The 141,156-nt window shown below is 45.2% G+C and overlaps 4 protein-coding genes and 2 long non-coding RNA genes across 6 annotated transcripts in view; 5 read left to right on the forward strand and 1 right to left on the reverse strand.

The window, feature by feature from the left end:
• The first annotated feature begins 43,019 nt into the window (after nt 1-43,019).
• Nucleotides 43,020-46,902, forward strand: LOC143695637 (uncharacterized). The gene is made up of 3 exons (XR_013185033.1): nt 43,020-43,195; nt 44,038-44,146; nt 46,826-46,902. It is a non-coding gene; the product is annotated as an uncharacterized LOC143695637 (long non-coding RNA).
• A 1,852-nt stretch (nt 46,903-48,754) lies between these two features.
• LOC143695628 (uncharacterized) lies at nt 48,755-81,553 on the forward strand. The gene is made up of 32 exons (XM_077189875.1): nt 48,755-48,949; nt 51,135-51,271; nt 52,118-52,342; nt 54,099-54,240; nt 55,271-55,394; nt 56,205-56,393; nt 57,598-57,729; nt 59,882-60,064; nt 60,698-60,892; nt 61,397-61,545; nt 61,898-62,066; nt 63,053-63,187; nt 63,680-63,823; nt 63,915-64,116; nt 64,455-64,595; nt 65,585-65,767; nt 66,686-66,757; nt 67,109-67,235; nt 67,450-67,589; nt 68,574-68,777; nt 69,296-69,445; nt 69,948-70,127; nt 71,790-71,906; nt 72,654-72,803; nt 74,674-74,889; nt 75,999-76,103; nt 76,185-76,329; nt 77,129-77,343; nt 77,427-77,526; nt 79,058-79,224; nt 80,081-80,314; nt 81,126-81,553. Exons 6-32 carry the CDS (start codon nt 56,280-56,282, stop codon nt 81,230-81,232), a joined length of 4,176 nt encoding a protein of 1,391 aa, XP_077045990.1. The 5' UTR covers nt 48,755-48,949; nt 51,135-51,271; nt 52,118-52,342; nt 54,099-54,240; nt 55,271-55,394; nt 56,205-56,279; the 3' UTR covers nt 81,233-81,553.
• A 2,531-nt stretch (nt 81,554-84,084) lies between these two features.
• LOC143695632 (uncharacterized) lies at nt 84,085-85,295 on the forward strand. The gene is made up of 3 exons (XR_013185026.1): nt 84,085-84,199; nt 84,287-84,390; nt 85,088-85,295. It is a non-coding gene; the product is annotated as an uncharacterized LOC143695632 (long non-coding RNA).
• Nucleotides 85,296-87,320: 2,025 nt separating this feature from the next.
• Nucleotides 87,321-91,633, forward strand: LOC143695621 (uncharacterized). The gene is made up of 4 exons (XM_077189831.1): nt 87,321-87,524; nt 88,964-89,110; nt 90,318-90,482; nt 91,380-91,633. Exons 1-4 carry the CDS (start codon nt 87,476-87,478, stop codon nt 91,631-91,633), a joined length of 615 nt encoding a protein of 204 aa, XP_077045946.1. The 5' UTR covers nt 87,321-87,475.
• Nucleotides 91,634-92,729: 1,096 nt separating this feature from the next.
• Nucleotides 92,730-115,220, forward strand: LOC143695629 (uncharacterized). Its single transcript, XM_077189876.1, has 24 exons — nt 92,730-92,887; nt 93,106-93,214; nt 94,020-94,165; nt 94,967-95,092; nt 96,084-96,263; nt 97,167-97,391; nt 98,821-98,947; nt 99,844-100,043; nt 100,403-100,615; nt 102,025-102,170; nt 103,659-103,786; nt 105,676-105,808; nt 106,038-106,170; nt 106,920-107,072; nt 107,847-107,973; nt 108,453-108,664; nt 109,738-109,900; nt 110,026-110,108; nt 110,814-110,974; nt 111,783-111,921; nt 112,778-112,956; nt 113,047-113,125; nt 113,610-113,747; nt 114,486-115,220. Exons 8-24 carry the CDS (start codon nt 99,908-99,910, stop codon nt 114,527-114,529), a joined length of 2,367 nt encoding a protein of 788 aa, XP_077045991.1. The 5' UTR covers nt 92,730-92,887; nt 93,106-93,214; nt 94,020-94,165; nt 94,967-95,092; nt 96,084-96,263; nt 97,167-97,391; nt 98,821-98,947; nt 99,844-99,907; the 3' UTR covers nt 114,530-115,220.
• A 22,150-nt stretch (nt 115,221-137,370) lies between these two features.
• The window catches only part of LOC129129454 (potassium-transporting ATPase alpha chain 2), a 14,925-nt gene continuing 11,139 nt past the window's right edge, over nt 137,371-141,156 (reverse strand). The window contains exons 13-16 of the mRNA XM_054647295.2: nt 141,064-141,156; nt 139,078-139,179; nt 138,450-138,541; nt 137,371-137,805 (exon numbers count right to left, since the gene is read on the reverse strand). The exon at nt 141,064-141,156 is cut by the window's right edge and continues 41 nt beyond it. Coding sequence (XP_054503270.2) covers nt 137,777-137,805; nt 138,450-138,541; nt 139,078-139,179; nt 141,064-141,156 — 316 coding nt within the window. The 3' untranslated portion in view covers nt 137,371-137,776. The remainder of the gene's footprint in view (nt 137,806-138,449; nt 138,542-139,077; nt 139,180-141,063) is intronic.

Here is a 141,156-nt window from a genome sequence, read left to right on the forward strand (position 1 = left end):
CTAAAGCTGATGCTGCAGCTGTGTCTGAGGGGAAAGCACTGGCTGAGCATAAAGTGGGTTTTCCACCCTGGGAAAAGTGCAGTTCTCCCTGTTTATAAAATATATTGATCCTGTTTAAAAAATATATTGATCCTGTTGGTAAAATAAATCAATTGCCCATAATCCTGAGCTGTGCCTTGTCTCAACTGGAGCAATCCAGGGAATTAGTGGAGTTGCTATCTGACCTGGCAAGGGGCTGATCCCAAGGTTTATGTGGATGTGTGGGCATTACTGAACACCACTTTTATTTTGTGCTTTAATCAGAGCCACCTGCATTTAAGCTTTTGTGTGTATTTCACCTGGAACACCCCAATTTTTCATTATCAGTGTTGGATTTGCCACTGAGGAGCAGCAATTTTTACACCTGGGAGCTGAATGCTGATGGGGCTGGAAGAAGAAAGAGTGAATGTGCCTTGTTGCAACTCTGAGGGTGTTTTTGGGGAGGGATTTGTGCTTTAATTTTGCCAATGAACTTGTGAATCTCAGGCTCTTGGCAATATTGCCAATATTGGGGATGTGCTTTAATTTTGCCAATGAACTTGTGAATCTCAGGCTCCTCATCTAATTTTGCTATCTACAAGAGCCATTTGAAGCAGGAAGGTTTCTGGGCTGATTTATCAACTTTTGACCTTTAAAAAAAGACTGGAAAAGGAGTTGTCGTAGCATGAGCTGTCTGTGGTGCTGAAATCAGAGATCAGGAGCACCCAGCCAGGAATGCTGCAGGAATTCCCGGCATGGAACACCCAGCCAGGAATGCTGCAGGAATTCCTGCCTCTGACACCCAGCCAGGAATGCTGCAGGAATTCCAGCCTGGAACACCCAGCCAGGAATGCTGCAGGAATTCCCTGCCTTGGACACCCAGCCAGGAATGCTGCAGGAATTCCTGCCTGGAACACCCAGCCAGGAATGCTGCAGGAATTCCTGCCTGGAACACCCAGCCAGGAATGCTGCAGGAATTCCCTGCCTTGGACACCCAGCCAGGAATGCTGCAGGAATTCCAGCCTGGGACACCCAGCCAGGAATGCTGCAAGAATTATTATATATTTTATCGATGGGTGTTGGGAGGCTGGGTGGGGACACCAGAGCTGCGCCTGTCCCTGAGCTGGCTCTGAGGCCAGGCTGGCCCTGCCCCTGTGCCTGAGCTGGGTGGAGAGGCCAAAAGGAAATATCTCTCTAGCTGGAATAAAGCAATCACTGCGAAAGTGAGCAGGAGTCCCCAGCACTGCCTCCCTGCTGCACTTTAATTGCATTGTACAAACAGCCCATAATTTGCAATGTCTGTTTTCCTACTTGGCTTCTTTGTCTTCCAGCTCCTTTTTTGTCTCGTTTTCTGGAACTGTAATGTGCTGTGATAGTTCACATCCCTTCTCCTGACCTCAGCTCATGACAGATAAATTCTTACAAGGATTTGCACGAGATGAAACCAGACAGAAATTACATTCCTCGGTGTTAACATGGCCCTTCCGTAATTGAAATTAATTTGTGGTTAAGGGTACAAGAGAATTACAATTTTCTGGAAGTAACATGAAGGGATAGACAGCTTTGTATGAACAGAGCCTGCAATAATTATGTGTGAATGTCACAGAAGGGTTGGGGAACTTTTCTCTGTGTGGCTTCAGATTTGTGCAGTGATTTTCACATGGCCTCTGCTGGAGGATCTCAACATGAAAAAAAGAGAGAGAAAAAAAGTGATGATTTCACTGATTTTGAAGGAATGTCCATTTTCTGCTCTGCTGGAACAGCTAAAATTTCTATTTGGGGCCTTGAACATATTACTTTTACATCTGAAAGAATTAATTGATGGATAATTACTGGGCTAGAGAGTGAAACACCTGCAAACATTGCAACCCCTTCTCCAAGAACACTCTCAAGAAAAAACACTGTCAGTCAGTCTCCTTGTTAGCTCGGTCAAGTGGCCACAAGGAGTTTCCAGGCATGAACAAAAACCCTGCAGATGCTCCACCTTCATTATTATTCACACAAACCTGCCTTTCCTTCTGCTCAGCATTTCATGGTCCGATAAGCAGGACAGCACATCCTGGAAGGGAGCAGAGCCAGCCCAGCCCTCCATCCTTTCTGCTCGGCTGGAATTCCTATAAATAGACACAACAAGGGCTCCTGGCTCCCTTGTTAGCAGTTGGGTTTTTCACCAGAGCTGCCTGATGTGCTCCTTGGACCTTGAAGGGTTTCTCCCATGCTGGCTGTGAGGTGTGGGTGGCCTAAAACTCCTTGGATTGTCCCAGGGAAAAATCAGCCAAAGGTCTGTGGGTGTCCCTGCCTTGCACAGCAGGGAGAAGCCCCTTCTCATGGCTTTGGTTTGCTGGGATGGTTCAATTTTCAGTGTGTTTGGGGTGGAAGGGATGATCCCTGTCCAGCCTGGTAGTAATTACATGTCCTCTGAACAGACAGAGACGTGGCTCTCTCAGGAAAATCCTGGGAGAAAATAAATAAAATAATGCCTTAGATGAGTCCTGGCTGGAGGTGTCCAGTTGTAAGGTTTGGTTTAGGAGCTGAGGGCCTGGTGGAAAGGCAAATCCCTTCTTTCCCCTTCTCAAATGATGCACAAACTCCTCCCACAGTGATCTCTGTGCCAATCCATGCTGTAAATCACTGTGGTTTAAAGCCATTTACTGGAGATGATGTGACTTGTGTGCTCCAAACTTCCCCCCAGGATTGGGAAACACTCAAACCCTCCCAGCTTTTAGCCAGGAGAGGATCCATTCTCAAGTGCCTCTGACAGGCTGACAAGTGCTCAGTGCTTTTATATCAGCTTATGGACAACATTCTGTGCAACTCAGCTGCTGGAAGGGCTCAGAGCTCTCTAGAACTGCTTTGATAAAATTGAAGGGTTTGAGCCTTGCCTTAGTTTGGTGATACAGAATTTGGTGCCTCCACAGGCCCTGATAATTTGCAGGGCTTTTGATCGAAGTGTCTCGACTGTGTCAGGTGGTTTGTGGTAGATGGGAGGAATATAACTCACAGAAATTCAGTGTTTGACACGAAATACAGCTGAAAGTGCTGTATTTTTCCCGAGCTGCTACAGCCATAACATCTTTAAAGGGAATAGCTGCCCACAAACAAGCAGAGAACTGTGGCATTCATGTTCTCTGGAAAAATCCCTTTGCCCAGGATTCTTCTCTTGGGAAGCTGAGAAGCCTCAGAGAAAAAGGAAAACAATAATTATCTGATTTGCTTCTCCTGTGTTTTGCTGCTTTGGGATGTGTTTGGAGATTGTTTACCAACAGGTGATTGTTTTATTGAGTTGTTTTTACTCTTTGGCCAATCAGTGCCAAGCTGTGTCAGGACTCTGGAAGAAGTCAGGAGTTTTCATTATTATCTTTTTAACATTCTATAAATATCCTTTCTGTATCCTTTAGTACAGTATATATAGTATTCTTTATTATAATATAGTATCATAAAATAATAAATTTGCCTCCTGAGAACGTGGAGTCAGATCCATCATTCCTTCCTTCATCTGGGGTCAACACAAACACAGCAGAGAACAAATACAACAAACACAACAAACACAGCAGAGAACCAGGCTGTTGTAGGAGCAGAGCTTTGCTGCTTTTCCCCCAGGACGAACCCCTGGCAGTGTGAAAATGCCTTTTATATATATAGTATATATAGTATTCTTTATTATAATATAGTATCATAAAATAATAAATTTGCCTCCTGAGAACGTGGAGTCAGATTCATCATTCCTGCCTTCGTCTGGGGTCAACACAAACACAGCAGAGAAAAAATACAACAAACACAGCAGAGAACCAGGCTGTTGTAGGAGCAGAGCTTTGCTGCTTTCCCCAGGACGAACCCCTGGCAGTGTGAAAATGCCTTTTATATATATAGTATATATATATAGTATTTAATATAGTATTTAATATAGTATATATAGTATTCTTTATTATAATATGGTATAGTATAGTATAATATAGTATTCTTTATTATAATATAGTATCATAAAATAATAAATTTGCCTCCTGAGAACGTGGAGTCAGATTCATCATTCCTGCCTTCGTCTGGGGTCATCACAAACACAGCAGAGACCCAGGCTGTTGTAGGAGCAGAGCTTTGCTGCTTTCCCCCAGGACGAACCCCTGGCAGTGTGAAAATGCCTTTTCCCCACCCCTCCAGCCTCACTGCTCGCTGTCCAGCTGCTGCACTTGAGAAAGGAGAAAACCCAGAGCTGCTTTTCTTTCTGTGCTCCCTGGGAAGTGAAACAGCTGGGAGGAAGCTCCCTCTGAGCTGCTCCCCACGTTCCCATGGAAACCCCCGGCTCCAGCAGCTCCTCCAAAGGGCACAAGCTGTGGGTGCCTGTGAGTAATGATGTTCACATGCTGCTGAGCCTCATCCTTGGGCACCAGCACATCCCTCCTGGCACTGGTTGCCTTGGTGATGGCGTTTGGGCAGGTTTGCAATGCAAAGCAGAGGTTTCTGCACCTCTTGGAGCTGAAATCTTGGAGCCATGGGTTCCTCTCCGAGCATTTCCTGCTCAGTGCATGCAGAACCCCTGGATGTGTTGAAAAATTCTCTTTCTGAATGATGGCTCCATTAAAGGGGTCCTGAAAAATGAAAAATGATGGGAAATTTGGTGTGGGTTGATTGAACAGTTTCTCTGCTGTCTTAAAAAGGGTTAAGCCCTTGTTTGAGTACCTGAAACCTTATTTTGTCATTCCATGTCAAAAGTATTGGCAGAGAGATGACTTCTCTTGATATTCAACAACTCTCTTCTCTTTTGATTCAATAAACTGCTTTTAATCTGTTGGTTCTCCTCTGTTTTGAGTTGTGTGGCTTTATGGGGCACCATAACAACAAAAAAAAGCACCAGCAAAGACTTTTGCAGTTCACAGGAAATCTGAGATAAACTCTGCTGTATTTGTAGCCTTTCTATATAAAGTGCAACATCCAGTAAAATAAAAATAAATGGATGCTTGCTCTGAGTGCACTGAAGTGGAGGGGGAGAAGGGAAAAGGACATTTCTTTCCAAGGGAACTGCAGCAATAATTTAGGGAGGCACAGAGCATTGCTCAAGGTTTTTTGAGCTGGCATCTTCATTTTAATGGCTAAGGGCAGCCTGGTGTTTCTTATTCCATTTTTTTTAAAGTGTGTTTGAGGGTGATTCCACCTCCTCACTAGAACAGCCTCTCATTTCATGCTGAGTTCTCTGTGGGAGAAAGGGAGGGTGCAAAATCCTAAACCCCAGGTGTCATCAGAGCCTTTTGGGCTGTTTTATTTGTAGGCATCCCCAGGTGACAGAGCACCCATGGCTGCTCCCAACAAGGCCTGTGTCAATGCAGCCCTTGATTTCCTTGTGCAGTAGATATTCCTGCTTTTCATGGGTAAATAACCAGGGGAGGAGGTGTAAAATCCAGGCCAGGGAAGGGCAGGTTTGTTGGTTTTTTAACAGGACTCTCACACGGAGGGAGGACTTTCCCCTTCTGCCTCTTCCTGGCTCTGAGAAAGCTCAGCTCTGGCAGGGCCCATTAATTTTTAATTTAGTCCTCTCTCTGCTGCACTGCTATTGTGGTTTATGAGGATATTATGCTGGAACAGAGGCCTGTAAAACAGGATTTTAAAGTTTGGAAAAGCCATGGTTGTCATACATAAATATGCACGCTGTAGTAGAAATGAGTGGGTATTTATAGCACAGCTAATATTAATTATTTTTATTGTGATGCCAGCCCTGCAGGTCAACTGAAGAGTAAGTTGCTGTGGAAGCCAGAAATCTCCAGGCATTAAATTATATTAATATGAAATGTTGAAAAGTGGTTAATTTGTACTGCTGGTTTTGTTTAAAATGTTTTCCTGTATAAAGCCATATCTCCAGTGTGATACATTATTGTTAGGAGGGATATAATTCAGTCCCATTACTGGGGAAGCCCATGTGCTTTATGAAAGGGAGTCCAGCTCTGCCTAAAGTAAAGAACTACAGCAAAATAACACTTTTTTGAATGGCAAATTGCTGTTTTTAACTGCTAACCACATCTCTGTTGCTTGTGCTTTGTCAAGGCTATTGGCAGTATGAAAATCTTCCTGTTGCCTCCAAACTTCCACAAATTCCTCCAAGGGATGTTTGTTCCCCTTGCTTCATGGAAAAAACCCCTGTGAGGGGAAGCTGACAGCAAAACTCTGGCTGTGATTGTGTGAAGCTTTGGGAGGAAAGCTCGGGAGGATCAGGGAAAAGCCCTGCAGTGTTTGGAGGAGCTGTTTGGTACCTCCATGTGCTGGATCCCTGCAGGGCGTGTGAGATGGGGGCTTTTGAAAGTGCCTGTTGTGTTTAAGAGGGAGAAATTGCTTCCCCTAAAATCTCCTCCTGAGCTGATAATTGTGGTGGTGTTTGAGGGTCCCCAGGATGAGGGAAGAGATGAGAATCTTCACTCCATGTTTCAGAAGGCTGATTTATTATTTTATGATAACTTGCAGAGACCAGAACAGGCACCTTAATCAGTGAATCAGTTTTTGATCCAATCCTTAAATATTTTATCTTATGGACCCATGTTACAGTGTGAGCTTTCTTAGCCAATCACGTTATGACACACAAACTGCAGCACTGCATTCTAAACTCCTTGTTTATCTTTGTAATGTATATTATATTAAAATTTCTATACTATATATTATAGTGTATATATATATTATAGTATATATATTATTATATATATAATATTTTATTATTATTGCCTAATTAATATTATAGATATAATAATATATTATTATTGCTATACTATATATTATATTAAAATTGCTATACTATATATTATAGTATATATATTATAGTATATATATTATAGTATTTATATTATATTATATTATATTATATTATATTATATTATATTATATTATATTATATTATATTATATTATATTATATTATTATATAATATTTTATTATTATTTCTTAATTAATATTATAGATATAATAATATTATCTTATTATTGCTATACTATATATTATATTAAAATTGCTATACTAAAACTGCACTAAAGAATAGGAGAAAGGATTTCATCAGAGTCTAGAAAAGAATGCATAATAAAATCTTGTGACTGACCAGAGAGTCCAACACAGCTGGACCATGATTGGTCATCAAGTAGAAACAATTCACATGGAACCAATCAAAGATGCACCTGTTGGTGAACCATCTCCAAACCACAGATAATCATTGGTTACATTTCATTTCTGAGGCCTCTCAGCTTCCAAGGAGAAAAATCCTAGCAAAGGTATTTTCCATAAAATATGTCAGTCACAGATAATTTCCTAAAAGCTCAAATTCTGGCATTGCCCTGGAATGGACCCCTCAGCTGCTCTGCCCTGGCTGCTCCACCAGAGCCGTGCCTCAGCTGATTGCATGGAAATAGAGACTCGTTAAATTGATCTTTAAATAATCAGGGAATGATTCAGCTTGGATCTGCTGAAGAGGAGAGTGAATGGATGAATGTTTGCAAAATATCTGTGCTCTGTGTGCCTGGAAGCTGCCAAGGTGAAAGTCTCACAGCTTTGGAACCGGGGGCTCTTCCAGCCTCCTGTGCAGAACGTGCAGGAACGGCTCCCGCTGGGTTGTGACCTCATCTGGGGATCTTCAGCTTGGATCAGAGTGAGGACAAGGCTGGGGTTGTTTTCTCTACCTCAGCCTGAGAAAATACTCGACTCAGGAACACCAGAAACACTTCAGGAACACCAGAAACACTTCAGACCTGGCTTGTTTGCTTGTGGGCACAATGAAGAGCCAAGAACTTGAGGCAAGGCTTGGGCTGTGCTGCGCATTGCCTGAAGAGCTTCAGGAGCAGCTGATTGCTCTTCTTCTTGAAAAGGCTGCTGCCAGAGAGGGTGACTGATTTGAGAGGCTCATGCAGCCTGAAAATTGCAGCGTCTCAAATCCCTGAAGCCTCCCTCCCTGCAAAAACACAGGAAGATAATGAAAACTTGATGAAGCGCAGGAGGAAGTTCCTCGTCAGCACACTGCAGCGGTGGGGAATCGGATTTTCACAGCTCACTAACCCCTTAAGTGTTTAATAAATCCCAGAGATCTGCTCCAAGGATAAGGTGGCCCTGCTATCTGAGCAGACAGACTCTACCTGCTGTCATCTTTCTTGAAGCTGACCCTGCTCAGCAGGACCAATTACCCAGCTAACAAAGTGGAGACAAGCGGCTCCTTGTGCCACCCCATCCCCGGAGCTGGAGGCGTTCTGGTTGCCATGGCAGCATTGCTTGAGATCCTGATAACAGATAAAGCAACCTGAATAAGGGATGGAGGCTTCCCTCCTGCTTTTCTGGATGGATTTTCCTGGTTATTCGTGTTTTGGAAAACACTTGTGCATTCACACACCCCCACCTAGAGAAGCAAACATCACCAGAAAAGTGACCCAGTCTGTAGGTGAACAAGCATCAGCTGGAGTTGGTCCTCAGAGGAATAATTTCCAATGTAAGTTTGTCCTTTCCTCTGTCAGTTTACAGAGCAGTAACTTGATAAATCCTCAAAAGGGCTCCATGTTCTTAAAACTGAACTATGTAGCTTAGGAACTGACATGGAGACACCAATTCCAGCAGGTTGTTTTTTCTCACTTCTGATGACTAATTTACTTTATCTGTTTTGACAAATTTAACGTGGCTACCGTACAGGTTTAAAAAGACATGAAGAAAGCTTAAAAGCATGAATTTAGAGACGTTATCAAATGATTTTAGTAATTATTTTTCTGTAAAATTTGTCAGTGGTAATCTGGCAGGGTGAGGAATGGGCTGCTCCAAGCAGCTGTGGACACTTGCTGTGGTGAATTGGCAAGCTGGAAGCGTGGTGGGTGCTGAGGCCAGGCTGGTGACTGAGTTTCTGTGCTGCATGAGGGAGCTGACCATGAATATCCACAGGAAAAGGCTCCTTTGTGCAGGGAAACCACATCCCAGGCTTTCCCAAAATTCACTTTTTAAGCCGTTGTGCCTTGTGCAGGTGACACTTGTTGTGTGTGTCAGGGTAAGAATTCCTGCCTCTGCACACTCAGCTGCTCCTTGAGGAATTCCTGCTGGCCATTGAGAGGAATGAGGGATTTGTCTTCACAAACAAGCTGGTAGGTAAAACTAGAACTGAGAGATAAAAGAAACAATGAGAAGGATCCCATTGTTGATCCCATTCTGATTGATGAGTGGAAAAAAAGATATTTGCCTTTACAAACAAACTGTAGGTTTGCTGATAAATGAAATTAGACATTGAAAGATAAAAGAAACAATGGGGAAGAAAAACCCCTAAATTCCATCAGAATTAAAAATGAAAAGGCAGGGTTATACATTAGAGGGGAATCTCTGGGATCAGGTGTTCTGGGAAGTCTGAACCTCTCAAGTACCTCAGAAATGGGCAAAGAGAGAAGGGAAATGTGGCTGGGAAATTGGGATAAAAAGGAGGCTGAGTCCTCCAAAAATTGGAGAGACCCAGGGGATGCCCCATGGCCTCTGCCTTGATTGGAATAAAGTTCCAGGACTGCTCTGTCTCCTTTTTGGACATCAATCCCTGGTGTTTGCAGATGAATTTTCCTGACACCATGGATTGTAGGGCTGGGCAAATGAGGATTTCAAAGCTGAGACCCTGCCCAGGAGGGGCAGCTGCTGGCACCAGGCCATTGCTGTCCCAATCAGGCAGGAGGCCCAGCTGGCACCTCAGAATTGATCTTGGGGATGAGCTCCTTGCCTCTCCACCCAGGGGAATCCCTCTGGCATGTGTGCACTCACACTTTATTTTTTTGGAGAATTTTCCTGTTTCCAGTTTCAAGTTCTGAGCCAGACTACGGCTTTTGAAATCTGGGAGGTATTTTTTGGTGTTTGAAAAATTTTGATCAAAAAGGGCAACTCTAAAAGTTTTCCCCTCGATTTTACAGCCTGGCTGTCTACACAGAATTATGAGAAGTCTGAGCTTATCTTCTGAGAGGTTGACTTGCATCTTTGAACAATCCAGCGAAATTTAAAACAAGTGGAACCAGCTTTGATGCAGGTGGTCCAGGACTGGCAGTCAGCCTGATTTACTGATATTATTGTTTAGGGATCTTAGGAAAATTTTGTCTGACCTTGCCTTGGTTTTCTTAGTCAATATTAAAAGTACTGACTGACCTTGACTCATTTAAATCTGGTTAATGTGCCTCAGCCTGGGGAGGATCAACAATTCCCTGTCCTGATGTTGCAGATAACGAGATTGTGCCAAACCCAGATGACTTTCTCTGCACAGAATGGTTGTATTTTGTGCAGTTTTATTCTTTTTTGCCCTGGCAGAGCAGTGATTGAGGCCCATCCCTGTTCCAGCCTCTTACAGCTGCAGTTGTGGGTCAGAGCAATCGAACCTGGCCCAAATAATTGCTGATTAACATGGCCAAGCTGTGGCTCAGTCCTAAAAACAGGGTCTGGTTCTGTAGAACTGGGTTCCAAGTGGTTTTTTTAAACAAAATCTGTAAGAAATGAAGCATTTGTGCCCTTTGGGGATGTGAGATGTTGCCTGTGAGGGCACAGACCTGGAATGGCAGCAGCGAGGAATTGATTTGCATACAAAAGGCAAATCCTTTACACAGTGCAGATAATGCACATTGTAAAACAGTTACAATAACATTCACCACAGCCATGAAAACAATTTTACAGCAGATTAAACACACTTAGAAAAAGGGGAAAGATGAGTGAGAAGGCAATGCTGACACTAAATTAGACTTGAGTCAGCAACAGTGGGAGAACAGAGGAGAAAATGAGAAAATGTTCCAACGTCCTGCTGCATTTTTTTCCCCCCCAGGCCAACTCCATTCTGTGCTCACCTATTTTGTTGAGTTGGGAAGATTTGGTTGGGAAGATTTGGTTGAGTTGGGAAGATCTTCTCCCTGAATTGTGGGAATTAGTGGGAAATACTGGAAGTGAGGTGAGCATTACCTGGAATAGGGCTCAGAGGGCATGGCTCTGCACAGAGAGTGCTTTAGTGGGTTTGTTCTCCCTTCTCTGTCATGTCAAACAGCCTGGGAGGGCTCGGGAGCGCTGGAACCGTGTTCCAGGGGATCAGTGAGAGAGCTGCCAGCACTGTGTGATGTATTCAGGGTGCATTATCAAGGGTGTGTTTCTCCTGCAAGGTTTGGGATGGCTGCCAGGTTTTGGTTTTTTTGGGTTTTTTTTTTTTTTTTTTTGTGTTTTGGGGGTGTTTTTTGGGGGTTTTGGGGGTTTTTTTTGTTTGTTTGGTTGGTTTTGGTTTTTGTTGTGTGAGGCACAGAAGCTCAGGAAAATGCTGAATTTTGGTCCATTTGAAAAAATGAGTTTTCTGCCATTGTGTGTATAGGGGGGTTGTAAACCACATATTTGGATTTCTGGATGATCCTTTCAATACTGGTTTTTGCCTCCAGGCCCTGTCACACAGACAGAGGGGTCCTATGACACAGGAGGTGCTGGAGGCCTGGCACCGCTGAAGGTCCAGATTAAATTTGGGAGGTCAAACACATTTGCTGCAGCTGCTTGGCTGTGTCTACAGAATTTTCATTAATGAGCCGTTGCTTCTTGACTTTACATGTGTGTGTGATGGTTGATTATGCAGGATTATCTTCTGGCAGCACACAGACACCTGCTAAAGAGGGAGTAATCTTGTTAGGAGCCAAATCTCATCTGATCGTTAAACACGGTGTGCTTACAACCCACTTGTCAGCTCTGCTTAATTCAGCATGCAGGGCTCTGTCACAATGGCTATTGATTCATCGGGATTGCCTGGCATCTCTGGAGATAATGATCTTGCTGGCTGACTGTTGGGGAAGATGAAACAGGAAAGCCTTATCAATATGATTGTCTGGCAAAAGATTTGGAGAATATGGAAACTATAAGCGAGATTGAAATGAAAGCAAGCTTTGAGATCCCTCAGTTACTGAACAACTGGAAAACAATGGTGTGGCTGCTGAAGGTGATCCCCTTTTGATGGAACAACACCCTCTGCTTGCAGACAGGCCCAAGGGGCAGAGCAGACCCTACAGCTTGGCAGAAGGGGCCCAAAGAGGAGTTTTTAGGGTTTAAAATGTAACACAGGATGGTGATGTAATGATTCTTATAGGCTGTATGGAAATGCTGTAGGATTTGTATCTTGTACTAGATTGGTCAGTGAGAATCAGAATATTCAACACAGAAGAAGATTTATTGTATTGTAACGGGAACCTCGCTCTCTTACCCCTTTTACTCTCTTCCCCTCTCATCCTCTCTCCCCCTCTCTTCTCTCAGTCCTGCTCTGAGCTGTGCCTGGCAGCTCCCAGCAGGGCCCTGCACCCAGGCCCTTTGCAATAAACCCCAAATTCCAAGCCCTGCAATAAACCCCAAGTTCCCAGCCCTGACAACTTGTCCCTGCTCTGGTGTGCTCCCTGTCTTTATATTGGCCTGAGTTTATTCTGATGGAAGTTTGCAAAAGTTCTGCCTCCTGAAGGATGAGAGCAGGTTAAATGAAAGTCAAGAAGTTGATTCTATCACGATCATCTGGGATTTTCCATCCTGGCAGATTCATTACTTCCAGAAATGATAACTGATTGTATCTGAAGAGGCGAGGGGAAGAGTGATTTAAATTGTGTCCATTACCTGTCAGCAAATAATGCTGTGTGCAGCTGTGAAAGGAGTGCAGCTGACACTGTTGTAGCCTCTGTTATTTGACTTTTCAATGAGAGCTCCTATTTGTGCTGATTTTTTTTTTTTTTTCCTTTTTACACATCTATGCCCCAGGGAAATTTCAATTATCACAACTGCAGGGAGAGGTACCTGTGGAATGTGTACAGTGAGTGCTCCTGGATAAGGGAGGCAAGTGGAACAATTTGTTACACATTAAATCTTGCAATCACTGAAAAACCTGGCCTGATGCAATATTCTGATCTGTTAATCACATTTCCACATGGCAAACAGCTTGCTGGAGTGGTGTTTGCTCTCTGTCTCAAAGCAAATATGTATTTTTGATTTGAGAATAACTCCAGGTTTAAGTAACTTCTGCTTCCCTGTTAAGGAAAGTCATTGCTGTTAATTAGTCATGGGCAGAGATGAAATATTTATTTGAGGGGGTGTTTGCTCTGATTTCCCTTCTCACTGTGTCCTTGCGTGGGTGTTGAGGGCTGATGCTGGAGGAGAGGTGTAGCTCTTGTAATCTGTAATCAAAGCAGACAAAGCCTGGCTGGAAGAGCCACCAAACCCCCGTGGAATTCCCAGTGGAATGTGTTGGCCAGGCTGTCCAGCAGCCCTGGAATGGCTCTGGGTTGGTACCAGGAAATTCAGTGCCTCCAATGAGTTGTTCAGCCAGGAATGCCTGTGCTGTTACAGCAGAGGCCACTTGGCTTCTCTTGTGGGTTGGAAGTTTCTTGGCAGGAGGGAACAGGGAATTCTGAAGCAAAGGCTCCTCTGTGGCTGCTCTGGGAGCAGAGTTGCTGTCTCTGCTGCTGTTTTGCAGATGAAAATTCAGATTTTTTGATGAAAATTCCCCTGCTGTGGCAGGTGTGTGGAGAGCTCTGCCCTGGGCTGGGGGATGGAAAAGAAGGGGCTCCATCTGCTCAGGAGAGCTGTGCTGAGCTCTGCCAGCCTCTGCTGGTGTTTGTTCTATGTTGGGCCCTTCTGGGGGCTCCCCAAATGGGGGGAACCCTCCTGGAGCAGTTCTGTGCCAGGAAAAAGGAGACACAAGGGAGTTTTTCAGTCTTCAGTATCTTGTTTATTGTTATCTTATCCAAAGTTTTGCGTGCTGTCCACACCAGGCTCAGCACACTGGAAAAGCACCACAAAATGGCCCCAAAATGTACAGTTTCAAGGTCTTTTGAAGTTATTTTATCCAATTAGCTCTTAAAATGTACATTATTTCTACTTTTCTACCAATAACTCATCCCTGACTGTCCATGTAACCTCTGCACTGTGCTTTCCTTGACCAATCACCCTGTGCCAGCAACACTGCAGAAAATGGAGGAGGGGGAGAAGCAACAGAAGAAGCAACAGAAGAAGAAGAAGAAGAAGCAACAGGAGCAGAAGAAGAAGAAGAAGAAGCAACAGAAGGAGAAGAAGCAACAGAAGGAGAAGGAGCAGAAGAAGAAGCAACAGAAGCAGGAGAAGGAGAAGAAGCAGAAGAAGAAGCAACAGGAGAAGGAGAAGGAGCAGAAGAAGAAGCAACAGGAGAAGGAGAAGAAGCAGAAGAAGAAGCAACAGGAGAAGGAGCAGAAGAAGAAGAAGGTGGCGGCAGGGACTACACCCAAATTCCTCCATCTTGTTTCCTATCTACACCACACTAAAAATCCCCAAACCTAAATTTCTCACCCAAGTGGCATCCTACACTACTCTCTATTATCTATTTCACATTTTGGTAAATTCTAATCCACCTCGAAGCCTTGGAAGCCCTTTCCATGGGTGAAGGTTAAAGGCAGGGTTCCTCTGGGGGTCAGAACCCCTCAGGGCAGACAGGGAAATATTCCCTGGGTTCCCACAATCCTCATTCCAGAGCAGCTCCCTCCCCTTCCCTGCAGGGAATACAGAACTCTGCTCACTCTGTGATTTATTCCCAGAGCTGGGGAGGGACGGGCACCACGAGGAGCATTTTCCAAGAGGGGATAAAACAGGGATTCTCCTGCTCTGCATGGCACTGCTCAGACCCTCGAGGGGCCACCCTGACCTCCTGGGGAAAGCCCCATTAGCTTTTCTAACTTGAGATGCTGGAATTTCAGCTCTGAAAAAAACTGGAGAATATTCCAAACTTCAAAGTTTGCAAAGTAGGGAATCCTGTGTGCTGCAGTGACAAGGGAAGTGTGCTGCCAGCAGCTCGTTCCTCTGGACTCCTGAAACTGGTTTTGATGTTCACTGGCCACTCTCACCAGCTTTATCTGGAGCAAACTGACACACAGAGGGTGAATGAATATTTAATATTTAGTCCCACTCCTGCTTTGGATGCCATTAGCACGATGTGGGATGAGGAGAGAGTGGTGGCACAGGAGGAATAGATGAAAGCAATTCTTCTCATGCCCTTGGGGGGCTTTTCCAAGCACAGCTGTTGAGCCTCCAGAAGTTTTGTGACAGCTGCTTTGCACTTGCTCTCTTGTGGCCCGTGTTTACAGCTCAGCACTGAGAACTCAGTTCATGTGGAAATCTGAAATAATATGTGAAAGCATCACCGAACTCCACTCGTGAAGCAGGATTGCAGGGCAGGATTCCAGTCCAGAGGTACAAATGGCATTGCAGCCATGGGCTGGCGGGGAGGAGGCGGTGGCTGGGCTGGGAAGGTGTTTCTGTGCTCTTGGGCCCTCTTGGCTGGTGCTGTGCTGGGCTGTGTGACTGTGGTCACAAGGGTTTTCAGGATGAAGAAGAGACGAGAATGTTGACTCCATGATCAGAAGGCTTGATTTATTATTTTATGATATATGTTACATTAGACTATACTAAAAAGCAATAGAAAGGAAAAGGTTTCATGAGAAGCTAGCTAAGCTAAGAATAGAAAAGGAATGAATAACAAAGATCTGTGTCTCAGACAGAGCAAGAGCCAGCTCTGCCATGAGTGGTCAAGAAATCCAAACACCCACAGGAGACCAATCACGGGGTCTACCTGTTGCATTCCACAGCAGCAGATAACCATTGTTTACTTTGGTTCCTGAAACTGCAGCTTCTCACAAGGAAAAATCCTAAGAAAGGATTTTTCATGAAAGATGTCTGCGACAGGGCTGGGGGAGGATGCTGTGCCTGGGGACCAAAGGTGTCTCCAGGGCTGCTCTGACCTGTAGGGAACGCCAGCTTTGAGCTGTGTCTGGTGTAAATTCATGGCCACAGCTGGTGTGGTGAGAGCTGTGAAGGTGCTTTTTGTGTCAGGGTTGGGTTATAGCCAGGAAAAGAAGTGTTTCTGCTGAGAGCAAGAGCTGCAAACGCCAGAGCAGAGAGCAGGGGAGGCAACAGGGGCTGCCAATTATTGTGATGCAGATTATTGAAATGCAGATTATTGTCCTCTCTGGCCAGCAGAACTATCTGGAAGAACAAAAGCTTCTAAAGTCCCCTATGCAAGGCAGGGATCTGGGGTGAGGCTGAGCTCAGGAGACCCTGGGCAGTGCTGGGGCAGGAAAATGCAATTTGGCTGCTCGGTGTTGATAGTGCTGCCTTTTCAACCCCACCTGCAATGGAAACAGTGTTTTGGAGAGAAGGTTGGCTGTGAAATATATTAATTGTATTTAAATATTTTATATATATATATATATATGTATATGTATATATATGTATATATGTATATATATATGTATATATATGTATATATGTATGTAAAATACAATATATATATGAAAATTATATAATATAATACATAAATATAAATCTATTCTATTATATCATATCATATTATATTATGTTATGTTATATTGTGTTATGTTGTGTTATATTACATTATATAATATATAATGTAAATACAATTAAATCATATTTAATTAATACTACAATATTATTAGTGCTGGATATTGAAGGGAAATAACCAGGGTGGGTTTGTGCACCTGCTCTGGGGAGTAAGGAAAAGGAAAGGAGGGAATAATTGGGAAGGAGGAGTGGGAAACCAACACACTTTAGCTCAGTTCTCTGGCTGAGACTTTCCCAGTGAAGTTTTGATGATGTCTGCAGTGTTCATCTTTTCCAATGAAGTGATGAGAAATAAGAATATTGGAGGGGGTATGTGTGTTTATATCTAGACAAATAACAATTTAAAAACTCCAAAACACACCTATCTTCATCCTTTGTGATGTTCTGAAGGACAATTACAGTGCAAAGGTACCAAGATACCAAATATCACATAGTTGAGGCTGGAATTTTGGGTTAAGGGGTCCAGAAGAAAGCAGCTTATGCATGGAAAAGGAAAAATCATCATCTTCTGGCCAGGTATTGCTGGAAAACATCTTTGCCCTCAGCAAAGCGCAGCTCTGTGGTAGTTAGTGAACCTGAGGTGTTTGGCAGGCCTGAGGGGGATTTATTTACGTGCAATTTTATTTTCAGACTCCTTTTGGCTGTTTTGACACCTCCTGGCAATTTTCCTAAGTGCTTAAACTGCACATTACAGTGAGGAATGTTTTTAAGCAGCTCCACGTTGAAATTGGGTGAGCCTTATTTACTGTTTGACTCCTGCCTCTGACAGCGTTTATTTCTCCCCGCAATTTCTGCTAAACGAGTTCTTTTTTCAGTTGGATTGAGCAGGTTCCCACACCCGCATCTCCTCTCCCATTTGCATTTCCTTCCTTTCCTGGCGGTGCCAATCACGGAGCTCCCTGGGTAAATGAGGATTTCAGCAGCCAAATGTTGCCCGACGTGGTTTGAGCAGCAGAAGGGGCAGAAAGCAAAGGGGGCTGAGGAGAACCTTGAAGCTTTTAGCTCTTGACTGAGAACAACAACTTCATTTCATTTCATTTCATTTCATTTCATTTCATTTCATTTCATTTCATTCCTTGCTTTCTAACAATGATGAAGCAGAGGAGGCAGACACAAGCACAAATAATGGTGTTTTTTACAAAGAGGTTTTGTGCTGCCTGCATTGAGAACGCTGAAGGGCTTTGGGATCTTTATTTCCCATATCCATTCCCCATTTTCCATGGGAAAAATGGAGTGGACAGAGATGCTCAGACTTCCCTGCTCAGACAGGGCAGGATTTAATGGAAGTTATTTCAGAATGGTTTTCCTCTGGGACTCTAAAAACACCAGATTTGAGCTTATTTTGCCCTGGATGTGAACTGAGCAGGAGCTGGGTATGTTTATGTCCTTGATTTAGATTCTTGCTGCTTTTGGAGCTCAGAACTTAATTCTTTACCAAGCATTCAACCAGGAGGGTGAATAAAAAACCCACAAATAATCCCCAGTGGCCTTCCTTTTGCCTGCCAGCACTCAGGTATTGTGAGGAAGAGAAGGAAGATACTGGTGCTGAAATTAAAAATCTTCAATTCTTGGGCAATATTTTTGGGTTTTTTTTCTCCCTTGACTTTGGCTGTTGGACAAGAAATCACTTTGGTTCTTTAGGTTTTGTGTCTGTCTTTTGTTTACCTGATTTTTATTTTTTTTTCTTGTGGTGAGTTTGTGTTTCTGCCACAGATTTGCTGTAATTCAGATCCCACTGTGTTGATGAATCTATACCTGTAGGATTTGTTTGTCTTTGCCAAAAGGAATCTGTCTTAATTTATATTTGTGCCTGTCAATTGAAATGCAGCTGAAAAAATAAAGGATTTTGGGGCTGTTTCATCATTTGTGCTACAGCTGTGACTCTAAAAGAGCTTCTGCCTCTTTAAGACCACTGTGCTCAGCAGAAGAATATTCCAAGTTTCCACCTAGGAAAATTCTGTTGGTAATTGGAAGTTTGCTTCCAAACAATCAATAACAAATGTCATAAAGCACCAATCTATTCAGGAAATTAATTGGAGATACTTAGGAGAAATTAATAATGAATGTTCAAGTGATAGTTCCTTTTTAACCTTGCAACATTATCAAGACAAAGTAAACATCAGAGGAATTATAGTAAAGCAGACAAACTGTGGGGAAAATTAAGTATGCAAACGAGAGAACTGCATAAATCTCCATGTTATTAATTGAGGGAGAGTTCCTGAAATTATCATCTGGGCTGAATATTAAGTATCATAAATAAAAATGAAATGCAGAAGTGCTCAGTGGGGGGAAATGGGAAATGGGAGGAAGCATTGCAGGCATCCCTCAAAGGACTGCAGCTTTTCCTGGTGCTGGATAATGAACATGATGGGTGTGATGCTTTAAATGGATCCTGTTTCCTGAGTATGCAAAAAAAAAGGAATGATCAAAGCCTGGAATAACCACAGCGAGGAATTTTCATTAGAAACTTCTCTAATTGCAGAGCCATTGTGCTTTACCTCCTACAGCCCCGGGCTCCTCTTGAGGGATTTTAGCTCAGAAGAAGGCAGGTAATTCACATTCTGCCTGCCTTCTGAAAACGGCTTCAGGACGTGCTCTAAACGTTCTTCATGCTGGAATGGCAGAAGTGTTTCAGGCACCTAAAGCACTTCAACAAAATTCTCTGAGTAAGAAAACATTTCTTGAACCATCTCCCTATTTGAGGTCATGTGGAGTGCACACTTTACAGAGGATTTCCACTTAGAAGTCACACTGAATAAAGCTCTGGGGAATGTTTTAGCTGACCCTGGTAAAGCAGTTTAGAGCTGTTATTTATACTATTTACAGCCACATCTCCTCGGGTGGAATTCAGATCCCTTAAACACAAGCTGCGTTCTATAAACTTCATATATGCAACTGTTATCTTCCCTGGTGTCATCAGGTACCCTGGAAATATGTGAGAACAGAGTTTAATAGCTGCTAAAGCTCCTGAGATGGACAGTTTAGCTGAATGGCTCCAAAATGAGTCATAAAATTGCTGTCAGTCGTTACTCAGTGAATTTTTGGGGATCTTCATCAGCCCAGCTGAGGAGTTGGCTAAAAAGCCACCAGTGGCAGCTCAGGAGCTGTTTCTGAATCTCCTCTTCATATATCTCTTCCCTTTCTCCCTCTTTAAGGCACAAAAGCGTTTGCTGAAACGCCCAAGGACTTGGATTTATTTCATTTTGTGATGGAGCTGCATTATTCATGAGGCAGCACATCCCAATTCATCACTCCAAACATCGTCCTGCAGATGCTCCTTGTGAGGTGTCCAGCAATGCCCCTCCCAGCAATGCTCAGAATTATTTCCAGCTGGTAAAAGTCTGAAATTGGTCCTATCTTAACTCATGAGGGCTGTGGTTAGGTGAGGGTTTAGTCTTGACTCTAAAAACTCAACAGGAGGGATCTGCGCTTAAAAATCAGAGTGAGGAGGTGAGTGGAGATTTTCAGGACTGCTCTGAACATATATTTGCCCTGAAATAAGAAGTTGTTTTCAGCTTGAATATCACCCTGGAAATGCATGATGTCTGTGATGCCTCACAACTGCTATTAAATCTCCACACAAGATGCATTTTGTTTCTCTTTTCCAATTAAGATTGAAACATCACTTCCATTCTTCCCAAGCAGTTATTGAAGAACTGAACAAATGTATAGCTCAAACTGTTTGGGGACATCTCTCTAGCTTTATGCATCTCCCTGGGAAAATATTTGCTTTTGTGAGGAGTATTATAATTGATTAAACAGGAAATTAATGTGGGGATATGCCATCGTTAGCGTGAAGAGATGAAATTCCCGCTGTCTCACTTTTCATTGTGAGCTTGAGGAATGAGGGTGTTGAGAACACCCCTGAGGGAAGTGGCAGCAGGGAGGGTGGGGATGGAGATGGGAGGGAGCCCAGGAGGGATCAGCATCACTCAGATGTGAATCTGCTCCCCCTTCCCATCTTCCTTCAGTGATGTCAAACTTCCCTTGGACACAGCCCCTCATTTTCTCCCACTGCAATGAGAAAAAAGGGAAATAACTCAGCAGGATATTGGCTAAGCCTCACTTGTTTTGTATTTTGAAAAATGTGTCACAATGTTGGTTTGTTTCTGCTTTGATTTGAATAGTTCAGAGTGGATATTCTGTTTATTTCTTCATCTGCTCAGGGAGGCCAAACAGCTTTGGGGTGGCATTAAAGGTCAGGTTAGAAAGGGTTCAGTTTCTAACTGAGCTCCCCGTGGGACAATGACTCCTCTCAAAGGAAAACACCAGGCCCTGCCAATGGAACAAAATTGGAATACCCTTAGAAATATCCCAAAAACTTCCCCCATGGCTTCAGGGTGATCTATAAAATGTAGATTCTGCGGAATCTTCATTTTGCTCCCAATTCCAGGAATTAGAAATGATGCAGCAGGAGTTGAGCTCTGACAGTGCTGCCAATGCCTTTGAGAAGACAACCCTTAATTTTCCTTTAAGTCCATGGACCTGGAGCCTTCCTGAGGGGGTGGAGGAGTGGATATTCCTGCACAACAAAAGCTTTTGGAGTTGAAATGGAAGAGGTAAAATTCTAATTTACTATGGATTGATGAATTGAACGCTGGAAGCTCAGGTGCTCTCTCTTCACGTGCCCTCATTTTTGTCCAGTGTCAGGAAAAGCAGTTGAGTGCTTTTTGGTCTGTTTGCTTTTTTTCAACAGTGATAATTTTCTACAGCTCAGAGAACTGGGTAATTAACAGTTTCCAGATTGTGCCTGAACACCTGATCCTCCTCTGCTGCACAGCCAGAGCTGTGCAACTGCAACTCCAAACAGTTCCTTTGGTTTCCCCCAAGAAAATCTGTTTCAATCGTGGGAAATTATTTCCTTACTTGTTTTTATAAGGGATGAGATCCCCTGCTACCATTTTTGGGATAATTGGCTTCTCCTGTGACTCCTTTGACACTGAGTGGTTATGGCAAGGCTGAATCTTTCTGTCTCAGCTCCAAAAGTGCTGTTTCCTGCATGGTTTGTTTGCCTAATATCCTTTTTTACTCTTGATTTTAGTAGAGATGTTGACTGTCAGCTGATCCCTTCAGAGTCCAGCTCGTTTGGGTTCTCTGGTTTATGCTGGGTCTGAAGGTAGTTTTTAATGTAAAGTTGAATGGGTTTGGGTTTTTTCCTATTAAAAATTGAAACAAGGAGCACAAAACCACCTCAGGGAAATGTGACAGAGAGATGGGAGACTTGGGGCTTTGCAATAGTTGCACTGCCTTGATTTTTTTCTGGATTTGCAGCCTGGTGTGGGGTTTCCACCAGAGGCTCAGGTTAGAGATGAAGCTGCCTGAAAAGTGGCAGCATTTCCAATCAGTGATGGCAGCTTCAGAGCATGGCTCACCTTCAGAGGGGCCCAAATGCCCTGGTGTGAGGCTGAGGCAGAGCTGGAGCCTGACTCTATCCTGGATCCTTGCCATGGGTGGATGCTGGGCCTGGGAGTGAGGCTCAGATCTCCAAACCCTGAGCACTGATCAGCACCGCGCTGAGAGACATCGTGCGCTCCACTCTGGCCCTGCTCCATCCCATTTTCCCCTAGAAAAACTCAGATTTGTGTAAAACTGGGTCCCATGAAAGACCCCATGGCCCAGCAAAAGACACCCCCTTTCTAAGTGGACCAAAGAAAGATTTAAGAAGTGGCAAACTGACTAAAAATCCCATATTCTGTTTCCCGGCGCTGTCAGTGGGAAGCAAAGAAGGGCCAAGGTGTTCTAAAGGTTTATTTTAGTTCTCATTATCCTCTTTTAATTCTGTTAATAAATTTTTTCTTTATGCCTTTTTTTCTTTATACCTTTTTTCTTTAGACCTTTTTTCTTTAGACCTTTTTTCTTTAGGCCTCTTTCTTTACATCTTTTTTCTTTTTGTCCTTTACACCTTTGAAAGTTTTGAGCCTGTTTTGCCCTTAAAGTGCTTTCTCCTAATCCTTATTTCACCCCATGAGTTTTCTTTCCCTCTCCTCTGCTTAACTAAATTATCAATAAATGATTTTTGTGGGTGCACTGGATTTGGCCAGCATCAACCCAGCAGAAACCACTCTGAACTCCTGCCCTGCAGTGGACACGTGCAACATGCCATAAATTACTATGCAGCTGTTGGCTTTTGCTATTATGTATTGACTTTCACAAATTATTTTGATATAGTACGATTTGTAATCACTTCTAACTGCTTTTGATACAGTATAATTGATATATTTTGTTATAGCATAATTTGCCAGCTTTTGTGGCCAATAGCCTGGCCCTGTGCAGCTTGTGTATTTTAGAGTGATAAATGTAATATAGTTTAGGCTCTTGCAAAATGCTGAAATAAAGGCTGTGTGCTGTGTATTAACTGCTGCAGAAGTAGTTAATGCTTTTGTAACTAATTGACAATGGTAAGAATAACTCAGATAGTTCTGTGAAATAGCTAATGGTGATTTAATGTATTTGTGGAATATCCTATCTAAATGATAAGATAACATTGAAAAGAGAAAAGAGAAAAATTTACTACTGACTCTCCAGTTATCAGGAAATGTCAAACAACAGAACAGAACCTCGAGAAGAAATGAAATTTATTGATTTCATCTACAGGATGACATGAAGACAAGTCAAAGGTTAAAACCAAGCAAAAGAATTCCCTGAACATGTAAACTCAAGGAATGTTTGAATATGTATAATCCTCATGAATATGCATTTACCAATGCAAGGAAAAAAGTATATCAGAAAATTGTTTTAAGCTAACAGTGCTGGATACTGTCCCTTTTATCACTGATTAAACTTTTACATTTTTAAAGAGTGAGCCTTGTTTTTCACATGACATAAAGCAGATAAACTCTCGAGTGCTCCCTTCCTGCTGCACTGGAACGCCCCTGTGGACCAGAAAACAAAAATCCTTCCCTTTCCAGAGCCTTTTCCCCAAGCTTTTCCCCCTGTCCCTGGGCTGGAGGTGTTGGTCTATGCAATCCATCCCTGAACTGCCTTGCCAGAGGTGAAAGAAGGGAACAAAAAGCATTTTAACAGCTCCCCTGTGAGCCTGCAGCAGCAGCAGCAGCAGCACCTCCGTGTGCCTGCAGGGACAGAGGTGACCCAGGGTAATTCATTCATGTCCCTGCTTGGCCCCAGCCTGTGGCCGGTCAGGGAGGCTGGAAAATCAGGCCCAAAGTGCTGCCTGTCTAATGAACTCTTTCAAATGAGCTCCAATTAAAGCATTAAGCTCTTCTCCCAGCGTTTTATTTTGGTGGTGTTGGTTGTTAAATTGAAGGCTGTGACAAAAGCAGAGCCATCAGCAGGGATTTGGCATTGCTCCTGCAAAGGGGCAGGGGGAAGGATGGGGCTGGAGGAGCAGGGAGAGGTGTCCTGATTTCACACTTCACTGGAATGCTCGGTGCTAGCTGGAATTGCTTCATAATCCTTTAAAAACAATAAATAAAAAGCTCAGTCGCGGGTAGTTTCTGCTTGGTTTTTGAGTGAGGGTGGAAAACGCATTCAAAAACCAAAATGTGTCAGCATTTGAACACCTCAGAAACGGCATTGTTGAACCCCACCAATAAAGAGCCATCAAAAAACCAGCGGGAGCCAACTCAGCAGGCACAGAACAGCCAAGTGCTGGAAGCTCCCCTGAGGAGCCTTTCTGCTGCTTTATTGACCTTGCAGGTGTTCACCTGCAGCACGGAGGGCTGCTTGTCCTCTGTCCCCAGCTGAGGTGACATCTCTGGATGAGCCATTTCCCTGGCAAGGCTCAGTCCCTGCTGCCCTTGCAGCAAAGCCGTGACAAGCGCAGGAATCCGTGCCAAAACCCCACTGATGCTCGTCCGGTCTCACTCGCTTTAGGAGCTGGTTTGCTCTGATCTTTTATTGCTTTCTCTTGGATTAAATTTCAGCTGGAGTGATGGACAATGAGGAGGGAAAGAGAAGCTGCTTGATGTTTTCTAAGGTTTGTTGCAAGCAGGATTCCTTGCTGTGTGAGATAAAATGGAAAGCACACGATTTTTCCAGGCACTGCCTAAATCCTGGTGTGTGTGTGTGTGTGTGGTTTCTCCCTGTGCCTCTGTGTGGCTGTAAATAAACCCATGGTTCCCCTAAATATCCCTGTGTTTACTACCAAAAATGTGGAATTTTCAGGGGAAATTGGAAAATCTCTCTTGGAAAATGAGGCAGCTGAGGCAATACACATTGCTGGCAGAAAATAAGGGGAAATCTTCTTGTGGGCAAAAGTTCAGTAGTGAGAGTGTGAAGTTGTTCTAAGGGGTGGAAATTGAGCAGGAATTCCTAATTCCAAAAATTTGAATACTTGGATCTATAATATCCAAATTAAATATCCAAATACTTGGATATAATACTTGGATATATATATATTGGAATACTTGAATACTTTGAAAGGCTTGGCAGGGGCAGGAGTTGTAATACAGGTTTTATTTCCCTTCCTTCCATTTCTTGTGTGAGATTCATTATTTTACTGGGTTTTTTTTTTTTGGTCCTGAAGCTTCCTCTGCCACAGTATTTATTTGGAAAAAACCCCAACCTAACAACTTACAAATATTCATTTGCACAGAGCAAGTATTTGTGGATAAATACCAGACCCCAGCTTGCTTTCCCTCTGCTGACACAATATCTCAGAAATAATGGCCTGAATAAATGCTATCAAAACAGAGTGCTTAGCTCAGGCCTTTGCTGCTGTAGGAATTGATTATTGTAATGCTTTGTTTTGGGGATTATGTTGTGCTCTGCCTCCTTCAGTCTCTCTTGGCTGGTTACTGGTTCATTTCTAGCTGGTTTTAGAAGCTGTTTAAATTTCAACTTTGCTCTGGGTGCTTGTATTTTCTCTCTGATGTTTCTGTGTTGCTGTACAAAACCATTCATTCATTCATTCATCGGAAAATGACCTCACTGGGGTTTTTCCAGTGGAAAGAGCCTTCTTCAGGACAGATATTTATTTACTGTTTCCCTTGACTTCTGAGGGATCTGGGCATTCCTGTCTGGAGTCTGATCCAGAGCCATCCTGAGCAAGGATTTATTCTGAAATAAATGTGCTGAAAGCCCAGAGGGAGGGTTTGGACTATTTGGACTATTTGCTGTCACACGGAGAAGCTCAAGGGACTGGGAGGGAAATTCTGATTAAATAATTCTGGAGAGTTATTCCCCCTCCCCAGCCAGGCTGGCCTGATATTGTCCCCCCTTCCTGTCCTGTAAATCACATTGTTGAGCCCATGGAAAAGTTCCTCTGCCCTGGACCTGCATGAGGCAATATCATTTTAGGGATTTTCTCATTCTGTCTCCCTCAGCCTCCAGGATTATCCTTGGAGTGAGCTCAGCCCTGAAGTGTGCAGGTGTTGAAGTGCTGGCACTTGGAGTTGATCTGGGATTTCTCCTGTGCCTTCACACCCAGAGAGGGCAAGAATTCATCACCTTTAATTCTCCCCTTAAAGAACTGCAAGGTTAAATTTCCCTAAGTTTCACTGCTATACAACAACCTCCTGTGGTTCATTCTGTATCAGCTAAAATGCAGAGCCCTCCCCAAAAGCAGAATTTGAAATTCCCTTGCTGCTGCTCTTTCTCCAACCACTGTGTTCTTTTGATGATTAATATTGGTTCCCAGTGTCTTCAAGCCAGATGGGTTCCCACACCTGCTGTGCCATCCTGAAAATAAAGCACCTTTTCCCTGAACTTGCATTGCTCCCAGTTTGGTGGGAGCTGGAGCTGTAATTTCCCTCTTCTGAGGTTACTTGGTGCTGAAATGACTTTGGAGCTGGTGGCACATGTCTTGATGCTCAAAAGCAGAGATTGAAGAAGGAAATGAAAGCCCAGAATGGAGAAGAAAATGAAATCCCCTGCTTGGAAAATGATTCTCATGAATGCAACTCCTTCTCTCCAGGTCCTTTCCCTGCCAAGATTTCCCAGCCCCAGCTCTCAAACCGGTGTTTTTCTGCCTTTGTCTCTCAGAGCTGACAATTAAGCTGCAGTTCAATTTCCTGAAGGGTCTCCAGCCCTGACCTTGCCATGACTGCAGTGTCAAAGGGAGGCAGAATATGAAATTGAGAGCTGGGATTGCCCAGGGACCAGGACAGCTCTGCAAACTGGCACTGGGAAACACTTCTCACTCGTTCAATCATCCAACATTTCATCCACTTCCCCTTTTACAGGTGTCTGTGGCACTGCTGATGGCAGGGCTAGTACAGCTTTGAGAAAATAACCTGTGGCTGTGAATTACCGCAAAAATCTGGTTTTCTGTTTATTTCAAGCCACTTAAATGCCATTTTGGGCATTTTTTCCTCCAAGTACCAGCTGCTGGTGCAGTGCCCTGCTGGTGCTGGTGCAGACCTGTGGCTCCTGAGTGTGTTTGTCCTGTTCCAGCTGGCAGTGCCCCTCGGGGGCTGCTGGGGCTGTGAGGTGCCAGCTGGAATCCAAGGATCACACAGGGGAAATCTGGGGTCAAAGCCAAGATTTGTTTTGGTTTCCACCACAAAATCCACAGAGCTGCTGGTGGTGCAGAGCATTTTGGCTCTGGTGTCGTGGTGTGAAATCTCTGCTGGATTATTTGAGCAACTTTGAGACATGGGAAGGCTCTAAGATGGTGCCTGATGTGCTTCATTAAGTGTGGGCAAGTTTTGTTCTCCTTAATGAGGATGGAACTGAAGCCAAGGGATGAGGAGGCAAATCTTCCCTGCCCCTGCAGAACAACAAAAATCACATTGCAAAATTTTCCAGCTGCTGCTGAAGAAGCCCCCCTGTGTCACCCAGCCCAGCTGAGCTTTGGTTTTCATCTGCACAATCCCACCCTTCCCTGTTAAATTTGAGTTTGGATCCCCCATGGGCACATCCCAGGGAGCAGCAGGGCCAGTCCCAGACCTGATTTCAGGAGGGCTGGGTGGGAATTTCTGTGGGATGAGCTGAGGAAAGAACCCCTGGGCCCTCTCCCCAGGCAGCTGCTCAGCTGCTGAGTGCAGCTGTCCCCTACCAGGGCTGCTGTCCCAAATTTCATATGCAAACAATAATTAAAGCAATAAATGCTCTGAATGCAAATTCTGTTTAGAGCTGGCTTTGAAATGATGTCTCTTTTCTGCTGCAATGGGGACAGGAGAACAATGGAAGTGAAAACCATTGTTTGCACAGAAAATTCTCTGTGAATATCTTTGTGGTTTTAAAAGAAAACAGAGCACAAAAAACCATAAATACAAAATGCTTTCGTTTTGAAGTGGAATTGACATTCATTTTTTCAGATGTAAACAAAAAGGGTAAATATCAAGAGAAAACAAGTTTCAGTTCTTTTTCTCCCTACCAAATGCTTTTCACTTGGTGACATTTCACCAAGCAATCTTTTTTTCTTCCTCGAATTTCCAGTAAGAGAATCTAACGTGTGATTGGTATTCTTGGAAATTGGTCAAACAGTCTTTCCAGGCAAGTTGGAAGATTTGAAGCGAGCTCAGCTATTAGACACTGACATTTCTTCCTCTAAGAGCTCTGTGCAGAATTGTAACCCTTGTAAGCCTTCCTAGGGCTCAGATTTCCTGAGAAGTTGAGGTCAAGGGATGTGTGGAGAGGAAAAGTCACCTCTGTAACTTTTGGGGTTATTTTGATGAAAAATATCTTAATGTGGAGGACTTTAAGTGCTCAGTCCTGCCATTCTTGCTCATGATGAAGAGTAAGAGAAATTGGATTCCTGGCCCAGAATAGGGTGTTAAAGAAAATTTCCATGGGTAAGGAGAGCTCCAAGTGACCCTGAAGTGTAGGAAAATAAATTCATTGCTGCCTTTGTCCAGCAGAAATTATGATCAAGAAATTAAAAGTCAGCTGTGTGCTCTCCTAGGAGGGAGACTGGATTCCTGTAAAGTCCTTCTCCAGTCAGAAAAAAACCTCCTTACATTTTTCCAGTTGTGGCAGCTCAGGAGGAAAATGAGAGTGAGGTGATGGTGGCTGAAAGGAGCAAGGATCAGGGGAAAAGGGGACAGACAGGGATGGCAGAGCTGTAAAGAGGAAGGAGCTGAATGAAGATAAATGAAGATAAATGAGGAGTGGAGACAAAAAACAACAAGTGTGGGGGAAATTTCTAAATTGGAATTGCAGTGGAACAAGGGAACTAATCTTAGCTGGGGGTTGAACACTGCTCCAGCACTGAGAGGTACAAAATTAAACACAGATCCTTCACTTTATAAATACCTACATTTAGTTCACCTGATAAAAGAGATGAATTGTTCTAAAAGGTGCCTGGTTCTGTTTTTCTAGGGAAAAACACAGTTCAAACTGGAAAGAAAGCAGATTAGCAAGAAGCAGCTCCTCAGTTCACGCTGTCCAGCAAACCTGAAATGACAAACAGCAAATTCAAAAAGGCTTTTTGCAACAAAACCTTTTGTCTGGAGCATTCAGGGAGCTGCCACCATCCCTCTGTGTGAGGAGCTGCCTGTTTTGTTCAGGAGAAGTGAAAGCACTGCCTCAGATCCTCGGGGCAGGGGATGTGCAGTGCCAGGAGGTGCCAAAGGGCTCGTGTGACACAGCTGTTGTGACACTGCTGATAAGGGGACGCCCTGGTTCAGCACGGGCCTCTCCAGCTCAGCAAATTACACAACAAGGGGAGAAGCTGCTGCAGAATTAATCTCTACCTGGAAAACAATTTCATGCTAGGCTAAACAAGGATTAAAAAAAAACCCTCCCTGGGCTGCTTCACAAGGCAAGCCTTGGGTTTGGAAAAGAATAAAAGAGTTATCCCCAGGTGTGACTACAAATCTGTCCTGTAAACAAGACCTGGCTTGGGGTGGCTGACCCAAGTGAAGATCTACAGGACACTTGGCTACTGATTATTAATTTATTAAGCAGTATTTTTTTTGGGATGTCTTAGGTTGGAAATGGGGGTTTTTATTCTGTCCCCACCTGTTAGAGCTGGGGCAGTTCTCTGCTGTTCATGGGGCAGTTTTTTCTTTATCTCTCCCACAGCCAATCCTCCCTCCAGGAGATCTCTGCTGTTCATGGGCCATTAATTATTAATTATCTTCTGTTCATGGGCCATTCATTATTAATTCGCTGCTGTCCATGGCCACTGAGTGTCCCTGCAGGGCTGATCCAATCCCATCATCCCATGGGGAGATGCTCCGCCCAGGGGAGGAGCCAAGCATTCCTGCCTGGATCCAATCTGAGCTTTGGGACAGCCCAGCAGCCTTTGCCCAGTGCATTGCCAGAGGAGCAGCTTCTGCTGCCCTGCATGGCCAGAGGGAGCCCAGGCCCATCTGCAGCAGCCCTGGAGCTGCAGAGGAAAACTCCCCCCTTGTGCAGGATCCCTGCTCCAGCAGAGCCACAGCTGGCACTGCAGGAGGGCTGAGCCCCCATGGGATGGGGCTGTGCCACCCCCTGACACACAGGGGACAGGGCATGGGCTGACTCTGGCACTGCTGGTTTGTATCACTGCATTTTTTTTTATTATTTTATTTTTATTTTCTTCCCTAATAAAGAGCTGTTATTCCTGCTCCCATATCTTTGCCTGAGAGCACTTTAATTTCAAAATTATAATAATTCACAGGGAAGGGGTTTACATTTTCCATTTCAAGAGAGGCTCCTGCCTTCCTTAGCAGCCTGTTCAAACCAAGACAGGGGACATCAGCAACCTGAGTGTGTGGGGAAGGAGGGATAATGGGAGAGCATCCAGAGGGGGTGAACGGGAGGATTTATCAGTCCCTGGCAGATCAGGGTGTAATCCAGAATCCAGATGTTTACAACCAGGTTCACTTACCCTGCAGAGTGTTTGAACCTGGGGCTGGATGGTTTTCTTTATAATTTGCACTGATCTGAAGGAGCACATGGACAAGGATCTGAAAGGCAGCATTTGTGTGGATTCAGTGTTCACTGGGAGGGGGCACTTTGGGACTATTCCCAGGTTTGCTGGATGGGAATAACCAACAATCCATTCAAATTTACTGACTGAATGGGAATAACCAACAATCCATCCAAAATTACTGTCTGGATGGGAATAACCAATAATCCATCCAAAATTACTGACTGGATGTGAATAACCAACAATCCATCCAAAATTACTGGCTGGACGGGAATAACCAACAATCCATCCAAATTTACTGTCTGGATGGGAATAACCAATTTATAAATCAATCCAAACTTACTGGCTGGAAGGGAATAACCAATAATCCATCCGAATTTACTGGACAGAATAACCAGAGAAGTTATAATAATAACCAAGAGTTATTACCAAGAGTAACCAACAATCCTTCCAAACTTTCTGGCCGGATGGGAATAGCTTTTCCTGAAGGAGTTAATGGGGAAATATCTGCTTGAATTTTCAGGTTCTGTGGTGAAACAGCAGCTTGACCTGGGTGCTTGCAGAAAATGTTTTGTTCAGGTGGAGCAAGAGGCTCTTAAATTTGGGATTTCTGGGGCTCTGGTCTCTGCTGTGCTTTAAATTCTTTTTGGCCTTAGGCAAGGCACTAAAAGGAGGGTCTGGAAAAGCTTTTAGCACTGCATCTGAAGGCACTGCCACTTCTGGGAGGCACCTGGGCATCCAGTGGAGCAGAAACCACTCAATTCCAGGTTGCTTTTCTCTGTTTAATCCAAATCCAGTCAAACCAGCAGGAAACTTGTTTAATCACACATGATATTGCAGGTGCACGATGGGTTGGGTGTGTACCTTGGTTAGCACAGAATAAAACCTCCCAAAAAGCTTTTCCTTCATGAATTCCATCAAATGTACCTCAGTAAAGGTGAAAAACACATTTGGTGCCCTGACTCACGAGGATTTTCCTGTGGGGAATACAATGGGTGACAGGAGAGGGTTCGTAAATAAATATAACAGCTCTGAGAATCTGCTGAAATGCCATGCCCTGCCCTCTGATCTTGATTTTTCCTTCTGTTAAAAAAAAAAACCAAAAAAAACCAAAAAACCAGTAAGAAATGCTGAGGGAGAAGCACCAGAGTTTAGAAACTCAGATTTTTGTTTCATGTCTCACTTGACAGAAATTTCCAGAGCCGCTTTCTCCATTAGAACTGCTGCCACTCAGAGATGTGCCCCCTGTTTAAATTCCTTCCTTTTTTTAAGCCTGTAAAGTGGATCTTTGAGGAAAAAAAAACAAAAAAAAACTCAAAAAAAACTTAAATAAACTTTCAGGCAAAGCTTAAAGTTAAATGAACTTTTTAGTGCTGCTTGCTGAGCGACAGTGACTCACCAGCACAGAAAAAAACCCATTATATGGAGCATGGCCTTTGTTCCAAGGAATAGGGGATTTTAACAATAGCTTTAGAGATTTCTCTACAGAGAGGGAAGAAGTTTCATCTCTTCAGTTCCCTGGATGCAGCCCTGGTGCCTGTGCTAAAATTCCCCCTGGAAATGGGGGTGAGCTCCAGAAACTCAGCTGCCAGAAGGTATTGCAGTGGAAAAAGGGATCTGAAAGATGCCTGGAAGAATGGAGTCAGCACGACTGGGCCAATCTTTAGGGTTTTTTCAAGAGCTTTTTTCATAATTGCTAAAGCATCCTGACACTCTTGGAGCAGGTAAAAGGGAGATAAAGAGGCTGTTCAAGTGTTTAAGCTTGGAAATGAGAAGTAATGATTTTTGGGCGTGCTGTGGAGAATAAATCAGGAATGTGGATTTAACACTTTTTTTTTTTTTCCCTCCTGCTCATATCATGTCTAGTGGATGCAAGACACCTCTAATTCAAACTGTATTTGTGCAGTGCTGGCTCTGTAAAAGTTCCAGGGATAAATAAACATCCCAGCACTTTGTTCAGGGCTGCAAAATAAGTCCAAGCCACAAAACCCTGAAATCAGGATCACATTGGCTTGTAAGGCAGCATTTCCTGACAGGAATGCAGTTTTATTCAATGCCCTTTAGTTGCAGTTAGACATTGTGAGAATATTTAATATTTTCAGCTTTCAAATGAATTCCTGATGGGATCCAGCTGGCCTGGAGTTTTTCCTCCTGGATGGACACGTTGGTTTCATGTCTCCTGTCCTGTCAGAGCCGCTCAGTGCTTTCATCTGGATCTGAGCATTCCACTGGAAACATTTCCTTTGTCAGGACTTTGGGAGCAAGAGAGGGAGCAATCATTAAGTGCCTCTGATGGGTTGTGTGAGCTCCCTCAATCTAACACTTGCAGCTTTTGATAAATTACCAGCCTGATGTTTTGAAAGCCTTTTTTTTCCTCTTGTCCAGAACTCCTTTCAATCATTTCATATTCCATTGCTGGCACTCACTTCAGGCTTTTCTTCTTTCTAAACTCTGCCTCTTCAGCTGCCAGCTTGGCCTTGGAGACTTCTGCCACGGACCAATTTCCCTGCTAAAATCTTCTGCAAGGTCTTGGCAGAGCTTAAAAAGAGTTACTTCTGCTGCTGTTGGCTGACAGAATTGATCCTGGGCTTGAGAGGATGTACGAGGCTTTAAACCTCCCTGTCCCCTGCAAGAGGAGGCTTTTTGGAAGGGGCAGTTGCCACACTCACAGCAATATTTAAATCTCTGGTGGTTATGCTGATGCCTTTGTTTTGTTACCTACTCCTGTGATTTTATTAATTAAGAAATGAGGGAAATAAATAATGGCAGTGGCGGGGGGCACTTTGAAATTAAAGTGCAATTTTGTTGGAGTCAGCAGCTACCTCTGGTTTTCTGCTGTGGCAGCAGTTTGCTTCGCCAATAAAATGCAGGGCAGGGTCTCTCAAAAGCAGATCTGGAGCCTTTAAATTTGTGATATTTCTGCACATTTCTATTTATTTATTTATTTCTATTTATTTCTTTAAACTTGTGATATTTCTGCACATTTCTATTTATTTATTTCTATTTATTTATTTCTATTTATTTATTTAAACTTTTGATATTTCTGCACATTTCTATTTATTTATTTATTTATATTTCTTTATTTAAACTTGTGATATTTCTGCACATTTCTATTTATTTACTTATTTACTCATTTATATTTCTTTATTTAAACTTGTGATATTTCTGCACATTTCTATTTATTTACTTATTTACTCATTTATATTTCTTTATTTAAACTTGTGCTATTTCTGCACATTTCTATTTATTTACTTATTTACTCATTTATATTTCTTTATTTAAACTTGTGATATTTCTGCACATTTCTATTTATTTACTTATTTACTCATTTATATTTCTTTATTTAAACTTGTGCTATTTCTGCACATTTCTATTTATTTATTTATTTCTATTTATTTCTTTAAACTTGTGATATTTCTGCACATTTCTATTTTTTTAAATTTCTTTTTATATATTTATATTTATAAATTTATTTTTATTTTTATTTTATTTTATTTATAGTTTATTTTATTTTCATTTTATTTTATTTATAGTTTATTTTATTTTTATTTTATTATTCTCTGTACTTATTTTATTTATATATATTTTATTTTATTTCTGCACATTCTTTCTGCACATGTGAAGCTGCAGGAGTACCTGAGCTGCATCTCCAGAATCTTGGCTGTGCTGCTGCTCCCATTGCAGCCTGGACTGTCCTGGCAGACAGCAGAGCTGGAGCCAGCCCTGTTTAACTCCATGCCCAAAAAACCTCCTTTTTATCACTCTCCATACCCAAAAAAACCCCCTGTTTATCACTCTCCATGCCAAAACCCCCATTTACCACTCTCCATGCCCAAAAAAATCCTGTTTATCACTCTCCATGCTCAAAAAACCCCTGTTTATCACTCTCCATGCCCAAAAATGCCTCCCTTGCTCCCTTTGGCAAACCCTCTGCACATTTCTCTTGCTTCCTCCAGCTATTTCAGCACCAGCTTCATTTGGAAGCAAAGCACTGGCCCTGCTTCTGTTTTTTTGAAGATTTTATGATCCAATCCTCCTGCTGTAGTGGCGGATTCAACATCAATAGTGTGGATCCAACGCAAATGATCCATTTTTGCCTTTTTTATTTACTTTCCAGTGATGCACAAACCATATTTATGGAACCACTTCCAACAGTGGGAGCTGAGGGCAGCATCAGCTGCTGGGGGGATTTCAGATGTGTTTTTACAGCAAATCAAGGGACGTCAATCAGATTCAAAAGCTGGAAGACACCAAGAATTAAAATTGCTGCTGGCACAGCTGGGTGTGAAGGGTTATGGGCAGCAGGGATCAGAAGGGACTGATTTTTCCTGCCCTCCTCTTGAAGGACAATATGAAGAAATATGAGATTTTCAGCAGTGTCTCAGTATAGTTTCCATTAATTGCAACATAATTATATGGTCATTTTAATAAATGCTGCTTGAATCTTCTCAGGGTGCAGGCATCACCCACAGAAATACATCCTGTGTTGAAGTGGGATAAAATAAAATTAAATTTTGGAAGTGTTGCCTGCCCTGTGACAACACCCAGGGACAGCCTGGGCTGTGTTTCAGCTTTAGCAGAGGAAAATCCAAGGTTCTGGGAGGCTGCACCAAGGAAGGTTCAGTCTGGTCCTGCCCATCTCACAAAAGAGGGATTTTCTGCTCAGAGACAAGTGGGATAAATGCTCTGGTATCATGGCCAGCACTTGCAGTGTTTAACCAAGTTCGATTTGCAGCGGGGCAGGAGACAGAATTGATCCATCAACAGGTGTGAGCAAACCCAGGGAGTGCTGCCTGTCTGAGGGGGATTAATGAGAGCATTTAGCAGCAACTGTCCCTGGAGCTGGGAGCACCCGGGGCTCATTGTCCTGCTCTGAACTGACAGGTGTCTGCTGAGGAAGGCAGGAACCTCCCTTGAAACAGAGAATGCAAACCCCATCCCTCCGAATTATTATAATTTTGAAATTAAGGGGTTGTCATGCAAAGATAGAGGAATAGGAATAACAGTTCGTTATTAGGAAAAAAAAATAAAAATGCATGAAAATAAAAATACAAAACAGCAGTGCCAGAGTCAGCCCATGCCCTGTCCCCTGTGTGCCAGGGGGTGGCACAGCCCCATCCCATGGGGGCTCAGCCCTCCTGCAGTGCCAGCTGTGGCTCTGCTGGAGCAGGGATCCTGCACAAGGGGGGAGTTTTCCTCTGCAGCTCCAGGGCTGCTGCAGATGGGCCTGGGCTCCCTCTGGCCATGCAGGGCAGCAGAAGCTGCTCCTCTGGCAATGCACTGGGCAAAGGCTGCTGGGCTGTCCCAAAGCTCAGATTGGATCCAGGTAGGAATGCTTGGCTCCTCCCCTGGGCGCAGCATCTCCCCATGGGATGATGGGATTGGATCAGCCCTGCAGGGACACTCAGTGGCCATGGACAGAAGAGAATTAATAATTAATGGCCCATGAACAGAAGATAATTAATAATTAATAGCCCATGAACAGCAGAGATCTCCTGGAGTGAGGATTGGGTGTGGGAGAAGTAAAGAAAACTGCCGCATGAACAGCAGAGAGCTGCCCCAGCTCTGACAGATGGGGACAGAATAAACAGCCCCAGTCACATCTTGCATTTCCAACCTAAGGCACTCACACAGCTCTGCCCAGCCCCACTGTCTGTCTGTGCTGCCTCTGTCTGTCTGTGCTGCCTCTGCCACGCTGCATTTCAGTGCTGGGAGGGTTTGGTGGCACAGCAAATTGCATTTGTTGTGTGTTCCACCGCTCGCTGAGTTTAATGTAAATACGTCTGACACAGGTTATGTCAGTGCTGTGTCACGTCTTAGCCCTGTGGAAATCCAGGAATGTTTTGCTGTTGGATTCTCTGGATCTACAATTCCCCCGTTGTTTTTTTGCCTCCCCTCCTGCTGCCTTTCTCTCCCCATTTCCATCAGCTTTCCATGCTGTGCTGCTGGAGATGGCTGGGAAAGCTCTGCTTCATCTTCATCTAAATTTTCCTGAAGCTCAGATTTTCTGTGTTACACCATTCAATTTTTCTTCTACATCCTTTATCGCCTTGGTAAATTCAGTATTTAACTGTGCAAGCTTAGTAAGGGTGGAGTTTAACATGAATAATTAAGCTGTGCTGTGATTTTACACTGCTGCACTTTATTCCAGGAGGGGAAAAACTTCGAGTTTCATCTTGGGTGTGTGCTGGCATCCTGCTCATGCCACCCTCAGGTCAAGGGTTTGGAACCAAATGATCTCTCAGGTCTTTTCCAACCAAAAACATCCCTGATTTTTAATTTTTTTTCATGCTAAATCTGCTATTTTTTGTCCTCTTTTCCCAACTCACTCTAGGACTGCCCAACAGTGGCCTCTGTGTCACTGCAGTGCCTCTCAGTAAATCTGGAGGGTTTTTTACTGGTAAGTGGTGTTGTTTTGTGATATTTGCTCATATTTGTTTCTCTCCAGGTCGTTGGGATGAACATATGGGAAGCACTGGAGCTGCCCAAAACCCCACAGTGAATTATCAATGTATTTTATAGGTGTCATTAGCTTGCAGAGTTATTTTTTTTATGACGAGGGTGTGTATTTTATACAAACGCCTGCAGGAAAGAGTTAGCCCTGACTTTGCCGCCTTAAAAGGGGAATTTCAATGTATTAATCCACAGAATTCTGTTTGTGTGATAAAAAGAATGAAAAAAGGAGGGAAAGGGAGAAGGAAGCCCAGGAGAGGAGGCTCCACCCTCACCCATCACTTCCATTCCTGTCATTTTCTCAAGCAAAGGGGTGGCTTGCAGTTGAAATTCCTTCCTGCTGCTGTACAAGAAGTTTGGATTGCAAATCACAGATTTTTCCTTTTGGTTTGAAACCTCGGTGAGCTGTGGTGCTACTGAAATTTCTACCTATACAAATCAGTAACAAATAATTCCCAATGTGATCTCCAGCTCCTGCTTTTCCCCCAGCTTTGAGCTCTGTCCTTTCCCCACTTCCCCTTTCCACCTCCTCACTCGCTGTGGGTGAAATGAGATGTGCAATTTGGGGCATTTGCATATTTTTCATTTAGGAAAGGGATATTTTATCAGGTTTGATGGCTGAGGAAAATTGCCTGTGTGGAAATGGAAACCAATTTCAGGATGAGCGATTGGAGCTCCCTGCAAGGTTCCAGGTCATTCCTGTCCCTTCCAGGGTGCTCACACCCAAAATTCCTGCTCTGAGGAGCTCCTGCCCTTGTGGTGCTGCTGGTTCCACACCTGGGAGGTGCCACTGAGCTGAGCAGAATGAGTTTCTGGGGGGTCAAATCAGGAAAAAGGGTGAAGGACTCCAGATATTTCAGGGCTGAGGGGTTTCTTTAGGATTGACCAAAGAGTTCAGGAGAAGTCAGAGCTTTCCAGACACAGCCAGAGGAGAGATGAGTGTGTCACTGCTGGAGGCTGAGCTATTTGTATCCCAGAGGGATGAATATGCTGAATCTTGGTCATCCTCCAGCACCTGCATGGAGAAGGAGACATTCCCATTTATTTTCCTTGCTGGAGCCACACTGCCTTGCCTGTGGATTGATTTATAATTCAGTCCCTGTCCATTTGTTTGCTGACAGAAGAGGATGGGACCAGAGCAGCTTTTCTTTACAGCCAGGAAGAGAGAGCTCAGTGTGGAGTGGAGAGGTTTGGGGATGTTTGGGATGAGTGATGCTCTGTGTGGAAGCAAATCCCAAAATCCTGGAGTGAATCCCAGGTGGCTGCTGGCTCACAGGCCTTGGGCTCTGTGCCTGAGGAGAAGCAAGCAGGGCAGGTTTTCCTTGCTGCTGACTGCAGTGGAAATGGGAAGGTTCCAAATGGGTGTGGATGAAGCAGAGCAGGACCTGCTTTGAGAGGTTTTGTGCTGGGAATTCTCAGGGGTGCTATCCCAGTCAAGGGTGCGACATCCAGCTCCAGTGGCTGATCAGAGGAAGGACAAATCAGCATTTCACCCCTCAAATGAGACCACAATTAAACAGCTGACCCTTCCCCACACTCCAGTACGTGCACAGGAGGGAATTTGACCTGTGAATTATCTCTGCATAGATCTGAGAATTCTGCTGTGCAACAGGAGGGAATTTGACCCCTGAGCTATCTCTGCATAAATCTGAGTATTCCGTAGTTAATTGGGGAACTGGAAACCAGACAAGTGAATCAAAGCCTTCCTCTTATCTCTTCTGCCTCCTATTGCATCTTCCATCTCTTCTGAACTTTCTGAACTACAAGGGACAAGCAGGTCGAAAATGAGAAGAAAATTAGAAGCACTTGGCCTGGTGCCTGCCTTTACACTGTGTTGATTAGGTTTTAATTGGCAATTCTTGCCTGTAATATTGGATAATTGCAGAGATTTTCAGGAATAGTTGTACAATAAGAAGAAAAGACATCTGAGCTCTACGGGAGGAGTTTAATTGAGGATTTTAGAAGTGCATAATGCTTTGCTGGGTGGGAAGAGAGGTGTGAGGCCTCTCTGTGGACTTGATGTGATGGTCAGAGCTTCTCCTCCCTCGTGCCTGGAAATGTTCCCCATCACCTGCATGAGGGGACTTGGACAATTCAAGGAGAATGCACAATTCATGTTTTGGTCCAAATCCTAAAGGTCTTTATTAAGGCAGTGAATTCAGGCAGTCCTGGAGGGAATTTCCTTCTGTGTGTGGCAGGGCTGCCCTTCCCGGGTTTTTGCTGTCACTGAAGTCCTCAGGTCCCTCCCAGAAGTCACCAGACAAAGGGGGAATGGCTTCAGACTGGGAGGGAGAAGGTTGGGATGGGACACTGGGAGGAAATCCTGAGTGTGGTGAGGGCTGGGATGGAATTCCCAGAGAAAATGTGGATCCCTGGCAGTGCCCAGGGCCAGGTTGGACATTGGGGCTTGGAGCAGCCCGGGACAGTGGGAGATCATGGCAGGAGGTGAACTGATCTTTAATTTCCATTCCAACCCAAACCATTCTGGGATTCCATGAGATTTGGGAGAGCTTCTTCCTCCCCAGTGCCCAGCATCATTGAGGAGTTACCTTGGAAAGGGAAAAATGAGTGGATAGTGAGCACTCCAAGCAATCCTGCTCTGAGAGGAGCTCATCCAGGCCTTCAGCTTCCAGCAAAAACCTCAAACTGCAGAACAAACAGCTGGAAAACAGGGAATGCTTCACCCGAAATATTTCTGGAATGTTTCACCTGCAATGCTTCACCTGCAATGCTTCACCTGAAATGCTTCACCTGCAATGCTTTACCTGGAATGCTTCACCTGGAATATTTCTGGAATGTTTCACCTTGGAATATTTCACCTGGAATGTTTCACCTTGGAATGTTTCACCTGGAATATTTCACCTGGGATGCTTCACCTGCAATGTTTCACCTGGAATGCTTCACCTGGAATGTTTCACCTGCAATGCTTCACCTTGGAATGTTTCACCTTGGAATATTTCACCTGCAATGCTTTACCTCAATTATTTGACCTGGAATGATTCACCTGGAATGCTTCACCTGGAATGTTTCACCTAGAATGCTTCACCTGGCTGTTGAAGTAAAAGAAGATATTTGTGACCCCTGCAGGACCCTTTCCTTGGGTGATTTTGGGCAGCCCCACAGCCCTGTGAGATGGTGACAAGTGTGCTCCCAGTTTTCCTTGTGCTGCTCATTATGTCCCGTTTAAAGGAGTTTTCTCACATTTCAGCCTCAGCAGGGCTGCAGGGAGCTCCCCTGGGATGAGCTCTTTGTGCAGCTCCTCTTTCTGCAGCTCAGTTTCCATTGTGCTCAGGCTGGGCTGGAAAGTGATTGCCTGGAGGGGCTTGGGTTACCCTGAGCCTCCACAAAGGCAGCACCAGGTGCTCAAGGAACATTTGAATCAGAAGCTCTGAGCTTTTCTTCCTGTTGGGAACTGCTCACGAGCACCCATGGCTCAGGCTGTGAGTTGGCTGGTTCTGTTCTGCAGCCTGAGGACCTTCCTCAGAGGTGAGTGGGTGACTTTTGTACAAGCAAACTTCATTCTGGATTTGTTTTTCCTTTTTTTTTTCTTTTAGATTATTGAGGGTTTTTTTAAATTTTCTTTTTATTTTTTTTTTGGGGGGTTGTTTGTTTGGTATTTTTTGTGTGTGTGAGTGGGGTTTTGTTTGTTTGTTTGTTTGTTTAGTTTGGTATTTTTGGTTTTCTGTTGTCTTTGTTTTCAATTGCTGCTGATGCTGTTTCCTTCTCAAAGCTAGACAGCATTAAAGATGGCTGCTTTTAGCTCATTTTGCTCATAAAGTGTGGCTGCACAATCTCTTTAGGAATTCATTCAGGAGAGAAGACAAATCAGCTTTCACCAAGGAGCTTCAATTCTCTAAATAGAGAAAAAAACCAAACATGTAAATGTCAGTGTTCTGTGATAAGAACGATCCCAAGGTGCTTTTTTCAGTATGAAACAAAGGGGGAAAATTCCTGGAACTTTGCTCCCCACCCTGCACACTCAGGTTTGGTTCCTTGTGAGGAACTTCCTCTGAAATCCTCCTGGTGAAACTCACTTTTAAAATACAAAGTAATTCATTGGGACAGAGTCTAAATGTGATCATAAGAAATACTAAATGGGAGTTTTTCAAATTAGCTAGTCATTATTCAAATAATAATAATATTTTTATAATAATAATATTTTTATAATAATAATATTATAATAATTTTAATAATATTATTTAAATAATAATATTAGTTAGTTAGAGATTCAAATTAGATAGTTCAAATTTTTAAGTTCAGCTTTCAGGTGTCTTCCTGTTTGTGAAGAATTTATCACCTTCCTCTCATAGAATGCCAGGAGATTTCTTGAAGAGAGATTGGTAAATCTGCCTTTACTGTGTGGACTGAACAGCTGAAATGGAGAAGAAAAATCAGGATTTGGTTGAAATTATGAAAATCTGAAATTGCAAAACACACAGCACCTCCTTTATCCCTTGGCTCCTTCCATCTGAAAACTGAGGGTTTCAACTTCGTGGCAAACAAAACAAAACCTTTCCTAAAGCTGAGAAATGCATGGAAAAGGTTCCCTGCTGCCTTTTCCAGAGGTGAATGGTTTAGTTTGATAAACTGCCTGAAACTGGGGTTTCCCCCAGGATCCTGTGCTTAGAAAATTTACTTAGAAATCTTAAAGGAGCAGATTTGAAACTTTTCTTAATTTTAGCCCTCAACACTTCAGGCTGAGTGTGATAACAGGCAGTGATATCGCATCATGGTGTAATAATGAGTGGCTGTTCAGCTTGGAATCTTGAATATTTGTTAATTGCACCTTAAATTGATTAGAATTTTTTTCTGTTATTTTTTTTCTTTCAGGGGTCTCTTCCCTCTCAGCTGACTGCAGCCTGGACTGCCACAGCCACTGCCTCATAGACTGCAGGCAGGGCCATTACTACACAGCTGGCAACTGCCTGGAGTGCCCAGCAGGCTTCTAGTAAGTCCCCTGAAAAAAGAGAGTTAAACACTCAGGGCACCTGACATTCTGAATATCCTGAGGGTTAGAATGCAGGGCTGGACGTGAGGCACAAAAAAAACCCAAAACACATAATGTCATTTTTTTAATATGTGAGTAATCAACCTTGCAGGAAAACCACTACATTTGGGTTAAAATCCATGGTTCTGTGGCCAAAAAACCACTTTTTTGAGCAGTGGGCAAAGGGGGACGTTCCTGTACTTACACAATGGCTGAGTGGGGATGGAATTCCAAAGGAATTAAAGAATTTAATTTTATAACTTCATGTTTTGGATCCAGCTGCCCTGGAGGCCGAGCAGCTCCAAGGAAATGCCCACTGGGAACTGCCAATGAGCTGACGGCTCAGGGAGACCTCTCAGCCTGCCAGGTGAGCTGGAGAGAGCAGGCAAGGCAAGTTCTTTTTCCTTCTACACCCCTTTATTTTGAACCATCCAATCTCAGGCTTCTCCTCAGATTTTTGCAGCCTGCTTTGAAGTTTTTCAGGCAATCCCTGCAATTTTGGGCTCAGAGAAAGCAGAATTGTCCTTCCAGGTACCCAGCAAGGTGCAGATGGAAAAAGCTCCGGTGGGGCACTCAGGAGTGCACAGAGAATAATCCAAGATCCTTTCTGGCACTGGGAATCTCTGGAGAGGCTGGTTTGCATTATTTCTGTGTCTTGGTTTGAAAAGCCAGGTGTCTGCTGAGGAAGGCAGGAACCTCCCTTGACACAGAGAATGCAAACCCTCTCCCTCTGAATTGTTATAATTTTGAAATTAGGCGGCTCTCAGGAAAAGATATGAGAGCAGGAATAACAGTTCTTTATTAGGAAAATTAAAAATACAAATGCAATTGTACAAAAAAGGAAAAGAAACCCCTGCCAGAGTCAGCCCATGCCCTGTCCCCTGTGTGTCAGGGGGTGGCACAGCCCCATCCCATGGGGGCTCAGCCCTCCTGCAGTGCCAGCTGTGGCTCTGCTGGAGCAGGGATCCTGCACAAGGGGGGAGTTTTCCTCTGCAGCTCCAGGGCTGCTGCAGATGGGCCTGGGCTCCCTCTGGCCATGCAGGGCAGCAGAAGCTGCTCCTCTGGCAATGCACTGGGCAAAGGCTGCTGGGCTGTCCCAAAGCTCAGATTGGATCCAGGTAGGAATGCTTGGCTCCTCCCCTGGGCGGAGCATCTCCCCATGGGATGATGGGATTGGATCAGCCAAGCAGGGACACTCAGTGGCCATGGACAGAAGAGAATTAATAATGAATGGCCCATGAACAGAAGAGAATTAATAATTAATGGCCCATGAACAGCTGAGATCCCCTGGAGGGAGGATTGGCTGTGGGAGAGAGAAAGAAAACTGCCCCATGAACAGCAGAGAACTGCCCCAGCTCTGACAGATGGGCACAGAATAAACAGCCCCAGGTACGTCTTGCAACTTAAGACATTGCGTAAAAAATCAGCATTTCTGTGGCTGTGCTGTGTCCCTGCAGGTTTGTCCCCAGGGCTACCTCAGCCTGGAGAGCAGGGCTGGCTGCCGGCCGTGTCCCCAGGGCCACTCGTGTGACCCCGGCACGGGCACCCAGAGGAGCTGTGGGCCTGGCCAGCACTCGCCCGAGGGCCAGCTGGGCTGTGAGGAGTGCCCCGAGGGACTGGTCTGCCCCGATGGACAGAGCACACAGGTACAGCAGGACAAACTGCCCCTCCTGCAGGACAAACTGGGCACGCTGGCCTGCCTCTGCACACGCCGGAAGGCGTTGGCAGCAAAGAGAGTTCCCTGGTTTAACAGTAGGATGTGGGTCTGGATTCATCAAAGGAAAGCATTCAGAGCACTTGGTGAGAGAAATCAGAGTCACAGAAGAGCCTGAGCTGGAATAGACCTCTCAGGATCATCAGTTTAACCCTTGGTCCTGCACAGACACCCCAAATCCCACCCTGAGCACCCCTGGGAGCGCTGTCCAACCCCTCCTGCAGCTCTGGGACTGACAGGGATCACCAATTCAACCCCTTGCCCTGCACGGCCACCCAAAATCCCACCCTGAGCATCCCTGGAGCGGTGTCCAAGGGCTCCTGGAGCTCTGGGACCCATCAGGATCATCAAATCCAGCTCCTGGCCCTTGCAGACACCCCAAATCCCACCCTGGGCATCCCTGGAGTGGTGTCCAACCCCTCCTGGAGCTCTGGCAGCCTCAGGGCAGTGCCCAGCTCCCTCTGGAAGAACCTTTTCCTGACACAAATATCCCTCCATTAAAAGAAATAAATACTTTTCATCTAAATTCTGTCACTGTTAGAGCTCAGTTTTTCTGCCACCACGAAAACCCTCACATGAGCACTCAGACTTGGAGATTGAGGTCCCATTTTTGCATCTAGAAATTGTCATCAGAGAACAGAGTCGAAGCAGTGCAGGGCAGAGAAGAAAGAATGCAGTAATGGGGTTTTTCCTGACTCAGGCCTCTCCAGGACACTGCTTTTAGGTCCAAATTAGACCTTTTTCTGCTGTGAATTTGTTTTTTTTTCCCCTCAGCACTGCTCAGCAGGTCAGCAGCCCAACCCCACTCGCACCCTCTGTGTCCCCTGCACTCCTGCTTCCCTCCCAGCTGAGGACACCAGGCCCTGCCAGCCCTGCCCAGCAGGTAAATCCATCTCACAGGGTTCTTCTGTGCTCATTAAAACACAGAATTTCAGGAGGCTGGAGTGGCATTTTGCTCTGGTAACACTTCTCTGACTTGGTGGAACAGAGAGAGGCTCCTTGTGTTATGGTAAAGCTGGAGGTTAAAATTACATAATAATTGAAAATAATAGAAAAATAATAATTATTAATAATAATTAAAATTTTAAAATAATTCTGTCTATTGAATATTTTTATATTCAATAAAATTTTATTTTATTTTATTGAATAATAAAATAATATTTTGTGTGAAAATATTCTCACAAAATATTATTTTATTATTCAATACAAAAATATTGTATTGAATAATAAAATAAAATTTTGTGAGACAAAGCAGCTGCTACTGCAAAGAGTTCATGAAGGGCAGAAATGAAAGTGAGAGAACACCAAGGATCACAGCTGGGTTTGGGAGTTTATGGGAGAGGTGCAGCTGAGGCAGCCCCGGGATGGAAACCAGAGCGTGCAAATGTTGCTGAGCAACGAGGGAAGCCTTTGGATTCTGTTCTCACACAGAAAGCAGAGCTCTCACTCTCTGATTCTTAACTGATCATCTGTAAAATTGATTTAGGTACAGTCAGAGCTCCCTCCACTCCAGGCCTTGATTCAGTGGCTATCACAAGTGCCATTTACTGTGAGAGCTGTAGGGATTAGGAACCAAAGAGGGGAACACTGATTTTCTTACCTAATTTCCCTTTCTGCGTGACACTCTCAAAGAAACCCAAACAAGCCATGTTTAGGAAATTGCTGTGTGTTGTTGAGGGTGTCACTGAGATGCAGAATGAGGCAGCAGGGGAATAGGCTGGGAAGGTTATGATACAAAATCATTGCCTTTTGAAATCCTGACTCTTCAGTGAGAGAGAGGGAGAAACCTTCCAGCACTGAATGGCCATGGGCCATAGTGTGGTATTCACATTTTCCAAACAGAGAGAGACATAATTCTCTCTCCCAGGATTTTTCCTGGGGAAGGCAGTGAGAAAGCTCAGAGAAGGGAATGAAAACAATTCTTGACTCTACTTGCTGCTCCCGTTGTTTGGCACGTGTGGAATGTGTTATGGAGATTGTTTTCCAAAAGGGATTTGTTAATTGGACTCTGGTGATGGTTGTTTGGATTGATGGACTAATTAGGTCAAAGCTGTGTCGTGGCTGTCTGGTAAGGGTCATGGGTTTTTCTTTAGTGTAGTTAATATAGAGTATAGTGTAATATATAATGTAATGTAATATAATGTAAAATAATATAATGTAAAATGATATGATATGATATAATATAACATAACATAATATAACATAAGATAGCAATTGTTCAGCCTTCTGAATCATGGAGTCATTGCACTTTGTTCCCTGGCTGGGGATTGTCCTGCATTGATACCACAGTTTCCCTATGAAAAGAGAATTAAACTCCTGGCACTTCCCAGACAATGAGCATAAGCCCAGAGAGGATTTGCTAGTCCAAGATGAGCTTGTTCTTTGTGCTTGTTTCCTGGGAATTATCCCTCCAAGCCCTCCACATTAACCCCGTCCTGTCCTTCAATACAGTCCCTGGCGAGGGCAGCTGGGGCTAAAGGGAGCATCACCATCACCAACCATTCCCTGCACAGCCCCTCAGCTTCAATCCCATTTCCCAGCCCACCTGAACCCTCGGGGACAAGGCCTGGTGGGCAGTGGGTGCTGCTGGCAGCTTGTGGAAGGATCAGCAGTTGGCAATCCAAGGCACTTCCATGGTTTCCCCTCTCCTCCAAGCCCTGGCTTGATTCCATCAGCAGCTCCAGGTGCCTCCTGCAGAGAAACCAAGCTCAGTAACTCAATTCTGATGTAACTGGAACCCTCCCATTAAATAATGAATTTCTGTGCTCCTTCCCTGCTGTCCAGGAGAAGGGTGAATGGGAGAGCTAAAGAGATCAGGATCTCAGTAGTTCAGCTATAAAACACAGTGGAGGGAATAGAAGCAGGAATTCTGTTATTTCCAGTGCCTGGGGTTCAGTACAAACACAGACTACCCCATGCTGGAATTCGGTGCTCCTAAATACAAACCCCCTGGAGCGATCCCAAAGCCATGAGGTGATAAGGAGTTGGGATTCCAGCAGCAGCCTGAGATTCCCATGTTCTTTTCTTGACTGATTTTAATGACACATAATCTGTGTATTTAGTGTTGCCTGCATGAGAGAAGTGCACAGCAATGGATTTCAGCAGAGCAGTGGCTCAGTTAATCCCGCTTTCTTTTTCTTTCTACTCTTCAAATATCCATCCTGAGTTTAGGAAACCACTTGATGATCAGTTTCTGCAAAACCTTAATTGGGAACAGCAATTAATTCTAGGGGGATGTCAACTTTTTGTCTCAGTGAACTGGATTTTAAGTGAAATATCATGTATGGAACTGGAGAGAGTTTGGGAAAATATTAGGAGCACCTCAGCTGATCTTTAATCTCCATGATCTTGGAGACAGCAGAAGAATTGGAGTAGAAAGAGAGAACAATTAACTCTAACCATTCTAATAAAACTAATTTAGCCAGAAATGTCATTGTCTGTTTTGAATTTAAAAACATTGTTTTGTGTTAGATTTCCTCTGCCAACTCAGGAAGAAACATTTTTAAGCAGGTGGGGGCAGAGCAGCCCAGAATGTTGGGATTTTTTTTTAAATTCTCTCCAGGTCACTTCTGTCCTGATGGCCTCGAGGTCCCTCCATGCCCAGCTGGGAGCTTCAAGCCCAAGGAGGGGGTTCCCAATGCCAGCAGCAGCTCCTCGTGCTTGCCAGGTCTGTGTCCTCAAATTTTAATTTTGGGTCTGCTGAGCTCACCCAGCAGGTCAGTTGTGATGAAAACCTCAGAGACTTTCTGGTTTTAAACTTATTTAACATCAGCTTTGCATAGGAGACACTCTTTTAACACTCTTAGAGAACTTTTCCAGCCCAGCTTCCTCACTCAAACTCCTTTCCAAGCTCTCTCCTGAGTGGGATCAGAGGAGGGACACAATGAAAGCTGAGCATCCCCCTTTCCTTTGGGAAAGGTTTTTAAATTTGTCTTTGAATACTCACAACAGTCCCCATCCCATTCTTGCATCCAGGGCAAATGAGGTTACAGATCAGGGAAAAACTTTATATTGTAACAGCCAAAAAAGCACAGGAATTTCTGCCTTCAGAAGCTGCTGAGGCCCTGCCCTTAAATTTAAAATTGCCAAGCAGATGAAGGAGTCTGTGATGTTTGTGATGTTCTAAGTGCTGCAAGGCAGCAGCACAAGGCTTCCCCAGATTTCCAGCTGTGCTGCTTCCTTCTAAATATTTTTGTTTGGCTTTGGGTTTCTAAGCCAGTAGAACTTTGTTTTGTACACACAGCACTGAGTCACCCTAATGACTGGGAAACGTGGGGAAAGCAATGAGATTTTAGTTTAGTTCTGGTGAAATTAAGTTTAAAAGGCGGAATAATGGAGGTTTGTTGGTCTTTTCTGGTATCAAATCTTTGCTTAGGCATGGAAAGGGAGACGTGGATTTATAACCACGCGTGGCTGAGGCTCTCTCTGCCCAGGTTTGAGCATTTCAGAGCATCTCAGTGTCTCTCACAAAGGTATAAAAATCCCTTTCTGTCCTTAAAAATGCTGTACAAATAGGAAAATAGAGGGAGATTCAGGGAATGAGCACAGTCCACCAAAGTAAACCTTGGGCCAAGCCCAGAATGTTTTATCCAGAGTCACAAATCCCAGCCAGGAGCACAAACCTGGAGTTCAGGTGCTCGGTCTCCCTTTGCATCTCTTGAGTTCTTCCCCTCATGTGCTAAGAAAATAATTATCTCCCTCAGATCAAGGCATATCTTTGTCTATCTGAGCATTTCTTTTCCAGCAAATGACTCAGCTGCTGAACTGTCCTGACACACACCCACACCAGGGCCTGACTGAGCTTTGACAAACTCAGGTTTGGAGCAGTGTCCACCCTGGCAGTTCTCCATCCTCAGGCAGCATTTCCCCTTCCCTGGAATTGCTGTTTGCTTTAGAAAGGCCTGGCTCAGGGGGAGAGCAGCCACTCCTGGCCTGAATTTGTGTTTCCTTTATTTGGGAAGGTTTTGTAATGAAATGCACTTTCTAAACACGCTAACAGCAGCCAGGGATCGTTGTTTTATTACGTATTGATCTTGCTTTAGGTTGCAACACGAGCGTCTTTTGTTTAACACGTGGGATTTTAGGGATGATCACAGCTCAGGCTGCTTGTCTTCCCAGCAGCTTTGCACTGAGTTTATCTCCAGCCTGCCAAACCCCTGAATTCAGACTGGAATCAGCCTGGTTTTCCTGGAAAGCCCAGGCTCTCCCCCAGCTGAGCCCCAGGCACGGTGATTGTTATCTGTACCTGCACCAGAGGCTGTACTTGCCTGATGGCTCTGTTCTTATCAGAGCAGCACAGAGCACAGGGCTTTAGTGCTTCCAGGACTAAATTCAGCTAATCCAACACCACCACCTCCTGGCTTTGCAGGAATTTTATTCCCAGCTTGGATGAACCTCCGTCAAATTTCCCTGCTGCGGGTGGAAGCAGAGGTGAAATATTTCGACCTCAGCAGGTCATAATCCCTTTCTGACCTCAAATACCTCTCTCTTTAGGAGCTGGCTGGTGTTTGAAGTGCCCTGCTGGTTATTTCTGCCCTGCTGGAGCCAGTTTCCCCGTGCCCTGCCAGCCAGGGACACACAGCCCTCTGCCAGGACAGGACGAGGCTGCAGACTGCAGAGCCTGCCCTGCAGGGAGGGCCTGCACCCAGCCTGGCCTGGCCCAGCCTGACTCTGACTGCTCAGCAGGGTAAGCCTGGGTTATTTCCCACCCACTTCATGTCAGTGCAGGCATTTCACCTCCCCAGCTTTTGCTTTCAGCAGTTCTTTCTGCTTTTTCCTGCTTTCCTTTCCCTCAGCTCACACAGCACGGAGGTGCTGCTGTCTCCTTGCACCAGGAATGTTTTGGAAGCCTTCAGAGCTGTTTTCCCTTGGGTGGTGGCCTCCAAAACCTCCCTCAGACCCTGCTGGTGGGTCTGCTCATAAAGGGAATCGTTTTTCCTCCTCTTTTCCTCCCTGAGTTCCTCCTGATGTATCTGCTCCCAAAGGGAATCACGTTGTCCTCCTGTTTTCCTCCCTGAACCCCTCCTGGTGTGTCTGCTCCCAAATGGAATCGTTTTTCCCTCCTGTTTTCCTCCCTGAGCTCCTCCTGGTGGGTCTGCCCACAAAGGGAATCACGTTGTCCTCCTGTTTTCCTCTCTGAACTCCTCCTGGTGTGTCTGCTCCCAAATGGAATCGTTTTTTCCCCCTGTTTTCCTCCCTGAACCTCTCCTGGTGTGTCTGCTCCCAAATGGAATCATTTTTTCCCCCTGTTTTCCTCCCTGAGCTCCTCCTGGTGTGTCTGCTCCCAAATGGAATCGTTTTTTCCCCGTTTTCCTCCCTGAGCTCCTCCTGGTGGGTCTGCCCACAAAGGGAATCACGTTGTCCTCCTGTTTTCCTCTCTGAACTCCTCCTGCTGGGCAGTTCTGTGCTGCTGCTGCCTCCAAGGGTTGTTCTTTGCTGCCAGCAAATTAGTTTTTAGATTATTAGTTCCCAAACCCCCCAGGACAGCCCAGCCCCAGGAAGCCCCAGCAGCTTCACCCCTCAGAAACCTGGGGGAGATTCCTGCCCATTCCCAGCTGCTGGGATGGAGTGAAGAGAATTGGAATCAGCTGGAAGAGCCCCTGAGAGTGGAATGGTTGGCCCAGATTTCAGAAGGGCACCCTGAAATCACCCCTCAGGTGAAGGTGGCTTCATGCCCTGTGCCAAGGTTTCTGCAGTTTCAGGGTGACACAGACTGTCCTGGTGGAAGGTTCCACAAATTAGGTAAAAACAGGCAAGAACAAAGCCAGGCCACACACCCCATGGCTGAATAACCCACTTTTGGTGTGAAATGCCCCACACAACCTCTCCACTCACAGAGTTCCATTTTCATTGTGCATGATTGCTGCTCAGTCGTGTTGCTGTCAGCCATGTCAGATTTCCCCAGCTGCTCCACCCCAATATTTTTGTAGGGCACAGAGTTTGCCCTCCCCTGGCATCCACACCCCTGTGCCAGGTGTCACCCTGTTCTAAAGTTCTTCTAAGCCTTCTGACGTTTACATTGTTGTAATGGAGTTTCTCACCCACTTTTCATGTAAATAATGATTGTTTTGCATTGCTTTCTGGAGGAGCAGACAATTGATAGATGGTTGGTTTGACCAGTGTGGTTGGGGAGGTGACAATTTCATCCTCCAATCCATGGTCACTTTTAGAATTCTATAAATATTGAAGTCCAGAAATAAACTACCCCCTTTTTTGCCTTAGCCATCTCAGAGAGTGAGCGTCATTCATTTCATGTGATATCACGACACCATGTGTGTCACTGTCACATTTTCTGGAAAAATCCCTTCCCCAGGATTTCTCTCCTGGGGAGCTGAGAAGCCTCAGAGAAAAATGAAAACAATAATTATCTGATTCGCTTCTCCTGTGTTTTGCTCCTTTGCAATGTGGTTTGGAGATTGTTTATCCAACATGTGAATCATTTTGACTTAATGACCAATCACAGTCAGGCTGTGTCGGGACTCTGGAAGGAGTCAGGAGTTTTCATTATTATCTTTTTAGCCTTCTGTAAGTGTCCTTTTTGTATTCTTCAGTATGTTTTAGTTTAGCATAATATAATATAATATAATTAATATAACTAATATAATGTAATGTAATATAATGTAATGTAATATAATGTAACGTAACGTTATGTAATGTAATGTAATATAATGTAATGTAATGTAACGTAATATAATGTAATATAATATAATGTAATGTAATGTTACGTAATATAATGTAACGTAATGTAATATGTAATATAATATAATATAATATATCAAGTTAGCCTTCTAAGAACATGGAGTCAGATTCATCATTCCTCCCCTCGTCAGGGGACCCTGATAATCCCACCCAGGTGCTGTGCTGTGTTTCAGGTACGTGTGCCCCACGGGCTCTGCCAGCCCCCATGCCCCAGGCAATGCCTGCCCTCCAGGAACTGTTGGCCACCGCGTGGACCTCTTTGACAAGTCCCAGTGTGAGCCCTGCCCTGCAGGGTTTGTCTGTGCCAGAGGTATGTGGCTGTGAGAAAAACGATGCTCACTTCTGGCACCGTCATATTTTCTGGAAAAGTCCCTTTGCCCAGGATTTCTCTGCTGGGAAGCTGAGAAATCTCAGGGTAAAAGGAAAACAATAATGATCTGATTGGCTTCTCCTGTGTTTTGCTGCTTTGGAATGCGTTTGGACATTGTTTACCATCAGGAGATTGTTTCATTGGTTTCATGTGAATTGTTTTGACTCAATGGCCAATCACAGCCAAGCTGTGTTGGGACTCTAAAAGGAGTCACGAGATTTCATTATTATCTTTTTAGCCTTCTGCAAGTATCCTTTCTGTATTCTTTAGTATAGTTTAGTATAGTATTCTTTAGTATAACACAGTATCAAAAATAATAAATTAGCCTTCTGAGAACATGGAGTCACATTCATCATTCCTCCTATCATCTGGGAACCCCACAAATACGACACACCTCCAAGAATTCAAGGGATTTATTAAACCTTTATTTAAAGCTTTATCATTAAATTATCTAATCATAATACTTATATTTATACTTATATTTATACTTATATTTATACTTATATTTATACTTATATTTATACTTATATTTATACTTATATTTATACTTACTTATGTTTATATTTATATTTATACTTATGTTTATATTTATACTTATATGCATATTATTTATATTTATATGTATGTTATTTATACTTATAATCTAAAATAGAGAAAAGGCCCAAAATGAGGGGGAAACTTAACTCAGGGCTGCTCACAAAGAGCTGAAAACTCTGGGAATTTGGCTTCTGCCAATCCACCACGCCACCCTTTGCTGCTCCTAAATTCCCCTTGTTGTTTCCACAGGAACTGGGGGGCAGCAGAAGCCTCCCAGCCCGTGCCCTGTTGGGCACTACTGCCCAGCTGGCACCAGGCCCCTGGCCCAGCTCAGGTGTGCCCCGGGCACCTGGAGCAACAGGAGCAGCCTGGCCTCGGCCCGGGAGTGCTCCCCGTGCCCCCCAGGCTGGTTCTGCCTGGGAGGAGCCCCCAGCCCCAGCGGGAGATGCAGCTCAGGGCACTACTGCCCCCAAGGTAGGCGCCTCCTCAGGGCAGTCGGGGAGAGCTCGCTCATTGCTGGGAGGTTTCTTTCGTTTTGGGAAAATTTTGTTCATTTTTTTTGGGAGATTTCATTCATTCTGGGGAGGTTTCGGTCATTTTTGGGAGATATCGTTAATTTTTGAGAGATTTCATTCATTTTGTGGGAGGTTTCATTCATTTTTGGGAAGTATCATTAATTTTTCAGAGATTTCATTAATTTTTGGGATGTTTCAGTAATTTTTGGGAGGTATCATTAATTTTTCAGAGATTTCATTCTTTTTTGGGAGATTTCGGTAATTTTTGGGAGGTATCATTAATTTTTCAGAGATTTCATTCATTTTTGGGAGGTTTTGGTAATTTTTGGGAGGTTTCAGTAATTTTTGAGAGATTTCATTAATTTTTGGGAGGTATCATTAATTTTTGAGAGATTTCATTAATTTTTGGGAGGTTTTGGTAATTTTTGGGAGGTATCATTAATTTTTTAGAGATTTCATTCATTTTCAGAAGATTTCATTCATTTTTTGGAGGTTTCAGTAATTTTTGGGAGGTATCGTTAATTTTTCAGAGATTTCATTCATTTTTGGGAGGTTTCAGTAATTTTTGGGAGGTATCATTAATTTTTCAGAGATTTCATTCATTTTTGGGAGGTTTCGGTAATTTTTGGGAGGTATCATTCATTTTTCAGAGATTTCATTCATTTTTGGGAGGTTTTGGTAATTTTTGGGAGGTTTCAGTAATTTTTGAGAGATTTCATTCATTTTTGGGAAGTATCATTAATTTTTGAGAGATTTCATTCATTTTTGGGAGGTTTTGGTAATTTTTGGGAGGTATCATTAATTTTTGAGAGATTTCATTCATTTTGTGGGAAGTTTCATTCATTTTTGGGCGGTATCACTAATTTTTGAGAGATTTCATTCATTTTGTGGGAGGTTTCGGTAATTTTTGAGAGATTTCATTCATTTTTGGGAGTTATTAATTTTTGAGAGATTTCACTCATTTTTGGGAGGTTTCGGTAATTTTTGCCTTTGTGAATTCTGATAAGCCCCACATTTGATTTATCAGCGTATTTTTTGCACCATGGATAGCAGATTGTCCCTTCTGTGTAGTCACTATTTTATATTTTTTGAACAGAGCAGGTTTGTCCCATTATTTTTTTTGTCCCCCCCATTTATTTGCAAAGAATTGAAATGCCTAATCAAGCCCCTGGTGCAGGCAACCATTCTAAATTTGAATTTTCCTGCAAAAATTCTGCAACTGCTGCTAAATGCTGATTTTTTTGTTGTTATCACACAACTGAAACAGACAATCAAAAATACTGGGTTTTTTTGTTGATATCAACAAATGAAACAGACAATGAAAAAGCTGAATTTTTTGTTGTTATCAGACAAATGAAACAGACAAAATGCTGAATTTTTTGTTGTTATCACACAAATGGAACAGACAATCAAAAGTGCTGATTTTTCTGTTGTTATCAGACAGCTGAAGCAGGCAATCAAAAATGCAGATATTTTTGTTGATATCAGACAAATGAAACAGACAATCAAAAAGCTGAATTTTTTGTTGTTATCAGACAAATTAAACAGACAACCAGAAACGCTGATTTTTTTGTTGTTGTTATCACCTCGAGCGGTGATTTTTTTAAATACGAATTTCCAAGTAAGCAATTAATAGCCACAAAAGCCCTTCCTGCCTTGGTGTTGGAAGCTTTGTTAGGTTTGGGGTGGATCTCTGCTCTCTTTCTCTCGCACAGGCAGCTGGAGGAGCACGCAGTTCCCCTGCCCTGCAGGGACCTTCAGCACCCGGCTGGGCAGGGCTGGGCTGCGGGATTGCTCTGCCTGCCCTGCCGGAGCCTTCTGCCCCCCTGGCACCTCCAAACCTGTGCTGTGCCCGCTGTAAGTGCAGGACGAGGGAAAATGGGGCATTTTTTAGGTTTGTTTGGGGTGTTTCGTGGCTCTTCTGGGTTTAATTATTATTGCCTTTTGCCTCATGTGTTACTGAGGCAAACACCTCATGTGTTACTGAGGTCCAGGCGAGTTTTGTCAGAATTGGGTGGGGTTTGCTGCAGAAAGACAACATTTCCTCTAATCAGAGCACCAAGATTTCAGGATAGAAGTGCACTGCTGATGCCTTAAGATGTGAGCTTTTATATTTTTCATCTATTTGTAACCTGCAGTCCTTTAGTGTAGAACTCCAAACTCCATGTACATTGTGAGCTGCTGCATCCCCATTTTGGGCAGACACAACAATTCCTCTCCAGGATTTCAGCTTTTCTATTTTCCATCTATTTGAAAGAGATGATATTATATTTAATACTACTACTACTACTACTACTACTACTAAGTTATATTTAATAATAGTATATTATTATATTTTCCATCTATTTGTGACCCTGCAGTTCTTTAGTGTAGAACTCTGAACTCCACACCCAGTGGGAGCTGCTGCTTCCCCATTTGGGGCAGACACAACAATTCCTCTCCAGGCCTGGCAATCAAGGACACCTCACTGCCTCAGGCCCCAGAGATGGAAACAAAAGGGAGTTGGGGGAGCAAACTTGGGGTCAATGACTTCATCAGCTGAAGCTGGAATTGGCAGATTCACCCCCAATATGCAAATGGACCAAACTTATAAAAGTGTGAAACCTGTGACCCCATTGTCCATTTTTGGGTGGGTTTTGTCTGCTCTAAATGTACCTGAAGGCCCTTCAAAAAATAGAACGGCTTTTTATTCCCTGTCCTGGTTTGAAAAGGAACTGAGATTTTTGGGAGAATATATTTTTCCTGGGGGCACCGGCATTGTTCCAGCATCAAACCATGACATTCCGTAAATTTTGCCTGATTTTTCGGTAGCCCAAAAAGGCATCACAGTATTTCCTTTCCTTGCCTGGCTGCTGTCTGGAGTGTCTCTGTGTTGTTTTGTCCCCAGAGGATCCTTTCGCTCGGCCCCTGGAGCGGAGCTGGCTGCAGACTGCACCCCCTGTCCTGGGGGCCAGCACTGCCCCGAGCTGGGCACGGTCGCCCCCCGAGCCTGTGGGGCCGGCAGCTTCTCTGTGAGTCCCAATCCTTGTGTCCAACCTTCCCTTCGTGCAAGGCTGGGCTTGGCACAAGGGGAGCTCCCAGGGGTGGATGAGGCTGGGAGTGCCCCCAGGGAGGTGTCACAGGCATCTGTTATGGAAAATCCTTTCCTTAGGATTTTTCCTCCTGAGAAGCAGAGAGGCCTCAGGAACAAAATGCAAGCAATGGTTATCTGCTGCTGTGGAATGCAACAGGTGCATCTGGGATTGGGCTCATGTGGTTGTTTCTGATTAATGGCCAATCACAGCCCAGCTGGCTCAGACTCTGTCCAAGCCACAAGCCTTTGTTATCATTCTTTCCTTTTCTATTCTTAGCCAGCCTTCTGATGAAATCCTTTCTTCTATTCTTTTAGTATAGTTTTAATATGATAGATATCATAAAATAATAAATCAAGCCTTCTGAAACATGGAGTCAACATTCTCGACCCTTCCCTCATCCTGGGACCCCTGTGAACACCACCACAGACCTCAGGGACATTGGCATTGCCATTTTTGTGGCACATTTGGCCCTGGCAGGGAGCAGACAGCTCTGTTTCCTTCCTGCTCAGAAGGAGGTGTTGGATGGGCTGGGATTAAACTCTCAGCTGGTTTGGGAGGGAAAGCAGCAGGGTGGAGTCACAGAGGGGGATGGTGATGGCACAACTATTCCCACAAACAGGTTTGATTCATATTTATCTGCCCCAAATCTCTAATTAATTGTTGTACTGATAATTGCCACTGTTGGCTCACAGAGGTGTGGAGGATGTTGAGTGCCCCAGCAGGGACACGGGGTCCTTTCTGTTGCAGGAGCCAGGCTCAGCCTCCTGCCTGCCCTGCAGGGTCGGGCACTTCTGTGCCCAGGAGAACACCAGCCTGGAGGTGATGCTGGCCAGGGTGTGCCCAGCAGGGCTCCTGTGCCCGCAGGGACTGGCACTCGTCCCAGATGCCGCTGCCAACGCCTGCCCACAGGGACACTTCTGTCCCCAGGGGGATGCTGTGAGTGACTTTGCTCTGGGGACTCTGCATTCTCTCTGGCTGGGATCACTGCTGTGGGAAAACCTCCCCTGATAATGTTTTGTTACTGATTTCTGCCCTTCTTCTGTGTTCACAGACCTTAGCAGTATTTGCCCCAAATTAAACTGATAATAAAATAATAATATTAATTAATATAATAATATATATCAATATATTATATCACATAATAAAACTCAATAATATAATATTAGTTAATATAACATAATATAGCAAACATAACACTACAACACATATCATAACACATAACATCTTGTAATAATATATTAATATATACAATAATGAAACCTGATATAATATAATATCAATTAATATAATCTAATAATATAGCATAATAAAATAGATAATATAATAAACCATGTTAAAAATAACCATATTAACTATTATTAATAAAATAATAGTTTTATCTATTATATATACAATAAAATAATATGTATATTACTTATAGTTTATATATATTATTAATAGTTTATATATAATAAAATAATTGTTTAAATATCAATATAATATAAATATTATATAACGAATATATAAATATTATATATATTCTATTTTATATAATATATATAATATATATTTATTATTATTTATCTATTTATTATTTTTATGTATTCTATCTATATAGGATATAATATATTCTATATAAATAATAATAGGATATATTATATATATTCTATATATAATAATATATAGAATATATATAATATATCCTATTATTATATAATAATATAGAATAATAATAGTATAGATATAGTATATCTATATCTATATCTATCTATCTATATCTATATCTATATCTATCTATAATAGTATAATAATAGAATAATAATAATATAATAATATAGAATAATAATCTATATAATAATATAGAATGTAACGATATATAATAGCATAATACTTATATAATAACATAATGATAATAACTGTCAATAATATAATAATAAATAAAAATTAATAGTAATATCACAAGGATAAAACTCTCTGAGAAGCCTTACACAATTATTCTGAGCTGCTTTTACAGCTTTAACTGCTGCACCTTGGCCTTGTGGGCTGCAGGACTCACTTTAGGGTGTCAAAGCCCCTTTTTCTATTCCATACTTCTATTCCAAAACCCCTTTTTCTATTCCATACTTCTATTCCAAAACCCCTTTTTCTATTCCCCCTCCAGGCTCAGCCTTGCCCCAGTGGCACCTACAGTGAGCAGAGGGGGCTCAGCAGCGCTGCTGGGTGCTCCCCCTGCCCTGCAGGGAAGTTCTGCTACACTGATGGGACAGAGAATTCCTCAGGAATTCCTCACCCTGTAAGTACAGCCCAGCTGCTCCCCGTTTTTTACCCCAAAATTCTTACCCCAGGCTGAATCTGTTAATGGAGCCTAGTCTGTGCTTGGTGCATGTTTTCTGTCTTTATTCTGCCTTCTGCCTGTCAGTGCAGGCTGGGAAAGGGGGTTCAAAGGTGAGGAATTGCTGCTGCTCCTCATCAAATGAGTTTTGGGGTTTTTCATTGCATTGTCTTGTCCCAGGGAAGAATGAACCTGTCAAATATCAATAGCTATTAAAAAAAAAAGGAATAAAGAAATGCAGACGGATTCTCTTCCACACGGATGAATCCATGGTTTTATTGAAGAGTAAGGTGATAATTCTGTCCCAGTTTCAGCTTTTCCCCAAGTGTGGAAGAGCATCTTCCTCACAACAGGCAAACCTTGCCTCAATGCCAAGATTTTACCCTAAACCCACTTTCCCTACAATTATTATCCCACATGGTCAGAATTTGACTGGTAAATGCCCTTTCTTCCCTTCTTCCCTACCCCATCTGCTTGCAGTGAGGGAACAGCAGTGAGGAATTGCTGCTGCTCCTCATCTAATGAGTTTTGGGGTTTTTCCTTGCATTGTTTTGTCCCAAGGAAAAATGAACTTGTCAAATATCAATTGCTGTTAAAAAAAAAAAAGGAATTAAAAAATGCAGATGGATTCTCCTCCACATGGATGAATCCATGGTTTTATTGAAGAATAAGGTGATAATTTTGTCCCAGTTTCAGCTTTTCCCCAAGTGTGGGAGAGCATCTTCCTCACAACAGGCCAACCTTGCCTCAATGCCAAGATTTTACCCTAAACCCACTTTTCCTACAGTAATTATCCCACATGGTCAGAATTTGACTGATAAATTCCCTTTCTTCCCTTTCTTCCCTACCCCATCTGCTTGCAGTGAGGGAACAGCAGTGAGGAATTGCTGCTGCTCCTCATCAAATGAGTTTTGGGGTTTTTCATTGCATTGTCTTGTCCCAGGGAAAAATGAACCTGTCAAATATCAATTGCTGTTAAAAAAAAAAAGGAATAAAAAAATGCAGACGGATTCTCTTCCACATGGATGAATCCATGGTTTTATTGAAGAGTAAGGTGGTAATTCTGTCCCAGTTTCAGCTTTTCCCCAAGTGTGGAAGAGCATCTTCCTCACAACAGGCAAACCTTGCCTCAATGCCAAGATTTTACCCTAAACCCACTTTCCCTACAATTATTATCCCACATGGTCAGAATTTGACTGGTAAATGCCCTTTCTTCCCTTCTTCCCTACCCCATCTGCTTGCAGTGAGGAAACAGCAGTGAGGAATTGCTCCTGCTCCTCATCTAATGAGTTTTGGGGTTTTTCATTGCATTGTCTTGTCCCAGGGAAGAATGAACCTGTCAAATATCAATAGCTATTAAAAAAAAAAGGAATAAAGAAATGCAGACGGATTCTCTTCCACACGGATGAATCCATGGTTTTATTGAAGAGTAAGGTGATAATTCTGTCCCAGTTTCAGCTTTTCCCCAAGTGTGGAAGAGCATCTTCCTCACAACAGGCAAACCTTGCCTCAATGCCAAGATTTTACCCCAAACCCACTTTTCCTACAGTAATTATCCCACATGGTCAGAATTTGACTGGTAAGAGTGCAAATGCCCTTTCTTCCCTTCTTCCCTATCCCATCTGCTTGCAGTGAGGAAACAGCAGTGAGGAATTGCTGCTGCTCCTCATCAAATGAGTTTTGGGGTTTTTCATTGCATTGTTTTGTCCCAGGGAAGAATGAACCTGTCAAATATCAATAGCTGTTAAAAAAAAAGGAATTAAAAAATGCAGACGGATTCTCTTCCACATGGATGAATCCATGGTTTTATTGAAGAATAAGGTGATAATTCTGTCCCAATTTCAGCTTTTCCCCAAGTGTGGAAGAGCATCTTCCTCACAACAGGCCAACCTTGCCTCAATGCCAAGATTTTACCCCAAACCCACTTTTCCTACAGTAATTATCCCACATGGTCAGAATTTGACTGATAAATTCCCTTTCTTCCCTTCTTCCCTATCCCATTTGCTTGCAGTGAGGAAACACCAGGTTGTTCAAATTGCAGGTGGGGCTGAAGAGACTGGGCAGAAGCAGCCAAGCCTGAGTGTGTGTTCTGTGTTTTGTGTTTTGTTCCCAGACAGGGGATTGCCCAGCTGGTTACCTGTGCCCTCCAGGCACTGGGTTCCCCTTCTCCTTCCCCTGCCTGCCAGGCAGCTTCTGGGACAGCTCCAGCGTGGGGGGACAAGGGGTTTGCAAGCCAAGCCCAGCCGGGCACTTCTGTGACTCCCCTGCCATGACACAGCCCAAGCTCTGCCCAGCAGTGAGTGGTTTTCCTTGCTTTTGATGGGAAGGAGGGATTTGTCTTTAGAAACAAACTGGTAGATAAAACCAGCACTGAGAGATTAAAAAAAAAAAAAAAAAGACAATGGGAAGGATTTCACTGATTGATGAATGGAATAAGAGATTTGCTTTTACAAATAAAATGTGGCTTTGCTAGGAAATGAAATTGGATATTGGAAGATTAAAGATACAATGGGGAAAAACCCTAAATTCTGTAAGAATTAGGAATTAAAAGGCAGGGTTATACATTAGAGGGGAATCTCTGGGATCAGGCGTTCTGGGAAGTCTGAACCTCTCAAGTACCTCAGAAATGGGAAAGAGAGAAGGGAAATGTGGCTGGGAAATTGGGATAAAAAGGAGGCTGAGCCCTCCAAAAATTGCAGAGACCCCAGGGGAATGGCCCATGGCCTCTGCCTTGATTGGAATGAAGTTCCAGGACTGCTCTGTCTCCTTTTTGGACATCAACCCCTGGTGTTTGTGGGTGAATTTTCCTGACGCTTTCATGGAAGAAGCTGCTCTGGGGGATTTATTTAATTTATTTCATTTATTTATTTTATTTATTTATTTATTTCAAGGAAAGCCTTGCTGGCAGACACCTGGCTTTGTTTTGTAGGGTTTTTACTGTGCTGAAGGCAGCTCCAAGCCCGAGCCCTGCCCGGAGGGGACATTTGGTGCCAGGCAGGGGCTGTCCGGACCCTCGGGGTGCAGCCCCTGTGCTCGGGGTTCCTTCTGTGCTGCCCCAGGACAGACTGGCCCCAGTGGGCCCTGTCAGGCTGGATTTTACTGCCAGGGCAGGGCTCTGACTCCAGTAAGTCCCACGGATGAGTTTTGCTCCTCTTCTTCTTCTTCTTCTTCTTTTTTGTGTTGTTTTGTTTTCCCCACTGCGGTGCCTGTTTTGAACCCAGTGATTTGGACAGTCACGATTTTGTGCTGCTCACACTCAAGTTTAAGGCAAAAGGACCTTCAAAAGGAGTGTGGCCATGTCATATTTTTCCTCTCTGTACACTAACACCCTCTTAAAAAAAAAGATCACCAGGTAAAAAGTCCAGTGAGTGTGAATCAGTGTAAAATTTCCTCCCTATTTATTCTCCTTGACTTTCCTTCAGTCAGTGATATATTCCAATATATATCACTGTATATATACAGTGTTATATATTGGAATATATCACTGTGTGATATATTCTGTGTTTTCTGTTCTCTGCACGAGAGCATGTCTTTATTTATTTTTTTCTTTATTGTCTACATCACTTTAACGCAATAAATACTTGACCCCATTTTCTCCCTTTTTTAATGATCCTTTTCCCAATTTCAGTGGCCCACGGATGGTGTGACAGGAGCTGTGTGTCCTGCTGGCTCCTACTGCCCCTCTGGCTCTGCCTTCCCCATCCCCTGCCCTCCAGGGACTTTCAGCAACACCAGTGGGCTGAGGAGCCTCCAGGAGTGCTTGGATTGCCCACCTGGGTGAGTGGCCAGCTTTGGAAGCAACAGGAATCAGGTCTCTAAAATTCTAGGGACTTCTTTTTTTTTGCATTTGGGATTGAGCTATTCACTGGGGGGAAAAAAACCAAAAAAAACCCCAAAAAACGAAAAAAACCCACAAAAAACAAAAACAAAGCAAAAAAAAAAAAAAAAACAAACCAAAAACCCCCAAACAAACAACAAAAACCAAACCAAAACAAAACAAAAAAAAAGCCAAAAAAACCAAAAAAACAACAAAAAAAAAAACCAAAAAAAAAAAACCAAAAAATGAAACCAAAAAAAGGCATTATTGCTACCCAAGTTTGTTTTGTTTTATTTTTTTCCCCAAACTTAGCTTATATTGTGATGGGACAAACAACCAAGCCCCCTCAGGACTTTGTGAACCTGGTTACTTCTGCACAGGAGGAGCCACCAGTCCCCTCCAGCACGTGGCAATGGAGGGACATTATTCCTTAGCAGGAGCTTTCAAGGCAGAGCCGTGTCCCCTGGGCACCTTCCAGCCTGTGAGTACTCAGGGTTCCAGCCTGGGGGGCCTGCAGAGCCCTTGGAAACTATAAAAATGTGTGGGCAGAAATTCCTGAGGTGTTTGGAAACAGCTTGAAAAAAAAGGGGGTTTGGGAGATTTCTGCTACTTTGGGTAATCACCACCTGCTTTGCTTTTACCCTGCTGCAGAGGAAGAACCAAAAGCCTTTGGGTGGAGACACCAGATCCTTCAGTCCAGGGCCGTTGCCTGCAACTCCTCTGGCACTTTTTAAGTTTTCTTGCACAGTACAAATTTGGAAGGGCTGCTGAGTCTTTGGCCTGGCAGGGGTGAATTAATTCGTGCATTTCCCTCACTTCTGTGATGGTCAGGGCTGTGCCTGCCACTGCTTTAGTGCTGCAGGCACCTCAGATTTGTTGCTTTTGGGCTGCAGGTCATTCCCTCCAGTGTTTATTTGGCAGCAGGGACTCCCTGAGAGTTGGTAGAACACACAAAGTTTATTTATTCTTGTGGTATAACAGCAATACCCCACCCCTGGGTAAGCAGCAATATCCCACCCCTGGGTAAGTGTCACAGACATGTTTTATGAAAAATCCTTTCATTAGGATCTTTTTCTCCTGAGAAGCTGAGAAATTAAATGTAAACAATAATTATCTGTTGCTGTGGAATGCAACAGGTGCATCTTTGATTGGTCTCATGTGGTTGTTTTTAATTAATGGCCAATCACAGCCCAGCTGTCCCAGACTCTGGTCAGTCACAAGGTTTTGTTATCATTCCATTCCTTTCCTTTCTATTCCTTCTGATGAAATCATTTTCTCTCTATTCTTTTAGTACAGTTTTAGTATATAATTTTCTTTTAATATAATATATACCATAAAATAATAAATCAGCCTTCTGACACATGGAGTCAAGCTTCTCCTCTCCTCCCTCATCCTGGGACCCCTGCAAACACCACCTCAGGTAAGCAGCAATGCCCCACCCCTGCCAGGCTCTGTGCTCTCTTTCAGGGCCGTGCTCAGTCTCTCTGTAGGGACTGCCCTGAGGGGACTTTCTGCAGTGAGCCAGGCCTGGCTGTCCCCCAGGATTGTCCCAAAGGCCATTTCTGCCTGGCTGGCAGCTCCGTGCCTCTCCCATGCCCCACGGTAAGAGTCAAACACGGATTTATTTCCCAAGCAGCGACTTCCAGGAGAATTCCCTTCCTGGGCAGGTGTCCCCAGGACAGAGGGGAAGGCTATGGTACAAGAGGGACTCCTCTCTTCTTGATGAACTGGGAGTTGATTATCTGAAGGGTGGTGATGAACTGAGAGTTGATTATCTGAGGGGTGGTGACTGGATTGAGAATCTAAGGTTCTATTTTGTGTGGTGGTAGAAACTGGGGGGAGGAGGAGGAGGAATGTTTTTGGGAGGTTTTCATTCTGAGTTCTGCGTGTTCTTTTTTTCATATTGTAAGTTTAAAAAGTTCTTTTCCTTTATTCCTAAGCTGGAGCCTTGCTCTATTTCTGGTCTATAAGCTTTGCTCTGTTTCTGGTCCATCTCACAGCAGACACTGGGGAGAATATATTTTCATGGGGGCACTGGCATTGTGCCAGTGCCAAACCGTGCCAGCAGGGCGTGCTGTGGCTGTCTCTGTGCAGGGAAGCTTCTCGGATGTGGAGAGGGCAGGTTCCTGCAAGCCCTGCCCTGCAGGGATGTTCTGCAGCAGGGCTGGGCTGCCTGAGCCAGAGGGGCCCTGCCAGCCTGGCTTTTACTGCACTCAAGGCTCCAGCACCTCCTCACCCGTGAGTGATGAACATTTCACATTGCTCAGCACCTTCTAGCTCTACCAAAGCTCTCACAAACCATAATAAATTTAATTTCAATCCCCTTCAGGTGGGGCTGCCGTTTGGAGATCTTTGCCCACGAGGACATTACTGCCCAGCTGGCACTGGGCACCCCAAAGAGATGCCATGTCCTGCTGGCACCTGGAATGGCCAGAGAGGGGCCCAGGATGTCACCTGGTGCCTGCCCTGTGCCCCTGGGTTCTTCTGCAATGTGTCTGGTCAGGATGCTCCAGGGGGACTTTGTGCACGAGGTGAGACAAAGACAGAACTCACAGAATTCACAGAACTCACAGAATTCACAGAACTCACAGAAGTCACAGAATCCCCAGGTTGGAAGAGACCCTAAAGATCATCGAGTCCAGCCCAGCCCCAACACCCCAACTAAACCCTGGCACCCAGAGCCACATCCAGGCTTTGTTAAACACACCCAGGGATGGGGACTCCACCACCTCCCTGGGCAGCCATTCCACATCTTTATCACCTTTCTGTATAAAACATATCCTGATATCCAGCCTGTATTTCCCTTGGTGCAACTTCTTAGAAATGGGTTTTGGTTTGGGGAAAGAGCTCCAGTGTTTTCTGTTTTTAGGCTATTACTGCACAGGGAGGACCAAGACTGCAAAGCCAGAGGATGGTGTCACTGGAGATCTCTGTCCTCGAGGACATTTCTGCCCTGCAGGCTCAGCAGCACCTTCCCCCTGCCCCAGTGGGGAATACAGCAATGCCACAGGTCAGGAGCTACAGAAATGGAACAGTTCCAGGTCAGGAACTACAGAAATGTGACAGGTCAGGAGCTGCAGCTTTGCAGCAGGAGCTGCAGCAGTGGAACAGATCAGGAGCTGCAGCAATGTCCCAGGTCAGGAAGGACAGAAAATTCCCCAGGTCAGGAAGGACAGAAAATTCCCCAGGTCAGGAAGGACAGAAAATTCCCCAGGTCAGGAAGGACAGAAAATTCCCCAGGTCAGGAAGGACAGAAAATGCCCCAGGTCAGGAAGGACAGAAAATGCCCCAGGTCAGGAAGGACAGAAAATGCCCCAGGTCAGGAAGGACAGAAAATGCCCCAGGTCAGGAAGGACAGAAATGCCCCAGGTCGGGAAGGACAGAAATGCCCCAGGTCAGGAAGGACAGAAATGCCCCAGGTCAGGAAGGACAGAAATGCCCCAGGTCAGGAAGGACAGAAATGCCCCAGGTCAGGAGCTGCAGCTTTGCAACTCCAGTGTGCTCAGGGGAGATGTAAACACTGCTCGTAGCTTTTGTCTCTATCCAAGAAGGTCCTGAAAGCTGCTGGCCACTGGGAATACTCAGTGTTTCAGGGCTTGGGGTAGAGAAGGGGTCAAGCAAGGATGTTTTGTTATTTTTTCCCCTGGAGTCTCATGAGGAATGTGTTTCCCCCTGCAGCAGCCCATGTGGTTTTAGGTTTGTGGCAGTGGCACTCAGTGCACCAGGGCTGGAGCAGTTTCCAGCTTTCCCTCTGCTCCTCCTGCCACCTAATGGGGACACGTGGAGGTGACTCGGGCAGCCAGAGTGGAGTGTGCTGAGCTAAATGCTCCTAGGAAAAATCCATATTTGAGGCCACTTACTGCAGGAGAGCTTAAAAAACAGCTTTATTTCGATTCCTGCTTCTTTAAGTGCACAGCCAGGCAGAGGGAAGCTGTGCTCATGGTATTTTCCTTCCATTCAATTCCATGCTTCCTTTTAATTCCTCTTTTCCCCTCCCAGGTCAAGACAAGTGCCTTCCTTGTCCTGCTGGGTTTCACTGCTCAAAGGGGCTCCGGCGCCGCTGCCCTCCCGGGTTCTACTGCCCCCAGAGAACTGGGATCAGTTTTTATCCTTGTCCCCCTGGCACTTACAACCCCTCCTACGGCCTGAGCCACGCTGAGAGGTGCCAGCAGTGCCCTGCAGGTGAGGGAAGGCTCTCTTGGGACCCCTCTAAGACGTGGTGATCTCTCTGCAGCTCTCTCTTCCCCATCCTCTGATGGGTTCTGGCCTCCAGGAAATGCAAACATAAAAATCCACAGTCAAAGGAGGAGCCTGGTCCCGCTGGTGGTGTCCCCACAGGGTTTTGGAGGCTCTGCAGTGTCACTGTCACATTTTCTGAAAAATCCCCTTGCCCAGGATTCTTCTCCTGGGAAGCTGAGAAGCCTCAGAGGAAAAAGAAAAACAATAATTATCTGATTGCTTCTCCTGTGTTTGGCTGCTTTGGAATGTGGTGGGAGATTGTTTACCCACAGGTAAACAAACACAGATTGTTTGATTGGTTTCTTGTAAATTGTTTCTACTTAATGACCAATCATAGTCCAGCTGTGTCAAGACTCTGGAGAAAGTCATGATTTTTCATTATCAATCTTGTTAAGCTTTCTGTCTGTATCCTTTCTCTATTTTTTAGTATCGTTTTACTATAATAAAATAAAATATATAATATAATAAAATATATACTATAATAAAATATACAATATAATAAATTGATATATTGATGTGATATATTGATATATTAATATGATATATTGATATATTAATATGATATGATCTATTGAAATATAATAGATTTCTAATAACATGGAGTCAGATTTCTCAATTCCTCCTTTGTCCTGAAGACCCCACAAACACCACACTGCAGAAGGGTTTGGTTCACACTCAGGGCTTCCTGATGGGGTTCTGTCCCAGTTGTGCTGATGCTGAGGGATTTGAGTTCTCAAAGTCTTCCCTTTGCCTTCCAAAAGTGCAGGCAGCACAGCAGCTCTCCTGGGATTTGTTTGGTTGGTTGGTTTGGTTTTTATTCTCCCAGTTTGCTGATTCTCTTTTCCCTCTGTGTTCTTCCAGGAATGTTCTGTGGAGAATGGGGATTATCCTCTCCCAGTGGTCCCTGCTGGCCAGGATTCTTCTGCACAGCAGGTACAGCATTTAGGATTCAGAGGGCTGAAAGAGTGAAAAGATGGGGAGCTGTGGCCCTTCTTGCCCTTGCTGTTATTTATTCCATTCCACCATGGATTTCTGGCTTTATTGTCATGGGCTACAACCAGCTCCTCTCTTCTTTCACCTATAGAAATTATTTTCTGGCCCTTATGGTCCTTGCTGTTATTTATCCCATTCCACCATGGATTTCTGGCTTTATTGTCATGAGCTGCCACCAGCTCCTCTCTTCTCTCACCTCTGGAAATGGCTCTTCAGCCATGGGGAGCAAACTTGCCCATGAGAAACAACCCAAATAATTCAGGATGCTTTTGCTTTATCTTCCTTGTGCAGGAGCAAGTGTCCCAAACCCCAGTGGAGCCACAAACACGAGCAGAGGTGGCCCCTGCCCTCCTGGACACTTCTGCCCAGCTGGCACCAGTATCCCCCAGCCATGCCCTGTGGGCACTTACTCAGACAGGTGAAGCTCTGTGGACCTACTGATGCTCATTTTTATTTTCTTTTCATTTTTGTCTATCCACCACTCCTCTAAGCAATGAAGTGCAGCTCAGTGAGGCTCATTAGACACACCCTTGCATTGATCAAAAAAGTTTTGTGGTTGCTTTCCCTTCAGGGCTGTGACCCCTGTGCTGAATTTACCACTTCCAGCTGAAAGCCTGTTCTGTCCCTCTCAGGCTCCACAACGGGCAGGATTCCAGCTGCACAGAGTGCCCACCTGGCCAGTTCTGTGGCTCCCCTGGCCTCACAGCCCCCTCAGGACCCTGCTCACCTGGGTACTTCTGCCAGCCTGGCGCCTCCTCACCATCCCCGCCTGGTGAGTGGCACTGGCTGATCCGGGGCTCTGGCAACAGGCAGCTTTAAAAATGCCACCTTCCCCACCAGTGTTCCACCTTCCCTCCCAGTATTCCACCTTTTCTCTCAATGTTCCACCTTTTTTCCCAGTGTTCCACCTTCTCTCCCAGTTTTCCACCTTTCCTACCAGTGTTCCACCTTCCCTACCAGTGTTCCACCTTTTCTCTCAATGTTCCACCTTTCCTACCAGTTTTCCACCTTCTCTACCAGTTTCCTGGCCCTGCCTCCTGTCAGTCATCCAGATCCCTGTGTGAGTTTTCTTTGAGGGGTTTGTGTCAAATGCTCCCTCAGGTTTTAGCTTTTCTATTTTTCAGGTTCTGTGCTGCTTTAGTGTGTGGGTCTGGGTTCACATCAGGGGATGCTGAGCTCTGGGCACAGAGCAGGGACACAAAACAATTCCTGCTCCAGCTGGGCACCAAGGACAAATGATCCAAATCTCAGCCCAGGAGCACAAACCCCGTGGGCTGGAGAGAGAAAAACAAGGATGGGACTGCAGGGGCTAAAGCTGGAATGGGACAATGAACTGCAAGATGCAAATGGAGCAGAACTGATCCCAGGGAGAGACCCCGGGAGCGCTCGGGCATTTTGGGACCATTTTGGTTCACCTTGGGTTCATTTTGGGACCATTTTGGTTCATCTTGGGTTCATTTTGGGACCATTTTGGTTCATCTTGGGTGCAGCCCTGGTTGAGCTCCTGTGCTGCCCAAGGTGCATCCATTGAGGCCTTTTAATAAATCCCTGCTTTATTCTGTAACTCTGCCCAGCCTCTGTTCTAGCTCAGCCTTCCCAAGGCATCACCTGCATGCCAGTGCTACCAAAGGAAATGCCTGCACTGAGCACCAGGGCAGTCACAGGGGTCTGCCTGTAATCAAATTGCCATTTGATTGGCTCAAACAATCATTTCCAGAGGAGATTCCCAACCCTGCTTGTCCTGTCTGTGTCCCAGGTGTGTGGCAGAGAGGAGGCCCTTGCCCTGTGAGCCACTTCTGCCCAGAAGGGACCAGCTCTCCCTTGCCCTGCCGTGCAGGGACCTACAACAACCTCTCCAGACAAGCTGCCTGCTTCCCCTGTGCTGCAGGCTACTTCTGCCCAGAAAACACCACCAGCTACAGCACAAACCCCTGCCCAGCTGGATTTTATTGCCCCAAAGGTAAGATGGGCTCAGAGAACCCAGCAGTCCTTTGGCCAGGCTGAAACATCCTCCTCAAAGACAAGAAATTATCTTTGTGAATAAAATATTTAAGTGTCAGCCTGGTTCTTCCCAGAAAAATACCCCGAAAAATATTTTTTATGTGTTTGACTGTCTTTTTCTTAAGTGTATTTTTTGACATGTTAAAGTGTCAGCTTGGTTCTTCACAGAAAAATACGCCCAAAAATATTGTTTGCATGTTTGACTGTCGTTTTTTGTTTAAGTGTATTTTTGGACATGTTTAAGTGGTTGTCCACAGGAAAAAAAAAAAAAACCAAAAACAAAGCAAAATAATATTTTAAGCTGTAGATGTGGCTGTTGCTTAACAGCTCCACAAATTAAACAGCACCCAAACACAATTTTGGCTGTGGGGATCAGCAGTGGGATAAACTGGCAAAGAGGACATGAAATGATGCAGAATTCAGAGCCAGGATCGTGTCCATATTCCATGTATGACTCCTGCTCTCTTTCTCCCACAGGCACCAGGTTTGGAACAGAGTTTCCCTGTCCCAGGGGCTACTACAACCCTGACCCCATGAGCCAGAGCTTGGACAGCTGCCTGCCCTGCCCACCTGGGCACTACTGCGGGCAGGAGGGGCTGACAGCAGCCTCAGGCAGGTGTGACCCAGGTGAGCGTGGGGCTGCTGGGGTCAGGCAGTGAGGACTGAGTTTGTAACCCTTGTTATTTTTGGTTTTTGTATGTAATGCTTTCCTTCTATAAGTTATACTTTCCTGAGCCTCCAGCACAGCCCTTCCAGTCTGTTTGCTGGGTTCTTTAGAGGTATCCAGTAGGATTGAGCACACCTCTGCTGGGCTCCAGGCTGGGCCTGGTAGGCAGGAGCATCTCTGCCCTCTGAGCCTGCTCAGGCAGCTGAGCTGAGCCCTGTGAGCATACAGCAAAAGTGCTGCACTTGATGTTGCAAGATCTCTTTGTTAATATGGTATTTATGGTATTAAATTGGACTTATTGCTGCATGGGAGAGATTCTGGCCTGGTGGAGTTGGGATGAACCTGTCCCACACCCTGTGCTGTGCCCACATCACACCCAGAGCCAGCCCAGCTGGTTCATTTGTGATGTTTTTTGGGGCTCTGTCACTGGCAGGGCTCCTCAGCCTTGTTTCCTGTTCCCAGGCTGGTTTTGCATCTCGGCAGCCTGGACCTCGCAGCCCTTTGACCTGGACAACTACACCAGTGCCAACTGCCTGTGCCCAGCCACTGCCACGGGGGGCAAGTGCACAGCTGGCTTCTACTGCCCCCAGGGCAGCCCAGAGCCTCTTCCCTGTCCCCCTGGGCTCTTCTGCAATGCCTCAGGTCAGTGTGTGTGGGATGAGTGTGACCGTGTTCACAGGGGGCTGAGGATGAGGGAAGAGATGAGGATCTGACTCCATGTTTCAGAAGGCTGATTCATTATTTTATGATATATATTACATTAAAACTATACTAAAAGAATAGAAGAAAGGATTTCATCAGAAGGCTGACTAAGAATAGAAGAAGAAGGAATCACAACAAAGGTTTGTGGCTCAGACAGAAAGTCTGAGCCAGCTGGGCTGTGATTGGCCATTAATTAGAAACAACCACATGAGACCAATCCCAGATGCAGCTGTTGCATTCCACAGCAGCAGATAACCATTGTTTGCATTTTGTTCCTGAGGCCTCTCAGCTTCTCAGGAGGAAAAATCCTAAGGAGAGGATTTTTCAAAGAAGATGCCTGTGAGAGATGAGGAGTTTTGAGGGGATATTCCTGACATTTCCATGGGATGTAGCAGTGCTTGCCCAATGCCCGTGGGAATTCCCAGAGGGAGGCTGTGAGGAGTTGTTTTCCCTGCTTCTCCCCCTTTGTCTCAGTGCTCTGAGTGCCACCATCTTCTATTGGAATAATTACCAATCTAGCTGGACTGGACGTGCCTGAGCTTGTCTGGCCCTGCTGCTGAACCAAACAATGGCACTGTGGTGTTTCACCCCACAGACACTCTTGGCTGGCTGGGCGTGTGGTGCTTCACCCACAGACACTCTTGGCCGGCTGGGTGTGTGATGTTTCACCCCACAGACACTTTTGCCAGGCTGGGTGTGTGGTGTTTCTCCCCACAGGCACTTTTGCCTGGCTGGGTGTGTGGTGTTTCACCCCACAGACACTTTTGGCTGGCTGGGTGTGTGGTGTTTCACCCCACAGACACTTTTGCCTGGCTGGGTGTGTGGTGTTTCACCCCACAGACACTTTTGGCTGCCTGGGTGTGTGGTGTTTCACCCCACAGACACTTTGGGCTGCTGGGTGTGTGGTGTTTCACCCCACAGACACTTTGGGCTGGCTGGGTGTGTGGTGTTTCACCCCACAGACACTTTGGGCTGCCTGGGTGTGTGGTGTTTCACCCCACAGACACTTTTGGCTGCCTGGGTGTGTGGTGTTTCACCCCACAGACACTTTTGGCTGCCTGGGTGCTGCAGTTGGCACGTGGGGACAAGTCCAGGCCTGCAGGAGCTCTGGTGGTGCTGGGATGGAACTTCCCCCCATAACAGGGGCTGCTCCTCAGGTTTCCCTCTGTGGAGAAGCTTTAAGGGGATGGTGAAGGAAAGGAGTCGGTTCTGATGGAGGGTTTGGATCCAGAGCTTTATTCTGGCCCTCAGGCCTCTGAATGCAGCACCAGCTCCCACAGAACTCCCTGAGCCCGTGGCTGCTGCTCCTTTGAACCCCGGGGAGAGGGGCAGGGAAGGGGCAGGGAGGCACCAAGCAGGGACAGGAGGGGAGGGACAAAGGGACAAAGGACACCTGGATGGCCCAGTGCCCCCCAGGGACAGAGGGCATCCTTTGGATCTGCCAATCACTGATGCCCTTCTGGAATGCCAGGACTGACAGACAGTGCTGGGAGGGGAAAGGAGAGGGGACTGACACACCTGGGGAGGGAATCTTCAGGGGAGGGACCCAGGTTCTGAGGTAAATCCTGAAATCACAAGGCAACAATCCTCTCTGTCCTGCAGGGCTGCCTGTGCCCAGTGGGGAATGTGCTGCTGGCTTTTACTGTGCAGGGGAAGCTGCTGGCCCCAAACCCACGGATGGTGTCACCGGGAACATCTGCCCTGCGGGCTCCTACTGCAGTGGGTATCCAGCACTGGGGGTTCCGTGGCACAGAACTCCTGAAACACTCACAGCCAGCTGGCTGGGCTCTGACCATGGTGCCAAAACCCCTAATTCTTCCCCTTCCTTTTAAAGCAGGAGGTGACATCTTTGTCTCAATATCTGAACTTTAATTGGCTTCACCTGTGGGTACAATAAAGCCAATAATTTCTGTCCCACTCCATTGTATTTGTGGGGTGCTCTCATGGCAGGAAGGAATGATGAATTTGACTTTATGTTCTTAGAAGGCTAATTTATTATTTTATGATACTATATTATATAAAAGAATATTAAAATAAACTATACTGAACAATACAGAAAGGATACTTACAGAAGGCTAAAAAGATAATAATGAAAACTCATGACTCCTTCCAGAGTCCTGACACAGCTTGGCCCTGATTGGCCAATAAGTCAAAACAATTCACAGAAAATCAATGAAACAATCACCAAACAATCTCCAAACACATTGCAAAGGAGCAAAACACAGGAGAAGCAAATCAGATAATTATTCTTTTCATTTTTCTCTGAGGCTTCTCAGCTTCCCAAGAGAAAAAATCCTGAGCAAAGGGATTTTTCCAGAAAATATGAATGTAACACCACCCAATGCAGCACTGTTGGATCTCTGACTGGAAAAGACTTCCCTGCTGCTGTTTTGTGTTCATCCAACTCCTGAGTGCAGCCATCTCACCCATTCTTTCATTTTCCATTTCTCTCTTGCTCCTTTGCAGCTGCGGCATCAGCAGCGCCCCAGCCCTGCCCAGCGGGCACCTTCTCCAGGCTGCCAGGGAGGAGAGCCCTGCCTGAGTGCCAGCCCTGCCCCTCTGGCTTCTACTGCGAGGAACCCGGCCTCAGAGTCCCCTCTGGGGAGTGCAGGGAAGGTGAGAGGGGAGCACAGCGTCCTGCAGGCTGGCACAGACCCTAGGGAAACGCTCAGGGGGCTGTGGGTGACAATCCAAAATAAATGTCTTGCTGTGAGTCACTGGAGTGGAAAAGGCATTTCCCTGCTGGGAGATCTGACAGAGGTGATAAGGCCCCAATCTTGGCCTTGTCAGCCGAGCCATGCAGGATGGTCGGGGAACTCAGTCCCTCTGGGAGAATGAGAGCCCAAACACCCAGTTAGCTCGTCACTGACTGCCCTTAGCAAGCTTGGTGATTGCCAGCTCTTTAGTGGTTATCAGCTCTCTTAGGATTCACCCAGTTAGCTCGTCACTGACTGCCCTTAGCAAGCTTGGTGATTGCCAGCTCTTTAGTGGTTATCAGCTCTCTTAGGATTCACCCAGTTAGCTCATCACTGACTGCCCTTAGCAAGCTTGGTGATTGCCAGCTCTTTAGTGGTTATCAGCTCTTTAGGATCCCAGCTCTTTGCTTGCTCACTAGGGCACCTTTGCTGAGGCAGAAGCAGATATGAGAGAGGAGAAGGAGAGGTCCTGGTGTTCCACAGCCATGGTTTATTGGGGAGTCTGTGAAGGGTTCCAGCAATTGCTCTTCTGTCAAATGGGCTAAACCAGCCCCTTTTTATAGGGTATAGGGGGATCCAAACCTGTCCAATAGTAAGGGTCAGAGAAAAGTGACCTATGAGGTTACAGAGATAAGCATTGGGGCGAGGGGCAGACGACAGGAGCTTATTTTGCTGTCTCATCATGACTCAGCAGTTCCTGCTGTTAAGTCTCAATCATCCATGGAGCTCTTGCCAGCTCTATGGAGTCTGCTGCACATCCAGAAAAAAAGGAGTTTGTATTACAGGATCCAAGTGTTGTTCTCTGCTTCCCTCAGACAAGAGGTGACAGCTTGTTGTTGTCTTTTGAGCCTTCCCCTGATCAGAGATCTGCTGCCTGTATGGTATCTCCTCTGTACTGGAGGAGTGTTGTCTTATATATCAAGAGTTCTATCATCATTATAGCACAAGGATTTCATATTGCCAGAGTTTTGTCCTCCTCCAACGTTTCTCACAGGCAGCTCCTCTAGGCACTGACTCTTCCTTGTCCTCACAGCAGCCAGCTGATTCCAGTTCCTACCAATCCACTCTTTTCTAACACTGTTCTTACTTGGTACAGGTGTGGCCTGTTATCATCAAGCCTGCTCCTAATCTTTAGTAATTGGTTCAGCTGCAACTCTTTAGGGGATAAGATTACATTCCATACCACCTTCATTTACCCATACTGTATCCCCCTACAGGAGTTTGTTTTACAGGATCCAGGTGTTGTTCTGTGCTTCCCTCAGACAAGAGGTGACAGCTTGCTGTTGTCTTTTGAGCCTTCCCATGATCAGAGATCTGCTGCCCACATGGTTTCTCCTCTGTACTGGAGGAGAACATTTTCTGTCTCTCTGAAAAGCCCATTAGAGGCTGAGGCAGCTCAGATGTGAAAGCAGAAGTAGCAACATCTGTGTATTCTGCACAATTTGAACACTGACAGGGAAAAACTCTGATGTTCAGAGGGAAAACTTTACTTGAAGTGTTTCAGTGACTGCAGGGAAGCAGAGAGATCAATGTTGGGTCATTAAGTGTTTTCCTGTGGCAGCTGTGAGTCTTGTCCTGCTTTTTGGGGACCGCTGGGTGTTAAATTTCCTGTTAAGAAAATTAAATTTCCTGTGAAGGGTGCAGTGTGTTTGTGCAGCAGCAGTGGCTCACATCAATAGCCATTTAAAGCAGTTTTATCCTGTGAGCAGCCACTGAGATGTTTGTGTGCCTGCAGAAGCTCTTCCTCCCTAATGAGCAGCTAAATCCATCTTTTCCCTGTGTCCCTGCAGGGTTTTACTGTGACAGCCAGCAAGGGCCACTCATCGATGTCACCCTGTACCCCTGCCCACGGGGCTTTTACTGCCCAGCAGGGACCAGCAGCAGCTCCCAGCACAGCTGCCCTGCAGGGACCTTCGGAGCCAGGCAGAAACTGAAATCCCTGCAGGAATGCCAGAGATGCCCAGCAGGAAAATACTGTGAATTGCCTGGCCTGGCTGCCCCAACAGGTAAATTGCTGCTCTGCCGAGCTCCCTCCTTCCTGCTGGGATCATCAGTGCAGGGGGTGGACTTGGGCTCCAGTGTTCTCACCTCCTCTAAGGTAAAATATTCCATCTCACCTGTCTAGGACTTCTTATGGACAGGAAAAAAACCCTCATTTTTCTAAGCAAGGACTGTGAAAACCAGAATTCTATGTGTGGTACTTCTTTTTTAAAAATAATTCAGAGTGAAGTTTTTCTGTGTAAGAATTAGTTTGGGTTTTTAGCCTGCTTCCCAAAGAACTGATCCTTCCATGTAAGTGGTGTGCACATGGTTAGGTTTAGCAGAGAAACACAGGGCAAAACACCCAGCAATGACATCTCTCCATTTTTATTTTTCAATATTTTTTCCTACATCTGATGATTTTTCTTTGATCCTTATCCTGAAAGGCCCCATTTAGGCAAAACGCTTTGACAGAATTCTTAATATTTCAGTCTCCTCTTTAAGATGAGTAGAATATGATTCTGAAGGGAAACGTGTGCTGGAATATTTATTGGAGAGTGAGATATTTTTTGGAGTGTGGGATAATTATTGGAATGTGGAATATTCATTGGAATATGGGATATTCATTGGAGTGTGGGATATTTATTGGAATGTGAGATATTTATTGGAATGTGAGATATTTATTGGAATGTGAGATATTTATTGGAATATGGGATATTTATTGGAATGTGAGATATTTATTGGAATGTGGGATAATTATTGGAATGTGAGATATTTATTGGAATATGGGATATTTATTGGAATGTGAGATATTTATTGGAATATGGGATATTTATTGGAATATAGGATATTTATTGGAATGTGGGATATTTACTGGAATGTGAGATATTTACTGGAATGTGGGACATTTATTGGAATATGGGATATTTATTGGAATGTGGGATATTTACTGGAATGTGGGACATTTATTGGAATGTGGAGGCAGTGCCCAGGCACTGAAAGGTTTCTCTGTCACCTCCTGGCAGGTGCAGCAGCTCCTCTGCTGGGGATCCATCAGGGATCCCCAGGTGGCAAATGGCTGGATGTGAAATCTGTATTTGTGTGGTTTTATTTCCCCATCATTCTGTTTTTCCAGGAGATTGTGCTGAGGGGTTTTGGTGCAGAAGTGGTGCCCGAGTGAGGAACCCCCAGGATGGGGAGTCAGGGCTGCCCTGTCCTGCTGGCCACTACTGCCCTGAAGGTAGGGGAGCTTTGGAGCAGCACTTTGCTCCACTCCTAAAATCCTGGGAGGCAATTCCTCACCCTGCTCTCACCTCACCAGGTGCCCCAGTGCCCCTGCAGTGCCCTCCTGGCACATGGTCCAACCAGGAGGGCAGGAGGAGTGTGCAGGAGTGCCAGCCCTGTCCTGGGGGGCATTTCTGCAATGGCTCTGGGCAGAGGGCGCCCTCGGGGCAGTGCAGCCCGGGGTGAGTAGCAGAACAACCCCATTTCCATGGTCCTGAAAAGCCTGGGTGTGGCACTGGGTCAGGTGTGGGATTGGGTTGGACTCCAGAGGAACAGTGGATTTGTGTTTCCCAACAATCTGTGGGGCTGCTGGGAGATAAAACCAGCACTGGGAGAGAAAAGAAACAACGGGAAGGATTCCATTGATTGATGAATGGAAAAAGAGATTTGCTTTTACAGATAAACTTTAGGTTTGCTGATCAATGAAATTGGATATTGAAAGATGAAAGAAACAATGGGGAAGGAAAACCTCTAAATGCCATAAGAATTAAAAATGAAAAGGCAGGGTTATACATTAGAGGGGAATCTCTGGGATCAGGTGTTCTGGGAAGTCTGAACCTCTCAAGTACCTCAGAAATGGGGAAAGAGAGAAGGGAAATGTGGCTGGGAAATTGGGATAAAAAGGAGGCTGCGTCCTCCAAAAATTGGAGAGACCCCAGGGGAATGGCCCATGGCCTCTGCCTTGATTGGAATAAATTTATAAATAAATTTAAATAAATTAAAATTAATAAGAAAATTAAATAAATAAATTTATTTATTGGAATAAAGCCAAAAAGGGCTCCTCTGTCTCCTTTTTGGACATCAACCTCTGATGTTTGTGGATTCATTTTCCTACCAAACTCAATGATCTCGAAGCTCTCTTCCGACCTGGTGATTCTGTAAATTCTGTGAATTCCGTGAGTTCCATGCCCTGCCATGAGCAGGGATGGTCTCCTGGCTTGTTTTTCCCTGTCTGTAGCCCAGAGGTGTGTCCTGCTGCAGGTTCTACTGTGCCAGCGGTGCCCAGACCCCGACACCCCGCGATGGCCTCTCGGGAGCCCCGTGTCCCCTGGGTCACTTCTGTCCCCAGGGCTCCAGCAGCCCAGTGCCGTGCGCCCCTGGCTCCCACCTGCCCCGTGCCCAGGGACAGCAGTGCCAGGCTTGCCCAGAGGGTCACTACTGTGTGTCTGGGGAGGAGCCCCAGCCGTGTCCCCGGGGTGAGTGAAAGCCACACAGAAATGCCTGGTTTGATTTTAACTCTCCAAACTCTGCTGGTTCTGAGCTGCTCTGTCTTTTCCAGGGTATTTCTGTCCCCAGGGCACAGCTCTTCCCATTGCCTGTCCAGCAGGATCCTACAACCCTTCACTGAGCCAAAGCAGCTGCCTGCCCTGTCCTGAAGGGTGAGACACAGGGAGTTTAGAAATGCTGAAATAATTCTTTATCCAGGCATGCTGGAGCAGTGTGAGTGGGGAAAATTATAGGGGGATAGAGTATAAGAAAATAAAGATAGTGTAGAAAATAATCTTACCCCTAAGGAGTTACAGCTGGGCCAATTATCAAAGATTAGGAACAAGCCTGACTTTAACAGCAACCAATGAGAAGAAGAGGGCTATAAAGGAGTGAGGTGGTGTTGAGAAGGGAACTGGAGTCAGTGGCTGCTTTGTGAAGAAGAATCAGTGCTCTGAGGAGCTGCCCACGAGAAGATATGGAACTTTTGTGCTAAGGAGACAGCAGTGTGGTCTCTCTCGGGTTGCCGTTGATAATTGCTGCCCTGAGATGTGCAGGGTGTCTCTGCTTCGGCCCATACGGCTGAAGAGCGAGTCTGGACTCCTCACTTTTTGGTCTTGAGGTTGTTTATTAATTCTTATCTATAAAATTTTCTTTCTGCCCAGCCAAGGTCTGCTCAGCAGGGCAGCCACAGGCACTCTGACCGTCCCCGGGGTGGTGTTGTCCTTTTATACTACAAACTACATAAAATATATTTACACTGAATTCCCAATACCCATCACCTGTGTTAGACAGTGCACTTCCACTCTAGACCAATCCCAAAGTGCCAACATCACTGCAGAAAATGGAGAACATGAAGGAGAAAGGCTGGACATGCCCAGATTCCTCCATCTTGTCCCCATAACCCCCATACCAAAAATCCTAAAATCTACATTTTCACCCTGTGATCATTTTGTTAGTACACCATTCAAACCTCTGTGACTTTCAGGTCCTCATACAAAGCTGGCAACTTGCTCCAGGGGTCACAATGAAATCCCCAGGTGTTCTGGGCTGTGTGCCAGGGTCTCTGAGCCCCCCAGTGGGGTCCTGGCAACTCTGGACACCCGGAGGGATGGACTGAGTTCCAACAGTATGGAACCCCTGCAGTAAGGTGACAACAGAAAATGAGGTGTTTTATTGTTTTACCACTGAAAAGCACTTGAGGAAGTGCTGTGAGGCAGCAGAGCAGCTGCTGAGCTGTTTCACATCACCACAAAGTGATTTTGGGACCAGGAAAAGCCCCAACCCCACACACAGCCCCACTGGAAGGGAATTTAGGCTGTTCAGAGCACAGAAACCATTGGCACCATCAACTCATTCTGTGTCTGGAGTAAGAGCTGGTTCCCTTGGCAACAGGCTGGCACCAGCCTGCTGAAGGGGAAGAGGATCTTGAAAATCACCTGATGCTGAGCCTGGCTTTTCCTTGGGGGATTTAGCTCCAATTACTGCCTGGGTTTGAACTTGATTAACTTTTACAAGTTGATGAATCACAGCTTGGATGTGTTGTGATTCAAGTTAAGAAAATTATGTCTCTGTGGCTTTTGCAATTATGCCATCAATTTGGCATTTGAGGAATCAACTCAGAGTGCAGTGAAATGCACTTTTAGGTCCCTTCTCTGCACGGGAGTCAAACCCCTCATTTTTTTTATCCTCTCTTTTCCCCAGCTTCTTCTGCCCCAAGAATTCCTCCTCCATTTTGGAGAATGAGTGTCCCCCTGGCCACTTCTGCCCTGCAGGCACTGCCTCTGCAGCTCAGTTCCCGTGTCCCAGAGGCACCTACAACCCCCAGCCTGGCAGCAGCCTGAGCTCCCACTGCAGCCCCTGTGAGCCAGGTGAGGCACAGCAGCCTCTCCCAGCACGGGGACAGCAGGGACAGGGTGGCCTTGGTGTTCACAGGCTGTTCTGATCCATGAGATGTCTCCTCTGGTGCAAAGCAGCTTGGGGGAGAACACTGACAGGGGCTGGTTTCCAGCAGAGTTTTGTGCATCCCTGACTTCCCAATCCCAGCCCCCTTTTTCCCCCCATTCCAGCCCCCTTTTCCCAAATTTTCCCCCATTCTGACCCATTTTTCCCACATTTCCCCCCTCTCCAGCCCCTTTTTATTCCCATTTTCCTGATCCCATCCCATTTCCCCCAATTCCAGCCATTTTTCCCCATTTTCCCCATCCCAGCCCCATTTTCCCCCATCCCAGCCCCATTTTCCCCATCCCAGCCCCATTTTTCCCCATCCCAGCCCTGTTTTCCCCTTCCAGCCCTGTTTTCCCATCCCAGCCCCATTTTTCCCCATCCCAGCCCCGTTTTCCCCCATTCCAGCCCCATTTTTCCCCATTCCAGCCCCGTTTTTCCCGTCCCAGCCCCGTTTTCCCTGTTCCAGCCCCGTTTTCCCCGTTCCAGCCCCATTTTCCCCGTCCCAGCCCCGTTTTCCCTGTCCCAGCCCCATTTCCCCATTCCAGCCCCCTTTTCCCCATTCCAGCTCCATTTTCCCCATTCCAGCCCCATTTTCCCCCATCCCAGCCCCGTTTTCCCCCATCCCAGCCCCATTTTTCCCCATCCCAGCCCCGTTTTTCCCCATTCCAGCCCCCTTTTCCCCATTCCAGCCCCATTTTCCCCATTCCAGCCCCATTTTCCCCCATTCCAGCCCCATTTTTCCCATCCTGCCTGTGCTGATGGCATTGTCTGCTCTCTCAGGGCACTTCTGCGCTCTCCCTGGGCAGTCCCAGGTGACAGGACCCTGCCTGGCCGGGTTTTACTGCTCTGCAGGGGCTGCCAGCCCCACACCCAGGGATGCTGTGGTGGGGAACACGTGTCCCCAAGGCTCCTACTGCCCCCTGGGCTCGGCCTCCCCGCTGCCCTGCCCTCCTGGCCACTACAGCAGCTCAGCTGGCAACACTGGGATCCAGGACTGCCTCCCGTGTGATGCAGGTAAAACACTGGAAAATTTGATTAATAAGATTTCAGGCATTTCTGGGGCTCTGGAGTAGGAAATCTTGAGGAGATGCTTTCCTGCAGAGAGGTGTTGGGTAGAGATTTCCTGAACAGCGGGGTTGGGCAGAGGATAGAGACTAAATCTGCCATTTTCCACCCCAGAGGGTGCTCACAATAAAATGTAGACGGAGAGGTTCCCTTTCCTTTCCACCCTTTCTCTGGGTGTTCTCACACTCAGAGATGACAGAATTTGGTGTTGTATTTGTGGGGTTCCCAGATGAAGGAAGGAATGATGGATCTGACTCCATGTTCTCAGAAGGCTAATGCATTATTTTATAATACTATATTATATTTAAAAATACTATACTAAATTATACTAAAGAATAGAGAAAGGATACTTACAGAAGGTTAAAAAAATAATAATGAAAATTTGTGACTCCTTCCAGAGCCTCGACACAGTTTGGCCCTGATTGGCCAATAAATCAAAACAATTCACATGAAACCAATGAAACAATCACCTGTGGGTAAACAATCTCCAAACACATCCCAAAGCTGCAAAACATAGGAGAAGCAAATCAGATAATTGTTGTTTTCCTTTTCCTTTGAGGCTTCTCAGCTTCCCAGGAGAAGAATCCTGGGCAAAGGGTTTTTTCCAGAAAATATGACAGTGACACACAAGCGCTCTTTGTTCTCTGTAGCTGAATCAAACAGGATGAATATTTTTAATATTATTATAAATATTTCCCCATCCCAAATTTGTTGTTGTCTGTCTGGAGCGACCAACATCATTCTCTTCATTTGATTTCAGGGTATTTCTGCAATGGGACTGGACTTGTGTCCCCCAGTGGATTGTGTGAGCCTGGCTTCTACTGCTCTGGAGGAAGCCTTTCCCCCAGACCTCCCAGGGTAAGCTGAGGTCTGCTGGGAATAGTGTAAAATAGATAAAATATCTATTTTATCTATTTTTTTATTATTATTGTGGAGCTGAGAGCCACAAGGTCGCCTGAGTCCTCCTGCCCTGGATTAAACTCTCCCTTTCAGCATTTCCTCCTTTGTCAGGTGCATCTGGTTGATTGATAGTGAAAGGAGAACAGAGATAACAAAACACATCTGGCTTTGCTTGAGCTTTACATTTAAAATCTGAGCAAAAGCAGCTCTGTCTTTGCGTGCTGATGCTGCGCCGCAGCCTGGAACGCCACATCACATTAAAATTCCAGAGGTTAATAGTTCATGAGTTTGATTAGAATGCTGCATCTGCCAGCCCTCCTCTGAGGCAGAATTCAGCAGGAATTTTTAAAGATGAGGACAAGACTCAGCCCTGGCTTTGTGCAGCCTTCAGGAGTTGAGGGTGAGAGCAGGATTTCACAGTGAATTTCTGCTTCTCTTCAGCTTCACAGGTCTTTGTGCACATGAGGAGTTTTTATCTGGTAATCACATGTCCTCTGAACAGAGAGAGACATAGCTGTGCAGGAAAGTCCTGGGAAGCTGTGGGAAACTTAGAGAAAGGAGTTAAAACAATTGTTATCTCTCTTTCTGTACCTGTTGTTTATAGATCTGATTCTCCAGAGTGTGCTATCCATAGTTCACCAATAGATGAGAGAAAATTCCTAAAAGCCAATCAAGTCTTGTATTTATGGGGGCCCTCGAGGCAGGGGGGAATGATGAATCTGACTCCATGTTCTCAGAAGGCTGATTTATTGCTTTATAATCGTATATGATATTAAAGAAAACTACACTAAAGAATACAGAAAAGATATTTACTCAATGCTAAAAAGATAATAATGAAAACTTGGGACTCTTTCCAGAGTCCTGACACAGCTCGGCCCTGGTTGGCCAAGGAGTAAAAACAACTCCCAGCAGAATGCAATGGAACAATCACCTGTGGGTGAACAATTCCCAAACACATTCCACATCAGCACAACACAGGAGAAGCAAATGAGATCAGAATTGTTTTCCTTTTCCCTGAGGCTTCTCAGCTTCCCAGGAGAAAAATCCTGGGCAAAGGAATTTTTCCAGAAAATGTGAATGCCACAGTCTTAAATCCATCACTGTTTCCATGAGAACTGTAGCTCTCTAAATAAAGTGCTTTTCATGCCTCCTGATGATGGAGCCTCTGTGTCACCTTTGGCTGTCCCTGATACCCCTTTAGTGATATTTTTAGGCTGTAACTGTGATGTTTTCCTTCCAGCCAACTGCCAGTGGAGGCCCCTGCCCCCCTGGGCACTTCTGTGAGGAGGGGAGCAGCAGAGCCCAGCCGTGCCCTGCAGGGACCTACAGCCCCTCCTGGAGTGGGAGCCACTGCCTGGAGTGCCCAGAGGGCTTTTACTGCACCTCTGCCTCCAGCAACAGCACAGATTGTGCTCAAGGTGGGTCTGGCTGCACCCACCTGGGCCTTTGGGCACACCTGGGCGTTTGTACCTGTCAGAGCAGTGACAAATGGCAGGATGGGCCCACACTCATGGCTTGGGATGAGTCCTTCTGATGCGTCAGGATTTCAGCTTTTCTATTTTCCATCTATTTGTGACCCTGCAGTTCTTTAGTGTTTAAACTCCACACACAGTGGGAGCTGCTGCTTCCCCATTTGGGGCAGACACAACAATTCCTCTCCAGGATTTCAGCTTTTCTATTTTCCATCTACTTGAAAGAGATGATATTATATTTAATACTAATACTAATGTTAGTACTACTACTAATAATAACAATAATAAGTTATATTTAATAATAGTATATTATTATATTTTCCATCTATTTGCAACCCTGCAGTTCTTTAGTGTAGAACTCTGAACTCCACAACCAGTGGGAGCTGCTGCTTCCCCATCTGGGGCAGACACAACAATTCCTCTCCAGGCCTGGCAATCAAGGACACCTCACTGCCTCAGGGCCCAGAGATGGGAACAAAAGGGAGTTGGGGGCAGCAAACTTGGGTTCAATGACTTCATCAGCTGCAGCTGGAATTGGCAGATTCACCCCCAAAATGCAAATGGACCAAACTTATAAAAGTGTGAAACCTGTGACCCATTGTCCATTTTTGGGTGGGTTTTGTCTGCCCTAAATGTACCTAAAGACCCTTCAATAAATAGATCTGCTGAGGTTTTTAATGGGCAGCCTTTGTTTTCCCCAGGCATTTCATTCAGGGCTGACTCACCTGTGTGGTAAAATGCTCTTTTCCTGAGGCTGAACTTCAGAGAATTGGCACTTTCTGATGCTTGGTAGAGGGCTATGAGGAAGGAGATCATTATTTTGGGTTTCCCTTGTCTCTGGTCTGGACAACAGCAGTCCTGAAGGACCATGTTGTGTCTCATCACCTGCCTGACCCCACTGCTGTCCATGGGGATCCTCCTGCCCCATGGGATCTGCTCTCCTTGGATCCTCCTGCCCATGGGATCTGCTCTCCCTGGATCCTCCTGCCCATGGGATCTGCTCTCCCTGGATCCTCCTGCCCCATGGGACCTGCTCTCCCTGTGTCCTCCTGCCCATGGGATCTGCTCTCCTTGGATCCTCCTGCCCCATGGGATCTGCTCTCCCTGTGTCCTCCTGACCATGGGATCTGCTCTCCTTGCACCCTCCTGCCCATGGGATCTGCTCTCCTTGGATCCTCCTGCCCATGGGATCTGCTCTCCCTGTGTCCTGGGTCTGGCTGGCCAGGCAGGGCAGGGAGGCTGGTGCTGCTGATGGACAGTGGCATTACCTGTCCCCATCCCTCCTGAGCAAGGTTCTCCCCTCATATCCCAGGTGCTGGAGCACAAACTCCTGAGCTGTGCCCTGCTGGCCACTTCTGCCTGCCAGGGACCACCTTCAGCATGGAGCACCCGTGTCCCAAGGGCACCTTTGGCCCCAGGCCTGGTGCCACCAGTGAGTCTGACTGTGAGCCCTGCCCAGCAGGTGAGGGGGACTGGCCACAGAAAATGTGCAAATTTCTCTTTTCTTGTGATTGAAAAGAGATCCTGTGCTGTTCTCTGTTTGTTTCAGGGATGTATTGCTCAGCCCCAGGGCTGTCCCAGCCCTCTGGATTTTGTTACCCAGGTTATCACTGTGCCAAGGGAGCCACCAGCCCAGCCCCTTTCAAGCACAGGGTGAGTGCCAGGCAGAGCAGCACAGGGCACCAGCACTGCCCTGTGACATCTCCTGGCTGCTGGTGGCACCAGCGCTGCCCTGTCACATCCCCCTGGCTGCTGGTGGCACCAGCGCTGCCCTGTCACATCCTCCTGGCTGCTGGTGGCACCAGCGCTGCCCTGTGACATCTCCTGGCTGCTGGTGGCACCAGCACTGCCCTATCACATCCCCCTGGCTGCTGGTGGCACCAGCACTGCCCTGTCACATCCTCCTGGCTGCTGCTGGGATGTTTTCCAAGCATTTCTGCTCCTGCAGCTGCAGGGACATGCTGTTCCTGATGCCTGCTGGCATTCCTGGCTGCCCATGGATAAATTCTGGCCAGGATTTCATTTCTGTATTGCACTGGAACATGGGCTCTCTCATCTCCTCCAAGGTATGCACCTGGGCCCTGTGTTTTGAAGTAAAAACATTCTCATATTTTAATATTTATATATTTTGGGGGACAGGAAAATATTTTCAGGGACAGGATAACCCCCCTTCAGGAGCCAGGACCCTTTTTATGCCAGTGCTCTTTGTTTAGTTTCAAATCTGCAGGACTCAGCCCCTGTGTGCCCTGCCCAGCTCCTCTCTCTGTGCCCACTGTGCCAAGCCTCCCCTGATAACCCTGATAACCCTGATAACCCTGATAACCCTTGCCCCTGTATTTTCCTCCCTCAGGTGGACTCCTCCAGCCCTGCCCTGCCTGGCAATGACATCTGCCCCGTGGGCCACTTCTGTCCCCGTGGCACCGGGCACCCCGTGCCGTGTCCCCCTGGCTCCCTGTCCAGTGCCTTGGGGCTGGGGGCAGAGGGGCAGTGCCAGCCCTGCCCTGCTGGGAGGGTCTGCAGTGCCCCAGGGCTGGCTGAGCTGGCCCAGACATCGCTGTGTGACCCTGGGTGAGTGGCACTGTCACTGAGCAGTGACCAAACGCAGCTTGGTTGTGTGTTGTAATCAAGGGATGTCCGAATTTCCAGCTCCTGGGCTTGTTCCACACCCTGGGGTTGGGGGCAGAGGGGCAGTGCCAGCCCTGCTGAGCCAAGACTGGCTGAGCTGGCATAGACATCGCTGTGTGACCCAGGGTGAGTGGCACTGTCACTGGGCAGTGACCAAACACAACCTTTCCCTGTGCTTTAATCAAGGGACATCCAAATTCCAGCTCCTGGGCTTGTTCCATGCCCTGGGGACAGAGGGGCAGTGCCAGCCCTGAGCCCTGCCCTGCTGGGAGGGTCTGCAGTGGCCCAGGGCTGGCTGAGCTGGCCCAGACATCGCTGTGTGACCCAGGGTGAGTGGCACTGTCACAGCCTTGCTGTGTGTTTTAATCAAGGGACATCCAAATTCCAGCTCCTGGGCTTGTTCCAGGCCCTGGGGACAGAGGGGCAGTGCCAGCCCTGCCCACCTGGGAGGGTCTGCAGTGGCCCAGGGCTGGCCCAGACATCTCTGTGTGACCCAGGGTGAGTGGCACTGCCACTGGGCAGTGACCAAACACAGCCTTGCTGTGTGTTTTAATCAATTTAATACAAATTTCCAGCTCCTGGGCTCATTCTCAGCCCTTTGGTTGGGATGTGGTGTGGTATTTTCTGGCATGAAGGGATGAAGGAGGTATTTTCTAGGTCCCAGGATGAAGGAGGAATTGAGAATTTGACTCTGTGTTCTTAGAAGGCTAACTTATTATTTTATGTTATTATAATATATTATTATATGTTATTAAATTATATTATTATATGTTATCATAATATATTAAAGAATGCTGTACTAAACCTATACTAAAGAATAGGGAAAGGATATTTACAGAAGGTTTAACAAGACATTAATGAAAAACCTGTGACTCTCTCTCCCAGAATCTTGACACAGCCTGACTGGGATTAGTATTAAGTAAAAACAATTCACCTGTTGGATAAACAATCTCCAAACCACATTCCAAAGCAGCCAAACACAGGAGAAGCAAATCAGATAATTATTGTTTTCATTTTTTTCTCTGAGGCTTCTCAGCTTCCCAGGAGAAGAAATCCTGGGCAAGGGAATTTTCCAGAAAATGTGACAGTGACAATGTGGCATCTCCCTGTAGGTGTTTCAGAGACATTCCTGTTCCCTTCACATTTACCTGGTGTTCTTATAAATCTTTTTTCTCTGTTTTCAGTGCAAAAAATCATTATTATTAATAAATTGCTGCTGTGAATCCCTTATTTAGCCCCATAATCACACTAGCTGGGATTTTAGCCTATTTTCTTTTTCCCTTCTGAGTTCTCTTCTCCCACAAGGTGGTGCAAGAGCCAGGGACAAGGCACCATCCCGGCCTGTGCACAGTGCCCTGAGCAGTGTCTGTCCATCTCATGAGCCTCAGAGCAAGAAGCTACAGAAATTTGATTTATTTTATAAGTGTAAGAGAACCTTAGAAGTGATTTCAGTGCAGTGTAATGAGATTTCTGATAGCAGCTGGCTCTCAAATGGAGCAGAGAAAATCACAATGAAATTTGTTTGGAAGTTGAAGCTAAGCTGGGAATACATTGAGAAGGACTGAAAAGAATTCTTTTTGGGAATATGAGGGATTTGACCTGTACCAGTTGACCTTTTCCCAAATCTCCCTTAACCCTAAAAGTTAAGCCTTCCCAAAATTTGCTTTAGTTTTAGTATAGCATTCCATAATATAACATAATATAACATAATGTAATATAATGTGATATAGTATAATATAGTATAGTTTAATATAATATAGTATAGTTTAATATAGTATAGTATAATTATAATATAATGTAATATAAGTATATAAAATAATAAATTAGCCTTCTAAGAACGTGGACTCAGCTTCATCATTCCCTTCCTGCCACAGGGGACCCTGAAAATACCCCAGGGCTCCTTGTTCCAGGTGGATTTTCTCTCTCTCTCTCTCTCTCCAGGTATGTTTGCCTGGAAGGAAACTCTGCTCCCTGCCCTGTGGATGGCATCCATGGGTACAGATGCCCCAGTGGCTCCTACTGCCCAGCAGGCTCGGGGCTGGAGCTGCCCTGTGAGCCTGGCACCTTCAGCCCCGTGCCCGGGGCCAGCTCCTGCCTGCCCTGCCCGCCTGGCATGGCCTGTGGCAGTGCTGGCACCGTGCAGCCCCTCACCTGCCCCAGAGGTGAGCATGGCTATGGGGGGGATTCCTCTCTCTGCTCTGCAGCTGCTTGAGCAAATCCCCCTTCTCCCTGGTTGTCTCCTTGTTGCTGTAAGGATGGGCAAGATAATTATTTCTTTATGCACAATACCCTTTTTTATTCTTCACAGCTCATATTTATATGGTTTTCTAAAGGCATCATGTTTAATTGGTTAGGGTTTATTGCAACTCAGTTCATTGGTTAGTGGTTGCTAGAGTAGGTGTCTGTCAAAAGCTTTCCTCTCTAACCACGTTTACATTCTTGTCTCCTAAACAGATGTTTCACACAGGTAGAAGTCTTTCTTGACACAGGTGCAGATTCTTTTCTTACAGGAATTTATCAGGCTAGCTGTTAGCTGTACATAGCCAAAATAGCAGGCCTGAGCCATGATCTAATGGCTGGATGTTTGGGCAGAGTTCAATAAGATGAAGTTTAACAAGTCCAAGTGCCCAGTCCTGCATTTTGGCCACAATAGCCCCTGCAATGCCATGGGCATGGTGTGGCTGGGCAGTGCCCAGCACAAAGGGACCTGGTGGGCAGCAGCTGGGCAGGAGCCAGCAGAGTGCCCTGGGGCCAGGGAGGCCAAACTCCTGGCCTGGGGCAGGAATGGGGTGGCCAGAGGAGCAGGGAGCTCACTGTGCCCTGCCCTGGGCACTGCTGAGGGCACACCTCGAGTGCTGGGCCCAGCTCTGGGCCCTCAGCCTGGGAAGGACCTTGGGACACTGAGCTCTGAGTTTGCCAATGGCATCAATTACAGACTGGGTGACACTTTCAGTTCATTGTCCCTCTGCAAGCCCTGAATGGACTCAGGAGTAGCTGGACAGAGTGATGCTGTCTGGTACATAAATTTAAGACTGATGGAAGACCTGCATTCAAGTTATCTTATATATCTGTATCTATATCTGATATCTGTACCTGCACATCCAGAGGGGACAATGGGGCTGGAGAGGGGCTGGGAACACAAACCCTGAGAGGAACCCCTGAGGGAGCTGGGGGTGCTCAGCCTGCAGAAAAGGAGACTCAGGGGTGCCCCCATCACTGCACAGCTCCTGAAAGGTGCCTGTGCTCAGCTGGGGCTGGGCTCTGTCTCCAGGAGCTGACACAACCAGAGCACACAGCCTCGAGCTGCACCAAGGGAAATCCAGGGTGGATAGCAGGAAGAAGATTTTTCCAGACAGGGTGATAAAGTTCTGGAATGTTCTGCCCAGGGAGGTGGTGGAGTCCCCATGCCTGGGTGTGTTTAACAAAGCCTGGATGTGGCACTGGGTGCCAGGGTTGAGTTGAGGGGTTGGGGCTGAGCTGGACTCAATGGTCTTGAAGGTCTCTTCCAACCTGGTCATTCTGTGATTTTACAAGGGTAACAAGGCCATTATTTTATAAGGCTGCACCTTAATGTGACATCTCCTGGCCCTCTCCATCACAGGGTACTTCTGTCCAGGCCGCAGTGCTGTCCCTGTGCCCTGTCCCGAGGGGACACTCAGCCCCTTGGAGGGGGCACTGGCACCCACGGCCTGCAGGCAGTGCCCCGTGGGCAGGTACTGCAGGGGAGAGGCCAACTGGGAGCCTGATGGTGAGTTTGTCCTTCCTGTGGGGCCTTCAGTGCTGACCACAGTGGTTTGGGGGCTGCCAGACCTGCCTCAGCACAGAGGGGACCCTGGGGCTGGAGGAGGTGGGGAAATGGGAAACACCTCCCTGAACGGGGTAAAGGCTATTGCAGGACACCCTGTGGCTGTGCTTATCAGCCTCCTCTTTTCCTCTGTTTCATTCTCCTCACTGAGCATTTCCTTAGGTTTTACTATTCTTTTATTTGGTTTTATTGCTATTATTTATTGTTATTTAATTATAATATTTATAATTATATTATTTAGTATGATATAATTATATTTTAATGTTTTTTTGTTTTATTATGATATGTTATTACTTATTTTATTTTGATTTTATTACTATTATAAAATCATATATTATAATAATAATTTTATATGTATAATTATATTATATATTTACATAATGAATAATTTTAATAATGTAATTTATTAATTATTCTTATATGTTTTATAATTATTATAATAAAATTATTATGACTATTACTATTATTATATTGTAATAGTATTATATCATATTAATTATTAAATATAATATTGTTATATTAGTATACAATATATAGTATTATAATATAATATCTGTAATATATTATTATATTAGAATAATATATTTTATATTATAAGGTATAATATAAATATATTGTTATATATTTTTATATTACTATTATATATATTATATCTATTATATGTATTTGGCTTTATTAATATTTTTATTTAGCAGTTACTTCTGTTACTGCATTGCTTTTCCTTCTCTCCCTTAGTTTTTTTCTGCTTTCTCTTCCTTTGCTTTAACATTTTATCTCTTCTCTATCTGTCCTCCAAAATCCTTCCCCTCCCACTTGTGCACAGAATAATTGTCCCTGGGCCAGAACTCCAGGCTGGATGCCTGGAAAGAGGAGAGGCAGAATTCTTCCCACAGGAACCAGAGCACAGGGCAGCAGTTAGAGAGGAGATAAGTGAGCAAACAGCAGGTGAGGTCAGTGCTGGGAAAGAAAGGGATGGAGGCCAAGAGTTGATGGAGAAGGAAGGGCAGGGAAAGGTGACCAGCCCAGGCTATCTCAGCAGAGATAACCCAGGACAAGGATGGGTCTGGCCTCTCTCGGGAGCTCTTTGCTGTTGGTGAGGTGGAGGAGCTGCTGTGGGAGGTGTTTGCCCCCTTCCCTGTGTGCCCCTCAGGGCTGTGCTCGGCCGGGTACTTCTGTCACGGAGGAGCCACCGACGCCACCCCCCGAGGGACAGCCGGCTTCCCCCTGAGCGGGCCCTGCCCTCCAGGGCACTACTGCCCACAGGGAACCCCCTTCCCTGTGCCCTGCCCAGCTGGGACCCTCAACAACGCCACTGGTGAGTGGGACCTCCCCACGGCTTTGTCCACTTCAGTGGTGACCACACTGGTGAGTGGGACCTCCCCACGGGTTTGTCCACTTCAGTGGCCACGTGTTAACAGCGATGTTGGCCACGTGTTACCAGTGATGGTGGCCACCCATTACCAGTCATGGTGGCCACAGGTTACCAGCGATGGTGGCCACACATTACCAGCGATGGTGGCCACAGGTTACCAGTGATGGTGGCCACGTGTTACCAGTGATGCTGGCCACACATTACCAGTGATGGTGGCCACACATTACCAGTGATGGTGGCCACACGTTACCAGTGTTGGTGGCCATGTGTTACCAGTGTTGGTGGCCACAGGTTACCAGTGTTGGTGGCCACGTTACCAGTGATGGTGGCCACACATTACCAGCGATGGTGGCCACAGGTTACCAGTGATGGTGGCCACAGGTTACCAGTGATGGTGGCCACACGTTACCAGTGATGGTGGCCATGTGTTACCAGTGATGGTGGCCACAGGTTACCAGTGATGGTGGCCACAGGTTACCAGTCATGGTGGCCACACATTACCAGTGTTGGTGGCCACATTACCAGTGATGGTGGCCACAGGTTACCAGTGATGGTGGCCACACATTACCAGTGATGGTGGCTACACGTTACCAGTGATGGTGGCCATGTGTTACCAGTGATGGTGGCCACGTGTTACCAGTGATGGTGGCCATGTGTTACCAGTGATGGTGGCCAGGTGTTACCAGTGACGGTGGCCACATTACCAGTGATGGTGGCCATGTTACCAGCGATGGTGGCCACATTACCAGTGATGGTGGCCATGTTACCAGTTCAAACAAGCACTGCTGAAGCTGGCAGTGCTCTAGGTGCTGTCCCAGCTGCCGTGTTTGTGTCCCTCAGGAGGTGGCTCCCAGGACAGCTGTGTGCCCTGCTCCCCTGGCGCTTTCTGTGCCAGCGTGGGGCTGAGCTCTCCCACAGGACCTTGTTCTGAGGGCTTCTACTGCCCAGCCAACTTCAGCTCCGTCAGCCCCACGGCGTTCCTGTGCCCCAAGGTACTGCTCAGGGCTGGGCAGGGCTTGCTGGAATCTGAAATGAGGGAATTCTCAGAACTTTGGGCCTGGAAGCCAAAGCTTAGAAATAAACACAGGATTTGATCTGAGACCTTAGAGAAGGCTTCCAAACCTATGTGCTAAATGTGAGAATGTGGATTTATAGTTTAAAGCAGAGACATGTTAAACTAAGTAAAAGTAAACAAGGAGTTTAGAATTATAGGTTTGTGTATCATAACATGATTGGCTAAGAAAACTTACTCTGTAGCATGAGTCCATAAGACAAAATATTTAAGGATTGGGTCAAAAACATAAATATCCTGGTTGGCAGTGTTTTATTGGTCAATAAATCCTTAAAAGGTCTTGTAACTAAAGGTCTTGTGACCTTCTGAACCATGCAATGAAGATGTGAGCCGAACTCACTCTTCCTGCCTATGGAGAAGATAAGAAAAATAAATCACATCATCTGAAAACTCAGAGGTCCCATCTCTAACTCATTCAAAATTCCTTCAAAAATCTCCATACTCTGAGTGTCCCACAGTGGCAAAGGGTCACCCACAGCTGACTGAAACATTGATCATATCCACACAGAATTTGGGTGATTCGGGGCTTTATACAGCCCCTAACTTTGGCAGATATTTACTGTTGTTAGAGATTTGGTGCTGTTAGAAACTATTAGCAGATATCTCGAATAGACACTTGACAACTTGTCAGGAGGAATGATGCCTTAGGATTTCAGCTTTTTTATTTTCCATCTATTTGTAGCCCTGCAGTTCTTTAGTGTAGAACTCTGAACTCCACACCCAGTGGGAGCTGCTGCTTCCCCATTTGGGGCAGACACAACAATTCCTCTCCAGGCCTGGCAATCAAGGACACCTCACTGCCTCAGGCCCCAGAGATGGGAACAAAAGGGAGTTGGGGCAGCAAACTTGGGGTCAATGACTTCATCAGCTGAAACTGGAATTGGCAGATTCACCCCCAAAATGCAAATGGACCAAACTTATAAAAGTGTGAAACCTGTGACCCATTGTCCATTTTGGGGTGGGTTTTATCTGCCCTAAATATACCTGAAGGCCCTTCAATAAATAGAGCTGCTTTTAATTCCCTTAATTTTGCCTGGCCTCCGTTTTAGGTAGCCCAGGAAGGCGTCACCCTCTCCATGAAATGCTCTCCCTTCTGTGTCCTGCCAGGGTCACTTCTGTGGGTCAGGCTCAGCCCTGCCCAGGCCGTGCCCAGCCGGGCAGTACCAGCCAGCCCCGGGCTCTGCCTCCTGCATCCCGTGCCAGAGAGGATTCTACTGCCAGGAGAAGGTGGCAGGGGACCCCAGGCGCTGCCCACCTCATTCCTACTGTCCCCCAGGTACTCTGGCACCTGCCAGGGGCTCAGGTGTCCTGTGCCTGCCTGTGACCCCAGGATGTGCAATCCCGAGTGTCTCCCCCAGGCCAGGGGGTGAGGAGGTGGCAATGAGCCAGTGTGGCACAGAGGCCACCTGAGAGTCACCTGTTAGATTTTGAGAGCCTTGTCACACCTCAACACTCTTAATGAAGTTTATTTTTGTGTCTGTGCTCTCCTTTTAGGGACACGAGTTCCTCTCACCTGTCCTGAGGGCACCTTCACTCCTGGAAACGTGACTGGCCTCTGGAATGAGAAGGAATGCCTGCCTTGCCTCCCTGGCCACTACTGCAGGTTAGGATTCAGTTCACCCTGGCATTTTTCCCCTTCCTCTGGAGCTGTTGGACATCCTTGTTTCGTGCTGGGAAAGTTCTTCCCGGCTCCTCTCCTGCATTTCTCTCACTCAAAGAAAAGAAATACAAGCTTAGCCACAGAGCTGGGTACAGAGGCACTGGATCTGGGAATCCTGGGAGGCAAAAGCAATCTGGCATCGTTGTTGTGCTACAAAGAAGCACCTGCAAGAGGTGTGGGTGGCATTTATTCTCTCCATTTTGGCTGTTTTCAAATTTATGAAATCACGGGAGTAATGCAGAAAGTTCAGCCCAGTGGAAAGTCACCCATACTTCCATCTGCAGCAGTGTGCCTTGTTCATGGAATTTGAACTGGTTCACTTTAATCATCTGTTGGAACCCCAGTGAGAATACTGAGAATTTTGTGCTCACAAACACTAACCCTCAAGAGAACACTACATTTAACCTGAAACCATAGAAAGAGCTTCCAAAACTGAATAATAGAACTAAAATGATGAGTTTATCATTTGAATAGAAGTGTGTAATAATAGTAGAAAACTTAGAATTTAATGTTTTAGAATATAGTAATATATATATAAAAAATAGAAGTTTAAAAGCTAGAAAGTTTAGAAGCTAGTCCATCTACATGGGGTTTTTTTTAAGTGGAAAATGTGCCTATTTTCTCTCTCTTATCAGAAGTTATTTTCCATTGCAAACCTCGCAGAATTCCCAGTCAATGCTCTGCTTTTGCACCGAACCACCAGCAGCAGCTCGGAACACACAAACTCTTGTTTTCCTCTCTGCTGCAGGCACGGCAAGCTGGAAAGGAAATGTGCTGCAGGATATTTCTGCCTGGCTGGGAGCTCTCAGGCTGCTCCCCAAGGCCTCCCCTTCTCCTGGCGCTTCCTGGCCGGGTGCCGCTGGGGCCAGGTGTGTGCAGGGCTGTGTCCTGCAGGTAGGTGAGGCTCTTGCTTGGAACAGACTGCTAAGGAAGGCAGGAGCCCCCCCTGAAATGGAAAATGCAAATCCCCTCCCTCTGAATTATTATAATTTTGAAATGAGGGAGCTCCCGGGCAAAGATATGGGGGTAGGAATAGCAGTTCTTTATTAGGGAAGAAAATAATCATAAAAAACCCAAAATAAACAGGTGTGTGCAGGGCTGTGTCCTGCAGGGAGGTGAGGGTTTGAAAAGGTGTCTGCAAAGGAAGGCAGGAGCCCCCCCTGAAATGGAAAATGCAAACTGCCTCCCTCTGAATTGTTATAATTTTAAAATTAAAAGGCTCTCAGGCAAAGGTATGGGAGCAGGAATAACAGTTCTTTACTAGGGAAACTAAAAACTACAACTGTAATAGTACAAACAAACAAACAAACAAACAAAAACAAACCACAGCCAGAGTGAGAGCAGTCCCTGTCCCCTGTGTGTCAGGGGGTGGCACAGCCCCATCCCATGGGGGCTCAGCCCTCCTGCAGTGCCAGCTGTGGCTCTGCTGGAGCAGGGATCCTGCACAAGGGGGGAGTTTTCCTCTGCAGCTCCAGGGCTGCTGCAGATGGGCCTGGGCTCCCTCTGGCCATGCAGGGCAGCAGAAAGCCAAAAGGCCACCTGGAATTTGCTGCCAATCCAGAAGGGTTTGAAGGCTCCTGGATTCCCAACACCTGTAAAAATTCATTTCACAGCAACAGCAGAGTCTGGCTCGGTTGTTTTTGCCACCGGAGGGTTTGCATGTTTTACTTTTCTCTCTTTTCCATCCATTTTTAGGTCACTACTGCCTGGAGGGCTCTGAGGTGCCCACCCCATGTCCTGCCAACACTCTGAGGGCTCTCCCCGGGGCTGGCAGGAGGGAGGATTGCCTGCCCTGCCCTCCAGGCCGCTGGTGCAAAGCAGGTTTGGGTGATGGCAGCTGCTTTTTGGGACACTTGTGTGTATCCCTGATTTCCCAGCCCCATTTTCCTCCATTCTGATGCCTCAGGTTTAGCTTTTCTATTTTTCAGGTTCTGTGCTGCTTTAGTGTGTGGGTCTGGGTTCACATCAGGGGATGCTGAGCTCTGGGCACAGAGCAGGGAGACAAAACAATTCCTGCTCCAGCTGGGCACCAAGGACAAATGATCCAAATCTCAGCCCAGGAGCACAAACAGCGTGGGCTGGAGAGAGAAAAACAAGGATGGGACTGCAGGGGCTAAAGCTGGAATGGGACAATGAACTGCAAGATGCAAATGGAGCAGAACTGATCCAAGGGAGAGACCCCAGGAGCGCTCGGGCATTTTGGGACCATTTTGGTTCATCTTGGGTGCATTTTGTGACCATTTTGGTTCCTCTTGGGTGCAGCCCTGGCTGGGCTCTTGTGCTGCCCAAGGTACATCCATTGAGGCCTTTTAATAAATCCCTGCTTTATTCTTTAACTCTGTCCGGCCTATGCTCTAGGTCATCCGTCACAAGCTGAAGGCTTCAAATCCAGCCCCTTTTCCCCCACTTTTCCCAGTTTTTCACCTATCCCAGACCCTTTTTATTCCATTTTTCCCAATCTCATCCCATTTTCCCCTATTCCAGCCCCATTTTCCCAAATTTTCCCCAATTGTGACTCATTTTTCCCCCATCCCATCCCATCCCATCCCATCCCATCCCATCCCATCCCATCCCATCCCATCCCCCTTTCCCCCCATTTTACCCAATCCTACCCCATTTTCCATCCATTTTCCCCCATCCCAGAGCATGGCTTGGGTGTCAGATGTGGAATTGTGAGAGAAAAGAGGCAGGGAGCTGTTAACCCAGTGACATCCCTGGGTGCCACCTGGCAGAGGAGGGGCTGGGAGGACACAGAGCAGTGTTCCAATGGCACCGGGGACACTCCTTAAATCCTCTTTTTTCTGTTTTTCAGGGGATTCTGAGGCCCACCCGTGCCCTTTGGGCCACTACTGCTTCGGGAGCAATGGCAGTGCCCAGAGCAGTGTCCTGGCCCCTCAGGAGTGCCCTCCCCACACCTTCCGTGGGCACCTGGGGGCACGGAGCCTGGCAGAGTGCCAGCCCTGCCCTCCTGGCTACCACTGTCCCCTGCCAGGTGAGTGTGGGGCAAAGCCAGCCCTTTCCCCTCCTCTGGGTTAATAAATTCCCTCCCTTTCCCTCCTCTGGATTACAAAATTCCATCCCTTTCCCACTCCTCTGTAACAAGATTGCTTCCCTTTCCGTCCTCTGGGTGCCAAAATCCCCTCCATTTCCCTACCTCTGGGTGACAAAATCCCCTCCTTTTCCCTCCTCTGGGTGCCAAAATCCCCTCCTTTTCCCTCCTCTGGGTGACAAAATCCCCTCCTTTTCCCTCCTCTGGGTGCCAAAATCCCCTCCTTTTCCCTCCTCTGGGTGACAAAATCCCCTCCATTTCCCCACCTCTGGGTGACAAAATCCCCTCCATTTCCCCACCTCTGGGTGACAAAATCCCCTCCATTTCCCCACCTCTGGGTGACAAAATTCCCCAGGACAAGCTAGGGAAAGGGAGGGACAATTCCTGCTCACAGCCACCTAAGAGCCTTTCTCCAAATTTCCCCTTGGCCACCCAGCTCCTTTTCCTTTTCCTTTCCCCTTTCTCCTTTCCTCCTTCTCCTTTTTTTTCCTTCTCCTTTTTTTTCCTTTTCCTTTTCCTTTCCTTTTTCCTTTTCCTTTTCCTTACCCTTCTTCTCCTTTTTTTCCTTTTCCTTTCCTTTTTCCTTTTCCTTTTCCTTACCCTTCTTCTCCTTTTTTTTCCTTTTCCTTTCCCTTTTCCTTTCCCTCCTTCTCCTTTTTTTCCTTTTCCTTTCCCTTTTCCTTTCCCTCCTTCTCCTTTTTTTCCTTTTCCTTTCCTTTTTCCTTTTCCTTTCCTTTTTCCTTTTCCTTTCCCTTTCCCTTCTTCTCCTTTTTTTTCTTTTTCCTTTCCTTTTTCCTTTTCCTTTTGTTCCTTTCCCTTTCCTCACTCCCTTCTCTTTCCCCACAGGCCTGACCAGCTTTGAGGACTATCCCTGTCCCCCTGGGTACTGGTGCCCTGGCAGAGGGGACACTTTCCTCTGCCCAGCTGGCACTTCCAGGGCCCAGCCTGGTGCCAAATCCTTGGAGGAGTGTGATCCCTGCTCTCCTGGGTATCACTGCCCGGATCCAGCCCAGACAGGGCTCCCCAACACCCAGGGAATCCCTTGCAAACCTGGCTATGAGTGCCCAGCAGGTAACACCACCTTTGTTTGCCTTATTTCCTGATTTCCTGAGCCTAAATGAGGGATCAGCAGGGAATCTGTGGTATTTGCTGGGTCTGCAGGATGAATGAGGAATTCAGAATCTGACTCCATGTTCTTGGAAGGCTAATTTATTATCTTATGATATATTATATTATATTACATTACATTACATTATATTATGATATATCACATTATATTATATTATATTATATTATATTATATTATATTATATTATATTATATTATATCATATCATATCATATTATATCATATTATATTACATTATATTATATTACATTATATTATATTACATCATATTACATCATATTACATCATATTACATCATATTACATCATATCATATTATATAATGATATATTATATCATATTATATCATATCATATTCTATTATGCTAAACTAAACCTATACTAAAGAATAGAGAAAAGAAGGCTTAACAAGAATGATCATGAAAACTCATGACTGCTGCCAGAGTCCTGATACAGCTGGACTGTGATTGGTCATTAAGTCAAAACAATTCACATGAAACCAATCAAACAAGCAGCTGTTGGATAAACAATTTCCAGACCACATTCCAAAGCAGCAAAACACAGGGGAGAAAAATGAGATCATATTGGTTTTCCTTTTTCTCTGAGGCTTCTCATCTTCCCAGGAGAAGAAATCCTGGTGAAGGGGATTTTTCCAGAAAATGTGACAGTGACAGGAATTAGAGTGACTCTTATTCCATTCTCTCAGGCCATGATCCCTCCCAGCCCTCCCTGCTTTTGTTTAGCTGAGGTTGCCAAGGAAATGGTCTGGGCTTGGAAAAGTAGGAGATATTTTCATGCAGGGCTGGGCACTGAGGTGCCAGCATACCATGCTAAATAATAAACTGGTTCCCAAGAGTTCTGTGCCCTTTTGGGAGCTGTAGAAAGCACAGAGAGTTTATGGAAAAGCCTCCTTGTCACAGGCATCTTTTATGAAAAATCCTTTCCTTAGGATTTTTCTTCCTGAGAAGCTGAGAGGCCTCAGGAACAAAATGCAAACAATGGTTATCTGCTGCTGTGGGATGCAACAGGTGCATCTGGGATTGGGCTCATGTGGTTGTTTCTGATTAATGGCCAATCACAGCCCAGCTGGCTCGGACTATCTGTCTGAGCCACAAGCCTTTGTTATCATTCCTTCTTTTTCTATTCTTAGCCAGCCTTCTGAGGAAATCCTTTCTTCTATTCTTTTAGTATAGTTTTAATATGATATATATCATAAAATAATAAATCAAGCCTTCTGAAACATGGAGTCAGATCCTTGTCTCTTCCCTCATCCCCAGACCCCTGTGAGCACGGTCACACCTCCTTGCCTCCCAAACACAGATTTTCCTGTTTGGGGGATGTCACACCAATGCCATTCCCTGTTTCTCCCCCAGGATCAATAACTCCCAAGCCCTGCAGGCCTGGCTCTTACTGTGCTGCTGTGACAGGAGAGCCCCCCCTGTGTCCTGCTGGCTTCCACTGCCCTGAGGGATCCTGGACTTACAGCAGCCCCGAGCAGCTGTGAGTACCTGGGGCCTGGGGCTGCCAGCCTCCAACCCCAATACTGGGAATTGAGCCTGGGACCCAACTTAAACCACATTCTTTGTGCATGCTGCAAAAGCAAAGGGATTTTGTGGCTGCAGCCATGGAACTGGGGACTGGGACTGGGATTTTGGAGACTGGGAGAGGGATTTTTAGTTTCTGCTCAGCTTGGAATTCTTGGGATTTCTGCTGGTCAGGGTGACCCCGAGATATGTACAAGTCTCTTTTCCCAGCCCAGCAGCTGGAAAAGATTCCTTGGCTGTAGTTTTCAAGGTTGTTATTATTTATTATCTATAACGTCCAGCAGGTCAGTCAGAGGCACACTGACCACCCTCAGGGTGATGTTGTCCTTTATACTAAAAGCTACGTGTACATTATTTACCATAACTTCCCAATATCTATCACCTATGTTAGACAGTGAGCTTCTACCTTAAACCAATCCAAAAGTGCCAACATCACCCAGAAAATGGAGGCCAGGAAGAAGAAAGAAGAAGAGCAGGGCATGCCCAAGTTCCTCCATGTTGGGACCCCGAGCCCCCATTCTAAAACCCCAAAAATTTACTTTTCACCCTGTGACAAACTAGCTATTATTCTGTTTAAACTCTCTTGACTTGTGATTCTTCATATAAAGGTGGTAATTTGCTCCATGGGTCAAAATCAAAGGCACAGGTGTCCTGGGCTCTGTGCCAAGGTCTCTGAGCCCCCAGGCAGGGGCTGGAGCCATCCAGGGCACCCAGAGGGATGTCCTGGCTTCTGACATGGAATCAGATAAGGACCACTTTTAGTTTTGCCTTGTGTTTTCACTGATCACTGGATCCTGGAATAATTTTCAGAGATTTTTTTTCCCCCTTTCCCTGCTCTGTTTTGGCTGCCAGGTGTGTGTTCCCATTCTACTGCCCCCCAGGCAGTGCCCAGCCCGTGCCCTGTGCAGGAGGGCACATGGCCCTCAGCCTGCCTGGCCTGAGGGGCTCAGCTGAGAGATTCTGCAGAGCTTGTGCTGCAGGGACCTTCCGCAGCGAGCCCCTGATCTCAGAGCCCTGCCAGCCCTGCCCAGCTGGCTTCACCTGCCCACCAGGTAAATTCAGCTGCCACGGGGGAGTGGGGCAAGAAATAGCAGCTTAAATTGGGAGCAGGGAGTTTTGAGTTCTGTGTGGGCAAAGCTCTCAATGCTCTGCAGTTATAAAAGCCTGGTGTGGGCTGTCACGTGGGTTTGCCACTGGATTTAGCCAGTGGAAGAGCTGGGGGAAGGAAAAACTGAGAATTATATTTAAATATGAATTAGACTGAAAAAAGCTGCTCTGCACATGTGTGTGTTTCTACAGACTCGTGTCTGTATATAGAGAGACGTGTGTAGATGGATCACTGGGACAAGCAGGTGCTCTCTGCCTCTCTCCCAGCTCTTTCTGGGGTCCCTCATGCCACCCTTTTCTCCAGGCAGTGACAGCTACCACCAGCAGCCTTGTCCCCGTGGCCACTACTGCCCTGCCCTGTCCCCTGCCCCGCTGCCCTGTCCCCCGGGCACCCACGGGAGCAGCAGCTTTGCCAAGCACCCAGGGGACTGCCAGGCCTGTCCTGCTGGCACCTTCAACCACCTCCCTGCCCAGGCTGCCTGCTTCCCCTGTGGCAGCTCTTCTTCCTCTCAGCCAGGTGAGCTTTTGTGTGGGAGTGGGATTTTCCCCTCTGGTGTTCCCTGATGTTCCACAAGCCCTGGGGTCCTCCTGGAGCTGGGGGTGCTGCCCATGCCCAGCTGCTCTTCCCCTGTGCCACCCAGGAGGAGGATTCCAATTCCAAATCTACTCTTACACCCTTACCCAAGGGGATTGGATCTCCTGAAAGGAAAGGAAAGGAGAGCTGAGCAGCTCTACTAATTCTTGCTCTATCATTGCTTTGAAAGCAGTGGAGTTTCACCAAGATCACTTTAGCCAGGATTTGGGGGGATTGTGTTAAATCTAGGGGTGCTTTTGAGCCCAAATGGGGCACTGAGGGCATGATAAAGTGGGATAAGGCTGGATGGAAACTGGAAAAGCAAGGAATGCTTATTCCTCATTTAGTGTGTGTGCAGCACTGCCCAGTATTTCAAATCAGGTGGATTTGAGGCTGTTGGGGCACAAGAGAGGGGCTTGGCAGCCCTGCCTAGCTGGGTCCTTACCCCATCCAGGCCTTTATTCTACAAATCAGTGGTGGGATTGTCAAAACCCTGCTGCCAACGAGCAGCTGGGCCTGTCTGCATCTCTGGCTGAATGGGTGCTGCAGGAGATGCTCTCATGCTGTGTTGGTGCAGGCTGGCCCCAGTGTTGGGGAAGATGAAACAGGAAAGCCTTATCAATATGATTGTCTGGCAAAAGACTTGGAGAATGTGGAAACTGTAAGTGAGATTGAAATGAAAGCAAGCTTTGAGATCCCTCAGTTACTGAACAACTGGAAAACAATGGTGTGGCTGCTGAAGGTGATCCCCTTTTGATGGAACAACACCCTCTGCTTGCAGACAGGCCCAAGGGGCAGAGCAGACCCTACAGCTTGGCAGAAGGGGCCCAAAGAGGAGTTTTTAGGGTTTAAAATGTAACACAGGATGGTAATGTAATGATTCTTATAGGCTGTATGGAAATGCTGTAGGATTTGTATCTTGTACTAGATTGGTTAGTGAGAATTAGAATATTCAACACAGAAGATTTATTGTAGTGTAACGGGAACCTCGCTCTCTTATCCTCTCATCCTCTCTCCCCTCTCTTCTCTCAGTCCTGCTCTGAGCTGTGCCTGGCAGCTCCCAGCAGGGCCCTGCACCCAGGCCCTTTGCAATAAACCCCAAGTTCCAGCCCTGGCTGCAGAGATCTCTCATCCCTGTCCATCCTGACCATCCTACCCCCTGTCACTCCTACACCCCAGCTGCCTGTCCTGTGGCTCAGCTCTGCCTTGGAAGAGGGGCACAGGCTCCAGCAGCGTCACTGAAATGAGCAGTGAGATTTGATAAAGAGTTCTGAGCACAGGAGCTGCTCCTTCCCAGCCAGCATGCTTGTTCCAGGCTGCATTCCCTCTCTGAATCCCACCTCCTCTCCCAGGTGCCATCAGCTGTACCTGCCATGGGATGAACAGGGCTTTCCAGCAGTCAGATGCCTCCTGCATCTGCCAGGCAGGTTATGTTTATTATGATGAGAGAGGCAAGAAAGACCCTGACAGCAACAGCGACCAGGATTGCCAACCTCAGGTAAAATCGGGCTCCAAACCAAAATTGTTGTGTGATGTGCAGGAGAGGGGAGTGCTCAGGCCTTAAGCTAAGCCAAGCAAATATTTCAGATGCTTTATTGGCCTTTTGTTGTGGGAGGTTTTCTTTTCCAGGATCTTGTGAGGTTAAATTTAAATTCCCAAGGGATGGAAGCAAAGGATCCTTCCATGCCAGGGCAGTGGGAGCAGCACAGTACATGGATGACAGATCCAGGAATTTAAACCTCCTTTAATATGAAGTTCTTTAGAGCTGCCATGGGCAGGGAGACACTAAACCCAGTCCTTGTTTGTATCTTGCATGATGCCACTTTTTTCTCCTTTTTGAATGAGCTTCTGCAGTCCAAACCCCACTCCTGGCATGGTTTCCATGGCAATCCAGAGTGTCAAAATTATACCCTGGTTCTTTCAAATATTTTCTTACAGCTGAAGAAAACTAGAACCTCATGAGGGGGTGGGAGGTGAAATTGTTGTGTGCTGTTGGATTCCAAAATGCAGGGAATTCTCAGAACTTTGGCCTGTAAGCCAAAGCTTAGAATTAAACACAGGGTTTGATCTGGAACCTTAGAAAAGGCTTCCAAACTTAGGTGGTAGAAGTGAGAATGTGGATTTATAGTTTAAAGCAGAGACACGTTAAGTTAAGAGGAAGAAAATTCAGAGTTTTGGAGTTTGGGATATAGAAAAAATAAAAGTAGTTACAAGGGTAAACAAGGAGTTAAGAATGCAGCACTGTAGGTTTGTGTGCCATAACATGATTGGCTAAGAAAGCTTACACTGTAGTATGGGTCCATAAGACAAAATATTTAAGGATTGGGTCAAAAACATAAATATCCTTGTTGGCAGTGTTTTATTGGTCAATAAATCCTTAAAAGGTCTTATAACTAAAGGTCTTGTGACCTTCTGAACCATGCAGTGAAGATGTCCTTCCTGCCTATGGAGAAGATGAGCAAAATAAATCACATCATCTAAAAACTCAGAGCTCCCAGCTCTAACTCATTCAAAATTCCTTCAAAAATCCCCATAGTGTGTTTTCTTGATGCTTTCCTGGTTGGATTGCCTTTATGTGGAATGCTGGATTGCCTCGATGTGGAATGCTGGGTTGCCTTGATGTGGAGTGTTGGATTGTTTTTATGTGGAGTGTTGGGTTACCTTTACATGGAATATTGGATTGCCTTTACACGGAATGTTGGGTTACCTTTGTGTGGAATGTTGGGTTGCCTTTACATGGAATGTTGGGTTGCCTCTATGTGAAGTGTTGGATTGCCTTTACATTAAATGTTGGGTTGCCTTTACATGGAATGTTGGGTTGCCTCTATGTGAAGTGTTGGATTGCCTTTACATGGAATGTTGGGTTGCCTTTACATGGAATGCCTGAAGTGCAGCAGTGGGGACAAGGAGAGCTTCAGGGATGCTGCAGCTCAGCTGAGGCCTGGAAGCTGCAGCCCTGGGGTCTGTCTGGGTGTGTTTTCTGCAGGTGGATGAGCTGTGTGCCCCCGGGCAGGTCCGGCTGGCGTCCACGCGCCGCTGCGCCGCCCCCGAGCGCCACGACTGCACCCCTGCCTGCGGGCCGGCCGGAGGGGAGCTCCACGCAGAGCTGGGCATGTGAGTCACCACAGAACCGCCACAGAACCGCCACAGAACCACCATAGAACCACCATAGAACCACCACAGAACCACCACAGAACCACCACAGAACCTCCACAGAACCGCCACAGAACCGCCACAGAACCACCATAGAACCACCACAGAACTGCCACACAGCCACCACCCACAGAACCGCCACAGAACCGCCACACAACCACCACAGAACCACCACAGAACCGCCACAGAACCGCCACAGAACCACCATAGAACCACCACACAACTGCCATACAATCACCACAGAACCGCCACAGAACCACCACAGAACCACCTTAGAACCACCTTAGAACCACCATAGAACCACCACAGAACCACCATAGAACCACCACAGAACCACCATAGAACCACCACACAACTGCCATACAACCACCACAGAACCGCCACAGAACCACCACACAGCCACCACAGAACCACCACAGAACCGCCACAGAACCACCACACAATTGCCACACAACCACCACAGAACCACCAGGAAGGGACCTTCACCATCACAGAGTCCAACCCAGCACTGTGTCTTGGTTTAAGGCAAATCTGGGAGGAAACGTTTACAGGGTTTTTGTTTTTCTAGAAAGCAAGGAAAAGAAGGAAAAGGCGAGGGAATCTCTGTGCTTCAGTGACAGTTTGACATGGGAGGAATTTAGGGAAGTGATGCAAAAGCTTTTTGAGTAACTGACAGTCTGTTGAACCCCTGAGAAGCTGGACACACCTCAGTCAGGGGGGGAAGAGAAGTGTTCTGAAGGCTTTGTTTCCATTCTTACTACTTTTTTTCCTTTTAGTTACCATTAATAAAATTTTCTTTATATCCTTTTAAAGTTTTGAGCCTGTTTTGCCTTTCTCCTCATCCTATCTTCCTATCTCACAGCAGGAAGTGAGTGCATGGGTGATTGGCCACCACTGAAACCCACCCAACTCATCAGCACATTGGTTGAGAAAATCTTAAAATGGGAAAATCTCAAATTGGTGATCCAAAATCACTACACAAAATTGGTGTTTCTGCCTGGTTTCAAGCTGAAACCACCACACTCAGCTAGCTAAAAACTAAGAGCAAAGGAGAGCTCTGTCCTGCTGTCTGTCCATCTGCAGACAACACAGTCCAGGAGCAGGAATGTGGAGGAGTGAGTGCAGTTTCTGAAAACAAACTGTGTGCTTCTTCTTCCCCCCTCTTCTCTCCCAGAACCAGTCTTAGAGGTGAAAAACTTATTTCTGGGCTAAACAGAAAAATGGGGATGATATGAGCATCATAAAGTCATCCTAGGACACCCAAATCCCTCAACTCAACCCTGGCACCCAGTGCCACATCCAGGCTTTGTTAAACACACCCAGGGATGGGGACTCCACCACCTCCCCGGGCAGAATATTCCAGAACTTTATCACCCTTGCTGGAAAAATCTTCTTCCTGCTATCCAGCCTGGATTTCCCTTGTGCAGCTCGAGGCTGTGTGCTCTGGTTGTGTCAGTTCCTGGAGAAAGAGCCCAGCCCCAGCTGAGCACAGGCACCTTTCAGGAGCTGTGCAGGGTGATGAGGGCACCCCTGAGCCTCCTTTTCTCCAGGCTAAATCTGGTGTGTCAAAATCATATTCTGATTTTTTCAAGTCTTTTCCTGGAGCTGAGCTTTGCCGAGGGGCGTAGTGCTCTGTCACAGGACTGAAGGTGGTCTCTGCTAACCAAGCACTGCTGGTAGGGTGCCACATTTTGGCCCTGAAGGGCAGGCACAGTGCTGATGAGGTGGACAGAGAGTTTGCTCCATCCTTTTCCCCGGACACAGAGTAGGATCATCCACCCTGTGAGAGACTGGGGCCCTGTTTCAGCTCTTTGCTGAGGGAACTGACCAAGGATTTGTCCCTTTTTCAGATGCCACTGCAAGCAGTACATCTCTGCTGAGGAGCTCTGTGACCAGCTGTGCCTGCTGAGAGCCCCACGCATCTCCCTGGCCTTTGGCACCCACGGGGAGCTGCTGCTGAGGATGGATGAGGGCCAAGTGAGGGTAGGTGTGGAGGGAGGGATTGCTGTCTAAATGTGCAGGTCTGGGAGAGCCCAGAAACCACAGTGGGCTGAAGGAACTCCTCCAGGGGAGGTTAAGGTCGCTGAATTACAGAGAAACAGCAATTCCTGAGATATCGGTGAAAAACTCCTAGAGCAGCCTCTTACAGCTGCACTGAAGGTTGACCACAAACCAGGGTTGATTGAATCAGAGTTCTCTCTGCTTCTCACAGGAGATTTCAAACGTTCTGGGCCCTGATGAGCACGTGCAGAGCAGCCAGAGGGTGCATTTGGTTCTGTTCAGTCCCCAGGGAGTGCTGGGTTTCATTGTCTCCAGCACAGAAGTTCTGGATGCGTTTCTCATGGGTAAGGCTTGAGAGAGAACCCAAATTCCAGCCACACCGAGCCATCCATTTCCTCCCGTGCTGGCACAGCCACTGGACAATGGCACAGCCATTTCCTCCCATGCTGGCACAGCCACTGGACAATGGCACAGCCATTTCCTCCCATGCTGGCACAGCCACTGGACAATGGCACAGCCACTGGACAATGGCACAGCCATTTCCTCCCATGCTGGCACAGCCACTGGACAATGGCACAGCCATTTCCTCCCATGCTGGCACAGCCACTGGACAATGGCACAGCCATTTCCTCCCATGTTGGGACAGCCACTGGACAATGGCACAGCCATTTCCTCCCATGCTGGCACAGCCACTGGACAATGGCACAGCCATTTCCTCCCATGCTGGCACAGCCGCTGGACAATGGCACAGCCATTTCCTCCCATGCTGGCAAAGAGGAAATTCATTATTAGATGCTCCAAACTATTTAGAAAAATTCTTGCTCTGTCTCGGAGTAAACAGTGGGGAATTCACTGGCTGCATGGGTAACTCCCCAGGAAGGGCTCAGATAGAGATTGCAGGACTTTGGATTTCCAAGGAACTAGAAAGAAGCTCCATTTGGAGGCAAATCTGTTGGCAGGTGCATGGATTTGGCTTTGTGATCTGAAACTGCCCACAGATACAAAATAAATAATTCTTCCTTGCCAAGGGTCGGCTGTTGTCACATGCTGCTCACTTTGCAGTTCATTCTGGTTTCTCCTCTTGCTGTGGCAGGAGATTTTTCCTCGGATCAGCTGCTGCAGAAAGGGCGCAGAGCCCAAAGGAGTTCCCCCAGAGAGAGCCAGGCCTTGCCCCTCATCCCTAACCCAGTGGTGTGTCTGGGAGCAGGGGACACGATCCTTTTCCAGCTCAGCATCAATTCCCAGGGTGAGTGTGGCTGGGGCTGAGCACATTTGTGTGTCCAGACCCTTTCAGAGCAGTGGCTCTGTGCTGGGCACCCTGCATGGATCCATCCTGGGCACCCTGCATGGATCCATCCCTCCTCCTCCTGGCTCCCAGAACTGCAGTCTGGGCTCTGCCAGGGCCTTACCTGCAGGTTTTCACTTTTCTGACTGGGTTTCTGTAGAGTGAGATAAAATTGAGCCTGTGTTAGACAGCTGTGGTGGTGTTTGCAGGGGTCCCAGGAAGAGCGAAGAGACGAGGATCTGACTCCATGTTTAGAAAGCTTGATTTATTATTTTATGATATATATTATATTAAAACTATACTAAAAGAATAGAAGAAAGGATTTCATCAGAAGGCTTGAAAAGAAAGGAGAGAATGGAATGCTAATAAAATCCTGTGTCTGACCAGAGACAGACACAGCTGGGCTGTGATTGGCCATTAATTAGAAACAAGCACATGAGCCCAATCCCAGCTGCACCTGTTGCATTCCACAGCAGCAGTTAACCATTGGTTGCATTTTGTTCCTGAGGCCTCTCAGCTTCTCAGGAGGAAAAATCCTAAGGAAAGGATTTTTCATAGAACATGTCTGTGACAGACAGCATAAATGTTTGTGGGGCAGTAATTAAACTCAATTAAATGAGCTGACTATAGAAATGAGCTGCTATAAAAGCAGTGCCACAGCTCTCTGCCAGCCCAGTGCCAGCTTTCCCAGCTGAGGTGGCTCAGAGCTGCTGTCCCTGTCCTGCTCCATCCCAGAGCGTGCCTTCAGCCATTACCCCGTGTACCAGAAGCAGCATCTCTACAACAACAATCCTGGCTGGGATTTCGGACCCTTCCGAAGGCTGGACCACCTGATCCGGGAGACCCAGCTCAACATCTCCTGGTAATACCTGCTGTGGGCAACCTGAGAGTGAGTTTTTGACAGAATCAGCAGCTCCTTGGGGGTGAAAACGCCAAATTTGGCTGTGTTGAACCATCCTCACAGATGGAGCCTGAAGGAGGCTTGGATCAGCTGGCACCTTCCCTGTGGCAGCAGCTCCCTGGTCAGAGAGAGAAGCTAGATGAGATTTCCCAGAATCAGCCTGGGAAGCTTCAGGGAGGGAAAGAATTCTAAACAATCTGCACCTGGTGTTTTGTAATAACCTGTTTTGCCCATAAGGTTGTTTACCAAAGGGTGGTTTCTTAATTAGCCAGTGGTGTTTTAATTAAAGGACCAATCAGATCCACCTGTAGTGGAGTATATAAAGCAATGGGTTTATTAATAAAGGGGAATTAGCCTTGTGTGAATGTCTTGAGAGTTTATGTCATTTATTATCCAGGCCTGACCTGTTGTGGCAACGTTTTCTCACTTCTCCCTTCCAGGTTTGCCCATGTGTTCCTGGAGCCTGGGACATTTGTTTTTGGGGACAGCTCCGTTCAGGAACGCTTCCTGATTGTGACAGTGAGGGAAGCCAACGTGAGCTGTGACCCCAGGGACGGGTCCTTCCAGCCCTCCTCCCTGTTCCAGCTGGCCAGACACGGCATTTGGAAGCAGCAGGATCTGAACTTGGCTCCCAACTGGGCTGCTATCACAGGTCCAGCCAAAGCTCTGAGATACCTTCAACCTCCATCCTCACCCACAATGTTTCTTGTCCTCTTTAAGTGTGTTTAAACAAGAATTTTCTTTGGAAATGCCACCAAAGCACTGCTCTGTCAGCTTTAATTCCTTGCTGCTGTGGAGCTTCCCAAATTTCGCTGCTGTCTGGCCAAGGGCCTGCCTGTGCAGGAGCTGAGCTGGGGAGAGAGGGAAGGAGCAGTCATGCTTCTCCCCATGCTCTGTTTGAAGAGTTCAGGTCATCCAGGGCTTTGTTTTCCTTGGCTGGAAAGCAGAAAATGACAGTGTATTTCCATGATAAACCCAGCTGAAATGAAATCCATCATTCCCAAGCTGGCTAAAAGCTAAACATGAGGTCAGGTAAGGTCTGTGCTCCAAGGCAGGTGCGGGTGTGAGAGCTGTGCACACACCAGTCCTTCAGGGGGAGACCAGGAAACAGCAGAAATCAAAGTGTGGTGTGCAAGCATGATCCTGACTCTGTAAAATATATATAATATATATTTATAGTCATATTTATACTTATTGTCATATTCCTATTTATATGTTTATATTTTATATTTATATTCCTATTATTATGTTTATATTTGCATTTATAATATATATTTACATAATATATAATCTAATTATATATTATATATAATATATAGAGCATATAATATATAGAGCATATAATGTATATAAAGCATAATATAATATAATGTAATGTAGTATAATATAATGTTATGTAGTATAATATAATGTAATATAATGTAATATAATATAATATAATGTAATATAATGTAATGTAATATAATATAATACAATATGTTATATATATTAATCTATTTTATATCTTTAAATATATTTAATCTATACAATATATAATAATAATATATAATTATATATTATTTTATCTATAAAATGTATAAACCGGATCCTTCAGTCCTGAAACACTTTGCTCCTCATGCACCTGCCCCAGGTTCTCCCCGAAGAAGCAGAAGTGAAATGAGTAGGAAAGGTGCTGAATATTTTTTTGTGTTTCTCACTTCTTGCCCTCCCTCCTGTCTCCCCCAGCAATCCTCTTCATCCTGGGCTCCCTCGTGCTGGTGCTGACCACCCTGGCCATCGTGTTCCAGCCTGCTGGCCCCAAAATCAGCCCCCTGAAGAGCTGGAAGCCACGCTGGAGGAGCCTGGGGGAGCCACACGTCCCACCAGAGTACATCCTCCTCAAGGACAGGTAAAGAGCAGCCTCTGCAGGCTCCTAGGACACAATCTACCCAAGAAATGCATCCTCAGCTTGAGCTGAGGTCTGATCTTCCTGAGAAAAATGAGGTGTTCTTCATGCTCTGCCATTGTCCCCAGCCTCAAGTTCTATGAGATGCTTGGGCCTCGTGGATCTGGAGCAGATGCTGGCTCTGGAGAGAAAGGAGCAGTGCCCAGTGCAGGTGAGGTGCTGGGCCAGCCCCAGGTGTTCTCCCATTGGTGTTTTTCCCCACTTCCTCCCCATTTTCTTCTCTCAGGTGCAATATTTTGACTCCTGCTCACCCAGCATGTCCTGCACTCTCAGGAGGCCACATAGGCACTTTGCTGTGTGCATTTCCACGCTTTCACCTGGGTTTATTCCAGGGATTTAACTCATCCTGTCATGGGGATGGATGGAGATTTTTCCCTGAGGAGCTGAGAGAGTGAATCCCCAGCCTCGACGAGCCCTTTAAAACAGCAGCGAGTTCAGGTGGCAGGTGAAGAAAATAAAGATTTACAAGTGTTTTCCTTGGCTTCGTCCGCTGGTTATCCTGTTCCCTGAAGGCACGGGACTCCTGCTTTGCTTTCTGGGATGAGCTGGGAATTTCGGGATGCTGACGGGAACAGAGGCCGGGCCCAGCAGATGGCAGCAGGTGGCGATGCTGGGAACAGCTCAGGAGCAGCTCTGCCAGCATCCCGGCAGATTTCTGGACAATTTAGGAGCTGATAGTAACGCTCTGTCATCCTCCCCCTCGCTAGGGAATGAGCCCTTCTCTCACATCTCCTGCCTCATCCTCCTCCCTCACAGAACACAAAATTCCCCTGGCCAGGCAGTGAATTGTGTGGGAAATAATCTGAAATAACCTGGTGCCCAGTGTTTGAGTGAGAGCCTTCCTCCTGTGTTTCAGAGCACAGCTTCACCCCCAGGCTCCTGGAGGATTTCAGTGTCCGCACCCTCTACGACAAACTGGAGGATCAGAACTTGCACTTGGCCTCTCAGCTGGCAAAGCACAGGATGGAGATGCTGGTGTTCCACAAGGGGATCAGCCAGAGGATCCAGAGCCTCATGGTCAGTGGGGAGAGGCATTTCAGGGCAGGGAGCCTTAGAACCATGAAAATCTTAAGATAAATTCTTGTCCTGAAGGGAAAGTTCATCAAAGGATGGGTATTACTCCTTTCCATAGTTGATTTTAGCATAAAATAAATTTTTTTATGGTTTTATTGATGCCTCAAGTTTTAGCTTTTATATTTTCAGGTTCTGTGCTGCTTTAGTGTGTGGGTCTGGGTTCACATTAGTGGATGCTGAGCTCTGGGCACAGAGCAGGGACACAAAACAATTCCTGCTCCAGCTGGGCACCAAGGACAAATGATCCAAATCTCAGCCCAGGAGCACAAACCCCGTGGGCTGGAGAGAGAAAAACAAGGATGGGACTGCAGGGGCTAAAGCTGGAATGGGACAATGAACTGCAAGGTGCAAATGGAGCAGAACTGACCCAAGGGAGAGACCCCGGGAGCGCTCGGGCATTTGGGACCATTTTGGTTCATCTTGGGTTCATTCTGGGATCATTTGGGTTCATCTTGTGTGCATTTTGGGACCATTTTGGTTCATCTTGGGTGCATTTTGGGATCATTTTGGTTCATCTTGGGTGCATTTTGGGACCATTTTAGTTCATGTTGGGTGCAGCCCTGGCTGGGCTCTTGTGCTGCCCAAGGTGGATCCTTTGAGGCCTTTTTAATAAATCCCTGCTTTATTCTTTAACTCTGCCCAGCCTCTGCTCTAGGCCAGTCTGCAGAAGACATTATTATTGAGGGGCTGAATGTGGATTTTGGGGTTTGCAGAATATAACAGTGCTGCTTGAGCTGCTTTCTGTGAACAGGACACGGTGCAAGCTGTGGACTGGGAAGCCCTGAAAACCTCCAGGCAAGTGATTTGTGGGCAGGAAGCTGCAGAGCAGAGCTGGGCAGAAGTGGGTGCTGAGCTGAAGGATGGACAGTGGAACAACAACTTCCAGCCAGGTGAGAGGAGCAGGGTGCAGAGCCAGGGACAGGTGCAGTGTGAGGGCAGCAGCAGCACGTAAAAGGCTAAAAAAGACCTGACTCATCCACATGAGAGAGCCCAAAAATTGTTCTGTAAGAGCTGACAGCCTGTCTGCACCTGAGCTCAGTGAGAGGAGAGGTCTGGCAGCTCCGGGAAGGGTGTGATGCCTCAGGTTTTGGCTTTTCTATTTTTCACATTCTGTGCTGCTTTAGTGTGTGGGTCTGGGTTCACATCAGGGGATGCTGAGCTCTGGGCACAGAGCAGGGAGACAAAACAATTCCTGCTCCAGCTGGGCACCAAGGACAAATGATCCAAATCTCAGCCCAGGAGCACAAACCCCGTGGGCTGGAGAGAGAAAAACAAGGATGGGACTGCAGGGGCTAAAGCTGGAATGGGACAATGAACTGCAAGATGCAAATGGAGCAGAACTGATCCAAGGGAGAGACCCTGGGAGCACTCGTGCATTTTGGGGCCATTTGGGTTCACCTTGGGTGCATTTTGGGGCCATTTTGGTTCACCTTGGGTTCATTTCGGGAACATTTTGGTTCACCTTGGGTGCAGCCCTGGCTGGGCTCTTGTGCTGCCCAAGGTGGATCCACTGGGGCTTTTTAATAAATCCCTGCTTTATTCTTTAACTCTGCCCAGCCTCTGTTCTAGGCCAGCCTTCTCAAGGCATCAGGTGAGCACAGATTTATTTAGAAATGTTGTACAAAATGAAGCATCCTGAGAAATTTCCAAAGCAAGGCTCCAGCTCATGGTGCTGTTCTGGATTTAATCATGGTTTTCCAGGTGGTTCTGGTGAATCCCATTGCAATTTTGTGTTGGGTTCCTCAGGTGCCCCATGGCAAGAGGTGACAGAGTTGATGGGAGCTCTGGAAGCTCTGCTTGGGAACCCTCCTGAGAGGAGCAGAGCTGCAAATCCAGAGGAGGAGCTCAAGCTCCAAGCAGAGGCTGCAGTGGGAGCTGTGCCCCCCCTGCACAGCCTGGCCAGTGAGAAGAAACCACAAGGGCAGGTGAGCTGCACACGTCTGGGTTTGGGCCTTCTCTCACCTTTCTGGGAGTTTTTCTATTTCTTTAACTTGTGAGCCCTTTTTGTCCCACAGGATCCTGAGCTGACTCAGCTCTGGGAGCTGTTCAGCAGGAAAGATGCTTTTTCCAGCCTGCCTGGGCATGGAGAGCGTGGTAAGGGCAGTGCCCCAGCTCTGGGGTGCTTTAAGGAGGCTGATTCTGTGCTAAGAGGGTAACAGGGGGTGTCTATGTTTGCTAACACAGCAAATGCAGAGTGACTTTCCCCAATTTATTCTAATTTTTGCTTTCACATAATTTCTTTTTTGCTGAGGTGCCAGCTCAGGGCAGCCACTTCTGCCTCCTCTATCCCTCTGTGGAGAGAGGTCAAGGAGTTTCCATCCTTTTACATTCTTCTCTGCAGGACAGAAGTCGAGGAATTTCCATCCCTACAAACCCTTCACACCTTTATATTAAGTGACCACCTGTAGGGAAGAGTCTGCACGTCATTATAATAATTAAATGCTAATTTGGGGAGGCCAGGCATATTCTACGCCATCATTTTGTGATCCTCTCAGCATTCCCTCTGCCCAGGGCAACATTTCCTTCTTGCAGCCATGAGGAGCCTCTTTAGGCTTAAAAATGCCCCAATTTGTTGCAGGTTCAGATCCCCAGTTGGCTGATCTGACTGAGCTGGAGGTGGAGGGTCTGGTGGCAGCTCCCCCCCTTGCCAAGAGCCTGTGTGAGACCAAGGAAGCTTTGGTGAATCTGCAGCAACCCTCAGCCCTTGGCAATTCAGGTAATTCAGCTGGTTTTTCTTCATGTGTGCTGGTTTAGAGCAGTAAATAAAGTGTGACCGTGTTCACAGGGGTCTGAGGATGAGGGAAGGGACGAGGATCTGACTCCATGTTTCAGAAGGCTTGATTTATTATTTTATGCTATATATTATATTAAAACTATACTAAAAGAGTAGAAGAAAGGATTTCATCAGAAGGCCTGGCTAAGAATAGAAAAAGAAAGAATGATAACAAAGGCTTGTGGCTCAGCTCTCTGTCTGAGCCAGCTGGGCTGTGATTGGCCATTAATTAGAAACAAGCACATGAGCCCAATCCCAGATGCACCTGTTGCATTCCACAGCAGCAGATAACCATGGGTTACATTTTGTTCCTGAGGCCTCTCAGCTTCTCAGGAGGAAAGATCCTAAAGAAAAAATTTTCATAAAAGATGTCTGTGACACTAAAGCAGGAGTTAAAATAAGCAGGATTTCTTCTGAACTGAACATTTTCCTCCAGCAGCTGCTGAATTTTTTAGGCTGTGACACTCAGAGTTTGAAATTAATAATAGTGTGGGGTTGGTGTAATTATGGGAGCATCATTTGCATTATTTTGAAATTCAGAAGCAGTGAGTTTGCAAAGGCCTGAAGCTGCCTGGATCCTGCAGGTCCTGCCCTGGGTTATTCCCTTGGGTTTGGCTGTAGTGGTGGCTCTGGGTGTCCACTGAATTTCTAATCGACTTTCATTCTGCATTTCTCTATCAGACAGCAAACACCAAGCCAGCCTGGGGAGCTCAGGCCTCTTCTGACTGCTGGATGCCTGGGGTGAAGCCCTGCAGCTGGAATAAAGAGGAGCTGCACTCTCAGAGCATTGAAGGGGCAGGAGCAGGAGGATTTCATGTTCTGCACAGTAAAACAGCCACCAGCTCCTTTCCTGGAGGAGCTGAGCTTGTCCTGGGCAATGGATGAGGTTGGGGAGGGGAGGGGGTGGCTGGGACAGAGCAGCTTTGCCTGAATATCAGAACAGACACAAATTTAATTAAGGATGTATTTGGTCAAATATGTGATGAGGAATCCATATTCTTTTTGTTTAACCTTGAAATATTTTCACATTTGCTGTGGAATATCAGTAATTTGTAGGCTGGAGAAGGAGTCCTTGGTGTTGCTGATTTTGTGGTTTTTGTTGTTAAGTCAAAAAAGAAATAAACAGAAGAGCACGTGTGGCATCAGAGCCTCATTTTACCAAGGTGTTCTGTGCAACCTTTCTGATCTCTGATGTGAAGGATATTTGTGATATTTGTGAGTTTTCCAAGCATTTTAGAGCCACCCTTTTAAGCCTTGTCCAGCACCCCTACATGGCCCGTGCGTGTTTTAAATACACTCAGTAATTTCTGCTGGCAGAGACCTCAAAGGTCTCTACAAATGTGATTTTTCTGAGCAAAGATACACTGAAACTATTCCTGCACTGGTGTCCAGTGCTGTGTGACCCTGATTTTAATGTTTTACTATCCCTCCTGCCATTCTGCAGGTCACTGTGGTTGCCTGTTGGGGAATGTGGCATTGAAAAAACCCATCCTTGCTTCATTTTTTAGGTTTTCAGCAGATATGTTCATGTCCATGGAGGTAAAAATCTGATACCCAATCTGAAACCTGGTCCCCAAGAGGTGACAAAGTTATCTCTGTGCCTTGTGGCTCCAGATCCTATTTGTAAAAGGCAGGGTGGAAAGCAGCTGTAAATAAAATAAATCAAATTGTTATTGTAGCAATATTTCAATGCATAAATTTGTTTGGTTTAAACCAAACCAAAGATACCCATGGGGAATTTTGCTCTAAGGTTTTTTTTTTCCCACTGTTGTTTCCTTAACTTCAGTTGTAAGCAAAAAAAAATCAGAGTTTCAAAATATGTTGGGTCTTTTTTTTTCCCCCACAAACCCAAAGGATATCAATGCAAAGACCAGAGTTTATTTTAACAGCTCATTGGAAAGATCTCATAAAAAGAGGAGTGGTGCAACCACGGGGTTTATTGCATTTGTGAAGTATTTGCTGCTGACTGCTGATTTTCCAGGGTGCTGTGGAAGCTCCTGAACGCCCAGCAGAGCCTGGAGTGGCAGTGAAGGATCAGGAGAGCTCCCTGGAGCTGCTGATAAGGGAGATGGAGTGCAGGGTCAATTAATTTGGCATTTGGAGAGGGGTCACGGGTTTCCCTTGGGTTCCTTTGAGTTGTGCCTCTCTTGACAGAGGATGAAAAGGCTCTTTCCAACGTCCTCTGCAAAGTTCAGCCTCTCCTGGAGAGCCTCAGGTGCTGCTGTGAGGTTCTGGGTTCCTGGGGAGGGAGCTCTGGGATGTGAAATGAGCTGCTGTTGATTTTATCCCTCAGTCTGGAGCTGCTGTCCCCCCTGCCAGTGTCACTGCTGCCAGGGGTGCTGATGGTGGCACTCAGACTGCCCCTGGGTGTAGCCATGATATTTTCTGAAAAATCCTTTCCTTAGGATCTTTCCTCCTGAGAAGCTGAGAGGCCTCAGGAAAAAAATGTAACCCATGGTTATCTGCTGCTGTGGAATGCAACAGCTGCATCTGGGATTGGGCTCATGTGGTTGTTTCTAATCAATGGCCAATCACAGCCCAGCTGGCTCGGACTCTCTGTCCAAGCCACAAATTTTGTTATTCATTCTTTCTTTTTCTATTCTTAGCCAGCCTTCTGATGAAATCCTTTCTTCTATTCTTTTAGTATAGTTTTAATATAAAATATATCATAAAATAAATCAGCCTTCTGAACCATGGAGTCAGATCCTGGTCTCTTCCCTCATCCTCAGACCCCTGTGAGCACGGCCACACCTGGGTATTCCAGATAAAGAGCTTGAAATGCTGTGAGAAGAGAAAGCTTGGAACTGACCTTGGGGCCTGGTTGGTTCATTCTGTGGTGATACCCTGAATATACCCTGAGACAGCCAATGCCTCATTCCTGAGATCATGGTTGCTGGGGAAGATGAAACAGGAAAGCCTCATCAATGTGATTGCCTGGCAAAAGACTTGGAGAATATGGAAACTATGAGTGAGATTGAAATGAAAGCAAGCTTTGAGATCCCTCAGTTACTGAACAACTGGAAAACAATGGTGTGGCTGCTGAAGGTGATCCCCTTTTGATGGAACAACACCCTCTGCCTGCAGACAGGCCCAAGGGGCAGAGCAGACCCTACAGCTTGGCAGAAGGGGCCCAAAGAGGAGTTTGTAGGGTTTAAAATGTAACACAGTGTGGTAATGTAATGATTCTTATAGGCTGTATGGAAATGCTGTAGGATTTGTATCTTGTAGTACATTGGTTAGTGAGAATCAGAATATTCAACACAGAAGATGATTTATTTATTATGCTATCACCAGCCAGGGGCTGTGTACAAATCACAAACAGGACGAGACTGCTGGGGAATGCATTTTGAGCTTTTTTATTTTCCAGCATCAGCCTAATTCCATGGCTATGACAATGGGAAGATGCCACCAGCTCACATCCCAGGCAGCAGACCAAGAACTTAATGTTACAACTTACTTTGTAAGTTTTTTGACCAATCACACAAAGCAAAAGCACATTGACAGTATTTCTATCCAATCACCATAAGCACAGGTACCTTTGGTTAAACAATGCTTGCTTATTTCAAATACAATACCTGCTTGTAAGCCTTAAAAAACAACGCACAGAGCTCCATTATTAAGCTTAGAACTTCCTAACATCTGGCTAGACACACTTTGCTGTAGCTTAGGGAGTTATTCTAGATGAGCAGTAATACACAGACCATTGTTCTATTTGTCCTTACTTTTCTACTTTTTACATAATTTTTCTGCTGACCAACCTCATGGCTACTGCTTAGTGCTAATCACAGTTCTGCTGTCTCCGAGGCCTGACTTTTGCAGCTTTCCCAAAACCTCTGATTTTGTGGATTCCCACATTGTAACGGGAACCTCACTCTCTTTTTTCCTGTTGCTTTTATTCTTCTCTCTCCCTCTTTGGGGCTCCTCTTTGGGGCTGCTCTGAGCTGTGCCTGGCAGCTCCAAGCAGGGCCCTGCACCCAGGCCCTTTGCAATAAATGCAATTTCCAAGACGTGGCTTCAGAGATCTCTCATCTCTGCCCATCCCAACTGTCCCAACCCCATCACTCCTACAATGGCCTCATTGACCCAGCAGGAAACCAGTCTGGAGGCAGGAATATAATAAATGCTAAACTCACTGTGATGCTCACAGACACAGGGCCTGGCTGGTGAATCACAGCCTGGCACAAGGACGAGCTGCAGCCCCGAGCTGACTCATCTTTCACAGAGGAACTCTATTTCTGGCACTGTTGAAGTCTTCAATTAACAGGTTCATAGTGCTTTTATCTTTTACTCCACCTGCTTCTCTAATTAACTTTATAACCCCTGAGATAGCTCCTATCTTCACGTGATGGACCCTGGCCCAGCACTCACAGACCTGTTGATTCACTGGTCCTGCTGATTTGCTGTGCTGAGCACCTGGATATCTAAAATGATTAGAAACGTGTGCAAAACTGTAAAAACTATAGATAAACCTTTCTTCCTCAAGGCTTCTCCTGAAAAATTAAAACAGGCTATAAAACCTAATTATCAAGGGCAGAGATTTTCTCTCTACACCACCCAGGGGTTCATTGATCTCAGAAATACTCACAAGCAATTTTAAAGTTGCAGCACTTGGTTTTATGCAGTTTGTTTTTTTTTGTTGCTGTAAATATTTTGAATTGAACAAAAACATATCCAAAATGTATTTTTTTCACTGTGGTACCCAAAGGGCTGCTGGGATTTCCCAGTAAGGTTCATGTGCTGGTGGCCATGGAGTGAGAATGCCCTGTGTTTATGTGAAAATTACATGACAGCCTTGGATGTTTTCAGCTCTTCATTTCCAGGGAAAGTGGTGTCCATATTTTGTACAAGGAGAAGAAATTAAGCAGGAAAAGAATCTTGTCTTAAAGTAAATCAGGTTTCCAGTCCAGTCATTAGAAGGACTTCCTTTCCAGTCATTGAAAGAAACACAAACTAAGGAAGAAACTTGGTTTTCCGTGTTGCCTTGTGCTGTTTGGGAGCATTAGACCCTGAAAAGGAAAGACTTGGAGATTCCACTTTTATCCACCACAAGCAACAGGCCTCGAGTCCCAATCTCCCCCTCACCCATCTGCCAGCCAGTGCAATTTCTGACAAACCAAAGCCCAAAAATACCTCCAAATCTGCCCTGCTCTCTGGGAGGAATCTGCTGCAGCCACCACTCCTCCAGAACCACAGAGCAAACAGCCCTTCCTGCCATCCTTCCCAACCCACCCCTGTGGGAGCCAGACAGGCAGAAAAGCTGCCAATAAACCCATTTCTTGGCGAGGCAAACACAGATAAGGCTCAGAAGGTTCTCCCTGTGCCCAGCTCTTCCTGAATTCCCCTGCAGAGCCCGAAGTGTTGGGCTGAGCTTTGCCAGCGGCGCCAGGGAGGTGCGAGCTGATAACGGGGCTGTGGTCAACAAGGAAATCAGCGTGAGGTGTGTGGGTCAAAGGCCTCCAGAAACCCAGGTCAGGCCCTGTTGGGAAGGATGAAAGTTTGACAGGAAAGTCCCACAGATGTGTGTGCTTAGCAGGAAGATTTTTAAATGTAGAGTCTGATGAAGGAATAGAGATCTGTCGGAGCTCAGTGCATCCCTCCGGGTGTCCAGAGCTGCCAGGACCCCGCCAGGGGGCTCAGAGACCCTGGCACACAGCCCAGAGCACCTGGGGATTTGATTTTGACCCTTGGAGCAAGTTGCCAACTTTGTATGAGGACCTGAAAGTCACAGAGGTTTGAATGGTGTAATAACAAAATGATCACAGGGTGAAAATATAGATTTTAGGATTTTTGGTATGGGGTTATGGGGACGAGATGGAGGAATCTGGGCGTGTCCAGCCTTTCTCCTTCTTCTTCTTGTTCTCCATTTTCTGCAGTGATGGTGGCACTTTGGGATTGGTTTAGAGTAGAAGTGCACTGTCTAACATAGGTGATGGGTATTGGGAATTAAGTGTAAATATATTTTATGTAGTTTGTAGTATAAAAGGACAACACCACCTCGGGGGCAGTCAGAATGCCTGTGGCTGCCCTGCTGAGCAGACCTCGGCTGGGCAGAAAGAAAATTTTATAGATAAGAATTAATAAACAACCTCAAGAGCGAAAAGTGAAGAGTCCAGACTCGTTCTTCAGCCACGTGGGCCGAAGCAGAGACACCCTGCACATCTCAGGGCAGCAATTATCAACAGCAACCTGAGAGAGATGGAAGCAAGTTTTGATCTAGAAGAAAAGAATTGCTGAGCCAGTCTTACTGCATAACCAAGGAGGCAAAGGGTGAGTTAGTTAGAAGGGGTTTTTATGGCTTAGAACAAAGGATAAACCCACCTCAAACAAGAAGATGTTTTTACCAAGCAGAAAGACAGCACAGGCAAACAAGGCAGCAAAGTTGCAAGTAGAAAAACGGCCTCAGAATTTTCTTCTGCAAGAAAACTGAAAACCAACTTCTAGCTTCACCTGCAATGTGCAGGATGCTTCCTAGACCCAAGCTGGCACCGGCGCCAGCTCAGGCTGGTTTGGCAGTGCCAAGTGGCTCCTGCAATCTGCCATCAGCAACCTGGGCTGGTGAGTTCTGTTTGCCAGGGAAAAGGCCCAGTGTTGGTGTTCAGGGGCCTGTGGTGCTGAGTGGCCGGGCGTCTGCCAGGGTACTGAAACCACAAAGCCCAGAGCTCCAGGCACACAGGTGTGCAAAGGCATCCCAAGGGCAGCACAAAACTGCCTCAACATGGCTGCCTCCACAGCTTTTCCTTGGAATCACCCTTAGCCCAAGGCTGCTTTTGCTGCTGGCACCAGTGCCAGCTTGGGCTGGTTTGGCAGTGCCAGGTGGCTCCTGCAGTCTGCCATCAGGAACCTGGGATGGGGAGTTTTGATTCCCAGGGAAAAGGGCTGGAGTAGGTGTTCAGGGGCCTGTGGCCCTGAGAGAGCGGCCGCCTCCTGAATTTCCAAATGGCACAGGGTGCCCCTCAGGCCCAGGCTGCCTCCACCTCCAACTTGGGTGCTGTCTCAGAGCTGAGGAAGGGAAGGGAAGGGAAGGGAAGGGAAGGGAAGGGAAGGGAAGGGAAGGGAAGGGAAGGGAAGGGAAGGGAAGGGAAGTACGGGCTTAGCTCCAGGGGCAGCTGTGCCTGGCCTGGATCAGGATGAAGCAGTCAGCAGAGCAGCACGTGGAGCTCCACGACTCTCCTGGATGCTCTGGGGGTTGGCAGGAGCACTCTCGGCCCTGCAAGGTTTGCATCCCTCATAACCACAGCAGGAGGTTCTCCAGCTTTTGTGGACAGGAGAATTGGGATCTGGAGGAATTATACAACTGACATACAGGCAGCCTGTGGCACATCTCAGAGTTTTATTCCAGCCCCTCCTAGGACTGAGCAGTTCAATTATGCCTGCATCCTTTCAGAGTTTATTTTTTGTCCTGTAGCCAAAGGAGGGTTGCGTGCTCATTAAACAGTCCTTGACCTCTTTCCTGGGCTAGTAATTTTAAATTTAGGATGTAAATATTATGGATCCAGATTTAGTCCATCAGCAAATGTCTCCCATCAATGATTTACCACCCTAAGGATCTTTCCTGCAGCATATTTACCTGTGTTGTGTAGGTCAGCAGTAAGTAAGAATGAGGAAAACTTTGTAGTGTCATAAATCCTTTGCTTACCTCGGCTTCTTCACCTGCTCTGAGCAAACTGCAGCTTCAAACCCCTCAGAAATGAAGTGTTTGGGTGTTTGGGCAGGGAATCACCTCTTTTGGGTTTTATTCTTTTGTGATCCTTTTTTTTTAACTTTCTACCTTCTGCACAGGGAGGAAATTTGAGGCTGGCTTGAGGAGATCCTGCAGTCAAGGAGAAATTCACCTTGTGAGGGGTTTAATCTCAGAACAAGCTGGACCCAGCAGCTCCTTCCCCTCTGAGTTATTCTTCAACCTCCCTGGGTGGTGCTGGGGGGAGGAAAGAACACTGACCAGAAATCCCACTGGGAGGTTGGCCTTGGGAATGTTCTGTGTGCTCAGGAGGGAATGAACTTTCCTCCAAAGCAGCTCAGACCTGACAGAAACTCGGGGTAATTCAAACCTAACCTGGAAGAGCAGGTTTGGACCCTTGGGAATTTAGTGCAAAATTCCTTTCAGCCACCATGAAGGGACTGGTTTTGGCCAGGGCTGTGCTGCTCCCAGCTTGGCAAAGATTGAAAGCACAGAGAGTTCCCCAGCTTGCCCAGAATGACTGAGCTGGACGCAGAAAATGCAATAATAATTTAACATCCCACTTCTGACCTCAGCCCTGCACCTGAGCAGAGGGAAGCTGCTCCAAGCTGCTGCTCTCCCTGGTTCTGTCCATGTTTGTGCTATGAGAGCATCTGGAAAATTGGTGATGCTTTTTTAGGTTACCTAAAGACTTAGGTAGGCTTAATTAGGGAAATAAATTAGGGAAATAATTAGGAAATAAAAAGCAGTTCTATTTATTGAAGGGCCCTCAGGCACATTTTGGGCAGATGAAGCCCCCCCAGGACCCACACCCAAAAATGGACGACAGATCACAGGTTTCACACTTTTATAAGTTTGGTCCATTTGCATTTTGGGGGTGAATCTGCCAATTCCAGCTTCAGCTGATGAAGTCATTGACCCCAGGTTTGCTGCCCCAACTCCCTTTTGTTCCCATCTCTGGGCCCTGAGGCAGTGAGGTGTCCTTGATTGCCAGGCCTGGAGAGGAATTGTTGTGTCTGCCCCAGATGGGGAAGCAGCAGCTCCCATTGGGTGTGGAGTTCAGAGTTCTACACTAAAGAACTGCAGGGTTAAAAATAGATGGAAAATATAATAATATACTATTATTAGATATAATTTATTATTATTGTTAGTAGTAGTAGCAGTAGTAGCATTAGTATTAGTATTAAATATAATATCATCTCTTTCAAATAGATGGAAAATAGAAAAGCTGAAATCCTGGAGAGGAATTGTTGTGTCTGCCCCAAATGGGGAAGCAGCAGCTCCCACTGCGTGTGGAGTTCAGAGTTCTACACTAAAGAACTGCAGGGTTACAAATATGTGAAAAATATAATTATATACTATTATTAAATATAATTTATTGTTATTGGTAGTAGTAGTATTAACATTAGTATTAGTATTAAATATAATATCATCTCTTTCAAATAGATGGAAAATACAAAAGCTGAAATCCTGGAGAGGAATTGTTGTGTCTGCCCCAAATGGGGAAGCAGCAGCTCCCACTGTGTGTGGAGTTTAAACACTAAAGAACTGCAGGGTTACAAACAGATGGAAAATAGAAAAGCCAAAATCCTGAGGCATCAGCCTCACTTCAGAACCTGCACCTGGGAGCAGGGAAGCTGCTCCTGGCTGCTGCTCTCTCTGGTTCTGCTGCCAAAGCCGTCCCTGTTTGAGCTTTGGAAGCACCTGGAACTGGTGGGAAACTGGAGCTGAGGTTGTTTGGGCTGTTGGCACAGGCTCACACCTGGTTTTTGGGTGAATGGAGCCAGGTTTACAGCATGACATCACTGTTCCTCCCAAGCTGGCAGGGATTCAGTGCCAGAGCCTCGGATGAAAGGCCCCGTGCAGGTGGATCTCAGTCACCAGTGTCCCTGCCAGCACTCAGTGACCTCTGTCTGTGTGTGACAGCATTGTAACTCATTAAAAAAGCTGTTTTAGCCCTTGCAGGTCACAGGCACCTCCTTTATCTACCTGGCAGACACAGATCAATTTTCCTGCTATAAAATCCCTGTCTGGACTTCAGTTATCACCTGTTACAGTGCCATAGGAAATGATATTTAAAGTGTACTCTGCCCTTAAGTCACTCATTCGGGATGATTTTATTTGTGGGGGAAAAATAAAACACTCCATGGGGGAAAAGATGGTTTTACTGGATAGAATTGGGCTGCTAGGGACGGTGAAAATGGTGGAAATGTTCAGATTGTATCTAAGGAAGCTCCTAAATGGCTGAAATTCAGGAATTTAGTGAAAATGGTGGAAATGTTCGGATTATATCTAAGGAAGCTCCTAAATGGCTGAAATTTAGGAATTTAGTGAAAATGGTGGAAATGTTCAGATTATATCTAAGGAAGCTCCTAAATGGTTGAAATTTAGGAATTTAGAAATTGGAATAATCTGCAAGGATGCCACTGCTCTGTCATTTTTGTGCTTAGTGTTTTTTGGTTAAAGCAGTGACCCGGCTCTCGTGCTCCTTGTGACCAGGGGAGTCTGCAAAAGCTTTTGCTGTCTCCAGTTTGCTTTCTGCAAGGTTTTAATGTGATTTAGGTGCCCTGCACCTCCTGGCCCTGGTCAGTGTTGTGATCACATTTCTCATCTCGCTCACTGAAATTCTCACTGAGAAAAAAAAAAATAAATAAATAAGAAAAAGGAGGCTGCAAGGATCCAGTGCTGCAGGCATCTTCAAAAATAGCACTGTGTGTGCTTTTCCTCCTCATTCTGCCACAGAAGCAGTGCTGCTGCCAGCCCTCCCTGCAGGCAGAGCAGAGCCCAGCTCAGACTCAGCTGCAAAGCTCTGCTGGGAGTTAAGCTCGGCTTTAACTCCTCTCTGGCTGCACTTTCCCCCCCAGGAGAAGGAAGGGCAGCTCCTGGAGTCACTGGGCTTTCTGCTTTGGGGGAATTCCCTGTTGTGGATCTGAAAATCCCTTGAAATATTCTGGTTTTTATTCGTGCAGCACTTTTGCTGAGGCGTTCCTCAAGCATTTGCTCCCACCCCTCTGGAATCCTCCCCCCGTCTCTCTTTGTCCCATCCCTACAGTGCCAGGACCCTGCTAAATGCATTTCAGACTTGATTTAGGATTCACTGCTGCTGTTTAAGTGCTCACTCTGATTAACAACCCTCTCAGAAAATCACTGAGATTTTGAATTTACACCTGGATAAGTTTCACTGCTCCACCATGTGAAGTGGTCACAGGGGTCTGAGGATGAGGGAACAGATGGAGATCTGACTCCATGTTTCAGAAGGATTGATTTGTTATTTTATGAAATATTTTACATTAAAACTATACTAAAAGAATAGAAGAAAAGGTTTCATCTCAGAAGAAAAGGTTTCACCTCTCAGAAAATCATTGAGATTTTGAATTTACACCTGGATAAGTTACACTGCTCCACCATGTGACGGTGGTCACAGGGGTCTGAGGATGAGGGAACAGAGGGTGATCTGATTCCATGTTACAGAAGGCTTGATTTGTTATTTTATGATATAGATTATATTAAAACTATACTAAAAGAATAGAAGAAAAGGTTTCACCTCAGAAGAAAAGGTTTCACCTCTCAGAAAATCATTGAGATTTTGAATTTACACCTGGATAAGTTTCACTGCTCCACCATGTGACGGTGGTCACGGGGGTCCTTGGATGAGGGAACAGAGGGAGATCTGACTCCATGTTACAGAAGGCTTGATTTGTTATTTTATGAAATATATTACATTAAAACTATACTAAAAGAATAGAAGAAAAGGTTTCACCTCAGAAGGCTGGCTAAGAATAGAATAGAAAGAAAAGAAATGATAACAAAGGCAGCTGTCCCAGACTCTCTGTCCGAGCCAGCTGGGCTGTGATTGGCCATTAATCAGAAACAACCACATGAGCCCAATCCCAGATGCACCTGTTGCATTCCACAGCAGCAGATAACCATTGTTTGCATTTTGTTCCTGAGGCCTCTCAGCTTCTCAGGAGGAAAAATCCTAAGGAAAGGATTTTTAATGAAAAGACGTCTGTGACACCACCAAAAATCCTGCTCTGGGAAAGGGGAGCAGCCTCACAGTGCTTCAGGCCTGGCCAGGGTAGGAATTTCTGCTGTAGAAGCAAGACTTGCACAGAACAATGTGGTTTTTCCTGCTGTTTCTCAGTTGCACAGCCCCAAAAGTTGTCTCTTTTTTTTTTTCCAGTTTTACAAGAGTGGTGGCTGGAGAAGCATGGAGAATATGCAGGGTTGGAACGGCTGAAGAAATCAGAGCTTGGAAAAATAAATAATGCAATCACTTTCAATATTTTTATTGTCAAGATAAGGAGATTAGGATGTTTCTTGCCTGCTGGCAGCAGGTGACTGATAAAATAGTTTTAATTTATCCCCCTGAGCCTGGAATGAGATTGGTTTATTGAGCTAACAGTGGGGCTCCACCATAATGCATAAAAGGGCAGTTATGGGGTTTTTTGGGGTGGGATTTGTAGGGAAAGGCTCAGCAATAAGCTGAGCTGTGTGAGGAGCTGCAGGCCCTGCTATTTCTGTAAAATCTGTGTTTCTTGGTGCTATAAAAGGCCCAGTTCAGCTGCACTGACCCCACTGTGGTGCCAGCTCCTGGCTTTGGTGCCTGGCAGGGCAGAGATGTCACAGCTGCCCAAGCCACCTCCTTTGGCAGAGAAATCTGTTAATTTTTTATTTTTTTTATCTTTTCTGCCTATTTTGCACCTCACTACACATTTCTTGCCCTGAAGAATATTTAATTCAATTAATACTTATTCCATTCCCCTTGGCATCAGGAAAAGCTTCTCCTTTAGGGCTGCTGAGTCTTGCTGGTGCAAGAATTCTGATTTTGCCCTTGCAGGCAGATCCAGGGGGTCGCATTCTTGCAGGGAATTAAACAGAATTAGAGGTGAATTTGCTTATTTCCCATCTCTCTGCTACTTTTTGGGGTTCTGGTGTCCTGCCCTCTCCTCCTGGGGAGGTTTTTATGTCTTTTATAAAATTCCCAGTTAACCTGGAGGGTTTAGGAGGATAAATACTGGAATATATCTGTTCTGGAGGGTGTTTATTTAGGGAAACAAGGCACAGGAGGCTGTCAGGGTGAGGGGGTGGAAGACACAGGCACGTCCTGGCTGGGATGGGCAGGATTTGAATTCTTACATTCAGTATTTCTGAATAATTCAACCAAAACCACCTCTCTTAGCCAAGTCTAAAACTCCAAACTGGGCACAGCCTTTTAAACCTTCAGCAGTTGTGCTCCTAAACTCCCTCTCATAGATACCTGGCTGTTTTCAGGATCCTTCTGGTTTTTTCAGGAAAAAAACCAAAAAAACCAAAAAAACACAAAAACAAAAAACAAAAACAAAAAAACCCAAACAAACAAAAAACAACAAAAAAAACCCAAAAACCCCAACCAACCAAACAACAACCAAAAAAAAACCCCCAAAAACCCAAAACAAACAAACAAAAAACAAAAACAAACAACAAACAAACAAAAAACCAACAAAAAAACAAAAACCCCAACCAACCAAACAACAACCAAAGCAAAACCCAAAAATCCAAAAAAACCCCCCCACAAAACCAAAAACAAAACAAAAGACCAAACCAAAAACAAAACAAAAACCAACGAAAAACACATAAAAACCCCTCGAAAAACCCTCCCCTTTCCCCCCCCCCAAAAAACCCAAACCCACAATTATTTTTCTTATTCATTTTAGAATTTTGCTTGGAGTTTCCATGAAACAGAAGGATTCAATCTTCCAAATCTTTACCAAGAAAAGCCATCACCTGCTGCAATTCATTTTCCAATGAAAAAGGTGTTAGTTAAAAATGGTGATGGTGTTTTAGAATAGGTTGTTAAATAAAACACACAGTTCTAGTCTGGTTTTTTCCTATGACTATTCTAGAAAATATCATGTTTGTGCTTAAGTGCAAATATTGCATTGCTCTCCTGGGCTTTCTCCTTGAAAGTCCTGGGAAAACATCCCAAGGGTTTTTAGCAGCACCAAACCAGCTGAAGTTGATTCCAGCTGAGCTCCATTTCCTAAGCAGCATTTGGGACATGTGAACATTGAAATGAGCTTTGAAGATAGCATCTCTCAGCTTCCAGAAGGAAACTCTGCTGCTCTGGGGGTTGGGGCTCATCCAGGCAATCTGCTGGGGGTGAATATCTGGAATTTCTGTGCTCTTTTCAGATTTTGCACCTTCAGGTTGAAATTTATTTTCAGGCTGAAGGGAGAGTTTTGTGTTGTGGAGTTGAAGGAGGTGAGGGTTATCACAAATGCAAACTTGCTGCTGCCTGGAATTCGATGGGTTGGGTGATTAGGGGTGTGCAGAGCTGCCAGAAAATTCCTGTTCCTGGGGAGGCCCTTCCTGCTGGTGGGTCTGGGCCAGTTTCTCACTCATTGCAAAAGAATATTTTGGGAAAAGTTCATGAGGGGACCCAGCCTGAGCAGGTGAAAAGACTTAATTATAAACCAAGACAGCAACAGGATTCTCAGACTTTCATTTTAGACTTTCAGTCCTTCCAGCTGTTGTTTCAATAAAGTGTAACAAAGAGCTGATAATTTGAATTCCTACATTCAGTATTTCTGAATAATTCAACCAAAACCACCTCTCTTAGCCAAGTCTAAAGCTCCAGCCATTATTTCATTGCTTGCTGTTATATTGTGATTTTTCTACCTCCAGGCTTTGCAGCTGGTTCTGATTTTCACTGCTCTTTCTGTTTCTAAACCCTGCTTTCCCAGCTTTCTGAAAATCTCCTTACCTTTACTATTTCCCACAAAACAGGGCATGACTGAGGAGGAGGGGTTTTCCCTCTGGAATCAGGAGAAATTAATGGAGCCAGTTTTGGGGAAAGCTGTCAGAGGACAGGGCTGGAACTGTGGGGTCGGAGCTCGGCGGGGATCTCTGTAAAGCAGGATGTAATGCTAATAAATAAAAATAAATAAATAAATAATAGGTAAAATAAATATATATAATATATAATATGTAATATATAATATATAATATGTAATATATAATATTATATATATAATATATAATATATAATATATAATATATAATATATAATGTATAATATACATAATGTATATTTTTATATATATATATATATATATATATATATATATATATATATATATATAAAAAATATGTAATATGTAATGTGTAATATATATAAATAAATAATAAATACATAAATTCCTGACAGGGTGTGAAGGCCCAAGAGTGGCAAAATAATCCTGATTTTTCCATGAAGTGTTGTCTCTCTCCTCACAGTCTGGTGTGAGCCCCTCAGAGAAGGGGCTGCCCTCAGCAGTGGCCATCCCAGTGAGCCCTTGAATTGCAGGAATAAATCCAGGCTGTGAGCTGGGGGTGACTTTTCAGCACCCCTGTGACCAGCTCTGTTTCCAGTGGCTGTAGTGGGAACAGCTGTCTGCAAGTGTTTGCATGAGAATGTGAATTTCTGGCTTTTCCTTCCTCTCCTGGCAGAGATAAACACGGGTCAGGAGTGCCCTGGTGTCTGCCAAAGAGATTTCCTGCACTGGAGGTGATGCATCAGAAAAGAAAGAAGTTTCCAATGTATAATTTGGCTGCAGTTTTTATTTGGAAAGGGGAACTGCTCCCCACAAGCTCATGACACTGAAGACACTGACAGTTCTATTCACTACACAGAGCACAAACCCTCAGCGTGTTCCTGCAGCCCTTGCTGCAGGCTCAACATCACAAATTCCCCCAGTTTGCCCTGGTGTCTGCCAAAGAGATTTCCTGCACTGGAGGTGATGCATCAGAAATAAAAAAAAAGAAGTTTCCAATGTATAATTTGGCTGCAGTTTTTATTTGGAAAGGGGAACTCCTCCCCACAAGCTCATGACACTGAAGACGCTCTCACTTTACAGAGCACAAACCCTCAGCGTGTTCCTGCAGCCCTTGCTGGAGTCTCAACATCACAAATTCCCCCAGTTCTCCCTCTCTTGAATCCTATCCCAGGGAATTCCCAGTTCCCAGGCATTTCCAGGGTCCCACAGGAGGGGGATTCCCAGGGAGGGGAATGTGCCCTGCAGAGGCCACTGGAGAATCTCCACAGCACACCTGAGACACCGCACATGGCTCTGCTGCTGCTGCTGCCAAACTCAGCCTGGGGCTTGGGCACAGGGGCACACACGGGAATTCAGCCTCACACAGCTCTGAGAGAGAGCAGGAATTATTAGAATAATAATAGAAGTATTAGTAGTAGTATTAGTATTATTACACTAGAATTATTATTAATTATTGAATAATTAATAGAATAATTCTAATAATTCCAGATCTAATAGAGAGCAGGAATTATTAGAATAATAGTAGAATTATTAGTAGTATTATTAGTATTAGTATTAGTATTATTACAATAGAATTATTATTAAATAGGAATTATTAGAATAATAATAGAATTATTATTAGTAGTATTAGTATTATTATTAGTAGTAGTATTATTACAATATAATTATTATTTATTATGGAATAATTAGTAGAATAATTCTAATAATTCCAGATCTAAGAGAGAGCAGGAATTATTAGAATAATAATAGAATTATTAGTAGTACTATTAGTATTGTTATTATTAGTAGTAGTATTAGTATTATTACAATATAATTATTATTTCTTATTGAATAATAAGTAGAATAATTCTAATAATTCCAGATCTAATAGAGAGCAGGAATTATTAGAATAATAATAGAATTATTAGTAGTACTATTAGTATTGTTATTATTAGTATTAGTATTAGTATTATTACAATATAATTATTATTTATTATTGAATAATTAATAGAAAAATTCTAATAATTCCAGATCTAATAGACAGCAGGAATTATTAGAATAATAATAGAATTATTAGTAGTATTAGTATTATTAGTATTATTACAATATAACTATTATTTATTATTGAATAATTAATAGAATAATTCTAATAATTTCAGATCTAATAGAGAGCAGGGATTATTGGAATTATTCCGTTGGCCTCACTCAGGATAAACAGTCCTGCCTTGTTCAGAATCCCTGTGTTAGGAAGGAGGACCTAAAATCCCACTAACTCCAGCATGAAGTCTTGTTATAAATAGATTTTTGAGGGCCAACAGGCAGAGCAGCCAGCCCAATTCACCACCCTACACAGAATTTTACAGCTGCATTGTACAAAGTTTGGCCTCTCATTCTCCCTTTCCCTGTCATAGTTGAGATGGTCACGGTTGAGATGGGGACAACACAAAGCAACACTCCATTTTCAGAAGGTTTCCAACCTGGTTTTATTCTAGCATGCTTTTTATACATTCTTACAAAATCCTTCAGTTTACTCCTTGGTCAGGAAAGACAAACAAAGTGCTTATGGAATAGAGAGTTGCAGGTTTCTTTTATTTCTCCTTCTTTCTTGGTTTCTGTGTCAATGACCTTGGTAGGAAATTCTTTCAGGGCTAAACGTGGATCCTCTTATCAATCCCCTCTGACTCACAGAAGTTGCTGTAAAACTCTTCCACATTTCCCTTTTTATCTGAGCCAGCTCTCCCTTTCTCCTGGCTGCAGGAACGGCCAGGGACACCCAGGTGAAAGGGGAAAGTGCTGGGATTGTTTTTTGGAGCAGGGAGGGGGAGAGCTGGTTCAGACTGGAGGAAACTGTGCCAGGAAAATGCTGTTGAGCAAAAGGAGGTGAGGGAAGCTGTGGAGCTCAGGGCAATCAGCAGCGATCCCAGACCTGCCCAGTCTGGCTGGGGCTGGAGCAAGGAAGGGTTTTGTGCTCAGCAGAGATTTCTCGGTTTATGAGGCAGGGAGTTAACTCTTGCTTTGCTTGGAGTGCAGTTGTGGCAGGAAAAAAACCTCCACCCTGCTTGGAGGGTTCAAAATCTGCTGCACTTCATTGCACATTTTAAAAATAAATGATTGCTTTTATCTGGCTGAGAGCAATGTCTGCACCTGCTGAGGCTGCAGGGCTGACCTGAGGGATTTACAAGTAAGAGATGAGCGGAGGAATTGCATTTTCTGTTTGTTATTTAGCACAGAAGTATTTCTCATGATTCATTTATTCATATATTTTTCCCACCCTTCAAATAGTAATAATAATAATAATAATAATAATAATAATAATAATAATAATAATAGTAAAATGTATCTAGTAGTAAAAAACTCATCTGAAGTTGAATGTTCTGTGTGAGGCTGAATGAAAAAGCCAAACATAAACCTGACCTGGAAAACAAATTCTCTTCCTTCCCAGCTAGCACATAAGGAGCTTGCCAGCTCAGTTATTCAGAATTTGGATTATAATGTGTTTATTCTGCCCAGATTGGGAATTGAACTAAACCTCTCTAAGATTCCTGATCTGGGAGCCAGCAGGGTGTGGAGATGCCACGGTGAGCATCTTTAACCTGCTCACAAATGGGAGGCAAAGCAGATTAAAGGGAATAAATGATGCAGCACTAAGTGTGAGAATTGATTTGTGATGCTGCTACTTAAAAACCCATCCTGAGGCTGGGGGGAAGGTGCCTTTGTACCTTCCCTTGTTATTTGTATTTGAGTTTGCAGTGGATTTTTTTCATTTTCTTTGCACTTCTCCTCGTGATTAACCTGACCATTGCAGTGCTCCCTGAGTTTATGGGGTTAAAATTGAGTTCTTGCATCAGGTCCCACAACCTCCTGCCCTAATCAGGTGTCAACACTGGGCAGGGAGGTCCTGCTGCCGTTCCCTGTTTGTGCTGTCATGCAGTGCCCTGTCCTGTCCTGGGCAGCAATTCCCAGCCCTGCTGGCTCCAAAAACCCCATGGGCAAGTGCAGGGTTCATTCTTCCCCTGCCTCTGGCCTGGTGTCCTTCTGTAACTCTGGAAAGTTCCTTTTTGTCCCCTTCTGTAACTCTGGAAAGTTCCTTTTTGTCCATTTTCCTTCTGTAACTCTGGAAAGTTCCTTTTTGTCCATGTTCTTTCTGTAACTCTGCAAAGTTCCTTTTTGTCCATTTTCCTTCTGTAACTCTGGAAAGTTCCTGTCCATGTTCCTTTCCTAACTCTGGAAAGTTCCTTTTTGTCTGTTTTCCTTCTATAACTCTAGAAATTTAACTCTAGAAATTTCCTTTTTGTCCATTTTCCTTTTTTAACTCTGGAAAGTTCCTTTTTGTCCATTTTCCTTCTGTAACTCTGGAAAGTTCCTTTTGGTCCACTTCTGTAACTCTGGAAAGTTCCTTTTTGTCCATTTTCCTTCTGTAACTCTGGAAAGTTCCTTTTGGTCCATGTTCTTTCTGTAACTCTGGAAAGTTCCTGTCCATGTTCCTTTCCTAACTCTGGAAAGTTCCTTTTTGTCTGTTTTCCTTCTATAACTCGAGAAATTTCCTTTTTATCCATGTTCCTTTCCTAACTCTGGAAAGTTCCTTTTTGTCTGTTTTCCTTCTATAACTGTAGAAATTTCCTTTTTGTCCATTTTCCTTCTTTAACTCTGGAAAGTTCCCTTTTGTCCATGTTCCTTTTTTAACTCTGGAAATTTCCCTTTCTGCCCATTTTCCTTCTGTAACTCTGGAAAGTTCCTTTCTTTCCATTTTCCTTCTATAACACGGGGAAGTTCCTTTCTGTCCACGCTCCTTTTGCAACCCTGGAAAATCTCTGAGATTTAGAAACACCCAATCTGTCTTTAGGCGTTCACTGGCTCTGCCCTTGTTGGAAATGATGTCAATATTCTGATTTCTTTGCAAACCTCTGATCTGAGCTGTCTGCTCGGGCGTGGATGGGGTAAAACAGATGGCAAAGAACATTTTGGGGAGATATTGGAGGGATTGAGGCGCAGGCAGCCGAGCTCTGGAGCTCTCAGGGAATGTTTGGAGCCCTTGGGGCGCACACGGAGCTCTCAGGGTGAACAAAAATCTCCCTCAGCCTTTGAAGAGAGCTGTGACAAAGAAATGTTTGAAACACAAAGGAGCTTCTATTGTCAATCCTTGTTAAAAACAAAACTGACCCTACAGGTACAAACTATTTTGGAAGCATTTGCTGGGTTGGAGGTGTTTGCTCCAGATAAATTAGCTGCCTTTAAATACTATTTTTGTTTCTTCTTTTTTTTTTTTTTCTTTTTCTTTCTTTTCTTTTCCTTTTTTTTCTTTTTTTCCCTCTTTTTTTTTCTTTTTTTTTTCTGTTATTGCTCTTCTAAGTGGCTTTTCCCCCCATTTGTTATATTTCCTGATTTATTTCCCCCCGTTTTATACTTCCTGATTTCCTGATAAAAATTGTTCTATTTCCTGATATGGGAAATGTGAGTTCCTCCCCATCACCCTTGCACAGAGGGGACATGAGACCCTCATTTGGCAATAAACCATCATTTATTCCCTTTAATCTGCTTTGCCTCCCATTTGTGAGCAGGTTAAAGATGCTCACTGTGGCATCTCCACACCCTGCTGGCTCCCAGATCAGGAATCTTAGAGAGGTTTAGTTAAATTCCCGATCTGGGCAGAATAAACACATTATAATCCAAATTCTGAATAACTGAGCTGGCAAGCTCCTTATGTGATAACTGGGAAGGGAGAGAATTTGTTTTCCAGGTCAGGTTTATGTTTGGCTTTTTCATTCAGCCTCACACAGAACAATCAACTTCAGATGAGTTTTTTACTACTAGATACATTTTATCATTATTATTACTATTATTATCATAATTGGAATGGTGGGAAAACATATATGAACAAATGAATCTTCTGTGCTAAATAACAAACAGAAAATGCAATTCCTCCACTCATCTCTTCTGACAGGAGACAGAATTCCTTTGCTCTCCTCTCAGGAACATATGGTGGTGTTTAAATGGATGGGTCCCATCTGGCTTTTAAGTTTTCCTCTCAATTTTTCCTTTTTTTCTGCTGCTGAGTTTTTTCCAGCTTGCATTGCTTTGCTTCTTCCTCTTTCATCATTTGATTTTTCTTCAAGCAGAGCAGTCAAAGTTCCCCCTGATGTTGCATTTCCCAGGGACTGAACGGTTTGTGATATTTAAAAGAATATTCCTGGAAATACAGCCATGAATCCAGATTATTTCCAGAGCTCCAGCTGCAAGGCTGTCCCTCGGCCTAAAATCCTGGGAAATCCCTTTCCTGTGGCTCTGTGCTTTGGTCCTGCTGTGGTGGGAGATCCTGAGGACAAAACCTCCTCAATATGTTGGTTTTTGGGTTTTTTTTTTTTAGTTTTGGCAGCAAAATCTGTTGGTGCAGCCAGCAGTGCTGGGGTTTTATCCAGGTGACAACGGGAGAGGAAGGAAGAAAACCAGGAGCCAAAGCCCTGGTGTCCCTGCCCAGGGATGTGTTTATGGGGTGGTAACTGCCAGGAGACGGAGCTCAGCACCACAAAGTCCTTCCTGTAAAAATTCTTTGTAGATTTGGGCTGCAGCCAGCAGGGAAAAAAACAGATTTTTACTCTAGAAATGATTTTGCAGAGCAGCCACTGCGCTTTTAATCTTGGATATTCCACAAAACATCTCCAGGGGTGTTCCACAGAACCTTTCCAAGGGTGATCCACAGAATCTTTCCCAATGGGTTGTTTCAAGAAAATAAGGTTTTTCTGTTTTAGGAATAAATAATAGAAATAAATAATATATAAATAATAGGCAAAAATAATATATAATATAAATAAATAATGTAAATAAATAATATACAATATATCCCACTATATTATATAAATTATAATAGATAATATAGAATATATTATAATGTATATATTATATAATATATAATATATAATATATATTATATAATATATAATATATAATATATAATATATTATATATTATATATTATATATTATATATTATATATTATATATTATATGTTTTATATTATATATTATATATATTGCTTTTAATATTGGATATTCCACAAAACCTCTCCAGGCATCTTTCCCATGGGTTGTTTCAAAAAAATATGGGGGTTTTTTGTTTGTTTTAGGAATAAATAATAGAAATAAATAATATGGAAATAATAGAAATGAACTATCTATTAAAATATATAATATAAATAAATTATATAAATAAATAATATACAATATATTGCACTATATTATATATTACAGTTGCTTCTTCTTCTTCTTCTTCTCCTCCTTCTTCTCCTTATTATAATTGTATTATTATTTTTATAATGTTTATGTTTATGTTTATTATTTTTATTATTATATTTTGTTCTAAGAATAAACCAAAAGCAGCTGCATTCTCTCCCAGCTCTGCCCAGCAAATTCCCCCCTCACACCAAATTTCCTCTTCTCCTTTCCTCTGTTGGAACAGGAATTTTGGCCCAGCCACAAGTGCTGGAAATGAGGTCGCGTTGCAGCTTCTCCCCTATCTCTGCTATCATTGAATCAAGATAAAATAAATTTTATTTATTTTATGGCTGCTGGCAGGTGCCAAGGTGTGAAATGAGTCAGGCTGGCACCTGTGCCCTGCTCGGGGATTGCATCACCAGCGATAAAAGCACATTTATCAGGAATTGGGGCCCGCCCGCTGTTTACAGGTTCATTTTCTGCTGCTCTTCCTCCTCCCTTGGCAATTCCTCTTCCTCGTGTCTCTCTGGGAAAAGCGCCGATACTGGGATAATTAATGCTTGGGGTAATTAATGCCCGGCCAGGCATTAAGGGGAGGGAAAGAAGGTCACAAAATGCCAAGTGTCTCCTAGCAGGGAAGGGAAGAGCTTTAGACTTGGAAATTTAAATTGAAAATTTAAAATCATTACATTTTAGATTTTATTTTGAATTTAGGCTTATGGGAACAGCTTTAGATTGGAAATTTAAATTTAAAATTTTGATTTTATCTAAATTTAAATTAATTAAGTTTTAGATTTTATTTAAAAATTTAGGTTTATGGGAACAGCTTTAGATTGGAAATTTAACTTTAAAATTTCAATTTTATCTACATTTAAATTTATTAAATTTTTAGATTTTATTTTAAGTTCCATAAATTTAAATTTAGGTTCATGGGAACAGCTTTAGATTGGGAAACATTCCTCATTTTCCCTTTCCTTGGTTTTTCTCTCTCTTTGCTGCAACAGGAGTTCTCCTTCTGCCCTGTTTCTTTTGTACAACTTGTCTAAACCTGTATTTAAAAGTGAAAAAGCAACATTATTTTTTTTTCTGCTTTAAAATTGGGAAATTGTTTGTCTAAACAAGAATTGGGACCTACTGCTTCTTGCCGAAGTGACCTTTTGAGAAGAACTTTGTCTGTACCTAACTAATTCTAAATTCTAATATCTATTTTGTCCTGGAGATTGGCACCTTTGGGAAGTGAGAACTGAATTTGGGGCCTCAAAGTGTTCAAATCTGGTTGTGGCTTTGTCACATTCGTATTTTCTGGGAAAATCCCTTGCCTAGGATTTCTCTCCTGGGAAACTGAGAAGCCTCAGAGAAAAAGGAAAACAATTTTATCTCATTTGCTTCTCCTGTGTTCTGCTGCTTTGGAATGTGTTTGAGGATTGTTTATCCAAGAGGTGATGGTTTCATTGGTTTCATGTAAATTGTTTTGATTTATTGGCCAATTACGGCCCAGCTGTGTCAAGGAGGAGAGTCGTGAGTTTTTCTTTAGTATCTTTCAGCCTTCTCTCTGTATCCTTTCTCTGTTCTTTAGTATAGTTTAGTACAGTATTCTTTAATATAATATAAATCATAAAATAATAAATCAGCCTTCTAAGAACATGGAGCCAGATTCATCATTTCCTTCCTTCGTTGGGGGACTCAGAAAATAGAACATGGCTCGATTTTCAAGACACCTTTATCAGAATGGGTCAAGGGTTTGGTCTGTTAATGGGGTAAAAAGGAAGAGCTGCACTTCTTCCCTCTGTGACCCCATTCCACTCAGATTCTCTCAGTCTTTATTAAAAAAAAAAAAACCACCAATAACACAGAGAACAGTTTTTTGGAAAAAAAAAGTTTTATTATCAAATGATTCCTATACAGCACAATTACCCGTGGCAAGGTAAAACAGATCTAGGTGTGCACTCACTGGGAATCCAGTTCTACCAGCACAAAAATCAACAAACAACTCCTTCAGTGCAAATTAATGCCTTGGATTGTGGGGAATTCCTGTCTTGGGACTCTTTTCCTCTCAGAGTTCTCTCCAACTCCATCTTTGAACGAGGGAAGATCGTAGTAGTTACAAAAATAGGTAGTATTTCAATTTCTAGGCTTTACAGTACAGTGGGAGGTAATTCCTCAGCCTCTAAAGTCCTTTTTTCTTCATTGAATCCATGAAATCTCTTCACCCCAGCACGGGGTGGATCCATGCTCGATATTGCACAGACAGGACTTGAAAGCAGCAGAGGCTGGGCCAGGTGGGGAAGGAGCTCTCCTGTGTCAGACTCTTCAGTAATACATGTTCTTGTCCCACCAACCTGCAGGAATTAATTATTTCATTAAATATTTCATTTTAAATAAATATTTAAAATTATTTCATATTAAATTATTTAATACTGAATTAAGTAATCATTTTAAAATTATTTAAAATAATATTAAAAATAATTATAATTACATAATATATATATGTAGATATATAAATTATATCATTATATTATATATAGTTATATATGTAATATATAATATAATATAATATAATGTATTATATATTGTATATATATATATACAATATATATAGATATATATATATATATATACATGGGGGGGCCAATATATATATATATATATAATGTATATATAATGTATTATATATATAATATACATTACATATAATATTATATAATATATATTATATAATATATATTATATTATATGTATAATATTATATATTATATAATATATAATATAATACATTATCTATATAATTATATAATATTAAAAATAATAACTAAAAATTGGTCATTTTTCCTCAAAAAGGAAAAGTGATCATTGGATAAAAATGGTTTATTTTTCAGCAGTCACCTGCAAGTGGCAGCTGAGGTGGGGGTGGGAGTGAAAGGCTGGGAAAAGACACATGAAATGGAAATGTTCAATTAAAATTCAATTAGAAGAGTGCACTCACTTCCTGGGTGTCTCCTGATGAGCAGCTTCCGGATTTCATCGTAGACCCAGATCAGGATGGCAAAAGGCACAGCCACAAACCAGTACTGGAACCTGGGAGTGGGGCAAAAGGTCTCATTCAGAGGGACCTGGGAACAGCTCAGCTGGAGCTCTGGGGTGTCTGTGCTCTTCAGTGTCACTGAAACAAATCTGCCCCCCCTTGGGCCTCTTTCCTTTCTCCTAATTAATCTCTCAAATTGATGATGAGCATGTAAAGCCTCCCAGTCTCAAGTGGTTCCTGGATTAATTAATTCCAGGTCCTATTCAGAAGGAAATTTTGCCTGGTGTTATCACAGCAATAAATCAGCTGGCTGATCTATTTAAAATAAAAGTTAAATGCTGGCTGTGCTCATCAAAACCTTGGAGATGATGGAAGAAATATTTAAATGTTGGTTTTGCACAGGTGGCTTTTGGGATCCTCAATAGGAAATCCAGTAGGAGAATGTGGAAATTATGGCAATAATGGCCTTTTTGGCCAAGAAATAGTGATGAATATATGAATTTTTAAAAATATTTATCCTGCAGTGGTGCAGGATTCTGTTCTGTGCCCACAAGGAGGGCAGGAGAAGCTCAGTGGCAGCAGAGCTCACCTGAGTGGAGTGAAGTTCAGGGCTGTAACGTGTCCAAGGCCATAGGTGAGAATCAAAGCAATTCCTATCTGGGAAAATATCCCCACCCAGATGACTTTGTTCCTGCAGGAAAAACAGAGAGGAAGAGTTAACCCCCTGTGAGAGGGTTAAACTAACCCTAGAGTTAACCCCCTGTGAGAGGGTTAACCCTAGAGTTAACCCCCTGTGAGAGGGTTAAACTAACCCCAGAGTTAAACCCCTGTGAGAGGGTTAGTCCAGAGTTAACCCCCTGTGAGAGAGTTAACCACAGAGTTAACCCCCTGTGAGAGAGTTAAACTAACCCCAGTTAACCCCCTGTGAGAGGGTTAAACTAACCCCAGAGTTAACCCCTGTGAGAGAGTTAACCCCAGAGTTAAACCCCTGTGAGACTTAAATAAACCCCAGAGTTAAACCCCTGTGATAGAGTTGAGTTAACCCTCTTTGAGAGAGTTAAATTAATTCCAGAGTTAACCCCTGTGAGAGAGTTAAACTAACCCCAGTTAACCCTCTGTGAGAGTTAAATTAATCCCAGAGTTAACCCCCTGTGACAGAGCTGAGTTAACCCCCTGTGAGAGGATTGAATTAACCCCAGAGTTAACCCTCTGTGAGAGGGTTAATCCCAGAGTTAAACCCCGGTGAGAGACTTAAACTAACCCCAGAGTTAAAACCCCTGTGAGAGTTAAATAAATCCCAGAGTTAAACCCCTGTGAGAGGGTTAAACTAACCCCAGAGTTAAACCCCTGTGACAGAGTTAAACTAACCCTAGAGTTAAATCCCTGTGAGAGGGTTAAACTAACCCCAGAGTTAACCCCCTGTGAGAGGGTTTAATTAACTCTGGAGATAACCAACCCCCTGTGATAGGGTTGAGTTAACCCCAGAGTTAAACCCCTGTGAGAGGGTTGAGTTAACCCTCTGTGACAGAGCTGAGTTAAACCCCTGTGAGAGGATTGAATTAACCCCAGAGTTAACCCCCTGTGTGCCAGCAGGACCCTTCTGGATCCCTGCAATCCCCGCTCCAGGTGAGCTCTGGCTCAGGGCACAGGGCTGGGCACCTCTGTCCTGTACCCCAAGTGCTGCTGCCTGTCCTGGCAGCATTCCCAGCCCAAATCCAGCTGTGGGAGACACCCAGCAGCGCTTCCCAAGGCTCCTGCTGCTCTGGGAACGTGCTCAGGGTGACTCAGGTGTTAATGCAGGGAGGAAGCACACACAGGTGTAGGCCCAGCAGCTGCAGATAAAGGATGGAAAATAAATTGCTCTGCTATCAGAAACGCCGGGAGGCAATGCCAGCTCTGCTGCTGGCCTCTGGCCCAGCTGATATTTGGAATTCTCCTGAGGCTGGAGGTTTGCAGAGGGCGGCCAGCGCTGTCTGGGGGAGTTTGGCCAGCTGGTATCTCCCTTCCCAGAGCCTCAAGTTATCTCAGGGAAGTTCAGACTTGCTATCTCTTGATAAGGAGTTCAGAAAGTAATCTGGAAGAGAAACTCCCTTTTTTTTTTTTTCTAGTAAACATTTTAATGAATGGAAAGTTGGTTTTAAACTAGTGTATTTTCAGAATAACCAGCACAATGTCTTTAAAGAAAATCCCTACCCTGAAGCAGAAAAGAGCCTGAGGGGAGGTGTAATAAAATATTTGCCTGAGATTTGTGATTGTTTAAGGCCAGGCTTAATCTTTGTGCAAAGACTGAAAGTGAGAGGGCCAAATCACTGAGCTCACCTGCTTCTGAAGGGAGCAGGAGGCTCACTTAAACTGCAGGCTTAGATTAGATAGGAGAAAAATCCTTCCCTCAGAGGGAAATTCTTCCCAGTGAGGCCCTGGCACAGGTGCCCAGGGAAGCTGTGGCTGCCCCTGATCCCTGGCAGTGCCCGAGGCCAGGCTGGAGCAGCCTGGGATGGTGGAAGGTGGGATGAGATGAGTTTTAGGGTCTCTTCCAACCCAAACCATCCTGGGATTGTGCCTCTACAAAACTCACCTGAAGAGGCCCTGGCGGAAAATGGAATTTCTGCGAGTTTTCCTGATGATCAGATCAGCCACCTGCTGGATGGTGATGCTGACAAAGAAGGCT

Source organism: Agelaius phoeniceus, chromosome 23 (assembly GCF_051311805.1).
Source record: "Agelaius phoeniceus isolate bAgePho1 chromosome 23, bAgePho1.hap1, whole genome shotgun sequence".
NCBI classification, from domain to species: domain Eukaryota; kingdom Metazoa; phylum Chordata; class Aves; order Passeriformes; family Icteridae; genus Agelaius; species Agelaius phoeniceus.

Bases quoted from the DNA above. Each gene is read 5' to 3' on its own strand.
- LOC143695628 (XM_077189875.1), top strand. From the start codon at position 56,280: ATGCTGGCCAGGGTGTGCCCAGCAGGGCTCCTGTGCCCGCAGGGACTG. The intron at 56,394-57,597 runs GTGAGTGACTTT...TTCCCCCTCCAG, and splicing joins TCTGTCCCCAGGGGGATGCT to GCTCAGCCTTGCCCCAGTGG. The intron at 69,446-69,947 runs GTGAGCGTGGGG...TCCTGTTCCCAG, and splicing joins CTCAGGCAGGTGTGACCCAG to GCTGGTTTTGCATCTCGGCA.
- LOC143695621 (XM_077189831.1), top strand. From the start codon at position 87,476: ATGGCCTGTGGCAGTGCTGGCACCGTGCAGCCCCTCACCTGCCCCAGA. The intron at 87,525-88,963 runs GTGAGCATGGCT...TCTCCATCACAG, and splicing joins GCCCCTCACCTGCCCCAGAG to GGTACTTCTGTCCAGGCCGC. The intron at 90,483-91,379 runs GTGAGTGGGACC...TGTGTCCCTCAG, and splicing joins GACCCTCAACAACGCCACTG to GAGGTGGCTCCCAGGACAGC.
- LOC143695629 (XM_077189876.1), top strand. From the start codon at position 99,908: ATGGCCCTCAGCCTGCCTGGCCTGAGGGGCTCAGCTGAGAGATTCTGC. The intron at 110,975-111,782 runs GTCAGTGGGGAG...TTCTGTGAACAG, and splicing joins AGAGGATCCAGAGCCTCATG to GACACGGTGCAAGCTGTGGA. The intron at 111,922-112,777 runs GTGAGAGGAGCA...TGGGTTCCTCAG, and splicing joins GAACAACAACTTCCAGCCAG to GTGCCCCATGGCAAGAGGTG.